We start from the raw sequence: 121,896 nt of genomic DNA, 5'->3' as shown, positions 1-121,896 counted from the left end.
AATGAACTGTTATTACTGATATTTACTGATAACCGATATTAGTTTTTAAGATTTAAAAATGTTTTTTTCATGCGGAAAATTATTCAGGGGAAATGTATTTAAAAATAAAAGTGATTTAAATTTCAAATACGTGTCTTTGGGATTTTCATCACTTTTTTCGTTAGTTTGTTTTTTCTTTCTTTTTCTTTTTTTTTCTCTTTTTTTGCAGGAACATAAGAAAACCAACAAATAAATACATGAATAGTTGCTGGATAAACACATTTGTGTTTGCAGAAATATTAAGAATTAATAGTAATTCACGGTAGTTTAGATAAATTGCAACTTAATACACATAATTAGTCAATACATGTCATATTCAGGCCGTGATTACATTTTTTGAAAACAATTTCTTTGGGAATAAAACATAAAATACTTCCACACACATGAGAATAATAAGAATAAACATCTTAATTTATAAACGAAAATCCCAATAGGCCAGTTTATTTTGGTGGACTAAAGTCAAATAATAAAACGTAAAAATTTATTTTACATTATTATTAACTACTATTATTTTAATATTATAATTTATTTAAAGTATAATTATTGTAATAGCTTGTGCCACGTATTTTATTTTTTTGATTAACACACAATAATAAGAAGTATTCGTAAAAAAGAAAAGAAAAATATTTAAGGCCTTGAATCGGACACACCAGATGTTTAAACTTTCGTGTGAAGGACAGAAAATATTTCAGCCCAAGTGATGTTGTCATTTGTGGTTTAAGGCTATGACTCGGATGGCCGCGGGCGAACACAGACTCAGAGACAGAGCAGAGAGAGGAGATAGCCCATCAAAGCTCATCTGTGTGTCTGCTGGACGACGCTGCCACATTCAGCCGACAGGCGGCGCTGCAAAACGGCAGAAACGAGCAGAGAGAGAGGGCCAAGCACGGTTCCTCTTCTCACTACAGGAGCAAATTACACTGGGGACAGATTCTTGTTCTATTGTTTGAACGCCAGGGAAAGAGTGAGTGAAGGGGAATCCATCTCAGCTAAATTAACTTTGATTATTTTTCAAATTAAAAGATTTGATTTTTTTTTACAAAGATGGAAATATCTAAAATAATATTTCATGTACGTGACATTAATTAGCACTTATTCCTGTAAATAGTTAACTGGGATATTTCCAAGAAAATTAATTATAAAATAACTATTCTCTCATTTTTGTTTATTTTGCCTTTTTTTATTTACTGGTAACAGTTATAAAATTGGTCTAAAAGTAAGGTGACTTGGTGGTGAATTTGATCTGTAATTTGCACCCTTCATTTGCATTGGACAGTTAGTTATAATTTTGAGGATGACATATCTGTGCCTAAATAAATTGCCAGGGCAAGATATATTTCAACCATAATTCAACCATAATTTGTCATTTTAAGAGGACATCCAGTAACCAAGCAAACCGAGCAATTGCACATAGAGTGCTGGAAAAAGTGGGAACTTCACTGTGTGCTTTGTCTTTTTTTACCATTTGCAAAAAATAAAATAGAAAATTATGACCTTGTTAAAAGGCAGAAACACACCCAAAACACATTTTCTGCATAATAATAATAATAATAATAATAATAATAATAATAATAATAATAATAATAATAATAATAAACCAATTAATCTTATTACTATTAATATAGAAATGTGGATAAAGACTCTCAGTTAATCACACAAAAATCTAACAAAAATCAAAAATGAAATATTTATTACAGCATTTGTGACTGAACACCTTTTAAACATTACGTCACAGTCCTCATACAAGTATTTAATGTATTTTTGACAAAGCTTAAGGGAGACGGCATCTTATCATCTAGTGAGGAACACGTGCTGAAAAAGGAAGGAATTCATGGACATACAATATCAATGCCACAGCAGATCTGAAACTAGCAAAAACATTCTTTTTCAATTGAGGTAAACACATAGAATATCTAACATGAAACAATTAATAGACTGAACTCTGTACGAAGTTTGTTACAATATTCTCTCAGCTTTTTTCCCCCCAAAAGCATTGAGTTCATAATTTAAGTTTTTTTTTTCTTTTTTTTTTTAGTTATAGGTTTTTTGGTGCATCAACCATCAAATGCTTCTCCAGTGCCACAGATTCAACGTTTGTGTCAGTTATTGTCCTTATGGCAAGAGTGTTGATCCGCAGAGAAAGAAGAAGCGCCGTAGGATGTTGCTTTTCCACTATTAAGCTTCCTTCAAGAGGCTCTTACCAACGAGAGTCCAGGGTACAAAAAAATAAAATAATATTAAAATAAAAATGTATAAAACCAACACAATCCAGTGCTTGGGCAATTCAAACAAAGAACTTTTTTTCCTTTAAAACCTACAGGGCAACATTCATTCATGAACCAAAAAAAAGAGGGGCATGACAAATGTTCAAACTGAATCTTCTGGAGAGATCCGGTGTCATTTAGCAGCCTTTTTCCCATCATGCCCTGTTCTTATGGGGGACAGGACCTGATTGCCCTCTGTGGTTTGGAGCCTTTTTGAGATGTTCCATCTTCTTATTGTTTTTCTTTTTTTTTCTTTTATAGTGCTGTGCTGCGAGACAGTTTCTCCTCCAGGAAGGAGCACACACAGTGTGAGAGAGAGAAAAAGGTTAACCTTTAATTCTAAAACTAGCTCAGGAAACATAAACCATGTGATCAACGAAAAAAATGCACAAGTTTTAACTTATTTATCTATACTTTTTATACTACAGTAGTTATAACTCTTGGAGTCTTTCTGTTGTTTCTTTTTTAAATCTTCCAGAGTGATTTTTATTTTAGAAGCGTTTGAGCGCATCACATGAAAGTGTACTGAACATGTTTAAGATGGTGTGTGGAGTGAGTGCGAAAACGTGTGTGTGTGTGTATGTGTGTGTATATGCGTGTGTGTGTGTGCATCTGTCCGTTTGTTGCACACATGTACTGTACGTCAAAACATCCTCTGTTGATCTTTACCAAAAGCCCAAGACTTTACAAAGTGTTCTTGTCAGCTTGGTCCTCCGTTTTTGGATGAAAGTAACAAAATTGACAAGTCTAAAAAAAAAAAAAAAAAGAATTATCACAGCTCATCTGGAATTCTGTTTCTTTAGTGTCAAATTCTGGTCAAAAGGGTTCGCTTTTTATTCTTAAAAATAGTCTCAAAATAGGATTTATTGTGGGCTGCTGCTTTCTTTTTTTTTGTTTTCTTGTAGTAGCTGCTGTTGTCGTCGTGGTAGCAAAGTTCCCTTATACTATTGGGCATGGATGTCCAGGCCTTGTCCTCCAGTACTGGGGTCAATGGGAGTGAGCAAAGGGGGTCTCTGTGCAGACATGGTCATTCCTGGGTGCGACGAGGGTCCTCCATGCATCAGCATGGCGTGGTGGTGGTGAGGATGGTGAGGGTGGTGATGGTGGTGAGGATGGTGGGGGTGGTCGGGCAGGTACGCAGCGTGAAGAGGGGGTCCGTGTCGGAGCTGGGAGGGGTGGGAGGTCATCTGATGAGGGTTGGTGTAAGTATGCGGGGCCATGCTCATGCCCATAGGACCGCTCTGAGGTACGTACTCCCCTGGCATGCCTGGCAGACCTGAAAGACGACGACAGGAGAGAAGAGAAATTAATCCACACAGTCAATAAAACTATTTTCTCCATTAACAGGCCTTAATCCAATTTAAAGAAACAACTCTGACAACAGCAGATTTTATGACACCGACTGTGCAGCTTCTTGCTTTTAGCTTCGACAAGTAAAGAGAGACATTATTGCGAGGGTCTATTTTAGGCTATGGTGAGTGGTTTACAATGCCCAATAGCGTTGTGGTCAGGTCTCAGGTTGGAAAATGATCCTCAGTCATCCACAGACACTGCAGTCCTGGAGGATGTGAGGAAAACCAAGCAGCCGTATTGATGTGGAGAAGTGCTAATACTTTTTACAAGTGGAACAGTCAATTCCCCAGCTGACTTTAGCGACAAACTGAATAGGCAGGCACTCTCTCATGGGGAAGTGCCTCTGTGAACATATTTGATTTAGAATCCCTTAAAGAAGTTATTAAATAATTTAGGGACTTGGTTAGCTGAAGACAGCGAACATTAAAGGGATAGTTTGGATTATTTGATGTGGAGTGTTACGAGGTATTTATCATCATTCAGTGTATTAGCTACAGTAGATGAAGATCGACAAGCCCCCAGTTTAAGGAAGCAGAGAGGAGTACCAGCACGGAAGCGAACAACTTCAGCAGCAGACCAGTATTTTAGCCACTTTAAAAAAGGTGCAACTAAAAAAGTTCATATGAGTGTACAGTATATTTGGAATATTTTCAGGCACCTTTTTCTGACAAAAAACTGCACCGAGTATCACTGTCTCCAAACCAGCCGGACTCTATTGGCAAAATCTGTCATTTTTCCATGGGACACAGGAGTTGCTGGTCTACTGCTTCTTCAATTAATTAGTTTCTTTGTGAAATTATGTGACTTCAGTGTTGTAACATGTTCAGATTCACTTAAGTCAAATTATAGCACAAGCAAACCAACCAATCAAGCCAGCAAGTCCCATGGTCTGTGAGGTAAAATTACTGGTTTTGCCAAAGGAGTTTGATGGTTTTTGAGAAAGTAATATTTGACTTACATAACAACAGCTTCCACTTGGAAAAGGCTGTCTGACAGCAAGGTAAAGAGATGAAGAAATTATAAATCTATTTTTACTTTTAAAGCGCCTAAAATACCTTTTCTTGCTAACCCCTGTCCACAGCAGAGCATTGCTTTAGATTGCATGCTGGTACTCCCCTCTGCCTCTCCTAACTTAAGGGGCAACGACCAGCATCTCATGCACTGACTCGATAAGTATATATATAAGTATAGTATATTTACATTATCCTATAAAATATCCCTTTAAAGGCCGGGTTCCTCCCCTGAATTAAAACGTTTTGCACAAAATAAAGTGCTGCTCTTAGATGCATAGGAGGGGGAGTTTGGAAGTAGATAAAGATAAAAGGAAGTAAAAAAGATAAAAGAAAAGGAAGAGCAGGTGGGGTGTATTGATATCTCTTAAGACAGACTCTACTTCATATGTGTGGAGACCTCAGCATGCTGGTATCTCTCACACTGTGACAGGACCCAGGAAACAGAGCTGGCTCAGCAGTGCCACTGTTTGGCTTTTCACATGGCTTTTAGTTTGTTGTAATCAGAAAGGAGAAAAAAAAAACTAAGATGTGTGTTGGGAGGGGGCGGGGTTGTTCCTGGAGCCAGGGGCTGGAGTATGGGAACACGGCTGGTCTAGAGGGCCTGGACCTTGGGGAGAGACAAGTGAGAGCAGGGGGTCCCCGCTGGAGCCAGAGGGGGCCTGGGTCTGGGATTGGGTCTGGGCCGACCTGCTTTGTAATGTGAACCCCTGGGGGATTAGAAGCTGTAATAGGAGGGGAGAGGTCGCCGCAAGGTCACTAGGCATGCTCACTCTCTGCATTCCTCCACCTTAGTACACTGCAATTAAGAAATTACACTGGAGGGCCCCGGTGAGGGGAAGAGGAGGACAGAAAGAGGAGGGAAAAAAGGGACAGCAAAGGCCAAGATTAATGACCAGGCTCATTGGTTGAAAGCTGCGCCATTTTCTAATGTCAGTTCATTTGAAATGCACATGTTTGTCAGAGCAGGTCTCTTAAAATCTCACTACTGGGGTCATAAAATAAATAAATCATTCCGGGTGGGTGTTGGGGTATGATGGGTGCCCTCACCTCCATATAACCTAGAGAGCAGCTCCTGTTAAAAGGCCTGGCAGATGTTTTTGACACTGTAAGCTGCTAATCTCCAGCCTTGTAAGCTGCAGTCATTCCGTTAAGTAGATCTGAGACCCCCCTCCTTTATTAACAAGAGTGGTAAAACCATCTGAAGACAATAACCGAGGACACACCGGGCCTCGCTGGCCGCGCTGCACTTCTGTTATGGCACAGTGGTCCTGCTCAATGGCTGGGCCATAATTAAGTACCAAATATACCATATTGTGTGGCTGTGTAATCAAATCAAGAGAGGATAATATTCCTCTGTATTAAGCTATTAATGTAATTGGTCATGAAGCATAAAGTATGTTACGTAATTAAATAGTCTCAAAATTATATAGCCCTATATTAAGAATTAGCCAACCTGAGCAAATGTTGTCTCTGTGTGGCTGTTTTAGGGAACATTGCTTCCTGATTTTTTTTTTTTCTGCCGCCATTAGCAAAGACAGGAGGGGATGAGAGAGTGAGAGACAGTGAGAAACAGAGGACTAGAGGGGTGAAATGATCTCTGTCGGCAGAATTGCCGCTGTGACCCTTTGGAAAATCCAGTCTCCATTTACATATAAAGGGTTCTTTTAATCAAGGTAAGTGTTATTATATTGTGCCTCATTGGGCAAAGGGAGTTTAGGTGTTAAAATAAAATCTCTTCTGCCCTGCCGCCTTCGGGATGTGATATGTCTTGATTTTTCAAATGTCAGCACTGTGGCAGTAGTGGGAGGCGGAATGGCCAGCTTAATCAGACCGCCGCCATTTAGCTGGATAATAGTACAGGCATTATACGACATGACCCCACACAGATTGCAACAGAAACTCTTTCAACTGTTCTAGTCTCATAAATATGTCATTTATAACAAAAGTCTTAAGAAATCCAAATGGGGGAAAGAATTGAAAAATACTGAAAACTGTGACTTCTGCATGTTTTCTTGTCTGACGACGGAGAAACCGTGTTTTACATGAGACATTGAGTTGGATGCAGTGCAGCTCATGTTCTTGACCCTTAGATGCATAAGTGGGTCAAAATTTGTTTGTTTTCTACAGAACTGCAACAATTAACTTAATTACCCACTACACTGATAATCAATTAGCTGTTTTGAGTAAGTTTTCAAGAAACAATTCTCGGATTTCTGCTTCTCAAATTGCAATATTAACATACAGTTTCTTTACTTCTTTCATGTGATATTTTTGCAAAGAAATTTCATCATTGTCAACATATAGGTTAATTCAAACCCCTCTGGCAGTCACAAATACTGTGAAAGTAATGTAGAAGAGCTACTTTTTGATATTTAAATAATTTTGTTTTAAATTTATGTTAAAACTACGACAAGGAGTTTTTAACTGGTTATGAAACAGTCTCAGTTTATTACTAATGCCTTTAATGACCTACATAAGTTAAAGAGATCATTCACGAGAAGAATTCATGCCTGCCACTAAGTCAGAGTTTCCATAATTATTATTTTTTTTTACATTACATTTTGTGGTTATTGTGGTGAAAACACTACTGCTTTTGTCCACAGGGGGCTCCAGAATCAACAAAATATGAATGTTCTTTCCAGTACCTTTAAGTTTATGTTCATCATTGGCAATATTTATGTTGATAAGTTACTTAAAAACTATTTTAAGTGATATTTAAAGGTCTTGTTTTGCCCACAATCCAAAGATACTCAGTTTACTGTCACGAAGAAGCAAAGAAACCAGAAAATATTCACCTTTCAGAAGCTGGAAACTGACTTTTTTCTGTAAAAAAAAAAAATAGCTCTAGAGCTAATAAACATTTATCAGATTTTCTGCTGTAATCCGTGTGAGGTTGACCTCCTTTTTCCTCATATAATGCCTGCACTAAAAAATTAATGTTTGACAGGACCACCTTTAAGCGTTTTTTTAAAAACAGACTTTTTTTTCTCTCATTCAGAATGCAATGAAGACAAAAAAAATCCTAAACAGAGTTTGTTTAAGTTGCAGTTTGTGTGAGGTTGAGCCACCACCACACTTTTGGGTAAAGTGTCTGCACTATAAGGGCTGTGTGTGTGTCTGTGTGTGTGAGACAGAGCGACTGTATCTGTATGTGTGAAAGAGATCCCCTCCTTTTAGATGCAGTCATGCTTGTGTCTACAACCTTATAAATTTATCTCAATGTCTCCTCGCTCTTGTCTGTGAGTCTCAGGTCAGGCTAGTCACTGGCCCCCGCCCCCCCTTAAATCGTCTCCCTCCAGTAAAAAATAATCAAAACACACACGCAGCTCCCCCCTCCTCGCGCTCCTTCCTCCCTTTACACAGCTCAAACCAAACCCCCTGTGAAGGATCGGCCATGTCACCCACGGCCCGTATATCTCGCTCAGGGACCGTAATGTACTGCGGTGTTCCCGTCTTTGCATATAAGATAATTTGGGCATCAATCCTTCCCCAGACAGATTTATGTCACTCGGAGGACAGTTTCACTTCTCCTTCTTTATCGCTTCACTGGAGCCTGCTTAATTTCTCCCCGTCAGCCCCCTTCCCCTGGAGATGTTATTTTTTCCCTAAATGTCCAACATTTGCATTGGCTGTCCGGGATGGGGAGAGCGATGGCGCTGTTGTGATAAATAAATTTGTGCACGCCATGCCAGGTTTGTTTCTTCCCCTCCTTCTTCTGTTGTTGTTCCTGTTGTCTGGCGCCACAAGTCGGGTCCTCTCTGTCCCAGGACGGTCGGTTGCCCCTTTTTCCCAAGTCTTCAATTCATCCTTGGCTACTGACCCCCCTCTATGCCTTAAAGAGACAGTTCACTCAAAAACTGAAAATACATATTTTTCCTCTTACCTGTAGTGGTATGTATCCATCGAGATTGTTTTGCTGTGAGCTGCTGAGTTTTGGAGAGATGTCTGCCTCTCAAATATTATAGAACTAGATGACACAAAAATATATTTTAAAAACTCAACAGCAATGTCTCTTTCCAGAAATCATGACCAAGTTACTCAAGATAATGCACAGACCTTGTTGTGAGCAGTCTCATGAAGGAAGTCTTTTCTATTTTTCAGTATACTGTTGTTTAGCCTCTGCCAACTGTATCATTGCACGGAAGGAAGCATGCATCTACACATGAATGAGAGGTTCCTGGACGAGCCCAAAATCAGCTTAGGATGCCATTAATATTTATATCCCACGCCTTCACAAGCGCAAGCCTCTTCTCCATGAGTAGATGCACGCTTCCTTCTGCCACAAGGTCTGTAGTTTGGAATGATTTCTGGAAAGAGACATTGCTTTTTAAGGCAAACTATTTAGGATTTTCCAAAAAAAACATTGCATAGGCTTGAGCTCATACCGCCTACCTTACATATCTTCTCAGGACACTTAAGCAGCCCAAAAGATGATGTCTTGGGAATGAGACTCAACAATCAACTAGCTTTCTGGTGTGTTTACAAATAGCAACTGATAGATCCTACTTATTCTTATAACTGTGAGAAGGCAGATATTTCTGTGGCTGATATGTGACAACTCACACCAAAACTATCTAGATGGATAAACAGAGCTAGATTTTGGGGTGAACTGTCCCTTTGAAACATCTTGCTAAAACAGCCATGCATGCTAGCTCATAGCTGCTGATGTTAGGGAGTAGGGGGTTGAAGCTCGCTGCAAAATTACAGCCAAGGTAAATTGGGATAGTGCTGGTGAAGTGAAAGGGAATTGTGGGTGTAAAAAAAAAAAATAAAACCCACAGCCCCACAGTGTAAAAAAAACAAGGAAAAGAGCCCAGTACTTACTTCCCCCTTTTTCTTTGCGTTTTGCTTTACAAGATGGAGGTTACATGTAGTGCCATTGCCCATCCATGCCCATATTCATCCCCATTCCACTCATAGGCCCTAGAAAGAGGAGATAAACGCCAGAAAAGTGTCAGCAGGAGGTCTGAATCACAGAGAGGTCAGAGGAGACCCACTGATAGAGAGGATGAGGTTGGTTAGATGGAAAATGACGAGGGAGGGGGAAGTGAAGGATGTAAAGATGTGGCATACGTGTTTTGATTTTGCATCGCACCCCACAAATCCCTTTGTTAAGGCCATTTAAAAGGAGTGTGTTTAATTAGAAAAAAAAACAAGCAGCAGACAGTTTGGTTAACAGTGAGGGGACTTTTTACAAGAAGAAGCGTTATTGTGGTTGTGTAGCACTTGTTAGTATTAGGTTTACATGGCCGACTTGTGGACCTGCTCCTTGCTAAGGTCACTAAATCTCATGCTACAGTCAAGAGGATCAGTGTTGATCAGCTCTGCGATAACTGAGGGTGAAACTGGTGTCTGATAAAGCAGGCAGCATGGCGGAGGGGAAGAGGGACGAAGGAAGGAGGAGAGGTGGACGGACGGACTTACCAGCTGGTCGGATCCCCATGTGTTGCTGACCATCCAGCACGAAGCTGCCCATTGGCTGGCCCTCTGGACTGTACGCTGCTCCTTGGCTCACTGAAGGATCAAGAAGAAAACCTGATTGTAGTCAAAACGTGGACATGAAAAAGGGAGGGGGGAAGAAGAAGAGAAAACACACCAGACAATCAGCAATTGTCCCAGCTTCAGCCCAAACATACTGTAAGACATTGTGCTCATGTTTGTGGACCGCATTGACTGACGCGTGGCATGCAAACACGCATACAGTAGGTCCCCATGCATGCAAGCACACACACACACATACACACACACATTCACACACGCACACAGCCAGTGTCATTCAAAACCACACTTACAGGAGATACATTGTTCTCTTACTGAGAGAAGAAAACATGCAGTTTGACAGGATGAGGAGAGTTTCTGCCATGGCAGCCAGTTCACCCAGTCAGCACTCAAATTAGTGGTTTTACACTCTTAAATATAAAGGTAACACTTTACAATAAGAGTGCAAATCATGTACTTATGTAATGCTTCCTAATGCATTACCCATGATGATTTAATGCTTAACTTAAGGGGACAGTTTTGAGTATTTGAAGTGGGATTGTATGAGGTACTTATCCATAGTCAGTGTATTAGCTACAGTGCATGGTGGTCGCCACATGCTGCTGTGAACAGGGTTAGCAACAAAAGGTATTTTAACCCCTTAAAAAAAACAATATCAATGTTTATATACTATATTTAGAATAATTTCACAGTTTTACTTTGCCATCAGACAGCCTTCTCTGATGGCAAAGAAATCAAACATCGCTCTGTCCAAACCAACCAAACTCCACAGCTGAAATCAATAATTTTATTTTGCAGAACACAGGAGTTGCTGGACTATCACTGCCTCGATTCCTTAGTTTGCGTGTTATTGTGTAACTGTGTAACTAACCCTAACCCTAACCAACTTGGTTGGTTTGTAGAGAGCTTTATTTGGCTTATATAATGACAGTTTCACATCTGAAAAGGCTGTATGATGGCAAGTATTTTTTGGTTTTGTTTTGTTTTTTTTAAGTGGACCTTTTTGCGGCTAAAGTACCTTTTGTTGCTGACCCAATCAACACTGACTGTCGATAAGTAACTCAATGATCTATTAATTGTGAACTAATCACATAAGTCATAGTGACTTGATCATTTGTTAGTGGTAAGCAACAGGACTTCATGATATATCCTGCATTATTGAATGCATTAAACCATCATAATTCATACATTAATTACCTAAATGTATGATTTCTGCCCTTATTGTAACATGTTATCAACATAACATACAATTCTAAACATGCAGATAATCCCAAAGCTGCCAAATCATTCAGTATTATGAATGATTTACCTGATTATCTGTCATGATACAGTAGCAATCAATTTACTCAGTTGCATTTTGTTCTGCCAATTATGAACCCTAATGAACTAAGAAAACAGTGTATACTAGGACTGTTTACTAACAGTATTATCTTGGATAATCTGCAATTCGTAAAGATTAGTGGGAGCTGTTAGTCATGCTGTTTTTGCCGAGATTGTTGATTGGCACACATTTGTTGCTGACAAATATTCCACACAGATGCTCAGTGATTGTACAAAGAGTCACCCACATTTGTAAGTACATCTCATTTTAATCATGGCTCACGTTCATTTGAACCACCTCCACCTTGGTGTGTGTAGGGACCTTTTTAAGACGGCAGAGCTGCTTGCTAATCAACAAAAACAGCTTTTCCCTCCCTGAGACAAATTACTTGGCTTCTTTTTGGTAATGCCATAGTCAATGAAGCTTAGGCTGACTGAATCATTCCACAGGATCGCACAGTGGCAGTGTTTACTACTTGGTTTGTGCTTTTTTGTAATCTGACCACAATAGATATGGAAAATAAATGTGTTATCAATTAACACTGTGAGGCTTTTCATAATCTGTTTTAAGAAATGGAAATCCCTCCCTGATTTAGATCTGATTTAATCAAGGCATCATGTAGAACTCATTCTCCCTCCTCAGGGCTGGTTTCATGACTGAAAATAATTGATTCTTTTAAACTGAAAAGTCTTGATATTTGAAAATGTGCCGAATGACTACTTAAAGGGACAGTTCAAATTATTTTAAATGGAGTTGTATGAGAGACTGCTGTGGACAGGGTTAGTAACAAAATGTACTTTAGTCACCTAAAAAAAGAAATCAGAAAGACCACTTTACTTAGTCAGACAACCTTTTCAGACAGGAAACCGCCTTCATACAAGCCAAATATTGCTCTCTCCAAATCAAACAATCTCCATGGGAGAAATCAGTCATTTAAACCTCATAGAACACAAGACTTAGTGGTCTACCACTGCCTCAGTTTGTTACTTTGTTTGTGCCATTGTGTGACTTCTATGTTTAAAAAGTTTCATTTGGATTCACCAAAGTCACACAATCACATAAACAAACTAACAGATTGAGGCAGCAGTAGTCCAGCAACTCCTCTCTCTGTGAGGTACAATTAATGATTTTGCCTCTGGAGTTTGGTTAGTTTGGAGAGAGTGATATTTTGCCTCTACAACGGCTGTTTTCTGTCAGAAAAGGCTATCTGTCGGCAAAGTAAAGCAGTGAAAATATTCTTCGTAAGGCGTACGCTTTTTGATATTGATGTTGATAATATCGAGTTTCTTAGATGGACTTTTTTTGTGGATAAAATACGTCTTATTGCTGACCTTGTCCACAGTACCATCGATAAGTACCTCATACAAGCCCACTTCAAATAAGCTGCACCATCCCTTTAAGATCAAAACTCAGAGCAATGATTCTTGAGGGACGAAAATAAACACACAGCAGAAAAAGTGAGAGGAACCCCCCCTTAACCCTGGACTGGAAAAATTAAAAACAAAACAGCCTTTAAAAAAAAAGGAGATAAGTCATAAAATGCTGCTGGTGCTTCTGGCACTCCTCTTGTGTCCAATTAGTAATTCACAGAGAGAGTGCTAATATACCTCTCTCTCCACTTAGACTGGGAAATCTCCAATTAGAGTCAATCAGCAAACGGCCCGCACCACCACTGAACACATCTCATAGAGAGAAAACGGGATGAAGGGGGGAGAGGAAGAGGAGGGAGAAGTTGTAGGGTGCCCCTTTAAAAAAAAAAAAAAAAGAATTCTGGGCTCCAGGCATGAGATGCATGCCAGAGAAAGATTTGGGAAGAGTGTCTTCATGCTGAGGAAAGAAACAGATAGAAGCAGTATTCTTCTTTTTTTTTTTTACCTGCTCGATTTGACTGGTCAATCATGGGCTGTACTATTCTTCTCCTGGCGTTAATGAACCTGGCAAAGAGAAGAGAGGAGAAAAACAAACGTTAAATCACCCTGCATTCACACACACACAGAGATTCATCACAAGCCACCACAAAGACAAAACAGTTTTGCATGACTTAATGGCAACATTAGCCACCGAGTCCTTGAGAGAGGCGCTCACAACAAAACAGCAACAAACAAAAGGGCAATTGTGTGCTGACTTGGGAACCCAGTGAGGGATACTTTTAATGTTCCTTATGATCTATTCGCCCCTCTTTTAATAAAGCTTTTGATTACGTTTGGTTGCTATGGGCACCAGGGAGACATTCCTCAAGTATTAAGTGCAGCTCGGGCACAGAAGAACCCTCATCGTGGCACATCCCTCTCTCCGCCTGTCTTCCTGAGTCACTCCTGCAGCACAGAGTAACTTTATATACCGTCAGAGGTGGGAAGTAACACGTACAAATACTTTGTTACTATACATAAGTTTTCAGGTATCTATATCTATAGTGCAATTTTTTTCGGACAACTTTTTACTTTTATCTCCTCCATTTTAACTCGGGCTGCATCATATGTTAAAAAAATAATCCTACTGCAATTATTTTGGCTGTGATATGATTCATGATTAGTGAAAATGATCATTTTTGCATCATCATTTTCAATTTCACTGAAAATAACTTTTAAAATCATGATATTGTGACCAAACAAACTCTCTGGGGAACAAAATCTGTGGGCCAGGGCATCTCTGCAGCACAACAGTACTAATGCTGTAGAATAATGCTGCTTTGTCACACATTTTTCCTTTATCAAAACATAGCAGCTTCTGTAATTCAGATGTTGGCCATATTGCAAATTCAATAATATTTCAATTGATTGCTCTGTATTTTCTACTCTTTACATTTCAAAACAAATCTCTGTGTGCTGCCTTCCCAATATGAATGCCGATTTCAACTTAAATGGATGTGACAATAGCACGTAGAAAAGATGATTCTGTGATGTATCCATCAGTGCATACAGGCATGACAGACGTAAGAAGATCAAAACGAAACGGACAAGAAAGGGAAACTCGACCGCAGAGAAAAGGTTCAATTAGCTTTGGACAGAAACGGCCAATAGAAATGTCCTTGTAGCTACCATTGAGGACACCGAGGTCAAGTCATCGGTATGTTTTCAGTCTTTTTGAATTTACATATATATATATATGTAGAGGTTACCTTTTTAAAATGTTAAATTAAAGTCATGAACTGCTTCATTGTATGGTGTATTATGTGAACAAAAGTTGGTACATACATCATCTCACCAGCAGAGCTGAACAGCTCTTTGTGTACAACTTGTAAAATATTATGTGTTGTATTGGTATATATTTAATTTAAAGAGATTTTAAGACGAGACAAGACATTGTACACACTAAGTTTTCACCGTCATGCCGTGTGAAACCTTTAGAATCTTGCTTGTTTGGATGAACTTGAGTAATGACAGAACACTTGACTGGTAATTTAGGGCAAAACCTGAACGACACTGCAGATTGATTGACAGTGAAAGTCAATAAGAAACTGAACTGAAAAAGTTCATATATATAGTCTTCAGACTTCTTTCTCAGGTGGGTTTACCCCCAGCTCTCCCTAGCATGGCTACAGCTCATGACCTCAGTGTTTCTAAACTCCTGGCTACAGCCCTGCTTCAGACTTGAATCTGTAGTTCTGCTTTTACCAGAATCTTTTTTTCACAGTCCAGTATATCTCTTCTTCTACTTGAGTAAAGAATGCATGTACTTGTACATTATCCTGTCTACAGTTCCTTTTCCAGAACAACATTATTTCTGTTGTGTTATCATCCATCGGAACTTTCAAAGTAAACTTTAACATAGCGAAGTGCAGGATACAAATGGTTCCTTTCATTACTCCCCACCATTCCACCCCCCACCTCCACCTCCACCCTTTCCCCTCTGTGGGACCCCCACTCTGGCTGCATTGTAGGGGGTTCTGCTCCCCTTCCAGCTGTCTAGAAATGAGGACCAGGCATGGGCCACTCCGTGCTTTCACAAGGTATTGTTATGTCAGCGAGCCCATCAATTAGGCTGTCTGAAGTTTTATCACCGCCACAGCAGCGAATAAGTGCAGCTCCACAAAGCCTCCCCAGCCGGCCTTGCTCCTGTGGCTTTTCCAGTGTGGAGCCGGAGGTCATCTGGAGGTAACTGCCAGCTGGGGGCAACCTTTTTAACTCAGAATGGGAAGCCTTGGGCTGTGTCAAGCTGACCACTCAGGCCGGGCAAGCTTCTCCACCTTTCTCTTTCTTTCTCTCAATCCCTTTCACATACTAAAAATGTGGCATGGACTTTGCGCTACAGGTACCACCATGTGGTTGATATTAAGGAGGGGTTTCAAATCACGTCAGAGCTGTCCAGCACGGAGTCCTTTGCTGGTTCCAAAAAAGCAGAGGAGGAGAGGAGAGAGAGAGAGAGAAAAAAAAAGGCCCCTGCACCGCCCTCTTCTAGCGTACGGGCCACAGCACCATCAGTAAGGCTAAAGAGAACTGGTCATTAGAAGGAAGGGAGAGCTGGAACCAATTTGGGCTCCTAATCCCCCATGAAGCCCTGATACCTGCCCTTACCTTCTCCAATGAACTTAAACGCCTGTAATCTGCCCGGCTCAAAGTGACATGGTTAAACGTACAAAATGCACGGTTGGGAAAAGAGAGACGCGGCGCTCATTTGCCAGGGGGCATCCAGAGTGCAGGTACGCAAGGGGTGCCGCGGGCCCCCGAGAGAAAAAGATGAAACATATGAGAATGAGAGAGAACGAAAGAGGAGGAGGAATACCAGAGAGCTGGATTGGAAATTATATGATTGTAATGCATGATTTGTGATTTAAGAGAGGAATGAGGTTTAAGTTTTATTAACTGTGAAAGTATTTTTTGATAGAACAGAAGGGACAAAGCATTCTCACATAGCTATGCTGTCAGAAATGCCTGCAGTGCCTCAGAGAGAGAAAGACGCTTCCAGCATCAAAACCAGCTGAGCAAGTAAACAGTAAGACATTCCTGCTATCACACTCCCTCTTTAAGCTCAGAGTGCACGGCCTGCCAAAATATATGTCCTGCTTTCTCCCGTTCTAGACGCACCAAGGGGCTCAAAATCACAACCATGTGCATTCTTACCTGTTCTGGGACATAACCATAAACACATAATATTAGGAATGTTCTTCCCAGGTGCTAAAAGTGTGCATACAGTCTCCAGCGACTGCAGAGGAAATGCTCTATGTACTGGAGAGTACGCTGTGTGATCAAAGTGCTGTGTTTTTTTTTCTAAATGTTCCTTTAAAGGACCAGTGTGTAGGATTTAATGGCACTGTGTAGGAGAAACTGCTGTAGAAACATGGTGGTACAACATGGCAGCCTCCATGGAAGCACAAGTGCTTTCTGTAGATATAAACTAGGGCCAAACTGATACTGGATTTTTGAAGCTGATAATAGGGAGTAAAAACATATCAATATCGATATATTGGCTGATATTCTATTACACAGCTTTATTTAAGACATGATTCTGATTTAAGACATCCATCAGGGGACTGAAACAGTAAACAATCACTCCAAATGGATGTAAGATACTTGGCTAATGGGTGATACATCAGTCCAGCTCTAACATAAATGTCTAATTTTAAGGTAACGAAAAACACAACTTTTTGTTATTGTTATTTTCCTGTGATTATACACCAGTTAAACCATAATTTTGCCATATTCTGTCAATAAGTCAGAGGAAATCTTATACATTGGACCTTTAAAAACAGTGTTCTTCCTCTTGTGGTTTCCCTACTTCTTACATGAAATGTGTGACATAAAGTATACATAAGAATGTTTAGCTATCAGGACGTTTGCTCTCATTAAAATGGTTTGAGTATGAAAACAGCTCATTGTCGTGTATGCAAACATATGGATATTCAAATATTTTCCCCACAAGCTTCTCTGAGATGGACCTGCTTCTTGTCAACATTCCCTATTGGCTAACCCTGACCATATCACACACTCACCCACACACACACATACACACAAAGGCTCTGTTTTTGTACGCTAAATGAGTTGCCAGAGTAACCGTGAGGCGATGCGGTGCACTGGAGGGTGGGCGGGGGGTGACCGAGGGCCCCTCTCGTGGCCTTAGAGCACCTTTTATCAGTCTGAGTAAAGCCAATTGAGATTATCAGACCCAGGCCTGATAACACTGTTTTCCCTCCACCCGTGAGCTGCTAATGGTGTGTGCTTAGAACAACACCACCAGGAATCCTCCAGAGATGGAGGCCAGTCAACTGGGATGGACGGATGGATAGATGGATACACCCGAGGCCCCGAGAGAGACACAGAGGTTGACCACAGGGACTGAGAATTCCCAACCACTCGCTAAAACATACGTGCGCACTGTAAATCCACACATCGACACCGTGGACGCGACCACAAGCACCGCCAGCGTGTCTGTAGGCTAACCAGAACACAGGAGGCTCACAGGGGACACTAGCTAAAAAACCTCCAACTCAAAGCCCATGTTTTATTATCTACATCTGGTGGTCTAGCTTATTACGGCCTGCCTCTGCTCAATGTTAGCGCACAGAAACACACACACATGCACACACACAGTACACAGAGCACCTCTCAGCATGGGAACTCCATGCTGTCTTCAAACAAATAATTAAAGGCGAGGTTAGGGGGTCGTGTGGAGGTCATTCCTTGGGATACAGCGCAGAATGTGTACATTACCCCTGGAGAAAGCGGGCCGGTGTCGGAGGGGGCGGCAGTCCACTGCTGTTTAATGTGGGCAACTGGTTTCTTCCAGCCAATAAGCTTTAAACACATTTTCAAGTCGCTTATCAAAAACTGCCCTCACAGTGCTAAGAATGCTTTGGAGCGTGCATGTGAATATGTATGCACTTGTCAGTCAATATGTGTGTATGTGCATGTCGGCGCATTCTTCACACGCTGCTGCCAATTGGACCTACAGTAGCACTTCTCACTGACATACCCTGAAAATGGCGTGAGCGTGTACACGTGTGTACAAATGCATATGCACAATATGCATCTCCTCTGGGAGCCTGAGAACGTGGCACCATGACGATATGGAGTGCTAAGTTTACTGGTGCTCTGAGTATTGTGTCTGTGCAGGTCGCAGAGGAAAATAACAGACAGATATGAATGATGGAGCCAGAGCAGTAGGAGTCCACTTGACACAGGGTCTCCGCTAGGCTGGATCAACACGGCATCCCTGGTTACTAATATCTGCTCATACACACACACACACACGTGGACACAGGGGAGGGGGGCTCAGAGAGTGCCTGCTTAGGTGTTAAATACCCTGGCTAGCATACAATGTTATGCTACACCCAGTGAGAGTGTGATTGTGAAGGGATTGAGTCAGAAGAAGAGACTTGGATCTAATAGGTTCCTTATAAACACTAAAACATAATGTGCCACTATTTTATGAAGAGCAGTCCTTCAACTTTATGACGCTTACCTATGTGCCATTAAAGGGATATCCAAAAAATTTTACACTGACTGATGACTACCTCATACACATACCTCATATACAACCCCACTACAAATAATCCAAACTATCCCTTTAATGCAACAAACTGCATCATCATATAAGAAAAAGCCTTACAAGTCGACAGATACTGTGGAAGGTTGCAGGACATTTCAAGATAAACACACCATCTTCAAAACAACCAACACAGCAGAACCAGTCTGTCTGACTCAGAGCTGCTTGTATTTAATCTTTTTTTTTTTCTTGCTTCCTCATCTCAATCTGTCAGAAAGGTCTTGTTTCTGGTTAACTGACTTGCAGCCACACCTGGTAACTCGCTCCTGTTGTCAGCATTCCTTCCCTGAGAAATCGTCATGCCAAACCACCCTACCCTGGAGCACAGCCAAGACGAGAGAGAGAGACTCAGAGGGAGGGAGATGAGACAGAGAGCCTCGCTGCTTGGCTGGCCAATTGCTGTAGAGATCGGAGGGAACCCAGCCAATCAGGAGTAGGGTCACTCGTTTGACGAGTTTGTGATGAAAGAAAGAAACCGAGACAGAGCCAGAGAGAAACAGAGAAATACTAAACATGTCTTCTGCAAGAAACTAGCACTGGACTGCTCCAAATGTAGCCGTGCAGAGCGTGCAAAGAGAGGAGGCACGCTTTGAAAATGTGACACAGAGATCGTTGACAGTTTATTGCCTTCATGGCTGACCTGCATTTGCCCATTTTGAGGTCTTGTATGCCAGGGACAAGGGGTGCAAGTTTCCGTTTGTCAGTCAAATCCCCGGGCCCCTATCCTGTCTGTCTTTGCAGGAAGATTAGATGCAACACAATCTGAATAAGAACGTGCTGAACTCAATCCGTGATCACTGCTTGCAAACATGACTGTCCTCTGGTTCCTATTAGAGCTCATTGCTTCCATACTTGTGCTTCAGACAGAAATAAAGATTCCAAACCTCCAGCGATTGAGTCACAACTCACTGGAATCAAAGGAGGAAGGCTTTAGTTTGATCCTCTCCCCCCTTAACAAAAAAAGACAGACAGAAAGGAGTAAAACAGGACTTCCTAAAAACTTGGTATTTCATGCAGGGGCGGTGCCTTTACGTCCTGCGTCATTCAGAGTATTGTGTGTATGATGCACTGGGTTGTCTTGTCACTTTTTGGCTAAGCCAGCAAAACCTAAAAGTTGTTTATTAACCTAATCTTTAACGTAACCCCAAGATCAAACCTACAGGAGACATTAAGCCAGTTGTATTTTTTATTTTATGAAGATGCACTCAGATTTTTGACTCCTTTTAGAGCTGCACGTCTGCAACCACTAGACTTCCTGCAGATTTTCAAATGACTCTCACCTGACTGTACACTTTTAGAAATGAAGGCTCCAACTAGAACCATAAAGAGCTCTTCCAGCTTGTCACCAAGGGTTTTATCTAGAACCCAACAAGGGCGTTCTACTGAGAACCCCTTTATATTCCAGTAGATGAACCCTCAAATTGACCATTATAACATCATAGTGGAAAATGTAAATCTATAGTGCTAAAATATGTTGAAAAGATGGACTCCATTACGTCCAACAAGGACAATACACTAAGATGTGGTTCTGTATTCTGATATCAGTGTACTATCCTGCCCAAACGGCAAACAAGGCTTACAGATATCAAATTAATGTGTGTATTAATCAGTCTAGTTTGTCTAATTCTCCAAGCTTTAGAAATAAAACCAGAGTGCACTTTGCCACTTAGTTGAACTTTTTCTTTGTGTACTCAGAGCACAGGCTGAGGCGGTCACAGAGCTCGCTGAAGCGCACACTACTGTCTTGCAAATGTATAGAAATAAAACCAAGAAATACTAAGTTTTTAGAGAGTACTCAAGTAAAACACTCTGGGTCCTTTGACCAGGAAGTGCATGCAAATTAACCCCATGAGGAGGAGGGTGTGTTTAGTATAAGCAAACACTCATTATGGTCCGGTCAGACAGTGGGGCAGTCTGGGGCTACTGAACCTCCAACACTGATCTACTGTAGTGTCAACAACACTGATTGAATCAGCTCACATGGTCCTAACAGGCCCCCTGTAACAGTTTATACATCGCCTGCCACCAGACTGAACCTACAGTATCTGCGGATTTATCATAAACTACCACAAAGGAGCTTTTCACAGGCTCCACTGCTCTGGGATGGAGATAACGGACAAAAACAGATAGGCTAGGAACGAGGAAGCTTCCTCCTAGCTCATCCTATCAGAAGCAGAGTTTCCCTTTTTCGATCCCTTCAGCCCTTCTTTAAGTTAAAACAGGAGTCAACAGACTTAAGCTGGGCGAACATTACCTCACCCCCGTGTTTGATTTAGTGCAGATGTGAAGCGGAGCGAGGCAGGATCGTTTTTTAGGAACGTCAGAGAGGGCCCACGTTTAGGGCAGCCACTGTGTTTACATAGTTTTACCTCTGTGTCTCTCATCCACAGTGCCTGCTCCGTACGGTACCCCCCTCCACACTCTTTTGTCTGCCTCTCTCAAAGGGAGACTGTTTCACCTCTCCTCCATGGACTTTCACTGACCTGTTTTTCTTTCCCTTTTTATTACTCCACTCATTGCCCTTTTGTGGCATCCCCCCCTCAGCACTATATGAGTAACATTTGCACTGCTCTGTCAGTCTAGCTGCAGAAGTCATTCCTCTCTGAAACCCGGGGAGTACGAGTCATTAAGACTCGAGTGGAAAATCAGACAAAGAATTATATATTTGTGTTGCAAACTGACACGATTTAACGAGCAGCTAATTAAAATAAATCAATAGCACTGCGGCATGCTCGCTCTCTGTCTGTCTCTCTTTCTCTTGCTCTGATTTTCTGTCAGCACCAAAGAGGTAGAACACTGCAGTGTGGAGTGCAATGCTATTCCAGTGATGGTTTTAGCCTTAAAATCAGGCTTCAGCTACTGCCCATGCATTATGATGAATAAGTGAGAACTAGGGCTGGGCGACATTTTCTGTAAAATAACATACTGTTAATTCTCAGATGATGCTTAAATATGATGGTCTTACAAAACATGATGCACTGCTGTGGAGCAGATGTGTTAAAAGTGGGCGGTGGGCCTCTTCGGGAGGGGGGGGGGGCTCCAAACAGTTTCAGGGTAGGCTCAGTGAATGAAAGAGAAAAAAATATGACATTTGTTATTATGTGTGTAATTTGGTTAGAGATAGTTCATTGATCCAGTTTTGCCTCTGGACAGACCTTTTTTTTCCTGTATTTGGGGATGTAACAATATATTAAATATCACAATATTGCCGCAGCCTTTAAAATTAGCAAAAGACTAAAAAAACACCAATGCCATATCACGATATAATGATATCCAGCATAGTCTGAAAAAACATAGTCTCATATCACAGCATCGATATAACATCAATATATTTCCCAGCCCTAAGTGAGAACTCACTGGACATCATGAGAGCAGGAAGCCTTGCAGACTGACAATTTGAATGAAATATGCCGTAATAATCCCAGCAGTAACTCTCTAAACAACAACAGCAAGACAAACAACAAAGGAGACAAACATAGACATCTCTCCCTCTATTTACCCTCCCATCTAACACCTTCTCCCCTCTTCCCCCTGTCCAGTGAGGGCATGTCACCCCTGGGCCTTGCAGTCCAGCAGCCTGACCCCTCACATGGCGGGCTGTGCGGCCCCAGCTGCTGACTGTCCGTCAAACACCTCCAGAGCAGCGTTGGGCCAGGAAGACCACGCTTGTTGCCCCTTTGATCCGGCAAGCAGCAGCTGCTGCTCCACACAGCAGCACTTTGTTCCTCTGTCTCCTCACCACACTCTGTCCTACGGCACAAAAACACTGAATCCAGCGCAGAGAGAAAGGAGGAGAGGAAAAAATGTGGGGGATATGTAGCGGGGCAGGGTGGGGGATTAAAAAAAAAACTTGCCCGTTTTTTCCTCCACTAAAACATCAACAAGCTCTGACAACGGCAGCGGGGGTTTTTCTTGGCCCCGACACTGCTCTCAGGCATCTCCGTCTTGACGCTTCACCCTCCCTTCTCTTTTAAGAGATATGATAGTTATTGTTCAAATCAGCCAGGGTGAATGGAATGGACCGAGGCCAAGCCTGCCCCAGGCGTCAACACACCTGTATGAAAGAGACCTTATTGTAGCAACCCAGCATGGCTAACCTGCCCCAGCTCTACCAGTTTTCTGATGTTAGGAGGGCGGGTGGAATAATCTCTCCTTTTTCTTTCTTTTTCCCAGACAGTCCCCTAATATTTCCCGTCATTAACCTTCCTCTCCTCGGAGGCTGGCACCTCTGCCCAGGAATGTTTTTACTAACGCTGTTATTTTTGAATATCACCAACCAGACAGCGGGGATTAAGGAAAGAGCTGATCTCCCTTGTTAGCGAGGCCCCCCTCCCTTAAGACAACACCTTATTAACGTAACGCATAGGTGCACAAAAGGTATCGTCTGCCTGCCCAGAAGCCGAGGGACCAACAGCTGTGTTCTCTGTTTGTTTGAAGAGCATTTGAAAGCATCCCAACATATGTCAATATTAGCCCCCCCGTCAAAGGTTCCAGCACATAGCGGATGACAGGGGTCGTCAGCGCTGGAAGGTAACGCATCTCACCTTTTGGGTGGGTGAGGGCTTCCTGCTTTCATGCAGGGCCAGCGAGAAATAGAACAGAGACGTGCTGGCAGGCTGGCAAGAATGAATCCAGCACTATCATTACCCATCAGCCCTCCTGAGATGAGTGGGTGTGCTTACAAGATCGCCCCATTTTCTCAGTTGTGAAGCCTGCCACCCCTATTACCCAGATTCCTCTCTTTTTCCCACAATGCCAGGCCCTGTTGGGCTTCTTTTGTGCGTCTCTGTGGGGAGGGCAGGTATAATCTTCCGTTTCCATCCACTTCTCGCTGCTATCATACAAATGTGTGACTTTTTTAGCCTCTCTGTCTCCCTCCCTGCACTATCTTTCCATCTTCGCCCTCTCTTTGTCTCCCGCTCTGCTCCCTTTCATTCTCAGCCCCTTTTTTCCCTCTCCGCCTGGTAATCGAGTGAGAGATTCCGCGACTCTGTGACTCCCCCCCTTATTGTCAGATATCAAACAGGGCGGCTTTGTGGATTACCAGGGGAAGCTGATAATGACATGATAGAGGCGTGATATTTCAAACAAAATTGAGTGTCAATTGCCTGAATCGTCTCGGCAACACAAGTGTCTGCGTTGCAGCAGCCAGGAAGGAAATAAGGCCAATCTATTTCCTTTGCTTCATATCAAACGTCTCTTCTTCTCCCCTCCTTTATAAGACTATAATGGCTTCAGCTCAAAGAGAAGAAGAAGAAGAGGGGGCCTGCCAAGAGGGGCTTCAGCAGTTATGTCCTTACGCAACACATATGCATGCTTGGGTACACTTGTGAGCATGCATGTATTGCAGATATGAACTCCTGAATCTCAAATGCATTAGTCAGAAAGCAGAGCCAATGGGAGGCTGTGCAGGGAAGGTGCCCCCATTTCACCACCCCCTAACATATATACACACATGCTCTCCCTCCTCTGACTTTTTTCTTCTCACACACACACTGCTGCTGAACCATGAATTCAGGGCAGTGAAAATGCACAGCAGTTTGAGCAATTAAAAAGTGACACCTAAACCTGGTGGATTGACTGTCGAGATTCTCTAATGCCAGGGTTTAGGTGCCGTTACACTCAGAGTCTTTAAGAGCCAGACTGCTGGAGAGTACAGCACTCAGTGTGTGTGTGTGTGTGTGTGTGTTTGGAAAGGGATTCTCCCTCCCACTGGGATGTCATCATCTTCTCATCATTGTGTCTCTGGCGTGTGAGTGAGTGTTTTCCACCGAGCACGTTTCCATGATGTGTCTGAGTGTTTGCGTCTAGCACATATTAGTGACCACGAGAGTCATCGGTCAAATGTTGTCAGCTTGCCTCTGACTTCCCTGCTGAATAATTAATCCGAGTTTCAATTGCACATAATCGCTTTGACATACATAAGCGTCAACAGAACGCAGACACACACACACACATGCACACACAGACCCATGTGCAGGCACGGTCAGGAGCAGAGTTTAGGGCTAAAAAGCCCAGCAGCAGGCTGGTGATATAAATAGCTGTTGTTTGTGGAGGGGACTGCTGGCAGAGGCAGCAGTGACACTGTGGAGTGGACCACAGGGACTCTGATGTGCCTGGTGGCCTGAAGCGAGCCCTCTGCTTCTCAGATCAGCTCGACCGCTGACTGTGTGCAGCTTTGACTGGCCTCCTTCATATGTGACAGCCTGAAACAAATACAGCAATCTCTGTGTCTCGCAAAAGCCACAGTCAATTCAGCCAACACTGCAGAATATGGTGCCTGAATGTAAGTCAGTGAACTGTCAGGAGTGATTCATCCTATCTAGTAACTCTAGAAAAACTACCAATAATCAACTGAGATCAACTCAATTCAGTTGTATTTGCATAACATCAAATCATAACAGATTTATCTCAGTGCACTTTTCATATAGAGCAGGTCTAGAGGATACTCTTCATAAACCCAAAAGTTCCCACCAGGAGCAAGCACTGAGGCGACTGTGGCAAGGAAAAACTCAAACATTTAATAAACAACACACCCTGAAAGTTGTAAGGGTGCTGAACACAAACAAGAAGATAATTATTTATTCTGATACTTCCATATTCTATTACAGTATTTCTGACCATTTTTTACACTTATTATCAGAAACATTTTCATTTCCTTGTACTAATACTTGCTTTAGTAATAAATTTTGTTACAAATTAATGGCCACTATTTGTCATGTGGTTTTCCTTTGTCTCCCCTTAAAAATCACCCTTACCTTGAAAAAGTACTTACACATATAAAAGGTTATTAGTATCAGCATTAAAATTGTGACAAAAAGTATTGGAGTCACATTGAAAAAGAACTTATATCAAATGGCAGATATCTCATTTTGGAGACACCTCATATCTGAGAAAAAAGGTCTCCAATACACTATAACAAGAAAATGATAAAGCTGATTTTCTTGGGGGTGGGGTGGGGGTGGAGGGGTTCTACAGGCAGACACTCTCCACCCCTCACAAGGGCAAAATACAGTCTTTGCTGCCCTCCCTCCTTGCCGCACATGCTCACAGAGAGTCTCCCAATTGAAACATCATCATCGGTAATGGGAGGAATAAATATTCATAAGCCTGGGAAGAGAGAAACCCTAGATTAGGGTAATATACTCCTCATTGTTCTCCCCCTTCCTTCCTCCAGCTCTTCCTCTCTATCTCTGCATCTTGTTATGCATGTAATAGTGTTGGCTAATAGTGGCTAATTCCTCCAGCTACCTCTGATAACTTCATCAAAGTAACATGCAGCACATGTGTGTGTGTTGGTGTGTGCATGTGGGGAACGCGGCAAGCAAGCTGCACCGTTTATTTCTCACCTCTCCCAAATTGCAAATTACCAGGTTTGATATCTCCAAGATTTTGGGCTGCGTTCCAATTAAGATTGGATTGTTTTTGTGGAGAGGTCCTGTGACTCCCTCCCTCCCTCCCGCCTCACCCTCCCTCCTCTTTTCTGCTTGGCACCGACTCCACTGATATCTCATCCATAACAGGCCTGAACTGGGGCAGCACATGGCTTAAACAAACAAAAGGCGATATTGATTTATAGGGTCTTCCATGATGGGCTTATTGGCCTGCACCTCAAAGCCACAGAGGGCACCGGGCCATGAATCACAGCTTTGGAAAATACACACAAACACACACACACACACACACACACAACAGGTAAGAATAATACATTGGAGCATTGTTAAGGATGTGATTACAACCGTCTCTCCTTTTCATATCCAAAAACACTTTCATTGTGCCTTAAAGGAGGCAGAGGGAGGTCAACGGCAGAGGTGGTAAAAGTACACGCATTCTTTACTCAAGAAGAAGCACAGATACTTGTGTAAAACAAGAACCTTGTAAAAGTAGAAGTACTGATTCAAGTTCTTTACTCAAGTAAAAGTATCTCCCTCTTGTCAGTTTTAGCTTACGTCTCTTACATATATTTTGTCTTGTTATATTATTTTAATCTTGTAATATTCTTTGCATTGTTTTCATAATGTTGTATTTTGTTACTTCTCGTTACATTGTTTTTTCCTTGTTAAATCATTTTCATCTTGTTAAGTCTTGTTACATCGTTTTCATCTCGTTATGCCTTGTACATCATTTTTTGTCTTGTTACACCTTGTACATTGCATGATATTCACTTATGGATACACCACAGAGTCATCTTTTCCATGTATTCCATTCATTTACGTTGAAATCTTGATGTTGGGTAGGTAGTGCACAGTGACAAAACATAATAATCAATAATTCCCTTCAAATGCATTACAACTAATGTAAAAAGTTCTGAAAAGTAGAAATTACACATATTTGTGTTAAAATGTATGGAGTAAAACTAAAAAGTTGTCAGAAAAATAAATACTCAAAGTATGGTATAGATACCTGAAAAATATACTTAGCTATAAAGTATTTGTACTTAGTTACTTCCCACCTCTGATCAATGGAGGTTACTTTGAACATGACACCACACAAACAAAGCAGTGGAAACAGAAGAATGCGCTTATTTGCATGGCGTTACTGTAGCTCCAAACACAGGAGACAGATAGAGGTGAGGCAAAGTGTGAAAGAGGTAAAGAGAAAAACAGAGAGAAGGAGAAAGGGTGAGCATGCCTGGACAGAGAGAAAATACCTTGTGGAGGTTCACAGAGTTTAAAGAGCTCAGCCAAAAGAAGGAGCTCCTGTCCTCTCTGGCTCCAAAACACACACACACCCTCAAGGCCATTCTGTTACACCTGGTCACCTTTATCCTTTTTAGTCCCCCACACCCTCACCTCTCCTTCCACACATACACCATCCACCTAAACACAACATTCAGCCGCCCGAAACCCACAGAGATACACACAGCAGCAGCACCCTGTGGCGAACACACAGCTCCTCTGGCTATCTCCCTCAACAGATAAAACTAATTATTCCAAATCTAGTCTGTCAGGTTGTCTGATCCTCTGGGGCCTCAGTTTAAATCTCTCCCTCTGCTTCGTTCTCTCTCTGTCTGTCTGTATCGCCGCCTCTCTCTCGGTCATAAGCCACAAAAAGACCAAGAATCTCTGCCAACTGACCTCCAGAGCAAAAACATAAACACAGTGACTTGCCATAAAGACACATATAGCACCATAGCAGCTGAAGCACTTGGCTTTCTTTGTGAAAACAGGGCATTCCAAACCAGACTGACCTTAAACTAGGGTTTTCTTTAAAGAGGCAGTTCACTCCAAACCAAAACATGTACATCTGCTCTTACCTGTAGTGCTATTCATCGATCTAGATCACTTTGATGTGAGTTTTGGAGACATCAGTTGTAGAGATGTTTGCCTTCTCTCCAATATAATGGGACTACATGGCACTAAGCTTGTGGTACTGAAAGTGCCAAAAATACATTATAAATACATGCTTTCTAATTCACAGACCTTGTTGGGAGCAGTTTCACGTAGGAACTCTCTTCAGTAGAATCTACGGGAATTACTTTCTTCCTGGAGTAGATTCTATTACTGTTTCCTGGACAGAAAGTAGTTCCTACATGAAAGGTCTCTTCCTCTTGAGTATCTTGAGTATCCAGGTCATGATTTCTGGACAGAGACACTGATGTTGATTTTTTTTAAAATGTATTTTCTTGGTGCTTTAAGGACCACAAACTGAGTGACATTTAGTCGCATTATATTGGAGAGGAGGCAGACATCTCTACAACTGATATCTCCAAAAATCTACACTGAACACTAAAACAATCTAGATGGAGAAGCACTACAGGTCAGAGGAAAACTCAGGTGAACTGTCCCTTTAAATGGATGACTGTCAACAACCAATAGAAAAAAAAAGCAGAGATCAAGCCTGGTAACTCTAAACAACTTTGAAAAATCAGAAAAAATGCATGACATCATCTTGCATACAATCCAAAAAGGACTTATGCACCTATTCAGACGCCTAGTCCCTCTGTTGGCACTTGCCGTTGGCACCCGTGTTAGGCTTTAGAGCTAAATAACAGGCCAACATCCCAGGCTTTCCAGCTGCACGCCCTGAAAGCCCATGGAGAAACCATTCGTCCCAATGAGCTCTAAAGGCAAATGGAAGCTCATAAACAGAGACTTGACTGTATAGACTTTGCATTTTATCTTTCAGCAGTTTCCCCTTTTATGAGCCGGGGACTCTTATAACGGGGGGAGGGATGAGCACGATGGGAGGATGGCAGGGAGAGGATGACAGTAAGGATGGAAGGAGATGTCGGCAGAAAGAGCAAGAAGAAGAATAAGAATGAGGCACAGGTTGCCAGGATGAGACGGAGGAGAGCCGGGGTCACAAATCTTGCTGCTATTCTAGTACGTGACATCTCCGCTCGTTTGCGGCTGCTCATTAACAAACAATACTGCTGTGAAATTGGTTTAATGACAAAGTAATAAAATTGCTATTCTGCTCACAGATGGCCTCAGGCACAGGGAGATTCTGGCAGGCTTACTGTGGCTGCCCGTGTGCATTAAGCTGCTTGTTCATGAAAACAGCATCCTACACTTTCCTTCTCACTATCACCAACCTTTCTTTTTTCCCTCTTTTTAAGTTATTTCTCTTCCCGCAAATGAAATAAATTAACCTACTTTCCTTCCTTGTATTCTCCTTGAATTCTCCCTCTCCCACACTCCTCACCCTTCTCTCCTTCTCCTCTCGTGTATTGTCTATCTCTCTCCAGTTCTCACCCCTAGTACAGAAATTACCATCTTAAAATAAAAAAAAAGGAGGCTCGCCCACGCAAACGCAGCTCGACTTCATTTCAAACGCGGAGCCCTTGTTATTAAACGACCCACCAATAAAACCAAGCCGTTGAGGAATAAAAGAGCCAAAAGGAGCAGAGAAGTACAAAGACCTCCCTCCTCCCATCTCTCTCCATCGCTCTCTAATGCTCTCTCTGTAATGCCTCTTTCAGCTCTATCTTTGCCTCGTCTGGCTTCATTCTCCTTGCATGCCGTCTTTGCTGGGAGAATTCCACACAGCCTTGGAGAGTCTCGAGCTTGTAATAGGGGAAAACAAGTAAAAAAAGCATTCATTTTTGTGCATGATCGGCCGACAGTGCCAATCTTATTAAAGCACCACCTGTTTTTCATAACTCCAGACCCACGCCGAGGTGGGCACTGGGCTGCTGCATGGCCACGGTGGGTGTCCATGCCATGCTATGACCCAATGTGCCCCCAGTGCCTGATAAATTGGGAGTGGGTCCTGTTAATCACACTGAGCGGTATGTGCTCATGTGCTCACACGCAGCACATATACTGTTAGTGCAGACATAAACACAGTGGCGCACATTAGCATCAGCCAGACATGGGCAGTATTTTAATGAAATGTATTTAAAATACACATTTATAAAACTCCTGAATCTTGACACATGTATTATATCCCCCATCTTCAGCATTATTGTTTGTTTATGCTATTTGTGTTGTATTTATTGTATACATTTTTTTTTACACATTTCTTATTTTCTGTGTTTTCTATATATGTTTGTATATGGAAGCACAATGCACAAACATCTACATACTTTTATATGGTATTTGTATTTTCTTAAAATTTCTATGAATGAGTGTAACTGTAACACAACCAATTTTACACTGGGGATCGATAAAGTATTTCTGATTCTGATTTTGTATTTAAGGGTCCAGTGTGTAAGATTTAGGGGACTATACGGACAGAACATGGGAGGTATGTCATTCGAGACACTTGGAAGAGGAGGGTAAGGCAACGTTTTTGCAATCTGCAAGCTAACCGCTAGATGCCACTAAATCTTACGCACTGCTCCTTTAACTACTTTAGTAATTTGCTTTTTGACAGGGAGAAAAAAATGAGAAGTAATTTGTAACAAAATGCTTGCATTTGTGCATGATTTAATATGTCATTTTATTTTCACATATGACACATTTTAATCCCCAGGTTTAAACTGTAGGAAAAAAATATATATGACAACTAATCACAGATTTTGGCTGCAATGTAAATGAATCACATGAGCCAAACCCGGAAAGAAAACCAGCTCAGTGTTGTTGGACTGTGGGCGAACTGGACGCTACAGTGACTCACTATTGTCTCTTGAGGTACAAAGTGGTTTTACTTGACCGGATGGGCTGGGACTAGCTGGTTAGCACGCTAATTTTATATTTCTGCAACCGAATAAATAGACGTCATTGACATAATGTCAAACCTGTTATTAGTTAGGTCATTTTTGAAGTTCAAGCGCAAGTTTTAAGACCAGAGGCTACAAATTGGTACTGGTATAGAAACGTATTTTTGCATTTTCAAATTACAAATTACTTGTGTTTTAGTTAAATAAATTTCTCATACCAGTATTTTGTATTTTATTTTAAATTCATTCGATGAGCAAGTATTTGTAATATCTGGCCAGATACTTTCTGATGTACTTGAGCCCATGTGTGGCATCAGCTATTCAAGGCTCCCATGGCTTATCCTGTGAGTACAGAATGTGTCTCAATTGTACCGCGAACAGATATTTGGATCTGTAACAACAAAATGAAAAAACAAAATGAAACCTACTACAACAGGGAGTCTGTTCTATTTCACTCTGCCAATAATGAAAATATGTTTTTCCAAATGTGCTTCTCCCTCCAAAACAGATAAAATGGGATTATTATTACAGCATCAAGAAAGCAGCCAGATCAAATGAACTTAGCGGGTAGGGGGTGTTGGTAGGGGGGCTGGCACTTGGGATCTGACAACAGAGTCAATTCTGCTAATTAACTGCCAATTAGCGGTCCCTAAATGAGAGGGATCATGATGCCTGTGTTGGCAGTGCCCCGATAGTCTCTCTCTCATATACACTCATGCACACACAAGAGAGATACACACACAAACACACACACACACACGGCCGCAACCTCTCCACACTCCAGCTGTATATTTAGAAAGCCAGGGGCATAAGATGGCCACTGCCGGGAGTCCCTGGTTGCAGCCAAAAAAAGGCCTGACATTTCCATCTGGGTCAAAGTTAGACAGATAACCAGCAACTTCAGTCAACTAGCCCACCAATGTGGCAGAAATGAAGAGACAGAAAAGTAAGGAATAGGCTGAAGAGCAAGGAAAGAGGGGAAAAAAGACCTCAAAAGCCTCTGAGTGAGATTCATAAGACTCAAATCCTTATAAAGAATGTGGAAAAAAACAGAGGCGGCTGGGCCGGTTTCATAGCTTTATGTTACATTTGGAAAATATTAGTTATTATTTTGCATTTCATAATGGGCTCGCCCGCCAAACCAGAGGATCATAAAAAATCATAAAAAATCATAAAAGCCAGTGTTCCTAAGTGTCTCATTCGACTGAGGAACGGGGGGTGGAAAATGCTTCGCTAAGTGGAGGAACAAATTTGGCTTTGGTTTTTCTCTTTCTTGTTCTCAAATACTACAAATAAATGTGCTTGACCGTTATTAACGTTTTGCATGTGAACCTGCGGCACGGCTTCTCTGTGTTGGGTGAGCTAAACTCTGAGAAGTCTGGAGGGATCCATGGAGGGGGGAGAAAGAGGGAGCAAAAATGAAGATCTAAGTGGGAATGGGGTGCACACTGTGAAGAGAGCTACAGTCAGTCAGTTTAGAGCTGGCTAAATTCAGTTTATCTGCATGCGGTGCTGCAGCAGGACGCAATCTGGAATTCTATGTAGATAGGCAAGACTTGTGAAGGCATATGAGTGTCATGACTTTCAAAAAGTAAGTTTTTTAATTGTAGTATCCTTTTGAACTTTCTTTTTAACACTTACTTTATTTATTCCACCTGTCCACCTGTCGTAGAAGGCCATAACTAACTGGAAACACATATGATGTTGGGGCTGGACTCAGGTGCACAGTTTGCATTAGTGTTTTCTGGTTTCGGTTTTGTTGTCACAGTCCGATCAAGACAAATTTTTCCGCCATGCACAACTTTGTTAATACATTATTAAAACCCCATGGACACCCTGTATTTAAATCTTAATGAAAACACACAGAATTTGAATGATATGATGACTCTTGCTAAAGGTGGAGTTTGTCCTCCTGCAAGCACGCATTCTTAGAAAACAAAACAATCAGTGCACCATTGAGCTTGAGATTGAGCCTATTTCATCTCCTCAGTGGGCAGAGGCCGCTTGGCGCCGTCGTCTGGCGGATATCCTTCTCTTATCATGTGACCTGTGCTCCGACAGGGGGCAAAGGTTGGCTGCGATCCGCCCCTGTTTCTTAATAACTCACTCATTGTATTCCTTTCTGCCGCTAATTAGAGCCTCTCCCCTGTGTGTGTGTGTGTGTGTGTGTGTGTGTGTGTGTGTGTGTGTGTGTGTGTGTGTGTGTGTGTGTGTGTGTGTGTGTGTGTGTGTGTGTGCATGTATTCCCCCCTGGGCTGTAGAGAGGAGGCAGAGATGTAAAAATAGAGTGTGGCTTAGTGCCCTCTTTATTGTTATTAGTGCTCCAGTGGCACAGCAGTCAGTCATCATAGATGCCAAGAACTGACATATTCGCTGTCTGCTTCTCTGCTGTCTCTGTCTCTGCCATGGAAATGACCAACTGGCTGCCTGTGAGATGAGGGAATAATGAGGGGACGATTTCCTTCCTTTTTTTAGATGCTGTTTCTCTCAGTCATCTGTCATCGGCGTCATCTCTCAGGCCCATGTAATAATCCTGTGTGTTATGTGTGTCATGCGTGTGTGCGTGCATTGCCGCAGTGGTAAATAACGGCAGGAGAGTCGGCGCGTGTGTGTTTATGGCAGTGAGTGAGAGCACATCGTGCTGGGTCTGACGCTGAGACATGAAAGGATTCGGTCAGGCCCCATTTAGCCCAGACTGATAGCAGGACACCAGGAGCTGCTGAGGCAGGCAAATACACTGCCAGATACTGTAAACTGTAAACGCTTCTCCCGCGAACAGACACCTGAGTCTGCCGTTTCACCTACTTCATTATCCCACAATGCCATGTGTGACATGGCCCTCACCTTTTTACCCCGCAATCTTAAACAAATGCAATTACATGTCGGACCACTCCCCGATTCTGTTAGCATGACGCCAGTTGTCTCGAATGTAAGCAGAGCAAACACACGACCTAATGGTCAACTAATGGTGTCCTGACACACTGTACACACATGCCATCTCTGTGCATACAGTACCTGACCATTAGTAATAATGTGCACATACACACACACGTATGCACACACAGGATACTATTAACTGGATAATCAAGTCCTCCTTCTCATCTGCTCAACACCAGTACAGTGAGACTGTGGACTTTAACCTTTTCCTTTGTTCCTTATTAACATCACACAGCTAATGGGGTGTGGGCTACAAACAGGTGAGGCTGCCAGCTAATGATACAGACTAGAAATGTGTTTTCAGAAACGTCTGATTTCTTAAGAAAACTTAAGAAGGCAATATTCCCATGCCAAGTTCTTGTTAATTTCTACAGAGGAGCAATATAAAGCATCCTGACTAGAAACATCACAAAAAGGCAGGATTAATACTGCTCAGAGCAGCATTGTACCCATCTACACAGCATCATCAGTGATATTGTGCAGGTGAGGTGCCTGCGCAGAGCCCAAAGAATACTAAAAAAGACAAGACCAGCAAGAGATACAAAAATGTTTAATCTCTTCAGCCAATCTAATCAATCAATCAAAGGAGGAACTCGAAAGGTGAAGTGTCTCCTGAGATACAGAGACAAAAGGTTTCCAGCTGGAAGTGGCCTATTATAGGGTTTGTTTTCTGTGTGTATAGGTGAGCTGCAGGTAAACGTACAGGGAGGTGTCAGTCAGAGGGAGGGTATGGTTTGGGTGGAGGGTTTGATGGGGCAAGTTGGGAGAGAGCGAGATGCACTGTCTATTGACTATCACACAGAGCACCCTTGTGCCCTCGCTGGGCTGCGATTGTGCCGGCGGACAAAGCCCTGATTCAGCACATCCTTTCCCCGAGGGAGAGCTCTGGAAACCGAAGACGGCGGCCATCCCCTCCCTCCCATTCTCCCCCCCCTCCTCTCATCCTCTGCTCCTGTCTCTCCCTCCCTCTGTCTCTATCTCCCTCTCCCTGGCCAGTAACATGGCAGCGGCCATGCATCAAAGGGAACTACAGAACAATGCAAGGGGCCAGTCAGGAATTCGAAGAGCTTTTTTTTTAAAAAAAACAAAAAAACAGGAATTTCATATGGCAGAGTTCTGTCATATCCTGGGTGGACCATCTCAGCGGCTGAACCAAAGAGACAAAGCAAGGGCACAACCCAAACAAAGTGATATTTAACTGTAGCTTACTCTCCTGCCAGGATAAACGGATAGTTTGGACTATTTGAAGTGGGCATGTTTGAGGTGAGCTACTTATTGATGGTCAGTGTATTAGCTATAGTAGATTCCAGTCGGCACACCTCCAGTTTGGAAAAGCAGAGAGAAGCAATAGCATGCAAGGCAAACACTGATTCACTGTTGACGGGGTCAACAGCAAAACATATTTTAGCCACTTAAAAAAAGGTCAATCTGAAAAATTCAGTATCAGTTTAATTTTACACTATATTTAGAATATTTTCACCGCTCAACCTTGCCGTCAGACAGCCTTTTCCAATGTGAAATTGCCCTTATATAAGTCAAATATCGGCAACCAAATCCTAAAAGCGAGATCAGTAATTTAACCTCATAGAACAAAGGAGGTGCTGCGTTGATCTGTTTGCCTGTTTGTGACTTTTGGTGCTGACGCCATCCACAGCAGTTCATTGCTTAGCTTCTGTGCTGGTTCTCTTCTCTGCTTCTCCAAACTGGGCACATGCCAATCGCCATCTAAAGCAACTAATTCGCTATTGAAGGTTATTGAGGTACCTCATATAACCTCGCACCAAAAAATCCGAACTATCCCTTTAAGCACTATGAGGGGAAAGAAAACTTCAGTATATTCCCCTTTTCTCATCTTTCCTTCACTGTAAAATAGCATGGCAGCATCCGCCAGGCGGGTTCACAACACTGTACCCGAGATAGACCTGCAGAGTCTAAGCCTCTCTAATGACTTTATTTGTGAAAATTGATTCCTGGTGTGTTTTTGTTAACACGGCTGGTGTAACATTAATACACAGCTCCATAACCAACCTGTGTATGTGTGTGTGTGTGCAGAAATAAGGTTCATGAGGATGTTACCCAGCACGAGATTCTTTCAGACCTCTTTATAAATGGATCTGAGGCATTTCAGCGCCAGGCTTGGATTTCATGGCCTCTGAGAAGGCAGGAACTCTTCCTATATCTATCTCTGTCTCTGTCTATTTCCCTCTCTCTCTCCCTCCTCGCAGGTTTGCAGACTATTTCTGCATTAATCACCATGACACAGGCAAGGCAACTCAATTTTCTGCTCCTGTAGGTAAGGTGCGTGGCGTCCCGAAACGGTGGCACGAGGCATGAAACAGGCAAGCGGGGGCTAATCTTTGGTTACTGGTGTAATTGAAATGCTATCCACACTGTAGGGTGCATTAAAGTCTGATAACAGCGGTTCCTGTGGCCAATTTAAGTAGCTTGACTTCCTTTGGCTAGAAGGGAATAAAGAAAAAGGGAGACAGAGAGAGAGCATGTCAGGACGGAGGGGGGAGGAGGGGGAGGAGGAGTGAGGGAGGGGGGGCTGATAGATAAGGCCCGACAAACCAGGCTAATTCTCCAGGCATGTTTCTCATTGTGATCCAGAAAAAATGAGAGAAAAAAATGTATCACAGAACCAAAAAATCAATTGACCCTCGGGTGGCTTGTCAGGCTGCGAGCCTGATAAACCTAAAAGCTTCGTTAATGTCGGCCTGCCTGTACCCAACAGATAGAGCACTTTGTAAATGAACCCGCTTTGATAAATATATTAAGGAAAGCTGTGAATAAAAGGCACAGACTTGTCATTTGTAAATAGAACCCCCGCTACATGGAATTAGAATGATAAAATGGGGTTCCATATAATTAAGTTTGTGTAAGACCTGAAATCCGTGCAAATACCTTGCCGGAAATTTGAAAGGAAGCTGTCAGTTCAATTAATCTGAACATCACCCTGAGAATGTACTGAACAAAATTAAGCTGCAGATAAAACCTGGGCTAGTATTTTGATAAGTAATTCCTGTATCATTTCTTTGCTTCTGTGATCATTTTATTTAATCCACCACCCCCAGTTATGTGCTAAGCCATCTACAAAGGCCCTGCTGGCCAGGCCACCGAAACCTTAATCCACCATATAGCTTGTGTTAAAAAACGGGGAGGGGGTGGAAGGCAGTTTTTGCCTTTTGTGGGGGCACCAGTGCTGGTGCTAGGTATGGTTTTTTGGATGAAGGGGTGGGGTGGGTGTGGGGGCAGCTTATGATCTCTGCCTTTTCTCCCTTAAATATATCCCACTGAATACATGTGCATCACACCACAAAGACCACTGACTTAGCCACGGAAGACCTCGCCGATAACACCGGAACATCCTGGTGGCTTACATATAATAATGTTACAAAGGTTGTCAGTGTGTGCGTCTGCGCGTGCACCTCTGCATGTGTGTCTATAAGCGATGGGGAGGGCTGTACATAAACGGTTTTCACACTTGGAGGGGAAAGGGAGGCGAAGGCTTTTGAAAATGAAAGGCAGAGCGATGCTGGTGGTGGAGATAGGACGAGCGGAAATCTTGACTCACCAGTTGTTTACTTGTAAGATGGTGAGGCCTGTGTCTTGGGCTAGCTGTTTCTTCTGCTCTTCAGAGGGGTATGGGTGCTGCGGGAGCAAACAGAGAAAGAAACACACACATGAGCCTCTTTGACACACAGATTAACATAAATATTCACGCATGTAAGCACTCATAAAGAGAAGAGGCGATGGAAAGAGAACACATGCTCCGAGTCAAGTTCCTGGCTGTTGCTTATTACTGTATGTATTCAATATGTTCCCATGTTTGTTGTATTGTGTAACCCAAGACTGCACCTTCTCGTGACCTCCACCCAACCCTGCCTCTCCCTTGCACAGTATAGACATTCACGTGTCCACCCACACATCAACATGCACACACACACACACAACTCAGTGCTAAACCTGTCAGAGCTGGCCGAACAAGTTTGTCGAAAACCGTCAAGAGTGATAACCCCTTTCTTGATGCCCACCCCCGCCCACACACAAACAACATATAGTGCATTCCGCAAATATGCAAAGGTACACACATTCTTTACTCAAGAGGAAGCACAGATACATGTGTAAAAAAGACTCAGAAATACTGGTTCAACTCCATTACTCAAGTAAACATGAAAAAGTACAGGCTGCAAAAGGCACTAGTATAAAAGTACTGCAATGTAGTGTAAAAGTAAAAAATCTTCTTGTCTTAACGTCTTTTTCATCTTGTTATGTCTCATTACATCTTTACATTGTTTTCTTATTTTCCTTCTTGTTACAGCTTTTATGTCATTTTTTGTCTTGTTTTTTTTTTTTGTCTTTTTTGTCCATGTTGTCTTGTTACATCCTTTTTCATCTCATGTCTTTTGCATGCATGATATTTTCCACTTAAGAATAAACCATGGAATCATCATCTATGTGTCCCATGCATTTAAGGTAGCATCAGTCTTAATGTTGAGAGGATGGCACGCAATGATGGAACATTTTTGAAAAGTCCCCTCCAAATGCATTAAAACAGATATTATGGTACCTCTGCGTTGAGTCTCAATTGCCACCACAATGTTTATTTTAAAATGTGGGGAGTAAAAGTAAAACATTTTAATACTAAAAATAAGTACTCAAGTAAAGTACAGACACCTGAAAACTCTACTTAAGTACAGTAACAAAACATTTGTACTTAGCTACTTCCCACTTCTGCAAATATGCACCACACACAGAAAAACAAAAACACAAACACTGACAAACAGGACTTTCAAGCAGGGCTAACACCAATCCACTGCAGTGACTGTGAATCCTTTTATAATACCAAGCACGAGAGCGAGTGGGTGCAGATTTGCAGCGAATGCATTTATCTTTCCTTGAATGTCTTGACATGTATCCTGGTAGTGGCTCCTTTCATAGAGAGCAGCTCAATACAGACTAATGCTGCAAGAACAGAATGCTGTGAAATCTCCTCCGCAGCCTCGCCAAGATTTTTACCTGAAAATTGTAATTTCTGCGACCAGGGCTGCAATGATACTATTTGTGTCAGGTCCAATCTGGAGAACATGGGCTGATATAAATGGCAGACCTTGGGCTGCCTTGCTCCCCCTGGGCCTGCTATGAAGCATGACAAAACAACAGTGATCGCTGGTGACAGATGTCTTTAAGGGCCAGATTAGGAGTCGGAGCGCACGCAAACGAAACAAATGAGACTCTATGCGTTTCATTCAGCCACTGTAAGACAGAGAGCATGCGTGCACGCAGGGTTGCACGCACACAAGCATGTGCAAACAGAAATGCACACAGGCACAAACAAACATTCATAGACGTGACACCTGCAAATCACAACACACACAAAAAACATCCTTTTACAAAGTGACACTTAAATCCTCCTCTATTTTTAGGTGGTTTCAAGCTCCATTAGCACACATTCTTCCACTCAAGGAAAAACGTAGAGTGACGTAGATGCCTTCAGACTGTGTGACTGCAAGCCACACTGTGCGACTTGAATCTAATAAAAATGGCTACGAGATCAAGTGTGATGTATGTAGACTAGAGCTGCAATGAATAATTGATTATTGATCGACTGTTACATTACATTACATTAATTGCCAACTATTTTAATAACTGATTATCATTCTGAGTAATTTTTTAAATGAAAAATGTCCAAAATCTCTGATTTCCGATTCTCAAATGTGAATATTTTCAAGTTTCTTTACTCCTCTGTGACAGTAAACTGAATATATTTGTGCTGAGGACAAAACAAGACAAGACAGAAAAAAGAGGCCAGCTTGGGATGCCAATTTTGCAAAGAGAGTTTGAGGTAATGTTTATTTGTAATATGCTAAATATGATGCGCAAGTGTATGTTCATGCTTTGGGTAGCAGACTCAGGTTGTAGCAGCATTGTGAGATGGTTATCCTAAATTTTTAACACTCAGAATTTTGTCCCAGGCTATCTTTGGTCGTTTCCAGCCTTTCCCACAGTGCAACTTTTTGGAGCCACAAGTAAAGATATCGTCCTGTTTCTCTCACCTCGGTCATCTTTCATTTGGGACAGCCCAACATTTCACACTGTATACCTGCGTATGTCAGCTCCTTTCCTCCTCCGCACTCACTGAGAAAGGAAATTTCATGACGCCGGTAATGTCTGCCCGGCTTACGTTAATTGAATTCAATTTTAACATGAAATGATAACAGTTGCTCAAGAACTATTTTCCCATTTACTGCTGAAATAATTGATGTAAGTGAGGTTTCATATCAGCAGAGACGAGGAGGATTTCTCCCACTTTCTGGTAGCAGTGCCTGTCTAAATGTGGTCTATTTTAATTAAAGGAGAGATGAAAAAAATGGTTTGAGGAATGTGCTCAATTAATAACAAACAAGGCTGAGATTGGACAAATAATGAGTACCGGCTGCAGAGAGGGATTAATCTGATTTGTACTTGTGTACGTAGTTCCTTTTAATATGCTAAAATCATTAACAAAGGAAAGATGATAATGCTTGCATAGAAATACATTTTTTGATTGCCAGGTGCTGACATTTCCTTGGCTGGAGGAAGACAGAGCAATTTCTGTTGGTTACTGAGTGTGTGTATGTGTGTGCAAATATAGTATATGTGTGTAAAGAACAGATATACATATCTAAATCCTTGTGTGTGTGTTTGTGTGTGGACAACGACATGTAATAAGAGTACAGCCTCTGTTTCTCTCCCCCTTACACTTGTGGGTTTCCTCACCGTTTTCACATTAGCTATGACCTCGGTCACCATCAAAACATGCTCTCAAATATAACAGAACACACACTCCCTCCCACTCTTTTTTATGCATGCATGCTACACAAACATGCACACACATACACAAATTGAGACGTAGCTACAGATGATGTGATACGGAGGTGTGTGGAGAAGAGCAGCAGCCTAAATTGGAAATGGGAGTGGGTCATCTACATTGTATTAAGGCTTCCTCAGCCTCTCAGGCCCAGACCCGGTCATCAATCGCCTACTGTCAGCCGGAGCGCGCTTTAGCTCGGTGATAAATACGCCGGCCAGCGGCATAGCTCGTCCAGCAGCCACCACGTAATGAATGGTTTGAACAAACAAGAAAGATGTCTCATCAAGGAGAGTGGGGACGTTAAAGCCCCCCTCGCACACAAAACCCCTGAGTAAGGAGATTTACTCTGACCACATAGACACGACACTAAAAAAAAAAAATCCTATTTCGTTCAGCTCATTCCCTCCCTCCTTGCCTTCCTGTGTCAAAATAGATCACCCCCCCCAACCCTGCAACCCCAAGACTTGCATCCACTTGCACATATGCACAATAAGCCTACATACAACCTCCCTTCATCCTCTCCTCATCTCTTTCTCTGTTGCCTGTCTTGCTGACCCCCCCCCCCCCCCCCCCCCCCCCCCTGCCACCACCACCTCCCAGATACACACACACACACACATTTTATGGCTGCAACTGCAGGCCACCCACACTTTACGTTGTGGCAGCTTTGCTTAAAGCATGGCGCTCTGAAATCTCAGCTACAGAAAATGGTGTGTGGTGGCAATGGTGACACACACACACACACACACACACACACACACACACACACACACACACACACACACACACACACACACATAGACATGAGATGTATGCCGGCATGGTGGGCCTAGTGGTGGTTACAAGGCTGCAGCAGCCGTGAAATTGGAGAACGGCTGTTTAGACCTCTGAGTAACCTCTTGATGTTAATTGCCTCAGTAAAAAAAAATATAAGTTTGTAAATCACCCAATGAGCACAAAAAAATTGTGATATGAAAAGTGGGTCGTACTTTAGTTTACAGTATACTAACAAGACATAACAAGCCGTATTTGTATTAAATTAGACAAAAAATAGAAATGTTTTTTATTAGACAATTAAAAAACACAACTATTCTCTATAACTATACTAACTAGACACCATACACCGAACTGTACACAAATAAAACGTAACAAGCCATACTTTATATCAAAGTTTAAAAAACTAGAGGGTAATTAGGGACACATTACAACAGAAATATACTATAAACTAAAGTGTATTATTTCCCACTGTTAGATCCCTTATTAGACTTTCTTTCTTTCTGTACACACTACAACAGAACTGTACTGTAAACTTAAGTGAAATCACATATCTAATAAGGGTACAACAGTGGAAAATAATACACATTAGTTTACAGTATAGTTCTGTTGCAATGTGTCTCTGATTCTGTCTAATAACTTCAAGTTTTTGTCTAATTTGATGTGTGTGGCTAGTAAGACCTAATGTCTTATTAGAGTCCTGTAAAATAAAGCGCACTTGAAAAGAGCAAACATGAGATAAATGTGTGAATAAATATTAAAACACACACAAAGGCACATAAAGGCAGCGTGCTAAATCTGTTCTAATGTATTTCTTTCTGGAGATGTCCTTCTTTACCCTCAGGGGACAGCATGACATGGTTATTTAATGGATGAAACACAAACACAGAGTAAGATCAAGGATGGTATTGATAATCTCCCCACTAGCTTTGGATTCGCTCAATATGTTCAGTTACAAACACCAAGGCCAATATCCTTAAAAGAGGATTGACCGCAAAATGTAAAACAGCCCGTCTATAAATAAGCCAGAAATGAGCAGCTTCAATTTGTTGTCCGGGGCAGCAGCACCGGTCTTCCCGATCGAAACAGCTCTGTTAATTATGCTAAAGCCTGTTAATGTGCACAAGCGAGCACTATCCTGATGTTGTCCAATTCCTACAACCTGACCTGGAAAAAACATCAACACAAACAAACGCAGGTGGATCGCATTCTGCCAGTCATTGAGAATCGAGCTGTGCGTGTGTGTGTGAGTGTGTGTGTGTGTGTGTGACCAACTGCTGGCTAAATTACAGGGTGTGATGTGCTCTGTGCTCTCTGATAGTGCTGGATGTAATGGCCCCTGTGGTTGCTGAACATTACAAGCTGAGGTAGCTTCATCATCCGCTGCGTTCGGGTCCTTAAACCCCCCCTGAGCCCAGCTTGGCGTTTCACCATATACAATAACCACATATACGGCTGGACCACCACACCTTTCTTTCGCCCACACCTACTCCTCCTATCTCCTCCTTCAACACAGAGCTTGCTATACATCAGCTTCATACTCTCTCGACACCTATTTGCTGCCGTCGTCAAATCCCACAGCACGATCATTATCCCGGCCGTTCCATTCAACCCCCACCACGTTTTCCCGCTCTGCCCCTTCCCTTTCCACTCGCCGAACCTGCAGCCCCCTTGCCTGGTGGACCCCATTGATGAATGACATCATCAGTGTGTGACATGAGTTATAGAGCCAGGTCACAAGGTTGCAGCGGCTTGCAAACCTATTCCATGCTAATGACTCGCAGGAAATCACAGGCCATTGGCTGTTTACCCCGCTGCCATGGTAACAGAAAGGGTTTGCTGATGATGATTGGTGTGATTTAGCCTGTGCTATTTTGTCACATGGATAGGGTTATTAAATAATCTAAATATATATTTTTCAGTCTATAAAAGTGTTTGTTTGTTTGTTATAAACTTAAGAAAAACTGTCAATTGCTAAACAGACATTATTGTAAACAATAACTTTTAATACTTTTATGTGTTGGGAGCTTTTGATGGGCTTTATTATGAGTTCGTGTCTAGTTTTACAGGAAATATTTTTATATCCCAGTATTTCCTTTCATATATACCTTCTTTGCATTGATTGGAATCTTATTTGTTTTTAATCAAAGTGACTGGAGGACGATAATAATATTCACTGTCAGAAATAAACGCAATCAAATATAGGAATGACATTTTTAATATGGATTCTGCATCGAGTTGGGGTAAGATTGGCACATTTTAAATATGAAGTTGCGGTTGTTAATAATGTTACAATTGGCTTCTTCTTTGACAAATGACAATGAGATTGAATGCATATCGGCATTACTGGGAGATCAAACAGATATGACAAATAAACCCAGTTGGGAGTTTTTGAATCCATCATGAGTGTTTACTATGCACAGAGCAATATCTGGCTTTTTAGCTGCAGTTTTCTGACAGATTTTGTGGTTTAAATTGAAGGATGCAGTTAATTACTTCTGTCTGGAAACATCAAATAGATTGACAATTGACAATTAAAAGAAGAGTTTCATATTTTTGAAATGACAACAAAAAGGAATCATTTTTCAAATGTATCAGTATGTATTACTCAACAAAAATATAAACACAACACTTCGTTTTTGCTCTCAGTTTTCATGAGCTGAGACTTCTTCGATGCACACAAAAGGTTTATTTCTTTTCTAAATTGTATTCATAAATTTGTTAAAAAACCATGTTAGAGCCAAACCATGAGCGCTTCTCCTTTACCAATTTTTTTCCCCAGGAGGCTAAAATCATGACCCGTCCTACTCTGCCTCTGATTGGCTACTGCTCACTGCCTTTGTTGCTTGGGTTTGTTAGGTTTAGACATACACAGTGACTGGTCAGGGTTAGAATATCTGGGTAAGCCAATCAGAAGCAGAGTAGGGTATTTGTAGTCTTATGTGAAACAGTCATAGTTCAGTGCTTAATAAGTGTATTTTTCTAAGATAAAAAATGTCCTTGGCACATCTGTGAAATAGTCATGCTGTTTAATCAGCATTGTCTTGGTGACGGACACAGATTTTAAGTTTGTGAAATAAATTTGAGAGAAATAAACATTTTCTGTGCACAGCAGAAGTCTTACATCTTTTACTTCGGCTCATGAAAAATTGGAGCAAAAACAAGCAAAGGAGCAAAAAAGTGTTGAGTTTATATTTCTGTTGAGTGTACAAAGAATTATTTGCATCAGATTACAATTATGATGAGTTTAAAATTACTAAGTAATGCAGCATTGTCATTTCAAAGATAAACTTGATTGATTTCATCAATTGTGAATGAATGACTGGTTTATTCCCAAACTTAGCTGAGCCCAAACTAAGTATACTAAATGAAGTAAAGTTGAAGTTCTTTTGAACAGTGTGTGTAAACTACAGTTACATAAATAAAAATGTTCTTTTTCCAACACTACACTCATATCCATGTCCATCTTTATCTCTATGCTCAACTTCTCTACCTCCATTGCTCTCTCTGTCTCTCCCTCCCTCCCTGTCTTTGTGTGTTTTTGGACGGGTGGAGGTGGGAGGGAGTTTTGGGTGTTTGTTTTATTTTACTGGGAACTACACTGCTTCCTGACAACAGTCTGAAAACAGGCAAGAATGCCACATGACTCAATGATTCAACCCTGCTGCTCTGCCTCTCTGTCTCTTTCAAACACACACACACACACACACACACACACACACACACACACACACACACACACACACACGGCCAACTTATAAACAGAACTCACATGATGCCAGCCTACAAACCGCACGCACTGCATGCCAACCTCCGATAACAGCAAATGAAAGTACATCCATATCTACACCTCACACCATCTGCATTCAGAACATACCACTACACTTCTGTCTCTCTCACTCCAGACTCCAGAGCCTCCACAATAAGTATAAGGGCTCTCAGTGGACTGCCCTCTGACAGTAAAACGGTGATGATTGCAAATACAAGGCGGACTGGCGAGGCCCGCGGCATCTATTATAGAGCAAAAGGGCCCCCAGTCTGTCTGTCTGCCTCTCTGACTGGCTGGCTGGCTGACTGGTTGGTTGGCAGTGCATCAGTACTACTACTGCTGTTGCTGCCATGGCCCGCCACAACAATCGCTGGCTGGGCTCCTGAAGCCAGCTCCTGGCCCTCAGCCAGCAGCCTGTTTGCTCTACACCATTAATTTATGTTCACTGGAGATGGTGCAAGGTTGTAGAGAAGCTCTACGGCATAACTGCCCCGCTCGCCTGCCAAGCTACAGTAACAGCAAAGTGGGTGAGGGGATTCGGAAGGAGGAGCGAAGAATGAATGGAGGGAGAGGGTGAGGAAGGAGTCCTGGAGGATATGCGAGATATAGGCATCTGATTGTACCAAGCTCCATGAGGCTAAATAGCAATCACTCCCACACAATCCCAATGCACCTCCAGACTTAGCGGATCGACCAAAGAAAAAAGAGAGATGCTTTTCCAAATGCTATCATGCATAATGATAATAAGGTATCACTTTTATCCAATAAAGCAAATAAAACTGGAGAAAAATGTTCATTATCTAAGCAGAAATCTGCAAAAGACTCCCAAATGAGGATCAGCTGAACTCAACCCATGGATCTATTGGAGTTTGCCAACAGTTATATATACACAAACTGTGTGTGTGCTGTGTTGTGTGGTGGACCTGGTCTCGTTTGTGGCCTGCAGCCATAGAGATGTGCCTATTTAATCGTCAGATCGAGTTCATGGCTTCTTTTTCCACCACACTGCTGCCCCTCTGCTTTCAAGAGGAGGAATACGATCCCTCCATCTTTAGAGCGGGGGCCTGGACTCCTCTCTCTCCGCTCTCTCTCTCTCATTCTGTCGATCTCTCCTTCTTTCTCCTGCCGTACTCCACAGGCCCCAGCAGCTATGCCTTTCTTGCTACGCGCTAACCCGTCTGGCCTCGTCTCGTATCCTCTCCACTCCACCTCTTCTCTTCTCTCCTCTCTTCTCATCTCATCTCGTCCCCCCTCTTTCAAAGTTTCCGCTCAAGCTTTAAGCCAGGTCCTAGAGGGCAGGAATTTGGCCTGGTTTTTCAGACCAGTCTGTTGGCTTTGTTGTGGTAACTGCCTGCTCAGGGGCACCCGGCTCTGTTCTGCTCCGCTCTCCAGCTCGCCTGATGTCAACACACAGCCACGCTCGCTACTCGCTCTCAAGAAATCTTTACAACATCTTGTTGCAATGACTAAAGCTGAGCCAAAGGATCATCCTCTTACAAAGGGGTTTTGTTCCTATTAAATTTCTTTAAGTTAAGTTTTTTTTAAATAATTGTCTAAAAATGAATTTCCTGTTCTTGGGACTGTGAGGTAATTGGTCTCCTGCCTTTGTGAGGGACTTTTAGGGCCTATAAGCGGATCATTAGAGGCCTGGTGAGTCTGTCAAAGCAGAGGACCCACCCACTTTCCCTGCGTTGGACAACCTCATATCCACACCACTTGTCACTGTTGCCAGTCATAAAGTCATTGGAAGCACACTCTACAGGCTAAAGTATACTGAACGAGCTAAGTCTCTGAATAAACATCGGCACTGCTTTAATGATCTATGTACACATTGTAAAAAAACAATGATTTTCTAAACTAACTAAACTGGGAAACGTCCTAAGAAAACCTGTAGAATAGGTTTCACCAAATCATTTTTTACCTGTAAAAAAAATCCATATTAGAACATATGAGTTCTTTTAATGTGAAACTTTTTGACATGAAAAGTTGAACAAATGTTCTGTACATAGTTCAATCAAATAAAAGAAGGTAAAATGAAAAGTGACTTTTCAAACAGAAAACGTAAAAAGAAGTGATTCAACTTAATATCTCAAGCTTATTGAGCATGTTTTCTCAAGTACAGCTGGATTATTATGATTATTTGACTAAGAAACTTTATTTGTTTTGAATCATTACATCAGTAACTCAACTTGTCTTTTCAAATTCAGTCAGTTTTAATGTTCAGGCAGTTTATTTCACAAGCAAACTTTGAAAACTTGAATCATTACAGTCAATCTAAACTTTTAAGGCACTCCAATCACTTCCTCCTCCTGACAAATACACAGTAAATACATAAATAATTATTAGGCATTTTCTGATTACACTATTCAGGCCTACTGAAGCTTACAGGCCACTTTAAAGAAATGTTGAGAAAGCACAGGGGGGCAATGACAAGACAGTAAAGCACTTACAATGTAGAGCCTGTTGATAAAGTCTGTTGGGAGAAGGACTTAATATTAACATACAGGGTCTCTTTAAGTTTATCCTCTTTCTCTGTTGTGTTCTTTAGGACTTTGTTTAACTTCCTAAGTCAAAGTAAAGTGGGGCTGATCTTCAATTGAAATAGAAACAGATTAATTTGTAGAGAGATGGACAGACCAGGGGAGAGAAAAGCGGGTGTGTTCGCTCTTCAAATAGAAGCTTCTGAGAGTTTCCACTTGACAGTTCTCCCTTTCATTGTGCATTAACTTAATGAGCATAAGTATTCAAATACACAACCAGGACCTCTTTTAGCTCTCTTTTTCTAGTCTTTCTCCCCCTCTCTGTCTCTTTAAGACTCCACATTCTCGAGAGAAAGGCCAGTACATTCTAATAGCGAGCCTCAGGACACAACAACAAGAGCACAACCACTTACAGAGGACAAACAAGAAACCCCCGGGGCCAGCTATGGAATGTCAAGCCAATTTGGAAGATATCATAGGACATTTGTAATGTCAATTTTTGTTTTCAGGTCAAAAATCAAAGGCAAACATAGTGGGTAACATTTGTCCATTACAGTGCAGGCAGGAAAACCCCCCTCCCCCGCCAAAAAACAGCTGCAGGGGACACTTCCTGTTTGCTAATGATGCTAAATGTGTTCAAGTCAACCATGTCAAATTTTCTCTCCCTCTGAATGGACAGCTGGGGTGGAAAGAAACATTTTCTTCTCTCCTCCACCATCTCCCCTTTTTCCTCTATCCTCGGCCAGTGAGAGAAGCTCTTAGGCCTATGACAGACAGACACTTCAGATCATGTCCCTGTCAGTGAGACGGAGGAGCATAGCTGATGGTAACCATAGGTGCATTCATCTGAGATCACAAGTACTTCCATGGAACAAAGCCAGCCAAGCCCTGATCAGTCACCACCCCGTCCCTACCTGTTGTGTCTGTTCTCTTTTCACTGAATACCGTTTTTTGCCTTTCAGAAATGCACGTCTTTCTGAGCTTTCCTTTCATCTAGGGGGTGTATGAGTCAAGGAGATATCTCCTGTCATTGCTCAACACCCAGGGGCGGCTGGCTGCACGGGGCTGTGTGGACTGACAAATGCCCTCAGGATCTTTCACTTTCTTAATGTTCCTCAAAGCAGAGTCGACATGTGATGGGAGTTAAAATGCCTTTGTGAAGTGCCGCCAAAAAAAAGAGAGAAGAGAAGAGAAGAGAAGAGAAGAGAAGAGAAGAGAAGAGAAGAGAAGAGAAGAGAGGAGAAGAGAAGAGAAGGAGTGGTATATAGCTTTTAGGCCTGGTTAATAGCAGCCGATCTTTAAGTGCATTCTTCCATCCTCTCCCTCGTTCTCCTTGTAGTGCTCTTAGGCTCAATCCTGCCCGGGGGCCGAGGTGACCTTTGACCTGGCTGGCCTGCCTAGCTACAGCCCTCTCGTTTGTTAGGGGCTTTATCCACTGACAAAGCAGGCAGGAAGTTGGCAGCCACCCAGCAGCCCCATGGGAGGATGACCATCAGCTAGCTCAGCTTACCGCTTATTACAGGATGGTGGGGAGCATGTGTGTGTGTTTGTGTGTGTGTGTGTGTGTCTGTCTGTGCACCAGCGTGTGTGTGTGTGTTTGTGTGTGTGTGGCTGTGTGTGTGTGTCCTTGTGCTCGCAAATACTGTATGTGTGCATGCAGGCTTGTTTATAGGCATGTTTGATTGTAGCTGCAGACGTGTATAGAGGAGCGACAAAGTTACAAATGCACTCCTAGAAATGGTGCTAACTAGAACCATAAAGGGTTCTTTAGCTTGTCCCAGTAAGAGAACTTTTTTTTATTCCTGATAGAACCCTGGAACCTTTTCAGAGAGTTCTACGCAGAACCCAACAAAAAGGGTTGGACCTAGAACTGTGAAAGGTTTCATCCAAAGCCACTATATGAGGTTCAGCAGAGAACTCTTCTATGGTATAATAGTTCTCTCTCTATCCAGAAACCTTCCCACCTTATTACAAGAATCTACCCAGGGGGTTCTACTGAGAACATTCTTAAATTTCAAAAGTTTTATCTAGAACACACTAAGAGAAGAACCTTTTATATTAAAAGGGTTTATCTTCTACAGAGAACCATTCTAAGGTCCAATGGTTCCACCCAGAACCCTCTCTGGGAGATCTATCCAGAAACCTTTCCAATGCTTACAAGAACCCAATCACAGGGTTCCACAGAGATCTTTTTATACGCCAAGGGAATTTATCTAGAAGGGTCTACAGAGAACCTTTCCATCTTCTAAGGGTGCAAAGAAGAACTCACCCAGAGGGTTCTACTGCACACCCTTTTAGATTCTTAGAGTTTTATCTAAAACACACTCAGGGAATTCTACCAAGAACCTCTTTATATTCCAAATGTTTTATCATGAACACAGTCAGTATCAAGAACCTTTTTTATATTCTAAGAGTTTTATCTAGAACACATCCAGGAGGTTCTACTGAGAACCCTTTTATATTCCAAGGGTTTAATTTACAATTCACCCGGGCGCTTCTGTGGTCCAAAAGGTTCTTCAGAAGCAGATAATTCTGACTAGAATCTCATCACCTTTTGTAAGAACCCTTTTAGAACCCTCATTTCTAAGAGTGTGTGGCTGACCTTTTTTTTGTGCCGACATTTATTATTTTTTTTTTGCTATGCTAGCTAATGACACGCAAAGAATAAGCCTGGAAGCTACAAACGTCCCTGTCTCCAAGCTAACCCGATCAGCTACGCATGTTAGCAACAATCAGGCAACCTTCCAGCCACTGGACTCAGGGGACCCCAGCACACTTCAGTCTCTCACTGCTCTCTCCTCCTCCTCCTCCTCCTGCTCTCTGCAGCCTGTTCATCAGAGCGCTCAGAACAGCTCACTAAAACATTATATCATAAGACACTCCAGTTTCACTCTCGCCACTCCATAAAAGTCAGGTAATTCATACTTCATTTATATACCTTCCCATTAATAAAGCTGATGAACTTTTACTCCTTAAATCTAATGGGCCATTTTGCCATGACTGCCAGCGCTCGCCGTTTTTTCCGTCTGTCTCTCCTCTTCCTTCTACTCCACTGGTGCTAATCCACAGTCACTCACGTACAGTGTTTTTATGGGTGAAGGGAGAAAGAGACGGATTTAGAGATTTTTGAGGCTTTTGACTGACCTCCGCCACAGACAAGCAGTGACACGTACCGTATGGTGATTTGTGGCTTTTGGTGGTTCTCTCTACCTCTGTCTATCTGGGTGCAACAGAGGGTCATTGACCTGCGGGCCTAAAGCAAGGCATGATGGCTCCCCAGCTCGGAGGCTGTTGACAAGCGTCTGTGTTCTTTTCAACAACTCGTTGAACCACCCCCCCTCTACCCTTTCCCTTCTCAGGAATGTAACACAACCGCTCACTGAGGTAACCCAAGCCCCTCCCCTTCTCCCATCCTTCATTTACAGAAAGAGAAAGAGAGTGAAAGCAAGACCAACTGGGGGTGTTAGACAGCTGTCCCCCCCATCTCCCCCATCTAACTCTTGCTCCCTCTCTATTTCTCTTCCTCTCTTTTAGATTTGCTCCTAGCCCACTGCCTGCGGAATAATTAATGATGCAATTGAGCCAAGGAGAGGACTCTGACCAGCAGGGGCCGTTCCTGAATGCCCGTGTAGCCGTTTTTATGGAAGACCGGAAAATAGAAAGAGAGAAAGACACGGGGAGACAGATAGGCAGAGGAAGAGAAAGACATAAAACAGTCAGAGAGTGAGAGAAAGAGATTGTTAATAGTCTGTTCCCCCAACAAGCCTTAACTCAGTCTTCCTCTCTGTTTTCGTCTAATCCTCCTCCTGCCCCATCCCCCCATCTCCTCTCCTCTCCTCTTCTCTCCATCCTGATGGCGGGATCGGGGGGCCTGACCTGTCTGGTGATTGATGGTAATGTCTCAGGAAGTCATTTTCCCCGACAGCACCCCGCCGCCTTTCACCAGGCCTGGTGCAGAGGTGAGCCCATCACATGGACGCTTTTAACTCTTTGCTCACTATACGCCCAGGTCTCTCTGACCCGTCTATCTCACACGCCACCCGAACTTCTCCCTCCACACTGTAACCCACGCCAACCATGGGCATATATACGCCAAATGTACGTCAACACTGCCGCCATTTTGGCCAAGACTGGCCTCTAAACACATTCACGTAAATGGATAAAAAGCACTTAAATGTTACATTTCTCAACCAATTTCAATTTGGGTGACTAGGTGTCCTGAAAAATTCAGGACTGTGCTGAATTACAGGCAGTTGTCCCAAATCCTGGCCTGTTTGTCCTAAATATTAACCTGTATAATAAAAGATACAACATATGAAATCACTTATGTAGGCTATAATTCCTGCTTTTTTTAAACTGAAAAATATGTACTATATGAATATTATTTATGTGTTTTCACTTGTGTATTGCACTGATTAGGGTATCATAAATAATGAATTGTTGATGTCATATGACCTGTTTTAAACCAGATGACAGAGAGTGCAGCTGCCACTGTAGGAGGAATCTGTGATAAAATATATATATATATATATATACCTGTATTTTCTTACTTTTCTCATTATTTTGCTGCACTTGGGACACTTTACTAACCCAAATGTTGGTATTTGATGTCTTGGGAATGATCAACTATCTTTCTGGTGCATTTAGGAACAGCTCGGACAAATCTTACTGATTTTTCCTTATGATATTGCTGCATTCTCCAGCTGGCAACACTGCTTCTGACACCATTGCAAGGGTGAGAAAGTTGGTGAGTCTATAGAACAATTCTGCCATAAAAAGCAGGATTAAAAAAGTTTGCAGAACAGTGAAAACAAAGGCATCTTGGCAAAAAAAAGCACAGGCCATCTTGAAGTGGATCTGCCAAGTGGCCCCTAATTCAGGTTGCTGGGGATGGATCCCCACGACTCCATTACTGTCAGCGCTTACCACCTCCATTATGGCAATTAGGACGTGGTTCCAACACTAGGAATGCTTTGCTATGCTGTGGAATTGCTAACATCTGCCGTGTCTCCGCTCCATGTGTCAGAGTAGAGTTGTCTTTTCTTAAACACACATCTTTTTACAGTCACACTCTCGACGCTCTCCACTCTTTTTTCCTCCTGTTTCTTCAACACTGCTCTCCACATTTATTTTCTTAATTCGACTCAAACTGTGCCTTAAAGAGATCCCTCTCTGTTTGAGTCCAAATAACCTAAAATGATCCGTGAAGAGCCTCGCGGTTCCCGTTTTCAATAGGCTTCATTAGTTTTTAATATCTAGCCAAGGAAAGGAGGGGAAAATGGCATGGAGATAATCAATGGAAAGGGGCTGGTAGCCTATTAATCTCCCCCAAAGGATTGTGGGTTAATACACGCTCTTGCATAGGCAAACATGGCTGTGTGGTGAACACATCTGTCTGCCTGGATGGGCTACTTAATGAAACAGCCAGCGTTTGGCTGCTGAGATGGATGTCGTTCCCCCAGTGAAAAATGAGTTCCCTCTCCCACTATGCAGAGCCACACATGATAGGGCTCCATTCAATTCACCGGAGACCTGACTGTGTCCCCGTGTGAGAGCAGCTTAAACAATGAGGGTGCCGGGCAGGACAGGCAACGCATGGCCACTGGAGCAAGCCTCCATGGAGATCATATCAGGGAATCCTAATGTGAACAAGAGTCTGACTGATCTGGGAATGAGAGAGGACAGAGAAAGACTAGAAGAGGAGTCGTACAGTAAAGACAGATAAAGAAGAACAAGGCAGGAGAGAGATGAAGGCTGGGCCACCTGGGATAGATAAGCAGGCTCGATGTGTCTGAGTGACAGTGCACTGTAAAAAATAAACTGTTTGTTTAAACTTAAAAAAGTTAGTGTCCAGGCTGACTGAAAATTTTAAAACTTTTAAAACTTTTCTAGTCAAACAATTTGATTTTAATCCAGAAATTTGTGTCTGTGCAGCCATAAAATCTTGAGTTGACTGAGCTAAAGGGACAAGTAGAGGTGATTCTTTTGTGATTCAATACAAATAAACTTTTCTAGCCAAATAAGATTGAGAATATGTTAGAATATGCTCAATAAGCCTAAGATATTAAGTTGAACCAACCACACTTCAGGCACACTGACAAACTAGAAGCTAGACACAAGTAGCTGTAAGCTATAAGAACTGATTTTTTAAAACTGAGAAAATATTAAAAAAAATCAAATTTGTTATAATGTTCTTCAGTGTCACTGAAGAGTTGTTGGTGCAATTTAATATCTTAAGCTTATTGGATGTGTTTTCTCAAGTACAACTAGATAAATATCAAGTTAATTGATACTTGTCATTTCTAAGTTTAGTTCTAAGTGTCATTAAGAACATCTATATAAAAATTGGCAGTTGTCACGCTAGTGGTCTTGTCAATTTAAATAGGTCTAATAGAAGCATCAGTCATTCATTGACATAAACAGTAATAACCACTTTAAAAATTCCTGTATGATTTTTCGGTGTGAAAACTTTGCTGTGTGCATGCATGTGTAAACATTCTTGCCTATATTTGCCAGGACATGCGTGCATGTTTCTGTGTGTGTGTGAGTGTGAGTGTGTGTGCATGTGTGTGTTCTGACAGTGTCGGAGGTGACCCCTGGTCAGGGAGTCCTGTAACAGGAGCTCACCTCCGGTTCTGCGAGCTCTCCTCTCAGTGTGCTAAACAGCCACCTGAAGACAGGATTAGCCATTGTGACCCGGCCCCAGAGGTAACCGAGATACACCTCCGGGGACAGACATGAAACACACACTGTCACGTGTTGCGGAGACACAGCCAGGTGGGTGGAGACAGAGACAGAGGAAGATAGAGGTTTAAAAAGCTGTAAAATGGAGACAGGACAGGACAGGTGGCGGCGGGGATTGTAGGAGCAAACAGGACACCTATAAGAGGATGAATGCAAGCAGGATACAGTATAATGTCAAGCAAGCTGAGGTGAAGGTGTCGGTGTTTGCTGCTGTCTAGTGAAAACAAAGCATCAGAGCGTAAGAGGATTGGGCGACCTAACCCAGTGCCTTGGGGTAGCTGAGATTTGTGCCTGTATGAAAATTGATGCCTGTCAGCCTGTCTATGACTCAACTCTGACAGTATGCATGCATGTGTGTTTCTGTGTGCACATACAAGTGTGCATGCTGTGCTGTGACAAATGAGCTGTGCTTAATTTGCGACTGATTATGCGGGCTGCTGGTGCCCTAAACCCCTTTGAACTTGTAATTGCCCCTGGTTTCAGTAATGAACATTAAGGAGGATTCAGAAATGTGTGGCTAATTACACATTTTGCCCCCCTTTTTAATTTCTTCATCTTCATGCTGGATGAGAAAGAGGAAAAGGAGGAGCAGAAGTGGTAGTAGGAGGATGAGAGCCAAGGAGGAGGTTCTGGGTTTGGGGAGGCATACATCGCTGTTGTCGCCCTCTTTATCTAAATAATTGTACAAGCTGGTTTATGGGCTTTAGAGAGGTGCTTTGTGTGTCATTCGCTGCAGCCCCGGGGATACGGGGGACTAGCTTTCCCCCATGATCAATATTCAGAGAGATTCACATCTGGAGCCAAGGCCTGCGCTGCCTGGATTTGGATTTACTGTATATATATATTTATTTATTCTTTTTATTTGATTTTTTTCCTTTGTTCTCTTCTTCCTCTATCCATCTGCTTTTTCTTATCAGCATGTGATACACTCTGAGAAATAGGGGTTCCAAATGGGTTCTGAGGTTCTACCAGCACCATTTGATTGTGTAGAACCTTATTTTGAAGAATGGGTTTGTCAAAGGTTCTCTGTAAGACTAAAGGCTCCATTAAAAAACATTTTCATCCAAAGAACCCTTTTCGGAAGAAAGAGTTTTGTCAAGGGTTCTTTACTACAGTATAAAAGATTTTTTGGTACAACCCCTTGGGAGGGTTCTAGATATGACACCTGGAATATAAAAAGGGTTCTCAGTAGAACCCCCTGAGTATGTTCTGGATAAAATCCTTGGAATATAAACAGATTTTGGTGGCACGCCATGAGTGAATTCTAGATGGAATGACTGGAGTATGAAAGGGTTCCTGGTATAAAACACCTGGAATATAAATAGTTCTCAGTAGAACCCACTGGGTGAGTTCTTTTTAGCACCCTTAGAAGGTAGAAAGATTCTGGATAGAACCCCCAGACAGGGCTCCAGGAGGGCTCTGGGTGAAACCGTCCACAAAAGGTTCTAGGTATAAACCTTCATGGTGGTTTCTGGGTAGAACTCTCTGAAAGGGTTCCAAGTGATACCTTTAACCCAAAAAGAGTTCTTCTGGGGACAGGCCGAAGAAACCTTCATGGTTCTAGTTAGGCCCTTTATTTCTCAGAGTGTACAGCTATTTTTGATACAAGGGTTGCTCATCTATCACACATGCTGATCTGAATAGCCTCAGATGATCTTGAGGGGGAGTGGCTGCAAAGAAATCCAGAGGTTTGAAGTGAATGAGTTCTGCTCTGTGTGGAGAACAGACACCAATAACACATGGCTCGATATATATGCTACGCAGAACTGCTGGAGCAATGGAGCATTCTGGGTAAATGGCTGCGGTGCAGGGAGGGTCCACTGAGGCTAGTGGAGGGGGAAGAGTCGGGGAAAGGAGCAACAAATTGACCCGCTCAGCCTCGCTCTTTGATGTGGACTGGGCTCTCTCTTTAAAAACCAGTCCATATGTTCAGAGGGGGAACGAGAGAGGATATCAGTGGGGAAAAAATGAAAAGGTGAGGAAGTGGGGGGAAGAGGTGAGAACAAGAGACATGGCTCCCAGTTATAAGGACCCCACTGTGCAGGAATCCCACTGCCTGCCCCTGGACTGAGCACTGGGCAAAACAAAAACACGCATTTGAGAGAGGAGTAGGAAGGGAGGGGAGAAAAATCACACAAAATGGCAGGAGTGGGATTTGGTGCAGCCAGGGTCCCATGACAAACCAAACAGCGCAACACAAGGTCTGTTTTTGATTTCTACTCAGTGCCTCCATCCCTCAACCTTTCCTCTTTTCCTCGCCTCCCTCCCTTCTTTTAGCCCGGTTTGCTGTTTCCACGCTTGTGCTGCTCCTTTTTCCCTTTTGCATTTTCTTCTCTTGGTGTGAGATGAATATCAAAGCACTGCTGGGGCAGCTTGGAGGCCTGCAGCAGAATCTCATTGGCCTCCATGGTCCCCCAGCATGCAGCAGCCACCGTTCTCGCAGCTCTCGCCACAACCCCGCAATCAACTGTGGGGGGATGAGGCTAGCCTGCAGGGCGGTACCCCTGGAAGGGTAAGGGGTAATTTAAGGAAACTAGCTCTAAGATGTGAAACCAAAATCCTCTTATACATTTTGTTATGAGTAAGATAACCCCAAAAGTGTAGAAAAGGGAAAGCGGCACAGAATCAGCCACCACCATCTTAATAACCCTGCTTTCCCACCAGAGGCATGTATGCTATCACAGACTACCTTGCAGGGTCCCTTATTACACATGACGTCATTCATCCCTGTTTCTTACAGAGTCAGCTCAGCCAGGTCTCAGCCAACAGAGCAGTGTTATGACTACAGCAGCAGTGCTAAAGGCAGGGAAATGTTCCCAAGCTGGGGCCTACTCTCAGTGGAGCAAAGCACCTCAAACAGGGTTCCCACTCTTTTCTGGACATAATTTTCCAGGATTTTTACAGGACGGATTCAACGATGATCCAGCTGGTATGAAAGACAGGGATCACACCATGCACAAATACGTTACTCTCTGCATAAGTCTGATTTAAACTTAAACTTGCATTGTCTTCCTGACATTCTGTTACTCACTTCCGTGAATAGAGTTAGACTATTTAGATACGGGCATGAACTTGAGATGTTTGACAAATTTTCCTGCAAGTTTGAACTTTTACGACACAAAATTCAGGCTCTGATGGCCTTCTGCCACAAGTAAGACACAGGAAATGTAAATGTCTCTGCGACTATGTTCAAATCTGGCATTTTTACAGAAAATTGACTACAACCAGAAATAAGTTTACATTTGCACTGCAGTTTGCATTTGACTAAAAGAAAAATGAAAACAAATTGTTATCAAACTATATGTATTATGTTGAATGAACAAAAAGAACTTCAGTTTGGGACAATAGTTGTTAAGTCTCAGGCAATTGAGGGTAGAATTCGGGACAGTTGTGGGACACTGAGAGAGAAAGCCCTCATTTCAAGCCCCGCCTTAAAGACGTCTCCTCAGCTCTGTGCATGTGTGTTCTTGGAAGAGTGTCTGACTGTTGAGAGCTGTGAGTTTATAAATCTGACTGCTGTCCACAGGCCTGGCCCTGTTTGTATTCTGCTGCGGTCAGGGCATGTGCAGTCACCTCTGCAGGGGCCGGTCAGCCTCATGCTGTGCTGCTGCTCTTCCATGAGGAAGACACCCCTGTTTTAAAACCTCATTTTAAAAAATGCACATTGCCTCACATTTCTGGGGAACACTCTCTTTTTTGTTTTTCCCTTGCTGTTGTCTTACGAGAGGATATGTTGCAGGGTTGTTTTTTTTCCTTTGGCAAACACTGTGGAGTTTCACACAGCTTAATCACCTCCATGCAGTGGGAACGTGTCGTAAACAGTCCCTTAGCGAAAGCACTCATTTCTGCTACTTCATTAAACAACCTGCATTAAGATGCAAACAGCAGGAATGAAAATTAACAGGGAGGGAGGGAAAAAAAAAGGGAGGAAACAGGAGGTGGAAGGAGGAGAAGTGTTGGGATTATGCAGGAATTTCAACATGCATAATAAGATGATGCTCATAAGCAAAACTATGAGAATGAAAAGTGAAAACAAAAACAAACATGTCTGCTCTTTTTACAAGCACACACACCGCATAGTGCATGTAAGGTTAATGTACTATGCTTTATATGTCAGTGGATTCCACGTGGGGTTAGTTGGCTTTGAAGTGGAACTATGACAGATCTGGATTAGGGGGCAAAGTGTAAAGGTCTGATGTCGGAGCATGAAACAAATTAGGGCTTATTACATTCTAATGCAGCACTAAACCTCTGGAACGACTACCAACTATGCCAAAGCACACTGTAAACAACAGAAGTGCAACACACTAACACTGGGAAATTACCGCAAAGCCGCTCTGCAGTGAAATGGCAAAGTTGGTGCGGCCCGTCATATAATTATACAGCCTGTGAAAATGGGAAGTCACTGGATCTCTCGTCTACACTTTCATTCTGCTCTCTCCTACAAAACAGCATCTTGTTGACATGTTGTAGGGGTCATTTTCTTGTATAAAATTAAGAATTTCTTGAGTATCTTCTTCTCTGTTTGGGTGTCTGTCCCTGTGAGGTCTGTCCATGCTGTGGTGGCCTGAACAGATGGCAGACTGAGGTGGCTTGTGTCTGTTTTCCAGGGTCGCTGAGCAGCAAACGTTAGAACACAGCGGCTAGACAATAGCACTAAACCTTACCCCCCTCCTCAAAGATCTCCTCCACAGTCATTATCAGTGACTTTCAATAACTCCCCGTGCTAAACATCACCAAACTATGCCGTCATATTGTCACTAAACGTCTGTTTTGCAAACACACAAAGCACAGAAGTAAGGTGATGACTCTTTTCCCCTGCGTCTCCCACTGATAGTCACACATTTGGGCAGTGGCAGTGAACCAAACTGTCGCCTGGGTTGCTACGGGTGACTGGAGAGCTGACTTTTGGGCTCCGAGGCAAACGAGCACATGACAGATTAGTGTGTGGGCCTCCTCCAGGCTTCCACCTCTGTGACCTTTAGGAGCCCCCTCTTTACCCCCTCCTCACCCTTGCTCTTACCCTGTAAACCCCCCTCCTTCTCCTTTGTCTCCACCCCCTCTTCATCCAAACTCACACAACAACCCAAGGAGGTGGAAAGCAAACAGATTTTCCATGTATGTCACAGACACAGTTACTTTTTTAATAATATTTATGGCTTTAAAGATATAATATGTATAATAAATTATCTGTACTTTATGCAAGGTAACATTAAATTTCCTACTAGCTGCCAGTTGCTAACTAAAATAAACAGCTAACTAAGCTGTAACTAAATGTAATGTGAATAAAACTTTACATAGTGTACCTTTAAAAAGTTAATTTCTATAGTATACAATACTATTTCAAATTCAAACAAATCAATAATTGCACTGATAAATGAAATAACTAACCAGGAATAAAAAGACATATTGTACCATGTGTACTGGAAAGATAAAGTAGGAATCAGCAAATATGGAATAAACAGCTCTCAGCAGTGTAAAAGGAGAAAGGGCCTGGGCATTTCAAACTGTTTGCAGATGTGTGTCTCCACCAGTTAAATGCTGCTTGTACTGGAACAACACACAAGGATTAGAAGGACTAGAGGAGCTTAAACAAAACTGGGGATACTACAGAGCTGACTGTTTAGTCTACTCAAACAGCGTGCCCTCTCTTTTCGAGGGATGGACTTGTACACTTGTTTATCGTATGGGACAAACATCCGTTGCCAGGGTTTGGCCTTGCCTGTGTCCATGTCTTGTGAATGACCCTAGCCGGCTCTTTTATGTGCATCTATAAAGGGCGGTCGAGAGAGCAGCTAGGAGGGCCCGACCTGGCGATGACACCCTGTTGTCATGGAGACTAATGCTATGTTGGGCTGGGATTGGCGGGAGGGGGGGGGTAGCCACTGTCACTAGTGTCTAATGATGTTTGCAGCACAATGTGCTCAAAGTGAGATGTGTCCTCACTCTGATTAACGCCTGTATTAACAGGACATCTTGTGAGCTCTGCTGTGAGTGTACAAGATCACAATAATCAATTCAGTTGAAAAACACTGTATGTGTCAATACTCAGATTGGGGTTACACTTAGTTTGGATTATTTAAAGTGGGGCTGTATGAGGTACTCATCAATAGTCAGTGTATTACCTACAGTAGATGCCATTTGGTACACCCCCACTTTGGAGAAGCACTGCTGCTGTACTGCTGTGGACAAAGTTGTTTTTTTAATGTATGTATACATTTTTATATAACTATTATTATTCTAATTTCCTATCATAAAGGACAAAGAAAAGCAGTAAATCCCACATTTAAGAAGCTGGAACCAACAAATCTTTGACATTCTGCTTGAAAAAGTAGCTAACATGATTATTCGGTTATCAGAATTGATTAACTAATCGATTAATTGTGTAATCGTTAAAGCTTTATGCTTATACTGATATTGATTTTCTTAGGTGGGTCTGTTTCTTTAAGATAATAAAAGTGAATAATGTATTGTAACGGTCATTATATTTGAATACCATCTAATCATATGTGTACAGATCTCATCTGAACACACAGTTGTGTTGCTCACAGTCCAAGCACTTCCCAAATGACCAGGGGATGTATCACTTCCCTTTCAAGGAGCCCAGGGGACCAATACACCTGGCTTAGCAGCTTAACAGAATTTCCTCCAAACACCCAGGCCAAAGGGTGGCCCGGCACAAAACCTGAGATGCTTGATGCCTGAGAGGGCTACCTACTTACCCATCTGACTGACTGACCACTCTCCCCCTCTCACTCCATCCCTCCCCCCTGCCCTCCTACCTTCTAGCTAACACACACCCACGTGTGCAAAACTCTCAACTGGCCTGCGTTGCTCCTGAGGTCCCTTATTTATTTTCATAGGTGTTTGAGGGTTTACACTAGTCAAAAGACAAGGCCAGAGCCCAGAGTGGTATCTTTGGATTTGAGTGCTTCCTGTTTTCATTGCGAGGCCGACCCTTGTCTTTACAAGGGTGAGTAGAGGCTAGCGGGGGGCTAGCAGAGGGCGAGAGGGAAGGAAGGCCAGGGGCGCTGAGGGGCTAATTGTAGATTTTAGAGTTTGCTTTTGCCAAACAAAAGGGCATCACCTCGTGCAACAATGAGAGAAAAACTCCCATCACTGCCTCTCTATGCTTCTGCTCCACTTTTCCTCTTCTATCTCACATTCCCTCTATCTACCCATCCTGCATCACTCCCACTACCTCGAGTGGATTTTGTAGTCCATGCTTTTGAAGTGCAGTAGAACATTTTACCCCTAACAGTGAAGTTTACCTTTCTGATAACATAATCTCCCTGTAGTATTGAAAAGCTTATACCAACAGTCTGGGATTTTCCTTCCCCTAATGTGGCTGGAAGACATCCAGAAACTCATGGCGAGGGAGGGAGGGGGAGTATTAGAGAGAGAAAGAGTGGGAGGGGAGGATGGAAGGAGGGAGGAGTGGAGAGACAGTCTGACCCTCTTCTGCCAGCTAACACCAGCTGATCTGTCCAGCCGTTTGCCAATTACATATGGGGCATTTAAGGTTGCCAGCTCACGTGCCCTCTACTGCATGAGTATATGGATTCAACATGAAAGAGGTCAGGGTTATCACAGGTTCTCCACAGAATAATTGTGGAAATTTGCCTCAGGTTCTGGGAAATTGTAATAAACATTTTTCGCAACTTTTACAGACTAAACAGTTGATCAATCAACTGTGAAAATACTCGGCAGATCAATTGGCAACGAAAACGTGGTACGATAGATGGTAATTAAGAGTTGAAAATGAGGTTACTTTCTATATGTGACTGTCATGAAGAAAACCATCTTGTGATTTCTCCCAGGAGAGTGTGAGGTCAGAGTAAAGCAAGCGAGGGCGGGAGGGGGTAGAGGGAGAGGGCAATTTTGTTATACTGAATCCAAAAGCCAACAGTTGTTACTATTGGCCTGTGTTGTTTTTCTGTGTGTGAGGGGGGGGTCCTGTCCTTTTGAGCTTTTCAGAAGATGTGACAATGGCTGGATGTTGAGAACATATGTAGAGAGACCCCTGTGGCTCATGGAAGAGGAGCTCCATGCTGGCCCCGCAGTTTGAGAAAATACAAGGCCGCTCCTTTCACTCCTCACCCCTCAGTTAATGAATGCATGAATGGCAGAATGCCGCTATAGGCCATTCAGGGGCCAAAGTCCCCAAGAATTCACCCCGCGCACAAACGCATCCAGCAATAGCAAATACATTTGCTTAACAAATTAAAAGAAAGGAGAATGGCTAATGGGTGTGAGTGTGTGTGCATGTGTGCGTGTGTGTGTGTGAGAGTGAGAGAGTTTATGGGTGGGAGAATTGGATGGTGAGAAGAGAAGGGGGATAATTCAATTAGTCCTCTTCCTCAGTAGAGAAATGAAGGCAGGTTAAAAGGGAGGGATTATTATTTGTACAAGACTGGCCAGGGCCTTACACAAAAGAAACAAATAAAGATTGGAGAGAACATCTACAAGCAGGGGATGTGATAAAGGAGAGAGGGACGGAGAAAAAGAGGGCCTTGAAAGCTCTGCTCCATCTGAATTAACCAGCTCGCTGAAAAATGCGCCTGTGCTGTGCCCAACATTGGGCTTTCCCTCCCTCCTTCTTTCTTTTCCACTCTTTCAATTCAATTTTAAAACAATTCTAAAGAAAATTGCTGGCGACTCGTCCAAAAGCTCTGTATGCGTCATTCTGCCTTTCTCTCGGCATCTTTATACACAGGGGAGTGCTGAAGCTGTGCGAGGAAAGATGCCAAATAATGAAGACATTTATAACTCACATAAGGTGCGTTTCTGTATTTTGTGCATGCATATATGACCATACAATTAATTTAACTTCTCTAAAACATTTTGTCTTTTCTGTTTGTCTCCTTCATACTAGGGCTGCTACAATATACTGATATTGATGATAACTGTGTTATTTAAAAATGAAATACTGATATCATGTTATTATTACACAGCTTTGTTAAATACTTGATTCTGATTAGTCGATTACAGCATTATCAGGTCTGTTATTTCTGAATGGCAGAATGTTGCTATGAATAAAAACTTTTGCTATGGACACAGTTTTGATCATAGAGTGTAATAAAGTAATTTTTAAATCAATATAATGATTTTTAAAATAATATTCTATGGCAGATTATTTAATTATTGATTAAGTAGCCATGGAATATGCAAGATAATGTGCAGTAAGCAGGTCATTATTGTGAAATACTCCTATATATCAGGGTCCTGCATTATTACCCATTATTTCACAATAATGACCTGCTTAATGTACATTATCCCTTACATGATACATATGATAATTAGGATTGTAAGAAAATAACAATACGATTGGGTATTGCTAAATTATGTTTTGTGATACTGTATTGATTCTCTGCATTGTGGTAACATGATACATGCAAAGATTTGTGGCAGTAATTTAAAATGTGGTCTAAATAGCAGTGTTATTTATCTTCACTGTTCTGACAGCGTAAAAAAGTACACTTTTTTACTTTATACATATAGTGGTGTGCTCTTTATACTGACAGTTTTCATAAAATTCGATTGAAAAATAGCCGTATATTGCCTTACTTACAGTATAATGATATATCACAATACATCGAATCGTAGCCGGGTATCATGATACATATTGTATCACCAGATTCTTGCCAGTTCTCAGCCCAAATGATAATATTGTTCAATAATCTAGTCCCTAGTCTGGTTAAAGATGCATTTGACCGCATTATTATTACTATTATTAATATTTTATGGCTACAATAATCGTGACAGGCATTCTACTACATGCTCAGGAAAAGAAAAATACCTAAAGCAGAAAAACTCTCTAATAATTAAGAAAAAAAAGTTTAGCCTCCCTCCCGCCCTCAGCGTCTGAATGAAGCCTGGTCTGTATGGTTTTGGTGAGAGGTCTCCAGTCAGGGAGCGATGGTGCTGTGAACAGCTGTGAAGTCATTTTGATAATGATGAGAATAATAAGCATGCAGACTGGCGTGGTGGAGCCGCTAAGGCCTGCGAGGCTCAGGGCTTTGCTGTTGCAGCTTCACTGCTCCTGAATAGATAAAAGTGATTAAAGCACTCCTGATTATCCCTGACCAATATGTAATGGATTTACAGCCCTTTCAATTAGGCCGTATTTGCTGGCCACACATTACTTGGGCTTTTGGTTGGGTAATCAGGGTACAGGGGCTTTGGGCACTAGACAAGGGGAGGGGGGGGGGGCGGGTACAGGGTGCACAAGGGGCACCTGACCCTCTTAAATGTAAGGCTGAGGATCTAAACTAAGTCTACTTTCTCTCCTCTTTTACTCCTCCCTTCCCCCTGCATTGTCCCTCCATCTCTGGGACAGGAGGCCACGTGCTCAGGGAGCAGCTTATGTGTCCTGGCGTGGCCACCTCCTCCTGAAATCTGACCTGCGTTGCAAAATCAATACAGCCCGATGTTCTGATAATGTCCTGACATTAGCAAGGGTGGGGGGACATGTTGTCCATCGCCATATACGTGACACACACAGACAGACAGACAGAAAAGCACAAAGAGTAGTTCATCACTCCACCAAGTACGTTTGAGTGACTGTGGCATTTGAATATTTAATCCAAGCCATGTAACATCGCTGTGCTCACTGAAGTGAATGAGCTGTCTGACTGAACTGTTGGGCAAACAAACAATTTCCTCTCAGCTTTGGAGGAGAGATGTATTTGCATCTCAAGATTAAAGGGATATTTTCATGTATTTAAAAAGTTTTCACTGCTTTAGCTTGCTGTCAGACTGCCTTTTCTGATAGGAAACTGCTGTTTTATAAGCCAAATATCGCACTCTAGAAAGTAACAAGACTCCGTTGGCAAAGACAGAAATGTTACCTTGCACAACATGTGACTTACTGGTCTACTGATGCCTCAACTGGTTAATTTGTTTGTATTACTGCGTGACATTTTGTTTGGCTAATAAAACAGCAGGTTTGCAGGAGATAAGACGGTGAAAATATTCTAAATATAGTGCACAATTAAACTGATATTGATTATTTTAGGTCACTGCTGACCCTGTTGACAGCAGTACATTGCTTAGCTTCCTTCACCTGTACTCTTGTCTGCTTCTCCAAACTAGGGCCATGTCGACTGTCATCCAGCGTACACTAACTATGGATAAGTACCTCATACAACCCTGCTTCACATAATCTTACCTATCCCTTTAAACATATCCAAAGCCAACTAGATTTTAAAATATGAAACTAAACAACACATCATGTTCAATATAATGAAAAAACGGCCTTTTTAAAGACATGACACAGATGTAGGCTTGCATATTTGTACCCATAAACATCTATATACCTACACAGGACTGTAAGTATCGTAATATGATTTGACTTTAAGTTTCAGTGTACTCAGCCAAAATCTTTAGACATATTTACACTCATGATCATTCTCCAGTAAATACCACTCCCAGAAAAACACTCCTCTTCAGGCCAAACAAACAGTGCATCTCATATTTGAGTAAATGTCAGGGATTGTCAGGCCGTCTCCCTCTAACTCCGAGCATGCTGAGCAGAGTAAACAGTCCAAACTGATTAGATTGACCTGGTTGCTGTGTCCCTCTGACAGGTGGCTGACAGGTGAGCATCACAGCTCTGCCGTCACTCACTCATTCACTCAGTAACAACTGTGTGACAGGTGTGTGTGAGGGCTTAAGCATGCTTTTTTGAGCGTGCGTGGTGTTGTCATACAAAAAAAGTAATGGGTTATTCTTACCGTGAGATGCTGGAACAGCCACGCCCTCATGATGTTCGTGGCCACCTTCGGGAAAATGCCACGCTTTTTCTGCCTCTTCTTATCCTTGTCTGGATCATCGTCATCCCCTGTGCCAGGCGATGCAACGCTGTTGTCTAAGCCATCTCCTGGACGGAAACCAAACCCGGAGTTAAATAACATCCCAGACCACACCACTGACTCAGAACACATTAAAAAAAAAGTATGATCTAAAAATTCTCAAAGCTGAAACAGAAGTCAAAGCTGAATTTTAAGGCTCATGAAAGACGGATAAGTGGACAAATACCACGGATACCTACAAAGGAATTCAACTGAGGCCTAAAGCAAAGCCAGTGTTGTGCAGTGAAGATATGGAGGTAGGGGGATTTAGATGGCCTTAGACGAAGGCCTGTACAGAGAGTGAGGGGTTTACACAGAGGCCTAGCAGAGTTGTTCTATACCCCAGAGCACAGGAGAGGGGAATAGGGGTTAATGACTCTAATGTTATGGTTGGACGCTGAAACACTAGGTTCCTCATTCCACTTCTACAGTAGGAGGAGGAGAAAGAGAAAAAAATGGACAAGAAAAGGACAGGGAGCCTTCACGTACAGTAGAGGCTCGGACTCATGTCATTAATTCAATTAAATTTGCATGCTTGACATAATGTAGAGTGTTTTTTTCATCTCTTGAAGAAAGCCAAAGGGGACAGGATGGAGTTCTGCAGACATATACAGTAAGAAACAGACATTCACGTTGCGTGCCTGCATACAAACACAACTCAAAGGCGCTGATAATTCACGGCATGCAGAGTATTAAAGTAGGGATGTGATTTGGGGTGGTTCATTGTTGCACTTCGATGCACATAATGGACTCGTCTGCTTCCCCCCACCCCACCCCAAACTCTCTTAGTTCTCCTCTCCCACTCCCTTCCCTTGCAGCGACCCCTCCCCATTCCGCCACAAGATTAGCATGACAGGCCAGCGGCGGCTTCGCCTGCATTAATGTCCGTCAGCGTTTGATTTCAAGAGGAAAAAACATGCGCATACCCCGGCACGATTTCTCCTTTAAATCGAAGTTTCCATCTTTGTCCCTTGCCTTTTTCTTGTTCTTCTCTTCCCCGGCATTAATTGTGCATTAGCAAAAATGATTTACTTTTAACAGTCATAGTTATTTTTTCTTGCCCCCGGGCACAAATGCCTTGAAAGCCTTCCTTGAGGGCATCTAAATTATGTATCTGAAAAACTCCTCCACTAAGGCAGAGAAGGACCCTGACGTTCTCAAAATTCAGACTCACATGTCCTCCTGTTTTTGGGGAGGCATCAATCACAAGCACCTATACAAGCCTTAATCTCGCATAAATATTTGAACTAATAACATTAAAAAGGGGGGAAAGAAAAAGGATCCGACTGGTGGCGTAATCAAATGCAAAATAAATGAAGAATACAAGGACAGCGGGGGCCCTCACTTCTGACTACTTTCCCCACTTTCTTTTTCTCTTTCCTCCCCCTTGTTTTTCCCTCTCTTTTTTGTTCTCTCCCTGTCTTTCTTTTCTTTCTGTGCACTGTGTTTTCCTTCCACATCATTAGCGCAGAGCCACACGAAAGAGGAAAACAGAGAAGTGCCGACTTTGCGCTCCCTGTGTGAAGTTAGGGAAGAAGGACATATGGGAACGAGGACACAGACTATAGACTGGGGGTGTTGTAATTGTAGAATGGGCATTCATTAGTGGCAAATGCCGTAAATCCCAGGCTAAGTACGAATCCTTGTTCAGGAAAGCCTAAAACAATAAACTTTGGTCTGGCCGTAGCCCTACCCTGACTGTGAGGGGTTTCCTGAGAAATGCGACCCAGACGGAAGTCAAGTCTAACTCCCCCAAGTTTGCTTCCAAACTTCAACAACAACACAACTTAGTGAGCTGTGAATTTCAACCACCCTCCTCTTGTTTCTCCGCTTTTGAGCTCCACTGAATAATGTTGATACACAGTTTGGTTGTTTGTTTGTGTGCCGCCAGGTTTTGTGTTGATTTTCGAGCCGGTCTCCAAATCCCTCTCCTGCTGTGAGCAGTCAGGCTCATCCAATGGAACCACACAGTGGCCAAAAGGCTGGCAGATTAATTTTATTGACGTTTCCATTTTCACTGCAATGCGATAGCCTCCCCCCTGGCCAGGGCCAGAGCGACCCGTGCGTATTTACAGACTGACCTGTCACTTCATTACCCAGCATGCTCGCTGCCTCCTGCCCTAGCCCGCGAGGGTGAAACCAGACTCCAAGGCTTCTTTCAGCTCCTCTCTCTGCCTCTGTCTTTCTCTCACATGCACATGGATACTGTCATGTGTACACAGCTCAGACATGTGGCATTCAACCATGAATTCTGTGTACAGCATTGATAGCCGTTTTTGTTATATTGTATTGTAGCAGCAAATAGTGTAACCGATAATAATGTAATATACTACCATTAGTATAACAACTGCCAATAATGTGACAGTTTTTCCATTCTTTATATCATAAGAGTTGATAAGGCAATAAATGGCCAATAATGTATACAATTCCTGAACCAAAAATGTAATGGTTTGTGACCATAATGTATTTAATGATTATTAAATTACATTACAACACATTATCTGGGTTTAAAAAGTTTTATAAAAAATATAATTAGTTGAGCTGAAAATGTAATATCAAACTGTACTTACATCCCTTTATTTCAGTTTTATTTACTGGCTATTTAGTTTCACATTTCCATGACTGTTGCTTGTTTCAAACACCTGCTGAAAAACCTGAGTTACTTGTGACATAGATGAGTTAATCAGAGTTAGGACTAAGATTCAGCAGTCAGGACTGGTCAGGTTTTTGAGCAGCTATATGTAAGACGCAACAGTAAAGATAAATGTTATGGAAGTCTGACACATAATAAAATTGAAACTTAGTGACATAAGTATATTAATACATGGCTTTGTTAATACTCAATTCCACTTGATCCATTATAACACTCTAAGGTTTGTTATTTCTAACAGACTGTTGCTATGAATACCTGACTGTTGCTATGGATGCAGTTGTGATCATAGACTCTGGAGGAGCAACACAATCCTTTTTAAATCCATATTCATTTTAAATAGAATATTTAGTGTTAAATTATTGATCTGTTTGATAAGCAACCATGTAATAATGAACACCAAAATTACCTGCTCCACTGTACATGATCCTTTATTTATTAGATTATCAGCTCTAATTATTACCGTCATTATTGTTTAACTCAGATTAAAATGTAATAACTTATGTTAAGAGCAAAAAGTGCATTATTGGTTCAGAAAATTGTATTCCCTTATTGATCGGTTATTACATGATCAACTTTTATTACATTAAGAATGGAAGAAATCTTATGATATTGACAGTTATTACATTAATGGTAGTTATTACATTACATATACATGCACTCTAAACAGAGAGTGGAGGAAAATCAAGTGTGGACAGAAGGTGAAAAGAAAGAAAGAAGAAGGAGAAGAAGAAGGAGAAGGAGTAGAAAAAGAATAAAGAAGACCCAACTTGCACAACCTCATTACATCTAAAGGAGAGCTGGTGCTTTGCATCCACCCCCACTCCTTTCTTATGAGCGAGAGAAGGAACGCTGCAGGGCAAATTGTCCCAAACGCTAATGGCTTCTGACTGTTCCCTGGCAACTCTGCCATTCTAACCTGTGTGGATGTGCACTCTGAAAAAAAAAAAAAAAAAGGGGAAAGCGAAAAAAAAAAGTGCAGGGCAGAGCAGGGGGAAGCGTCCCATCATCTGGCCATGTGACACAGATGGGGGTTGGCTATTAGGAGGCAGCCGAAAGGCCTAAGGGAGCCGAGGTGCTGGAGTGTAGCCCCAGGCACTTTTGGAAAAGCAGCGCCCTTGGAGACGGAAAAAAGACAGCCCCCCTTTCTCCTCCTCTCCCACTCTCCCCACTCTCTTTCTGTCTTCCTTCACTCTTTGCTCCGCTCTCCTTCTCCCTCACTATCAATATCTTGACTTAAAGTGCTTGCAATGAAAGTTTGTGCATATTTTCATATGCACAGACACCGAGACGGTGTAATCAGGCAAGATGGAAGACAATGACCAGACACGATGAGGGTGAATGAAAACACTCGCAAACAAACAAGCACAAGTCCAAGAGCGCATTACGCTCACATACATTCCCGCTCTCATCACCAGTGGGTGGTTATTAAAAATGCATTCAGATATATCTCCCTGTGAGTAAATTGGTCTCAGGGCTGAGCTCATTAACGGGTTGGGAAAGGACTGTAAACACGCTGCAACTCTGCTTATCTAATGTCGGCACATTCAGGGTCGCTTCAGGATTTCATGCACAAAGAACTGGTTGAGCACAAAGTGTCCTACAGTGAGCCCGACCGATATATTGCACGACTGATATTATCAACCTGATATTGACCTATGGTGTCCGATATGCACTGTGAAAGGAAAACTTTTTTCACTTAGAGAGCATAATGCAGATTATTTTTATTTTTTAGCTTTATAGGCAGCATTTTATATATAGTTGCTTGCATGGCTATTTGTGTTAAAATGCTGTTTTCTGTTTGTTGTTGCTGTGTTATTGTTTTGTAATGATGTTCTGCTGCTTCTTGTTGCTCTGTATGGCTTTAGTTCTACCTTGAGAATTTTTGTTTTGCTTCTGTCTTTTTGGTATCATTAGCGACTGCAAATGAAAATTAGCCAGCAGGCTGACATTCTCACATTTACAGAAATGTTGATTAATGTATGTTGTCTTTATAAATAAAATAAATGAAATGAAAGCAATATAAAATTTGATCCTTTTTCTCAAAAGTTATGTTTGTGTTTTTAATATTTTTAGCTGACTGTGAAAAATACAGGTGAAAATTTACTGTTTTAGTGCCCTGATATCATTTTGGACAATAAAGTTTACTGTTAAACCTATAATATGTAACATTTCAGCATCAATATATCTAACTATGTTATATATTTTGTTGAGTTGTATAATAACATTATCTGAAATGATTTTAACAGTGTTCACACCCAGGGAAATCCCTAATTTATGTCAAAGAGGAAATCAGAAAACTGACGCAACATGAGTAAGACTTTAAGATATTACCTCGTCAGTGAACATGACTTTTGCCTGAGTCAGCAACTCCCATGATTCCATGCTACCTCATGACATCATCTAACTATGTCTTTCATTATTGTTTTAATATGACAGAGACCCCTACAGTGGCAGAATGTACATATTGTGCATTTAAATGGTAAAATACTGTGATTCCTTAACCACAGTTGTGGAATCACTGCAAAAAAATGTGTGTTTATGTATATATGCCATATTTTGTATAGATAATATAGTTTGTTTACCCCCTAATACAAGTATCAACCCCAAAAAACCCAGTATTTGACAGGGTCTATCCTACAGTCTCTGCTTAGAGAAAGGGGGAACTCAGGGGAGTCTTAATGACTCTGGAGATCATGCTTCATGTCTAGGAGGCATGCTGCCCCTCAGGGAGCCACTAAGGTCTAGTCAGCCCTGGAAGCATTATGGATACAACTGTGAGTAACACATATTCTCTATCAGTGCTCCAAGAATGTCTCTACCATTCCAATATACCCATGCATGAATGAATAATGACTCGTCAATAGTTGGAAAACATTGAAACACAGTCATGGTTAGTTATCAGACTTACTGGTCCCTCTACTATTAATACACCTACTGAAAAAAGCCTGTAGACAAGCGTTAGATGTTGCGTGTGTGTGTGTATTATTCTAAAGGCTGTGCTGTGATTTTGCACTGGGAGGCCCTGGCGTTTGTTTCAGGGTAATGAAGCAAGAGTGTAGAGGCAGTGGCTTATGGAAGCTGTGGTTAAAGTGACTAATTACAACAGACCCCCCAAGCCCCCTGTCAGCCCAAACTAGTCAGGCATGTTCACCCAAGCTCACCCAAATGAGGAGAGGAGAAAAAAAAACACAGGAGGAAAAGAGGAGTAGAGAACAGAAGCTAAGAGGTTTGTTGTACCAGGAGCTCCTTTTGGCCTCCTCCTCTACCTTAGCACACCATGGTGACCGGGCCCTCCAACTCTCCCTCCTATTACACCACCTCTAGCCCTGCAGGCTTGGCCGCGGAGAATGAAGAGAAAAGAAGAGGGGGGATTTAGAGCCTCCCTTTTCCCTCTTTTTCTCCTCAACTTTTCAGCCAACATAAGCGGCGTTTAGCACATTCAGTCCCCCCCCAAATGGCAGCGAATGAGAGAAGCAGTGGGGGCTCCTCTTTTGTCCGTCTGGTTACCCCTTTTATTTACTCTGGATTTACGAAGGGTTCTTTGCCGGCTCTGGGACCACATGCTCTTGACGCACACACATACACACCATACACAAACACGTCCTGGGCTCTATTCACACTAGCGGAATGGCCCGGCCCTCTGTTGCTCTGTGCCGACTGGGGGGGATTACAGGTCTTCTGGCTATATAACCGCATGCTAGCAATATGCTCTGCACTCATGCAACATACAACAGTGCTAACGAGTAGAACATAATCCCTTTAATGATAAAACACACACTTGAGTGTCCAATTTCTAACAGTAAGTAACCCATCAGTGTGTTTGTGTGACCGCGCCATATGGTTTACTGCGCTCATTCAGATCCATACAGTAGATGAGGGCTCTAAACAGAGCTGTTTTAGTGTGGCTGCACTGCTGCAGCCAGTGTTTTACGCTGATTATTTCCTGATCTGTGCTTAAACAAGCAGCAGCCCCTTGCACTGGACCATAAAACAACAGCTTAGTAAACAGCAAGCATGCTGACAAATTGGTAGCGCTCAGGCCGGAGTCATTAACAGCCCTAAAACCTGTCAGAGCAATTACAACAAACTCTCTCCTTCAGCAAGTCTCCCTGCCAAACTCAGATGTCACTACCCTGCCCGCCTCCTCTCTACTTTACTGCCCCCACCTCTCTTACCACCAGGACTAAAGGTGGAGGAGAGAGGACGACCACGTTTTCCTCCGATAACCATGACACCCCCAGAGAAACGAGGACAAACCATCTCAAACACAGCTGTATCTGCATCCTGAGCGCTACGACTGAGTGGTTCCTTTTGCATGAGAAGTAATGTGTAGTTGTCTCCCCCCAAAAACACATCATTAAGTGTTCCCTTAAATGAAGTGGAATAAGAGCTTCTAATTAGATGGGTTTTTTCTAACGTGTGGGGAAGCGAGGCAGTCAGGCAGTAAGAAAGGAAGGAGGGAGGTGTGTGGAGGAGGAGGGGTGGGGTGGTGGGGGGGTAGTTGCTCAACAACTCCTGTACCTCCTCTCCTCCCCTCCCTTCTCCGCCCCTTCTCTAAGCCCCCTAACCCTGCCATCAGGCAGATATCTCTCTGTCATCCCTGGAATGCTGCAGATAACTATCGCCTCTCCACCGATACAAGGCCTCTCTCCTCTCACAGTTGCACCGCTGACCTCACGGTGCACATCCCTACCATAGAGGGCGAGGTTGAAGTGGAGGGAGCAAAGAGAGAAAAGACATGGGAGGAGGGGTGAGGGGTGGAGGGTTGGAGGTAAAACTTGTTTTTAACAGCCAGTTAGGCTATTTTACCTTTTAACCCAAAATAAGGGCTGGAGCAAAGCCACCCTCCCCTTTCAGCTTCTCCCCTGGAGCCAAAGAAGTGGTTCGTCCAGGAGGGAGAGGGAAGCAGGGGGGGGGTAAAGCTGCCTGGTTACTGCCTTTTCTCCAGAGTCATTGCCCTCAACTCTCTTGATCTTTTCATAAGATCATCATCTGCCAAGAAACTAAATTTTAGCACAGGGTGCACAAAGTATGCACATTATCCAAGGCTTTAAACTGAACAAACTATTGGTGCAATTAACCTTCTACCTGCAATAACAATTTTCTTATTACATCATAAACTGGGAACTTTTAGGGTTGCAGAATGCCTGTTTATGCCTCCTGAGAGCTTGATTTTTTAATACTTTCCACCAGCTCTGACTAGGGGTGTAAGAATATATCCACTATACACTTGAATATCACACTATTATATCTTGTGATACTGTATTGATTCTCAAAAACACTATACTGTGATATTGTGATACATGCAAAGATTTGTTGCAGTGATTCATTTTGACTCTGACTGCTAGACAGCAGTGTTTTTTGTTTTTTTTTTATCTATCTTCACTGTTCTGATGGCATAAAAACATGCAGCTGCAACGATTAATTGATAAAGTATCTATATGCAACATTTTCCTAATACACAGTGTAGAGACTCACATAAACAAAATCCCTTTCAGTCATCACTTACAAGCCACTAAAAATGTGTAGTGGTGGCTATATCTGCAGAGAGCCTGGCCTCTGCCTGTATTTCTTTGTTTTCTCATTATTTTGCTGTGCTCAGGATGTATCGCCAGATTCTTGGTAATACAGAGCTCTAGTTCTGACAAATACATGTGTATATGAACTGTGGCTGTATGAAATAAACATATTGTGATTATTTTGACAGTTATTGTGACTGCAATATGCTGAACGACTAGTGGAAATGATTATTTCTGCACCACAGTTTTTATTTTCACAGAAAAAACTACTACAATTATGATCATGTGATCAAAGCAATGTGTATTCTTACATATGGTGATCCGTTATTATGCTGTTTTGTCACACATGTACCTTTATCAAAAAATGCAGCTTCTGTGATTTGGATATTGCACTTTGGATAATATTTTGAAAGAGAAATATTTGCAATATTAGTGCAGCCCCTAAGTACTTTCACACAGATGTGGAGTATGTATAAAAGGATGTGTGTCAGCTGAGACAAGACTTTGCCATCTAAAGGGGGCTTTATTTGCTGAGGGAAAAAAAGACCCAAAGAAAAGAGATGGAATAAAGATGTATAAAAGAAAGGAGGCAGGCTGTTGCAGATGTCAGGACCCAATTTGCATGAATGGCAAAGGGCTAAATTGCAGGGGATGGGGGAGCTACCCTCCACCCCTTCTCACCCCGCTCTTTTTTGGGGGGAACTAAAAGGGAGCTGTGATGCCCATGACTGCTCCTCACTCAGCAGACAGGGATCAGTGGCTAATGAAGGGCTTTGGGTCTCCACCAGACATTTCACACTCTCTGCCTCCCTGACAACTCCACCCTGCTCCCCCTGCACTCCAACACTGCCGCTGCCGCCGCCGCCACCGCCGCTCCTCTTCTTCCCTTAGATTTCAAATCGAACAGGGGCTAATTGGTCTCACAGGTAATCTCAGTTCGCCCCTTGTTTCTTAATAAACAAATTTACAAACCTGCCAATGCACCTGTCCAACACTTTGTCCTTCTTTCTACCCTTACAATGTGCTACAGTGGAGCTATTCTTGATCTCAGCAGTTAAAATTGCATATATTGATGCTTCTCCTTCTATAATTTATAATTATTATGATAGAAAAACAGGGCTGGGTGCCCACAGGGAAGCATACCTAAATCCTCAGGTTTGATGCTGCATTAAATATTAAAGAATAGGTATTTCCCAAAAGTAAGCGGGGCTATGTTGAATTGAAACAAGCACGATCATTAGTAAAACAAGCTGCTTCCACACTTTTTGCTCTCTAAAAATGCTCTACTTTGGAAAGATGAGGAGCGAAAGCAGGGAATAAAGAGACTAGACAGCGAAAAGAAAACAAAGAGATGGAGAGCATGCACGCAAATGCATCATATGGATCCATCTGTGAGAGAAAAAATGGTTTCACAATCCCCGCTAGGAACTATTGTATATCAAAGTCTTCTACCTACAATAAACCACCAAAAAGAGCAGTTCGCAAGTGCGGTTTTGTGATTCGGCACAGCCTCCACTGTTTGAGGCATCAGGAGTTATTCTCTACCCTCAATTACAACTTAAAACCAAACAAATAAACACTGTTTTTATGCTGACAGAAGAGGACGGCTTGGATTTATTGCAGACATCTTTGCAACACCTGATGGACAGTGGCATCAAAGCAGAGTTTAGCAAAGATGGGGGTTTCTACATAGAGCTGGGGGGAAAGTTGGTAGAGTAAATGGATTAAAAGGTTTATAAATCAACAAGTCAACCATCAGATTGTAGCCTCTACTCAGCAGCCCTCTCATCAGCCAAAATGCCATGAAGTTTTTTTTTTTCTTTCTCCTTGCGCTCTCTCTTTTTTTTTTTTTCACACAAATGTCCTGGAGGCAGGGAACAAAGCGAGCAGAACTGATTACTGCGCTGCTGCCCCGCTCCGCCAGTCTAAACTCTGTTTGGCTTCCTAATGAGCTCACTAAAAACCCAATTCATCACCCATAACCCCTTCTCAACCTGCCTTGAAATCCCCCCATTATGGGGGAGTCAAGGACAGTCCATTTACAGGCTTTTTGGGCTGGGGGTCAAGGGCTGTGAGGGGTGGATGGCAGTGATTGGGCAAAGTTATTTTGACACGAGGGATACTTCCTATATGACTCCAGTATCAAAATGTGTTCACCATACGCCATGCACTCTCCTTTGATTGTCACACTCCATTGATTTTATTCACTAAAAAAAGATTTATTTGTACTATTTGAGCATGGTGGGTTGTTTTTTACGCCCCACCCCAATCTTCCCCCATCTCTAATGCCCCCCTCTTTTGCAAAACACCAGCGGTGTCCCAGCCTGAGCGGAGGAATGTCCGGCTTGATGGCTGCAGCAGCGGGAATGTCCCGTTCCAGTCAGCATTCACACCAGAGATTTCAAGTTTAATACCCCTTCGTCCCATCCCCGCAAAGACAGGAATTTGGTGGGAAGGGAATGTGGATGAGGGGGGGCAATACAGTTGGTTTTATTAAGGATGGGGCAAGGGAAGAGGGAAAATATTGTAGGTAGATGACAAACAGCTGAGAAGGTAGGAAATGGGATAAAAAAGAAAATGAAGGGAAGGAAAACATCTTGATGAGGTAGTGTAGGATAGGATCTGGGTGTTGGTTGGAAGGAGGGGGTCAGAAACAGAGAAGGAGGAGGAGGATGGCGGCAGAGGGTTGGGGTAAACTCCCACAGTTCCTCATTACATGGAGTTGAAATGATCCTCCTGACACCTGAGCTGTAACCAAGAGATTACAGAATTGATGAATCCTTGGTTTAAAATGCAGCTGTTTTATTCTGCTTTAGTAATTAATTCTTTTTCCGATAGCGTATTGATTAAGCGTAGCCCCTGATAAAGTTCAAACTGAGAGAGATCCCTCCAGGGCTTTGGCTTGGCCTGCTCTGGAGAGTCAATGAAAACTTCCTCCCTCCACCTGCATCTCTCTCTCGCTCTCTGTCAGCGCAGTTTACCCTCATAAATTAGTCAGATCAGTGAGGAGTGAGGCTCCTGCTTAGCTGATACTTGCTTTGTCTGCCCTCTCGCTGATGCAATTCTCTGTTATTTTTATACCATCACACCTACACAAACACAGACGCCCTTATTGAGGAGTCCATGTTACACAACTCATCAAAACATTAAAGTCAGACAGTATGTTACGCACAGTTGATGTTAGCCGACGCACCCCCAGTTAGGAGAAGCAGAGAAGAGTACCAGCACAGTAGCTTACTAATGTGCTGGTCCACCTAAATATAATCAATATCAGTTTGAGTGTACACTATATTTAGAATATTTTCACTGCTTTACTTTGCTGTCAGACAGCCTTCTCAAATGGGAAAACACTGTTACATAAGGCATATATCACTCTCCCCAAACCAACCAAACTCCACAGACAAAGTCAGCAATTTTCCCTCACAGAACATGTGAGTTGCCTGTATTACAGCTGCCTTGTGCTTTCGTGTTATTGTGTGACTTTGGTGAATCTGAACTATCCTTTAAATACGCCAAAATCATCAAAAAACATAAACAAACTAACTGATCAAAGCAACAGTAGACTAGCAACTCCTATGTTCTGTGAGGTAAAACTACACAGCACAGCAGTTCACTGCTTAGCTTCCATGTCCTCCTCTCTGTTTCTCCAAACTGGGGGCGTGCCGTACACTGACAATCGATAAGCAGCTCATACAAGCATAGTTCAAATAATCCAAACTATCCCTTTAAATTTAAGTGTTTTTTTTCCTGGCATACCACATCTTGGATGCAGCTCTTTTACCTAGCAGCTGATTCCTTCGCTTCCTTCTCCCTCCTCCCTCGCTCTCATTCTCACCCTAAGAGGGAATCATGGCACACAGAACGAGAGCATCTTCTTTCACAAAACTATTCTTTCATTCTTTTCATCGCTGCATTTTTCTATACAGCTGCGAGAGTGAGAGTCTGATCAACAGAGGGTAGAGCGGCTCTCTCCAGGGAGCCAACTAGCAGAGAAATCAGATACAGCTTTACAAGAGAGTCAGCCGCTCATGTCTTGTCAAGACCCCTCACCTACCGGCTCCTTTACAAGTCAATAACCAGGGCCCAGTGTCCTCCACTGGGCCTTGGCACACATTCACCTCTTTCTATAGGAAGCAGAGGCGGGGGAAGCCCACAGTTCTGGATTCCATGGTGTAACACTTACTGCTACATTATTTCTGTATGATATTATGGAAATAATTTTGTATTTGTGCTTCTAACACATAAAGAGATATATTTCCACAATCCCAACTGTGTGTTGGGACACTACTTACTCAAGAAACGCAACATGTACTCCACTGACACTCCTGTAATACGTAGTGACAAATAACTGGTGACCCCACGAGGCCAGAAGAGCCAGTTAAAAGCCTTTTTCAATATTAAGAACTAATGAAAGAGTGAATGAATTATGAAGGGAGAAGGGAAAAATATAATTAGAAGGTGGAAGTAGTGCTTAATACATTTACTTGAGACTATTTCCTTTCGTTAATGGGACTGCAGCGTGCGGGGAGAGGGTTTTGACATGGCTAGTATTGACTGTCCGCCTGCCTCCTTAAGGTAAATCCAGCAGGTCATTTCATTAAGGCCCAATTCCATGGCGCTAATTTTGATTTTAGGGGCTTGACAGCTGTTGGCAGTGGAAATTGCTATGGCAGAGAACAGTGAGAGTGGAGCCTATTACTGCTGTGTAAAAAATACAAATTGCAAAGCCTTGGTTCAAATTACTGCCACTCTGCCTCGCTGGACCACCAGTATTCATATGTCGTCACGTTCCTGGACCCGAGCTTTTGATTAGCTGCATGAAATGGCGGTTTTGGAATAGGGGTTCAATCTGACAACTGCAGAGAAACAGATGCATGTGAATATACACATCTACTAAAAAAAAAAACCTCCATAACGTCCTCGATTCTGATTGGTCAGTTTTGGCATTCTATGGTTTGTTCTTTCTGAATTACAGTCCGTTGCCTTGAATAACAGACCCAGCGGTCTGTTATTATATGAGTACCAGACTGTTCCTATGGATGTTAGTTCTAATCACCACAGACTTGACTCAACTAAAACTGATTGATCATTCAGTAGTTTCATAATGGTAGGGTTACATTACAATATATAGCAATTTCTATGTTCCTGGCCATTCCATGTGACTTTTGTTTGTTTTTAGCTTTCAAAATAAGACATCACCATCTCCCCTTTCATCTAATGTGGCTACTGAGTGTTGGTCTGGCAGTGAGATGGACCTGACTCACAATGTGAGCTCTTAATCACCTCGCCTTGCAAGTTAATATGCAGCATTAAAGTTCCAGAAGGAGGGGAAAAAAGGGCTCTTCCTCTGATGCTATTAATTAGCAGTGCTCTATAGCTCTCAGCTTTTTGAAGCCGTCCATCTCCTTTTGTTTCACCCTCTCTTTTCTTTCTTTCTTTTTTTTTTGGTACGGCCCTCCCTCGTTATTGACTTTTCAATTTTCCCCTCACATCCACCCCCTTGCACTAGCGGTAGCACCAGTACTTCTGCAGCGGTGCCCAGCCCCAACAATACCCCCAAGCCCACTCTCCGAGACGCTGGCTGGGGAGCCCTGAGAGCTGGGCCAGCCCTACAGCTCCCACCAGCCCACCACTCACTCCCCATGAGACCAAAATCAAAGAGAGAGGCCCTTAAAATATAACCATGGGTATAATGAGGGTGCTCCAAAGAACAATAAGCATATACACCAAAGGAGAAAGGAGAGTAGGAGTACAAAAGAAAAGAGGAGGAAAACTATAGGAATGTTGGCCTGAAAGTGTTCTCGAGGAGTGAACAACAGAGAAAAAATAGAATGATACTGTGCTTTGGGAAGAGAGGGCAAAGGGCCACAGCCAGTGGTGATGGTAGCCGGGGCCACGCATCTATCCAACCACGTATCTGAACCCAAAACAACAAGAGGGTCTGCCGCATGCCTCTGGAGCCGAAGGGAGCCAAAGGGAGCACGACTAATTTCTGCACAACAATAGGCCTGGATGGGCGCCCACACAATGGCAGGTGCTTTGAATAGCAGCAGGGCCCTTGCAGCAGGGATCTTCTCCTCTCTTCACTCCGAGGGCTCGGGCTCTGGCTTGTGTAACCTTTCATTTTCAACCGGGCTTCCTTTTGACTCATAAAGGATGAAAATGATCTCATGGGGGGGGGGCAAAGGAGTAAAGAGACAGCCAGGTCTGTGAGGCACAAGTCCGTCTGCGTTTTCTGTACGTGTTATCTCCCTCTTTTCCTCCATCTCTATTGCTTTTTCTTGTTTTTTTTTTCATCGACTGTTGGTCTGTTGTGTTGTTGTGTTTGTTGTGCGGCTGCTAGGCTATCCTGTAGGCCATGATGCAGTGGTAAAGGCAGTTTTCCCCCCACCTTAAGAGCATTCTTTCCGGGGTCACAAGGTCAGGCTTCACAGATGTCTCCTGCAGACACTCAGTTGTCTAAGGACTGCATCCCTGGGAGTAAGCATTCGTACTAAACAATGCAGCTTTTCCCCCTCACTTTGGAAAATGTTAAATGTTTTTTCTTTTTCTTTTTGTCTCGCTTTTTTCTACCTCTCTCCTTTTTTTTCATTGTTGTTTTATTTTTGAATGAAGCTATACAGTGAGTACATTTTTTCCAAGGTGGAGGGTTTCTGTGTTTAGATAATGAAAGAAAGCACTGGTTATCACAAGATAGTGCTGTTTTCTGCCTGCTTTCATTCTTTTAAACACTCCCCGTCTCCCTAAGTTTCCTCCAATTGTTCTAATGGGGCCTTAGTCATCTTTGCCTGATGGCGGAGGGAAAGATGCTTTTAAAGGTCTTTTTCTTCTCTCAGTGTGTGTGTTGCCAGGAGAGAAAAATGAAAACATGTAGTAACTGTCCTGAAATCCACACTGAGAGAGGCAGATACAAGAAACCCTTGAGTAAGCAGGGCAGACGCCATACAAAGAGCGACCCTAAATGAACAGAAAGGCAATATTTGAACTACACCATCTCTGTGTAGCCTCAATCTCAACAAAAAATTGAGTACAAGAGAATTCCTGGGCCAAATGGCTTTCATTAAAGGGAAATCAGCTTCTGCTTTTTTTAGGGGGCGGAGCGTGACAGTGGTAAAAGGGAAGAGATTGCAGCATTTAACATGCAAGTTGTGCCTCAGAACATGGAAAAGTGTGTAATTGGAACAACATTTTAAAAATCCAGGCACTGAGCTATCCTTGAATATCTTACTCCTTTTCATCTCGCTTTCCCTTGTTCCTTTTTCTCTTTCTGCGTTTGATATGGTGTTCTTCCTTCCCCCTCCAAACATCTCCTCTGTATTCTGCAAATTGATAACCCTCTAAATGAATTATGGTAAATGCATAATGAAGGTTTTCGCAGCTTCAGCCCTGCAGCCAGCCAGGATGGAGCATCTCGTTTGGCATGTTTGATTCGTTTTGTTGCGCATTTAGCCCCAGTGTTCCTTCAGAGTGTTCACTGCTTGGGGCATGTAAATAAGAAATTATCCTTGCTGACTAACATGGCTAATACCTCCTCTGGGGTAATCAAAAATTATTAGACGCTCGCTTCCAATAAAAATTAGGGCTCATGGCACTAACCACTGTCAAATCGCTCACCTCCGCCTGCTCCCCAATAGCCATAAAATGGGTGAACAAAAGTGATCAGGTGTGGAAAAAGCACTCTGGCTACATGGAAACTGAGAGACCGCGGGACTGCTATTATGCCTAAAAAAGCAGCCCTTGGCTTTAAGAGTCATTAAAGCATGTACTAGAGTGGGAATCAGACTAGAAAATGAGCTTATCTTGCATAATGCCCTCAAAAGCTTTGCATAAACGTGAAAGATGTGCGCGTGAAAATCAGCAGCAGAGAGGAAGAACTCGGATTGTAACACACTTCCTTTATCATCCTCCCACTCTCTTGGACGGTGGCAGCATGGTTAAAGCACTACCTGTAGGGTATAGCTGCTCCGCTCGGTTCCAAAACATGCTTCAGTGTGTAAACCCCGGTTTACACAAGAGAAAACCACACACAGCAAGTGAACAAGCTGGAGCTGGCCTCGCTAAGCCACTCAACTCAACCGCTCGCTGTCTTTTGGGAGGGACCTTCGCTGTGATGTGGGGTTCGGATATTAGGGGGAGGAGAATTGGGAGGGTGGGGGTGGTGGAAGAGATTAAAGAGCCAAGGGAGGCAGAAGAAAGGAAGGAAAGTAAAAGAGCACAAGGCCCATTGGTCAAACACAAAGGGGGAGAGAGGGAAAGGACATTTGAAGTCAGGGTTAAACTCCAAATAAGCACACCTTAAACGGGCCTGTGTAAGCTGGCAGTCAGGGTTTTTTGGAGTTTCCCTGCAGGTGTGCCTTTGACAGACTTGGCCTCCATAACCTCTCTCTGATCTAGAATGGGGCCCGGGGTTGGACACAGAAAAGACCGGTGGCATCTTGCTGCCTCTGCCCCCCCCCCATTCATTCTATGTCTATTACATTCACACAAGCATGCTTACACTCTCTGTAAACACACACACACGCAAACACACTGGCAGACAAGGGGAAAACAAATCTGGTGAGGACTAGAGCAATTGGATTATCACCTCTTAAGGGTGACTTCTTGGCTGACCCCCTTCAGGCTAGCCTTGCTGAAACAAGACAGAAAATTTCCTGGGAAAACACTCTCCCTTTAAAGAATTGAAGCACTGTCATCCTTGTGAAAATACAGCGGCGGCAGCATTAATGGACGTGGAAATGCCCTTTGGGGCACGCGCTCAAATCCCTGTTAGCCATATTACATCAGACCCCTGTGCACTCCTCATCATCACCACATGTGCTGGAGTAATCAGCAATGGAACATGGGTGTGTAAACCCACCGTATAATAAACTGATACAACAGCACTGCACTCTGTCTTTGTTTTTGGCCAAATCCTTCTGGGTAGGGCTGCACAATTAATCGAAATATTATTGAAATTGCAATATGGGCAAGTGCAATATCCAAATCACAGCAGCTGCAATTTTTTGCTAAACAGTAAAATGTGTGTGTGTTATAATGAAGTACCCTGGCCAGTAGAGAGACCTCAACATCCCGACTTTTACTACTGTTAGTTATTTGTCAAATAAAAATTGTGATGCAAAAATTATCATTCTAATAAAGGTCTAAGACCCTGTCTTAGACCTTTATTAGAGACTTTATTAGGAAAACTGAAGGTAAACTAAAGTGTATTGTAAAGGTTAATTTGTCATGGAAAACTAATTCAGTAGTGGTAAAAAAATAGATTTTACTTTAGTTCAGAGTACAGTTCTGTAGTAATGTGTTCCTAATTACTTTCTAATAAAGTCTAATATGGGACAATTGACAACAGAACAGTACCATAAACTAAAGTGAAATCACATATCTAATGAAGGTGTAACTCTGGGTAAAAAGACACTTTAGTTAATAGTACAGTTCTGTTGTAATGTGTCCCTAGAAAAGTCTAAGAAGGGTCTATAAAAGTCGCCTAAAACTGTCTAATGAAGAACTTACTATTTATAGTTTTTCAAAACTAAAGTACAGCTTGTTATGTCTTATCAGTGTACTGTAAAATAAGGTTCAACCATAGTCACAACATGATCTTTTTATCATATTGTGCAGTCCTACTTTTGGGTAAAAAGACTGAACTTTTACTGCTGTTTAATCATGATTACTTTCCTGCATGCAACACCTTTTCCTTCCCTGCTTCTTAATTATGCTTAACTCACTCCCAGATATGCTGGTGTTCATCTACGTCTCAGAAAAAGACAGAAAGAAAAGAAAAGAAAGAAAAAACATCTCCCTCAAGCTTTCCCTTAATGGCGCAAAACAGACATTCTCCTCAGCTGCTGTCAGAATAATCTGGGTAATTTTTTCCCTATGTTCTCCAAACATTAGTTTGCACATTAGGCTGACCCAGTTAATGTGCCTTTCCTGCTGTGTAGGACCCAGTTCCTGGCCAAGCTAGGTTAGCCAGGCTGGGCCGGGCTGGGCCGGGTCGCGCCGGGGGCCTGTTCATGATTATGGACCAGAGGGACAAGGCCCCAGCCAGAGAAGGAGACGATAAGAGGAAGAGTGGGAAAGTGGAGACGGCTTGAGCTGCAGTGTGGACACAGAGTGGTGGTGATGTTGTGGGTAGGGGACTATGTTACTGGAAGCGGAGCAGTCCTCATCCTTTTACAGTTCCTTTTGCTGTTTTCATGTGTTTTTTCATGAACTGTAGACTCCGAGAACGTAACACGGGGTCAGAAGAAAGACAGAGAGACATAAAAAAAGGAAGAGAGAAAGAGCGGAAGGGAGGAAGGAAGGAGGGAGCTGAGGGAGCTGATCATTCTCTTTAATCACATTTTGGATGAGGGCCAGGTAGTCTGCGGTACTGAGAGCGAGACAGAGAGGGGTGAGTGAGGAGAGGAGTGAAAAAGAGGGGAGGGCGGTGGGAGAGAAAGAGAGGTATAGAGGGAGAGAGGTGGAGGAATAAATGGAAGGAGAGGGAGAGAGGGGATGAGCCTGAGAGAAGCAGAGCCCCTTGAAACAGCTTGAAGTGCAGCAAGAGTGCACATATGCCCACACATACCATGTCTACGTGTGTGTGTGTGTGTGTGAGGGGAGAGTGACAGGCGTTCCCGTAAATGCCCGCGAATGCTGAATCCAGCAAGAATCTGGTGTTAGAGCAGAGGCAGGGAGAGATCCATTTTAAAACTATGTGCATTAACTATACTTTTCCCCATAGATTAAGCACTCCACATGAATAATTTAGCCTCTCTTATGCTAATGGGATCATGAAAGTATCCCCTCCGTACCGTGTTTTCTCCCCCTCCGCAGCAAACTCTTCTCAGCTTTCAACAATGGCCCTGCCCCTTCCCAACAAACCATCAGACAGACATGCACTGCGCTGTTTTCACAACAGACACCTGACTAACATGCAGCTGACATGTAGTGACAAGGCTAGAATTGCACACAGTAGCTCATTGAGAAACACTGTGGCATTGTTGTCTTCATTAAAGGGACAGCTCAGCCCAAAAACAAAAATACATGTTTTTGCTCATACCTGTAGTGCTATTTATCCACCTGGATTGTTTTGTTGTCAGTTGCTGAGTTTTGGAGATATCAGCCACAGAAATGTCTGCCCTCTCTCAAATATAATGGGTCTAGATGGCGTTTGGCTTGGGGAGCTCAAAGCACCAAAAAAATAAATCTCTGCTCACTGGTTCCCTGGTTACTCAGGATAATCCACAAACCTTGTTGTGATATATTCGATTCAATATTGATTCTTTTAGGGCTTTTTCTTTTACCGTACTAATTTACCATCAAGGAACCCCCCAAGCTGGTGCATTATTAAAAATATAAATGTTCACATTAGGAATTGACCCTGTGGCTTTAACTGGCAGCAGTCACAGGTGAGATGATCTGAGCTACATTACATAAATAGACAGCAAAAAGTAAAACCATAGATAAAGATTATTTGTAAATGACTGCTCAGTCAGACATTGGTCCACAGCACCTGTATATCTGAATGATTTTCACACATCCCACAAAACATGTACGTGATACATGTTAGTTAGCGTAATATGACACAGAACTTAAGTGTTAATCCTGCTTTAACAATACATGGTTATTTATCAATATTTATATGCACGGTTAGTGAACTTTCTTTGTCTTTTAGCTCGGCAAAATAATTCATAAAACTAGCAGCACAACACATGAAAGCAGCCAAATCTGTAAAGTTTCCGCTTCATATATTCAAGTATTACACCCTTGGTGCCTTCTGAGTAGCAGAGCTCAAATCGTTGCATTTCGCAGCCTAAGAAAATTTCACAATTCTGGATAGGAATAACAAATGCTGGTGGCTGGGATCCCATTGCTGCATGGGAGAAACCGGCTTCATCCCAGCCTAATTCATGGGAAAATTTCAGATAAGCACCACTTTTTGACCTGGTTGGACCTACGGCCAATATCTCCTGAACTCAGCAACTCATACCAAAACAGTGTAGATGGATAAAGAGCTCTATAAGTAAGAGGAAAATATATGTTTTGATTTTTGGGTGAACTGTCCCTTAAGTATCTTTAGCTTCTTTTATGTTCAAGTGCAGTTTACTTCCACTTGCAGCCACTAGTAATGAGAAACTGCAAGATATAAGCTGAATGCACATCGTGGCTGCACTTTCTTTAATGTTTATGTGATGGCTGTTTCCATTGAGCTGGTTTTGTAAGTCAGTAGCTCCTCATGCACATTCTGATTGCTTCACTGTGGTTCCCTGTGTTTGCTTTTTGAGAAGGGAAGTGGACATATCCTGTGTATTTATGTTTCTTTGGCCTTTTTTTTGTTCTTCAGCCTCTGCCACCATCACACACTAAAATATACCCTTGCACACATTTACAGCACTCACACACCCTTGTTGCTTCAGCATTGTGTTGTGGTGAGGTGGGGGCACTGTGTAAAAATTATCAGTGCTCCAACAGCTGGGAGTGAGAGCCATGAAACAGCAGGGCTTGGGCCTGCTTTATTGTTTATCTGTTGTTTATGGGCCAGTGTTCAGCTTTAATTACTACACTAAATTAAACTCTAACAGGCACTTAGAGGGAACCAGCTAGCACACGCACATGCATGCCCACACACATACACACACAGTGTATATTTTATATACACAGACACACCTCGCTGATCACTCCAGAGCTGGAGTATAGGCTACTAAAACGCAACAAGGCTTCCATCTTGCGTTTAGCACCGACTCTGCTGTGGTTACATTTTGTTTTCTTTCTTTCTCCTGACTCATTTTTGGGTCTTCGCGAGCCTTAGGGCTGGGTTGCACCAGCAAGGATTAAATTTTAGACCTCAGTAAACCAGCTTTACCATTTGTGTTGCACTAAACTTCTAAACTAGCTTAAAAATAAGAAATATTCAATTTCAAACTCTTTAAAACTTATAGTTTAGTTTTTCCACTAAAATTAGATGGTTTTTTTGTCCTTACTGTGCTGTTGTCAATTAGTACATGGTATAATTTCAACATATTGGTCCATTAATTTGGCCAACGGGTTTTTCTTAAGGGAGAAATTAGAGCTTCTCTGCCAAGCTAAGCTAGCTAAGATGACTAACTTTTCACTAGCCAGCAAACAGAATAACGTTTTGTTAACTTTTAAGCTAGCAAGTACGTTGTAGCATTTTGTTACCTTTTTAGCTAGCTAGCAAACAATGTAATGTTTGGTAACATTTCACCTAGCTAGCAAACAATGTAGGCTAGGAGAGCAGGTGGAAGTTATCGGCTTTCCCCCCTTCTTTTATGGGCTACGTAGAGGGTCCCGACAGCATGCAGATGTACTATTTATTTATTAATTTGTTTTAATTTGGGTAAGCAAGTCTTCCCACATTGATTAAACTCCATTAAAATACGATTTACATCATTAAACTTGGATTTACTTTTACTTTTAGTTTTAATTGTGCCACATAGCTCTGCTTAATCTTAAATCTGGATTAACTCATTTTAAACCTAGTTTTGCTTAGATTAAAGAAATCTTTGTTGGTGCAACCCAGTCTCAGTGTAGCTGTAAAAAGACGAAAGCAAAGTCAAAGGTCCAGAAAATGCCAGATTCAACAGGCCTTGTTCATGCTGGGACTGGCTGGGCGGACACAGGGAGTCGTGTCCCCACTAGGAATGACCCCCCTCTGGTGAGCTCAACCACAAAGACCTTGCTGAGTGGGGCCCCTGGCCAGGGCCAAGGGAGCTCACCACACTCTCCACGCATACACACACTCACACACAAATGTACCACAATACCATCAAGCGCAGCATGCTCCCTTGGAGCCGAACACTCAAGCTCTCCCTCTCTTCCTCCCTTTCTCTCCATCTCTGCCTCTCTCCGTCTCTCTAGGGAGTCTGTCTATCCGCAGAGCGTGGGGATTGTTCAATTGCTGAGAAAATGTACAAAATGCTTTCTCCTCTCTTCTGTTGAGCCTTTTCCATCTACTGTAGAATCGGGGAATTGTACAGAAAGCCCCTTTGCTCACCACTCAAGATGTCAACGTGGATTTGGTCTTCATGCATAGCTAATAATTACAAGTGTGGACTGGAGCTGAGGCATGCACACACACACAGTCAGTCAGATGCACACATATACAGCAAGACGGGGGGAAAACGTTACCTACCGTGCTGAATCAGTGTTGGGGATTTACAGTTCATGACTGAGTGCATTTGACTCTACTGCGTTTGGTGTGGGCAAATGTGAAGAGTATTTCATCGCACTGCTCCATCACACCTTGGGTGTTTAACATATTACGGACAGCGGCTTGGAAACGAGTGCTATCTTAAGGCATGCACATTCATCAAGTTTAACTCCCTGCAACTGATGTCTCTGATGTTTCTAGATAAGCTTGGAGGACTTCCAAAGGACTGTTAATCAAAATGATGTGCAAGTCGAGCCAATGAAGTTATTGTGTGTTACCTTCTGAACCGTCTCCTGTTAACTGCTCATATTTGTTTATCTAGCCAGAACATAGGGAGTCGCTCTCTAAGAGTCAGTAAGTGAGAGTGCAGAATTTGCCCTGAGGGTGATAATTCAAATTTTCTTTTTTTGGAGGGAAATTCTGAGAAAACGTTGTTAGGAACAGGCGGGTGGGGGAGAGGTTGCAGATCTGAGTATTGTACTGAAACCTTTTTCATATGTGTCAGAACCTTAACTGGCAATCTTTACTGACAGCTATGAGCATGCTTCACCTTGGTTTACTGCTTGACAATAAATTATTCCACAAGAGGAGCGATACATATTTGCGCACTTGTTAAATTGTTTTTTGGCACAGGTTCAGAGCAATGCTCAATGCTGAGATACAACCCGGAGATTGAGGAAGTGAATTTTGCTCACAGCGACCATCTTGAGTCCTGTTTGCACTGTACAAACAGCACTTTTTGAAAGTAGGATATGTGAGTGATTCTACTGTACATCCCCAAATGTCAGCCAAAGCAGGGAAACTTTTTACCCTTCAAAACAGTTGGTCACTGTCAGAAGTGCTTCACCATTTTTGGAAGAAATACAATGAAGTTACTTTTTCAACAGTGATGCTTCAGGATCAATTTCCAAGGTAAATGTATGAACTGTACAAACATTTAAAAAAATAAATAAATAAAAAATAAGATATGTGAGTGATTCTACTGTACGTCCCCTAACATCAACCAAAGAGGGGAAACTTTTTTACCCTTCAAAACAGTTGGTCACTGTGAGAAATGCTTCACAATTTTTGGGAGAATATTTCACACAGGGATGCTTCCGGATCAATTTTTGAGGTAAATGTTTTTCAAGCCACAGGGACACACACAACACACCTTTCAAGATGGAAGATGGCGGAAGAGAGTTGGTGTTTTTCGTGGCAGCTGAAACCAAAAAGCCTCACTCCTCACTCTCGCTCTCCCTCTGCCATCTATTCTGTCTTCCTCAACTGATCCACATCGTCACCCCTTTTAACAGGGGCCAAGCTGTTAAAGACCCCATTACTGAAGTGAAGCACACATTTCACATTTTCTCTGTGGACTTGAAAGTGTGGACTACAAATTTTATGTGGAAATGTATTGAGATAGGAGGCGAGTTCATGCGTGGAGTGGAGTGGAGTGGAGGAGAGGAGGGAAAAGGTGGAGAGGTTGGGGAGGGAAGGCTCTGTCAGAATGGAAGGGCCAGAGTCGGGAGTCAGCGAGCGCTTCAAGCGTTAACGTAATTGCAAGAATGTGAAAAATGAGGCGGCGGGGCTCCCGAGCGGAGCGAAAGGTCAGAGCATGCCTCACACAAAACAACTGGCTGGAGGACGGCCTCATTAGACCATTAAATCAGCTGCCCTCTCCGTCTCTTTTCTCTTTTTTGCCTAACTCTCCCTACTTTTTCACCTTCTCTACTCTTTCACCTCTGTACTTCAATGGCTTCTCCTTTAAATCCTTGCCTCTATTCTTTGCTGTTTACTTTATTTTTTGGCTTGGAGCTGGTGGATCTGGTGTTTAGCACTCATCAGCGCAGACTAGGCTCCGGCTCTGGCCCTGATCTAGTCCGGGTCCATCTTGGCCCAGTGCGCGGTGCTGTACCGTAACTGTCTTTGGCCTGTATTGATCTGCTGTTACTGGATACGGTGGGGAGAGGAGTCGATAAGTGCTCTGTGGATTACAGGTCACTTGTACTTATGTGTGTAAGATAATCAATAGGCAGTGCATTTCTTTCTCTCATCCCCTCTCCCCTCCTGTCTCTGTTGTTCCTGCAGCCTTCATCTCCCCATGCTACTTGCACTGCAAAGATGAATGCAAAAACTCTACATATGCTCTGTCCTCTGACCTGCAATCACACAGCATTTTAACTAATTTTACTTCCATACCAGCAAACCTCATTTGCTGCATCTTTTCTCTTTTTCAGGGGTTTTCCTAAAATACTTGCCCATGTCCTGAAATTCATTTTACCTCTTACCTGTAGTGCTATTTGTCTGTGAAGAATGTTTTGGTTTGAGTTCCAAAGTTTTGGAGATATCGACCGTAGAGATGTCTGTCTTCTCTCAAATATAATAGAACAAGGTGCGACTTGGCTTGCGGTGCTCAAAGCACCAAAAAAAAATACACTTGAAACACTCAACAGCAATGTCTCTGTCCCAAGATTACTCAAGACAATACGCAGACCTTGTTATGAGCAGTTTCATGTACAAGTAAGAACTATTTTCTTGCCACTGAACTCCACTACTGACCATAGTTCATCATTCCAGAAAACTGTTTCTTTTGAGTATGTTGCACATACTGTGCAGTATCTGTGCAGTTATTTTTAAAAGGTAAATGAATAAATAAACAGACAAAACTAAATGATGCAAACTCAACCTCAACTCAAAGTCAAGAAAGGAAAAAAACACAAACAAAAAAAAGCCAGGGTGGGGTGGATGGATAGGATAGGGGGTACTGAGATTGTGCATAAATGCCTATCTATTGCAAATCTTGGACCAGGTTAATGTAATGATAAATTTTACCAAGTCTGTCTTTAGAATGGATCTTATTCTAATTTTATATGTCATCTCTGATTGTAAAGGTTAATTTTTTTCCATGTCCTTTTTTCTATTGTTCTTAGCCATGAATTTAGCTTTGGTGGATCTGGCTGTTTCCATGTCTTTGTCACCATCCATGTCCTCATAGATGAAAAGTTTCAGCTCAGCTGGAAAGGACAGCATTAATGTTAACATCCCATGCTGCCACAAGCACAAGTTTCTCATCTATGAGTAGATGCATGCTTCCTTCTGCGCCGTAATACAGTTAGAGCTCGGTAGAAAGAAAATAGCCCCAAAGTAACCAGGTCAAGACATGCCAAAACAATCTAAGTGGACAAATAGCACAACAGGTGAGAGGAAAAATATGTATTTTTGGTTTTAGGGTGAACCGTCTCTTAAAAAAATTAGACACTCAAAGGCAGTCATTTCATGACAATGTCCTGTGTACAGATTATATGAGGGTGTCTGTGAGTTTCCTTGTGCAAGAGACTGTTCTGTAACTCTGTTCACTATGAAGGAGGCAAGAAAAAGGAGAATTAAATTAAATTAAGTGTCATATTATTGTACCCCATTGCTTCATTATGCTTTCCCGTCTCTGTCATAGCCTTTGGGCTGGGTTATGACAAAATGTGGGCTTGTCCGGGATGGTGGGTCTACGTAATGTCAGATATATCCTGTTGCTTAGCCGAGGCCTAGTTACCATCAAACTAGCCTGACAACGGCCTGTGATCCAACTAGTACTGACACAGCCAACCACAGAGGTCTGCTGTAGCCCTCAGTCTGTGGTCAGTAATGGTTCAGAGGCTACAAACTGCAGCTTCTGTCTAAAGAGGAGAAGATGATTTAAACAGCCCCACCACAGACATACATCCCATCGATACATTTGATCGCTTATTGGCAAAACGATAGCCTGGAACGGACACAGCAAGCGGCTTCACTCTAGTCTGTGAGCGAGCTGGTGTACAGTAAAGTGTGTATCTGAGGGGTTTGAGCGTGTTTGTGTGTGTGTAGATGCCGGTGTGATGAAATTTCATGCAAAACCATGGACACTGCCAGAGGGCACACACAGAAGAGATCCACAAAAACACACACACACACTCCGCCGCCAGTGAAAGGAGATCTCGGTACATTCAAAACAAGGAGAAGACAAGATGGGAAAAGGCCGAGAGCTCATCATGTGTTCTCTTAGTCCAGGCAACAGTTGCATTTAATAAATAACCTCGCAGTGTATTGATGCTCAGCCTCACCTCTAAATTCAACTCTTACAAGCATATGCTTTTTGATAAATTACTTGTCAAGTTTGATGTGGACCGTGACAAAAACACAAGGCAGATAGCTGTGATTTGCACACTCTGTCTGTAATAAATTCAAATGCATTTGTTTTGAAATGCATTATTGCTGTTTGGCAGGTCATGTACCAGATAACACAAGGCTCACTGAGACATAATTAGGGGCTGTTGTGCGAGCAAAGTTAATATGGTTTAAATGCAAACAAGAACTGGCAGAAATATACTATTAATCACCGGCTTTTGTTCGGCGCTCTAAATAGCAACATTTTGGAAAGCCCTCGGTGTGTTACAGTGGCTGCTGCTTGTGTGTAACAGTGGATAAGCATGTTCATTTTTAGGTGTGACTATGTGTTTACATGGATGCCAGTCAAAAAGCGGGATAATCCACTGTGCAAGAGGAAGGACTGGGACGTATATGCCATCTATTCACTGTAGATCTCACATTAGACAGGGTTAAAGTGAAGTGTTGGCAACTCTACCCATGCATGATGATTAATATGTCCCGCATGGATCTGTGCCTGCATCTATGGATGTTTATGTGTTGGTGCTTGAGTGCACAAATGCATGCATGTATATATATGTGTGTGTACATGCCCATTTCTGTGCTGGCTCACCTTGTTCGCTGCTGTTGTCACCGCTCTGTGAAGCATGTCCCCCGCTGGAGGGCCCCGGTGTGCCGGCTGAGTGTGTGGAGGTGGCGTCATCATGGTCTCTCCAGGAAGCTGGGTTCTGAGGTTTGAAAAGAGAGAGAAAGCGAGCGTGGGATCCATCCATCCATCCGTGCATCCATCCACATTCCCCCGTCCAAACCGCAAACCAGGAGCAGAGAGAGCAAGAAGGGGAGGAGGAGGGGGAAGGTAGAGAGAAGACAGAAAAGAAAGAGACCATATGAGTATGCTGGAAAAGTAAGAGTGACATCTGTAAGAGTCTACAGGCACAGAGAGGGCCTGCTTACATTCTCCTGGCGAGGCAAAGAGCCCAGACAATCAAGGATGCCACTAAAATCATAGATGAAGAGACAGAAACTAATGCACTAAAGCAGCTGGCAATAAGTCAAAACACTGTAATCAAAGTGTTTCATTAATGCATGAGAGCAAAACGCAGCGCTGTTAATGTGGCGTTTGATTTTGAACGTCTGAACGAGTGGAGCACTTGTGAGTAATTGTCTAAACACATATGGCAGCGCCCGGCGGAGTTCGTTTATACCATAACCAATTGAGACTTCCGCGTCGAGTGAGAAATATAGAGGTAAAAAGTCCAAACACACCACAGCCGCCATTAATCATTACCACTGTCAGAAATGAAAATAAGATATGACAGTGATTCTCCTGCTAATCTGCCAAAAATGTGTCCACGCCCACTCTGACACACACACGCCCACAGAGGCTCGCAGAAGTACACTTACACACACATACTAATGACATAATAGAGCAAGAAGTATAAACACACATGCACACACACTCACTTTTATATATACAAACACATACTGAAAAAAAGTGTTAAATCTCTGCTGGCTAACTTCAAAGAAATGTCCATAAACAAATTCATAGCTTTTAAGACATCTTTCTTTTTTCCTTCTGCAGCTCATTTTCTCTCCTTCTCCTCCTCCTCCTCCTCCTCCTCTCTTTCCTGGTCATTCCCACTGCCCTGTCGCTGCACACAGGGAAACAGGATTTTCTACTGTACAGGAAAGGCTTTATCAGTGCCACATGAAGGCAGGCTAGAGGTGGAATTTCCTCTGCCATTCAGGCAATAGAGGGGACAGACAGATCACGTCATTTACTACACTCGACACAGCCTCAATCAAATACACGCTCCAAATATCCCCTAACAATAAGTGGATAGAGTAGAGCTCAACGTTAAAGAGAAAGTTCACCCCAAAAATACATATTGGATATACATAATACATAATATACATATATAGAGATATCGACCAAAGAGATATCTGCCTTCTCTTCAATATAATGGGACAAAATGGCACTTGGCCTCTGGGGCTCAAAGCACTGACAAAATACATCTGAGACAATCAACACTAATGTCTATTTCCACAGACGTTGTTGTAAACAGTTTCATGTAGGAACTATTTTCTTTTTGGCAAAAAGAAAGTAGCTCCAGTAGATTGTACCGCAGAAAAAAAAGTCAGGGTGGGTAGAAATCTACGTGCCTGAAGTCAACATTTACTTGCTCCTATACAAATTGTTGTCTGAGCTGTTATTAAATAACAACAAATACTAAAGTTATCTGTCATGTTTAATCTAAGGCTTCAAATTCTATAAAATGTCAGAAAATAGTGACAAATGTCCTAGATGATGTCTGTAAATGTCTCCTTTTGTCAGTCTAATACCCAAAGACATTCTGTGGGCTGCAACATCCATACGCTAGAAAAGAGTGAAAAAATGCATTTCTCAGATTCAAGGGTGATGTCTTTAAATGTCTTTTTTCAGACCAAAATCCAATGATATTCAGTCTAATAAAAGATGAAAAGCAGGAAATCTCCATATGTGTCCATGTAAGTGAGTTGCAAGATTTATTAGCCTGACATGGCATTTTATTTGCCCCAGGTAAGCTGGCAATATTTATTTTTGAGCATTTTTAAAGCTACCACATGGAACTTCCCTATTTTTGGAGGCCCCTGTGGACAAAAGTGGTAGTGTTTCCACTGCCATAACTGCAAAAAATAAAATGAAGAATATAAATATATCTCTTTATATATCATATAAAGAATAAATTTATATGAATGCTGATTAAATCTTGATTCCTTTAAACTGGCTAACATATGACTCACTATATCCTTTGGAAGGGAAAATGTAAACACAGGCCCAGTTCATCTGATTTCATGTAGAATCTGACCTGGTGGCAGTCCTTAAGAATGACTATATAGAAACAGCTCTCTGATGGTCTCGTTTGCTTATGTAGGTCATATAGAGGCATCAGTATTAAATTGAGGCTGTTTCATATCTATTTAAAAACTCCTTGTAGTAGCTTTAACCTGTCACCTGAGCATGATGACAAAATGTTGGCCGGCGTGAGCCCAGCGTTGTCTAGGGGCCCCAAGAGAAGCAGCCCCTTGAGCAGAGCCCAAGCCAAACAAACACAGGCCTGCACCAAGGCTTCCCACAAACCTCAACCCACTTCTCAGTTCCCGCTATGGCTTTTTTTCTCCCTTGAACACACATAAACACATATCCATACATACGAAAGCAGAAGGAAAATGTACACGCCACAGAATATTCCAAGAAAGAGACCGTTTTTACCATTTTGTCTAACTTCAGTTGAGTTCCTGATGAACTTCTTGTCCCTCAGCTGCCGCCACAGAGGAGCCTGCCTGCCTGCCTGCCCCAGTCAGAGTGAGCTGTACTGGTGGACGACAGACAGGATAGAGCCGGGAGACTAGCGGAGGTTTGAAGGGGAAACAGAGGCTATAAGACAAGCGGCTGCCGAGCTCCCCTGGGTGCGCGGTCCTGATGTGCTGCTGCTTGTTCTGCTGCGGAGGAGGCGAGGCTGCTGTTATGCCTGTGAGCGAGGCCCTTTTATCTGCTAAGTTTTTTGGGGAAGGAGGGCTGTTTTCTCAAACAGCTCCGAGCTGAAAACAGCAGACAGAAACACACAAGGCCCTTCAGACCCTCTGCTCCACTCAAGGCCCCTCTCAGCGTCAGCTGTTCACCGGATGGCAATCAGATAAAGAGCTTGGAGAATTACCCAGAAGAGGGGTAAGAAGACAGGGGGAACAATAGCCCCATGCGTGGGTTGTACCCCTCCACAGAGGAACAAGTGTCGTCGCTCCGAGAGGGATGCATGATTGTGATGTTTTCTAGAGGCTGCCTGATATATCGGTCAGCCGATATATTGGCCAGATATGGGCCCGATATTCAATTGAGTTTTATTTGTATAAGCACCAAATCATAACAAGGGCACTTTTCAAATAGAGCACATATAAACCATGCTTTTCATAAACCCAATTATTTTAGTTTTAGCACAATGGAAAGCATTTATGAGGACGAGAGGAGCTTCCTGGCAGGTGTAAATGCTTCGAAGCTAACATTCCCCTAATGTTTATTTTGCTGTCTATTTCAGTTTATTTATATTTTATTTTCTCTGTCTTTATTTCTACAATAGATTGACAATGTACACAATAATTTATTATTATGTTAAATAAAATACACAACATTCTTTAATAAAGTTATTTGTTTAAAGGGGAAATCTGAAATATCTTACAAATAAATAAATTATACAATGAGCATGATATGTCATTGGAGATTAAGGAAATATGTTAAGTTGACTACTCGCTCCTCTGACAACAACGCTACAGCCGCAGAGCCCTCCTTTGAAATTTTTATTCTGGCCTGTAACTTCTGTTATGTTTGTCTGATTCATGTTTATTAGTGTTCAAATTAATGCCAACTTTTCACCAAAAGAATTAGTGTCTGTTTGTGAGTTGTAAGTAATCATTAATAATCTTTTAGAAGGAGTAGATTAGTTAAATTGAGCAATTTCTTAATGGAGTTTGGCAAGCAATAAGGCAGTCGCCACTGAACTCAAACTCCATAATGTGAATTTCTGGAGCAGTGGTTTTGTTTTCAGGATAATGGGCTTAACTTTAAATTGACAGACAACTGACAGTTATAAACAGCTGATCAACTTAAAGCGTGAGATTCGTCATTACTTGTTACTGTCAAATTACAAAGTTGTGCTTGTTTTGCTTGAGCTCACTATTTGGGATGCAGTACACATTTTTGTACCTGCAACTGCTACATATTGATCCATCAAGAAAGCGGGCTTCTGACGGCCACTGTATCTGTAATCAGTGATTATTTACCATCCAAAATTGAAATCGGCCTGAAAAATCTTATATCTGTCAGGTTCTAATGTGTTCCCTCTCTGGGCCACTGATCAACAAATGGTATACTTCGGGGGAACAAGTCTGTTGTTATAGTAATTTTCATACGCTGAGTAAAATCACCACTGTGGCAATCAAGCCTCTGAAAACAGTCTAATTCTGTCTTTGTCATATGGCACAAGGAGGAGAGGAAGAAAGAGAGGTAAAACTCCCAGACTCCCAGAGTGCATAATGTATTTAGGCAGAGCTGGGCTCCGTGCTCTCTGTGTTGTTCCCAGAGAAGAAAATGACTGGGTTCTACTTCCTCACAATGAGACACCCACTGCCGGCGAGATGCGAGACAGAGCTGAAAAACTCTGCTCGCTGCTCTCACACAGTCTCTCTCTCTGTAACACTTGCCAGCTATGGCCACAGCACAGTTTTAATGCAACAGCTGAATCGATAGGACTTAATTTAGCTATCATTGCAGAGTAATGTGTCATTTTTAATGGCGCTGGCACTAAATTAAATTCAAAGACACCTCAGCTAATGGTGTTAAAGGGAATGATATTTTGCTATGATTTGCTACCCTGTGGGTTTAATGGGCTGTATGCAGGGACATAGATAAAGCTTTGTTAGTTTGTTTCTTATAGAGCAAAAAAGCTGACCACAGCACTTTACATGACCTAATAATAAGAACAAAGGGCTCAGCAATAAGCATTGCCCCCTTGCATGTAAAATGCCAAGTCTCTCTGGTAAACGTAGAAAACTCATTTGCCCGACTGAGCAGGTGGTAAAAAAAAAAAGAATAACACTATTTTGATAATTGCTAAATCGTTAAAGGTGGAATCAGTAGGATTTGTCCGAGCTGTTCGTAAACAGATCAGGACAACAGTTCAATGCTGAGTCTCATTCCTAGGATGTCAGGTACTGATGTCTTAGGCTGGTGAAGCATCCCGAACACAGGAAAATAATGAGAAAATAAGGAAAAACAGACAGATGGTAGGGTCTCTGTAGATACAGCCACCACCACACACTTCTGTTTCTGATTCTATATGCTGTTTTTTAGGAAAATGTTGCATATTATGCCTAAGTAATTTCAATGCAGAAATGGAAGAAAAAAACTATTTTTCAGCCTCACAAATATGGAGATTTCCCACCTTTTTCTGTTTATTATCAGATTAAATTGAATATCTTTGGGTTTTGGTCTGATAAAACAACATTCAAAGGCATAATCTGCAGCATTTTCCCAAAAACTTATGTATAGAACCATAGTCCCTTTCAATTATCACTTGTGACCCACTAGAAGACTGTGGTGGTGTCTGCACATGCAGAGACTCTGCCCTCTACCTGTATTTCTCATTATTTTGCTGTGCTTGGGAAGTTTTACCAAACCAAAATCAGCTATCTTACTGGTGCATTTGTGATCAGCATGGACAAAACCCGCTCATTTTACCTTTAAAGACATCATCTTGAACTCTGAAAAACTTGGATGGACATTTTTCATGACAATGCAGCCCTAGATTAAATACGACAATCAAGTTTCCTCTTTGTTGTTATTTGATAACCACTGATAAATAAAACAGTTTGTGCAGGAGCAAGTAAAAATTGACGTGGGCGAGAAGAGTTCTGACCCACTTGAACCCTGTACCACAGTATATACTAGCTCCAGTGAATATTCAGCAGATATCTTTGATGAAACACACTCTCATCCTCTCTTTTAATACCTGTAAGTCACCTCTCATTCACAACCCTGTCTGCAAAACAAGACAACAAACACCACAACAAAAGCGTTAACTTTCCAAGCTCAACACGGCGACAAAAGCAACAGCCTTTCCTCCCCATGAATAATTTAGTGCTCCTCTCTGAGCCATGGAGGGTGCATCAACAGACACCGCACCGCGCTACACAAACACACACACAACCATTTTGTCACAAGCCTCGTGGGTCTGATAAAGTTCAAACAAGTTGGGGAAAAAAATCATGTCACCCAAACAGTCTTCTTCAACCTACAGGAAGAAACAAAAAGAGGAGAAAAAAAAAACGCCCTCTAGCCCATGTGACTATTCCCTAAAGCTGGGCATAATTAGGAGTCAAACATGGTTCACTCCATGCTCTTCACTAATTGTGTTAAAGAGCAGTGTTACCAGGAGGAGGAGGAGGAGGAGGAGGAGGAGAGCAAGCAAATGCACACACACACACACACACACACACACACACACACACACACACACACACACACACAAACACAATAGGACTAGATCGAGAATAAGATACAAAAGAAGCGTGGTCTCTGGGGGCAGCCTTTTCTATTTGCTGGGGTTAGCAACTGGCAGCTGATAATACAAGTTGTAATTAATATAAAAGCAGGAGACAATATGGGGAGGAAGGCTCGTAGTGGAGCCAGGCCACAGGAGAGCAGGAGAATGTTGCTGCCGCCGTCACCGCCGCCGCCGTATACTCCTCTACTCCTGTCCCCTGTTTCTCATTTACAAACACCTGCCTGGCACAATCTCACTTCCCTCCCCGCACTCTGCCTACATCCCTAGGAATTTCAAATAAAATTGATTTAGCGGCATCATTGAATTTCCCTCAAATTCCCCTGGAAGCTGGAGGAAAAGGAGAAGAAATCTGTTGGTGTAAGAACGACTAGCCTCGTGTGTGTGTGTGTGTGTGTGTGTGTGTGTGTGTGTGTGTGTGTGTGTGTGTGTGTGTTGCAGCTTCAGGGATCCTGTGCTGAACATGCTCAGAATCGCTGACACACCAGAAAACATACAGGGCCGTAAATCATAAAGTGAGCTGACATTTCAAGACACATCTTGCCACATGGTGTAAACAGAGAAAAAACTCCTCATACGTAATTATATACAGCCTCTTCAGAGAAGTGTAGGTGCACCTCTATTGAACAACTGAGCATTTACAACACCCTCCAATTATCCCGAATATAAAGAGTCCTTAATTTAGCAGCTAATAATTCACAAGAGCATGTTTTAACAGACACAAGAGATTGACTGATTGTATTTATACTTCAGAAAACTTTCTCTGGGGCAAAAACAACCTTTCTCACTGTAGTAAATGGCAGATTACAAGTTAAAATATGTCTTCAGAAAGAAGAGATTAAATAAAAAAAAGGAGAGTCAGAGGATTGGCTAGCATGAAAATTAGCTTTTCCAAAATATGAAATGGCATAAATACAAAACACACAAATCATTATAGATAATCTGACTTTCAGTTAATCCACTCAAATAATAACCCTAAAATATGTCAACATACACTCAGTGGCCACTTTACTTGTACACCTGCACAAACTGATGCAATCCACTGCCGTTGTTCTTTTATTCTCATGACACCTATAATGTTCAGGCTTTTGTTGACGCTGTCATAATGGTGATTATTAATTAAATGAGTGGTTTTCAAACTGTGTTTGGGAACCAACAAGGATCCTTCAGTGGGTTGTAGGGGGTCCCTGGTAAAAGGAGAAATAGAATATTTTTAACTTTTAGCACATTTTTGGAAGTTCATTGGGTTGAATCATTTTATAAGAAAAAAACTCCAAAGTGTTCTGATTCTACTTTTTAAAATGTGAATATTTTCTGGTATCTTTACTCTTCTCTGACAGTAAACTAAATATATTTGGGCTGTGCAGTGTATTTAAAAAAAAAAAAATACTCAGAGGGTATTCCTTAAGACAAAATCCTTTCAAATAAGGAGTCTGTGCCCTAACGTGCATGTCCCTGACATAAAAAAAACATTGGGGAACCCCTCAATTAAATGATATGTGATAGTATTTAGATCAAAGTTAAAGGTGGTGTTGTACTCTTCTATAGTGAGTGGTGTGTCCACCTCAAATTATAGTGTAAATTTCTTTATTGAGAAAAACACAAAGGTGGCAGGTGTTATATTGTACAGTGTAACTAAAGCCTCAATAATAAATGTGTAATGGACTTTTCTGACAATATCAACCAAAACTGAACATGTAAACTTCGTAAAAGTACATTTTGTGGCAGAGCTGATGTATTCAAGGGTAAAGGTTTCATTTCAATATTGAAGAGAAATATATTAAGTGTGGTCCTCCCCAAGAAATATTTTTACTGTCAAACATTTAATTTCCTGCATTCAATTTCTGCCTTTTCTGCCTCAATTTATGGTTGAAGTATCTTTATTTATGTAAGGGAAAACACAAAATTCAGGTGCTAGGTGACAATTCAGATATAATGGAATATAATGCAGTAGGCCTCTCATGAAGGTGGTTCTTCAAAATAAAAGAAAATTGTTACTTTCATGTTTTTATTGGAGGGGACAAATGCACACGTTTAAATACTGAGTGGGATCTGTATCCTCCATTTGCTCTGAAATCTACGGCTGTGGTTGCACTGAATTTGCAATAGATTGTACAGTTTAACGTTGTCAAAAGCATCCAAGTATAACTACTTTTTCAATGCTACGTGTTTAAAACAATACAATATCCATCATTAAAAATCTCAGTTCTGTTCAGTCTTTGGCTTCCTGAAATTTGTCTGTGAAACCAAACCGTTTTCAGTAACTTTTTCACCACTGTGTGCAGGTAGTTAATTAAAAAAAGAAAAAATATATCCTCTTTTATGTGCCTGAAACTTTTTTCTTGTTGTTGTTGTTTTTTTTAATTCTAGTATTGTATCATGTTTAAAATTCTGGTATCATGTCAACTCTAGTACAGTGTGAATAATAAAAAGACAACTAAGTGTATAAAACTTTAACTGTATATTGTATTTGAATACAAGTCAACATACGTGCATGTCATGATCCTAAGATGACTGCACAGCAACTGTTTTTTATTGCAGTTGTTTAGAGCATACATGCAGTTAAAGGAAGGGGATTGTAGGAGATGCAACAAGTGAGCCTAGCCTCTCCGCAGCCACAGTAGCGATGATTAGATATGCCTGCCAACAGCACCCTGCCTCTGAACACTAATCAAATAGGAAATGTTAGGCCAGACATCCCACCATCACAAAACAATTGTGTGGAACAGACTGAGCGGTCCAAGTCAACGATGCACTGTTTTCATGAGAAGGGGAGAGGAGAGGAGAGGACAGGAGGGGAGGAGGTGGTGGGGGGAGAGATCCAAACGTAGTCAGTCCCCGAGGAGAACAAAGCTAGTTGAATTAGAACACCTCCAAAACTGAGAAATTCCACGGTTCAGCAGGCCGGCTCGGCCCGAGGGCTTGCTGTGGAGACATGCGCTGCAGCGTGCATAGTGACACACAGAAACAGGACATTACTGAGCACCCATCTCCACTGATACACACAGTAAATCACTGCACGGCCACAAGATGAACTATTGCATTTACTTGACTGAACCTGTGACATCACCGTGTCTGACCAATGGCCCACAGCGCTCACTCAGAGCCTGCTCCAGAGAATCAAATGTAAACAGAGAACGCTTTTTCCCCCTTTTTCCCTTTCCAGCCATGCACAGTCAAGATAAGCTGCGCCATAACCTCTATGGGAACTACTATCACTCCCCGAGGAGAGCTCTCCAAAACAAAGCGCTGGGACCTGCAAATCCTGCACACTTTCTGCAGAACAAATGTGAAACTGTGCAGAAATTCACAGACACTTTCAAAAGCGTAATGCATATGCATGGAGGAAATGAAAAGCCTTCTGCTAATATGTAAGCTTGACTGAAGAATAGCACGAGAAGACACAAAGGCTAATTCATTAGAACAGATAATATTCAGACACTGTTAATTCTATTTGCCTCCCTAATTGGATGTAGCACAGAAGAGACAGAAATTTTATTCATTAATTAAAAGACAAGAGAGCAAACCATTGACAAGCACACACACACTGTACCAACCGTTTACAAATCTACACTGCTCTGTGTGTTTTTTTCTTTCTCCCCGTCACCCTTCATGTGTAATACAACATCTTTTTTTCTTTCTTTTAATTGGGAAGGGGTTGATCTGAGTTAGGAAGCCTTGGGTGGGCTACATGGTTGAGATAGTCACCGCAAGCCAGTAAAGGAAATCAACAGTGTCAGCAAGGACTCATCCCGCTCTCACTATACCATAATCCAATCATCTCTAAGACAATGCTGCATTCAAGTGTAAATAAAACTGTGCTTATTATGCTCCGCTGTCAGGTATGAAGAGGGGAGAAAAAACTCACACACACATATACTGTATACACACACACATACACACACACACATAAAAACAAGCTCCACGGGCCGCCTCCTCCACAGTGAAGAGCCTCATCATCTCCAGAAAAACCAACTTTCACCAAATGAGATGTAGCCCAGGGCTATATATTAAAAATGCATATCAAAGCAAAGAAAAATGGACGTGAGAGATTCTAACTAAATAAATTAGCATATCTAACTATCAAACCGCCTTCCTTCCTCTCCTCAATGGGAAGCGAGGACACAAATGAATAATAAAATAGAGCCAAATACAAATGAATAAATAAAATAAATAAATCAAGACAAGTAGGACAGAAAAATTGCTTTCCATCCAGCGGCACAGTTTTTGCAGCCAAGTGCATTTTTTGTGTGCATTGTTTCCAATATTCAAAGCACATTTTGGGCATGAAAAGCTGGACTCCTTTCAATTAAGACATGGAAATGACTGCTGAGGAACTTAACTATTTACTACACTGTTTCACTTTCTGCAAATATTATTTCCACTAAATCTAGTGTTCTTACACCTTTATTTCCTTCGCCTTTATTAAGTCAAATTCAAGCACTTTTCAAGAATTTTCAAGGTGCATTTTTAAGCTTTTTCAACACCTTACAGCTGTGGTAAATTATATATTTCTATACATAGATTTAATCATATTAAATAAGACGTTATTGTGCAATAAACAACCAAAATTATTTCATGATAGCATTCTACAGAGGGGTGACAAATAAAAGGAAAACACAGCACAGTTTCATGTTTCAAAATGTGTCATCTGTCTTAAAATTCAAATGTTTTCAAGGATAAATCATCTTAAGGTGCACACATATTCTCAAAAATACAAAAAAAAAAAAAAGTGACTGCAACTATAAGCTGTAGTGTGTATATTTCCAGACAGAGCTCAACAAGCACACACAGAGAAAAAAAAAACTTAAGCTTTTGTCAAATTCATCCCAGCAGTTAGCTATAATAAAAAGTTCACTGGTGCCACAAAAGTGAAATAAATCCCTCAAAACCTAAATACCTAATGAGGTGGTCACTCCAAATGACTCCAGGATAAATGGTTTGTCGTGCAGCCCCTCTTTGTTTATTGCTGCTCCTGATTTGCTTTATTGGCATATCTAATTTTCTAATTATCAAAATATTTCTCACAAGTGCATGGACTTGATGACAAAGCTGGTGTCTGAGCACCGCAGTGGAGGCACCATTGGAAATTGGCTTGAGTATCAACCATCTGCCATGAAACTAAACAGGCTAGTTTATCTAATCTCTACAATATAAACAACAGCATGCCTCATTTCTACACTTGTGCTGGAGGAGGACCACAATATTGCCGTTTTCTAACCGTTTTTCTCAAACCAACATGGGTACCTTCGCTCTAATCGTGCTTTAATTCACCTTGTGTGCGGTGCGCCGGGCTTTCAGAGGGAATCCACCGCTATTAGGCCTATAGCCAGACCCAACAGATGCAGCGCAGTGACTTTGCATAACACTTAAATCTGCTTTAATTCCTAATAGGCTTGGCCCTTGTGCTGCACAGATATTAACTAGTCACTTTGTTGCAATAGCCCGCTTATTTCCCCCCTCCACCAAAACATTAGCTTTATCACAGGCATGCAAGACGCAATAATTCACAGATATCAACTCAATAATACAGTCAGCTCAATCCATATTGCGAGAGGAGGTGGGGGAGGAGATGGGGGGGGGCTGTGTTTATTACACCGAAAATGCACGATTTAAACCAGAGGAATCGATCTTCAAATTTAAAGCTACTGTACTTCAGGTGCATATAATTGAATTCAGCATTATGGAGCCTGCAGCCATAAAACGCGGGGAAGCACAGAGGAGAAAAGCCACTGCAGAGCAAAACCCACACGGCAAATCAATACGAAACAATTAAACACATTAACATCAACAGCAATGGAAGGCCTCCAGACGAACCATCATATGCCTTGTGAACTTGACATTGATGGTAAGCCTTTAGCTCTGAGATCTATTTCAATAGGGCTACCACTTTCTCCACCTCTGCAGCAAAAAAAGAAAAAAAAATCCACAGCTTTACGCACACAGGCCATATCCAGCAGCTCCCACAGCCCCCAAATATAAAGCCCTTTTCTTTTTAAATATTGGCCTAAAGCTACAGCTTAACCGCTGATACCCTGCTTTAACGTTAAACCTGCGTAACAGATAATTGCCTCACGTTTTTTTCCTTCTTCAGCTCTCCATAATGCACGGCAGCGATTTACACACACACATACACACACACACACTCAAATCTCTAGCAAGCACGGACGCATTATGCACACATGACTGGCCCTAATCAAAAGACTAAAACAATAACTCAGTCTATTGTATCACATCTAGCTTTTGACCCCAGAACATCGATCGGCAGATTTTCCTTGCAGAACAGAGCATGCTCTATTTACTGATGGCACAGCGGGGTCACACACACCGAGCAGAGGCTAAGTGGCACAAAAGTTGGCATTATGGGAAACATCAAACAAATTTGGTTATTTAAAAACAGCCGATTATTCACATGCAGAGTGTTTAACAAATTAAAAATGCTCCGGTGTTTTCTATCAGCATTATTTCAGCATTATGGATATAATAAAGGAATGCTGGTACTTACGTGATCTGCGAGGTTAGTCGACGATCCCGAGAGTTCTTCGTGATCTGATTTTGAGCTGCCATCCCGTTCGTCAATAACTAGATCTATTGGCATTTTTCCTTTCAAACAACTGATGTACCGGTGGCAAAAATTGTCGCAGAGCTCGTGCACCTATAGGAAAAAAAGGAGGAAAAAAAAAACACCTTTTTTTCAGGATGGGGGGGAAACAGCTTCAGCCAGTCCAAGAATAACTCCAATTAAGGGGGCATTATCGGCGGGCGAGGAAACAATAGTGAAATTGTTGCGGAGCTTATTATTCTCCTGAGACTGGAGCAACAAGTTGAACGACAAAAAATAAACAGCATGCCGTAAAGCTGAGGAGGAATAATGAGCAGCTGAAACTAAATCTGCGGATCGATAACAATGTGCAACGTGAGCAACATATTCTATCAATAAGTCAACATGAAGAGTTGGCTAAATAAAATAGCATATTTTATGAAAATGAAACACCTGAAACTTTTTTTTTAAACAGCTGATAATATCTACAGCGCTGCACGTCTGATGAAATCAATATATTAAAATACACAAATGTGTATAATATTTACCTTTTCTAATTCCAAGAGGTGAAACCGTAATACTTGTATGGCTTGTATCATCTGGAAAAAAAGAGCAAAATAAACACAATTTACATCACAAAATTAATATTCTAAATATTTTTTACGCTTATGTTGAGTTATAATGTGATAATCCGCCCGTCATAACACTATGGAGTGAACTGGCAGCCAGTGAGAGCTAAAATATTTTTTTTAACTGTAAAATGAAAGCTAATTGGTGATCACACACTGGTCAGCTGGGTCAGTTTAGATGGGAACAATGACAGCGGTGAATGTGGTCACAAAAGCTTCACCTCAAAACTGATTTGACATGAGTGCGGAAGTTTAAATCATATGTTCACATATTTACTGTGTGAGGCTGCGGACACTCCAGAATATAAACCCCCCAAAAAACAAAGCACCGGAGCGGCGATTATTACTGAGGGACAGAGAGGTTAAAGAAGTGGGCGCTTGCTTACCAAATTGTCCAACTCTGGATTTGATGAAAATAAAGGTTTTTCTGCTCGGACCTAAAATAATACACCAAAAGTCAAAGTTAGTTTGGCATGAAATGTCCAGAATGTGGGTCTACTTCTATCCTGAATGAGGCCGGATAATATTCTGCACAGAACACACACTATTACAGAAAGTTTTATTGCAATAAAAAAAAATATGAAGCAGGCAGAAAACTATGACTATGACGCAGCCACAACAATCCCTAAAATATGTATTTTTTTAAGTATTTCTAAATTGACCTGTTTGGCAAAGACTGCAATGTCCTCATTGAAGGAGTCTGAGGAGCAGACATCGCCGCCTGCTACGCCGGGCTCCCTCGGAGTACACGTCGCCAACTCGCACTTCTCAAAAACCAGTGCGAGCAGTGGGAATAAAGGGTGACTGCAAGAGGGGAAACACAGGCTGAGAACAAGCAGCAGCAGCACACCGGCTCCACAATGCCCACTGCAAAAAATGTACCAGCAACACGCGTATCTGTCGGCTCCCTGCGCCTCACATTATTACTTTCATACAACAACTGAAGAATAAAAATCAGATTTCATGAGTTTAATTTTACTTTTCACGCTGTTTAGTTTTCACGCACTTTTCGTCACCGCTTTTTAAAATAGAGCAAACAACATCTCAAACAATATATCTGGTGTCAAGATGGACGTTTTTAGAAGCTGTTTTGAGTGTGTGAAAACGCATCTGGAATATTTTTACTCCTGGTTTTGGGATATGTGAGGATTTCAGACTCAATGTGACATTAATCGACTTGTTGAGACTGACATTTCTTGCAGTGCAAACTAAAAACGGCTGAGAAGTCAACAAAACTCTACACAAAACAAGGCAAACACACGAGAGACGTTTTAGAGAAATTATGCAGTCTGCAAAAGAATTTACAATGAAATAATAATTTTAAGATACACTCAAAGACGTACTGAGGCACCGAGGACTTTCCTATTTATTCTTTATTGGAATTAAAGCGTTAAAAGTGAGTTAGAGGTGAATAAAAAATGTTTTAAAGCTTAACTTATATTCAGTCAGCATCATGAGACAAACTGTCATCTAATATATATTTTTTGAACACAAAATTATAATTTCAGAATAAAATCCTACCTCTGGAGCAAACGTTAACTTGGAAAAATTTGGCATCAGATTATTAATTAGTCTTTTTTTTTTTTAAAGATTTGTGTCAACATTAAAACAAGCGTAAACTCTATTCCGCGTATGAAAACGTGACTAAAAGACATGAGGATTTTCTCTGCTCTACATCCCAGATTATAACGATACACTGTGGATTATAGCACTTTCTGTGCGCGTGTATTACTGACAAATGTCTGAAAACATTTTCAAACTTTTCCAATCCTCACTGAGAGCGTATTCATGTGTTTTCTTTCATTATCTGACGATAACTGGATAAAAATATAATTATAAAAGACACGGTGCGTTATAACGCGCTCTGTGTGTGTTTGTGTTCATGCAAACAATATTTGAAAACATTTGAGAAGTTTTTAAAGGAGCAGTAACGACAACGTTTAAATGAGTTAAGGCTATTTTAAAGACGGATTAATAATAGCGTGGCTTAATGTTAAAGCAAACTTTCTGACATGGAAGAATTGTTGAAATGGTGAAAAATGTTTCTATTATATTTCCACGCAGTCTGTGACTTTCGAGCTTGGACTATGCGCACAGGGAGCTTCCATATTATTTTATAGCTTGTATTTCAAGCTGGAGGCTCACTCTTACTTACTGCAGGCTTGACGATGCCTTCTACAATGCGTCTAAAATTACACTTTAACAATAGAGCTTCGAAATTGCGGTCAATCCTACACAAAACACTATTTAAATTTAGTGGCGAAGAGAGAAACTCCAGCAAAACAAACTTAGAGAAAAGCTGAAAACTTTAAAAATATAAAAAATAACTCTACGCGTATTTGGATCAGGCAAACCTTACCCATAAATTTGATCTTTATCCCTCTTTAAAACGTCGTTGACAGCCGAGCCCATGCTGGTGGGCATAACGTTTGGATGCGGAGCGTGGGCTCCGTAGTGCTGGCTGGCGTGCAGCGGCGGTCCGTGGTTCAGGTGGTGGACCTGGGGAAGCGGCCGGGGAGCATGCGGGTCCCCGTACATCGACGCCGTGACTCCGTCCATCCCACCGTAATGGGCCAGCTCATCGTACTGGGAATAAAATGAGAGCAGAAGTCAGCGGGCTGGACGCGTACTTTTTGGAAACAAATGTGGAAAGCAGAAAAAGCATGCCGTCTCATTGTGAACACACGCAGCAGAGGAGAAACTAAGAAGAAAAAGCGCTGCAGCAGGACAGAAAAGTGTCACATATTCTATCTGTTAAACGCTCTGTCATTACCAAAAACATTATAAGTTAGGTGCTCCGCGGAGGAGAAGTTTGGTGGGTGAAAAGAGCGAATTAGTTTGGAGTCTCCTGTGAAACTGCTCCACGACTGCACGCCGTGGAGGCTGTCGGTGAAAGCAGAGGCTGTCACTCTGCTTGAAGAGCAGGGGCGCTGCAAAAATGTCAAATATAGCCGCTTTGATATGAATACTTTGTAAATTTGCCACCAGCCGACAAGAGGTTATCGATACGAGGGGCCTCCCTACAGTGGATTTGAACAGGTAAGTGTAGGAGATTTAAAACCTACCCTTTGCGCCATCAGGCTGCGCTCCAATAAACTCCTGAATCTGTCGTATATTTAATATCCCAGTCCCGGTTAGAAAGTGATTTAGTGGCAAAGATTCCTCTTTCAACCAACTTTGCGACTTCTCCTATTCGCCAGTGTGGTTCAGTTGAAATCGTAGCATCGGGGAGTTTTGCAATTTTTCTTGTTTTCCCTCTTTCCTCGGAAAAAAAAGAAAAAAATGCGCCAAAGTGAAGGTTACAATCGGCCCATCAACAACCTGCATGTAACTAAACTGTCGTGTCTCATGGCTTTTTGCCACTCCAGCTGTCAATCAAAGCCAGAGGTTGTCAAGGTAATGAATGAATGACGGTTGGTGATGATGTTCAAGAGAAGGACGAATCTTTTTAGTCCGTTTTCATCCCGCAAGTCCGCGTCTCCTTTAATGCCTCCAGATCGCTATCTTGTTTTATTATCACTGTAAAAAAAGAAGGAAAAAAGCAAGTAGAAATTAAGAGATTGCGATTCGGATCTTTCCTTTCTTTCCCCCCGTAGGTATTTCGTCTATCTGGCGAAACTGAGATGAGTGAGTGTCAGCGAGTGTTGGCAGGTTGGCTGCTAGCTTGCTTATAGAAACAGAGTCAGTTCGCAGCGCTGAGCGGTGGGCGAATGAAATGACGGATCCCGGAAGTAGTGGTGGCCATAGCCAGTCCTACAGCAGCTCCAGAAAAGAGAGAGGAGAGACCAAATCTTGTGATATGCAGAGTGTATGCGAGGCTGCACAGGGACGGCTTCAACTCCACACTGGGGGTAAAAAAGGCAAAGCAGCACAGCTCCAAACTCCCACCCAATTCCTTTTTTCGCAGGGAAGAGTCCTAAAAGAAAGAAGCAGAAGAGGCTGAGTGAGGAAGGTTTAGCAGCGCGAACACTTCGGCTGCAAGTTAAATTACACACAGAGTGAATTAAACTACATGAAACATAATATAGACTTAAAAAAAAATCATTTTAATTCCAAACTTTTACGCACAAATTAATATTTTCACCCTTATACATCCAGTGATATAAGTCAAACAAAGGACTATAAATTATCAGGACATCTTCTGGATGAGTTTAATATATGAGCATGACGCTTACTTGTTATCTGTTTTGTGATTATAAGCCGCTGTGCCTAATATCTCAGTAATACCTCCTAATCTTACAGCTAATTATCTTTTTTAGCAAATTAAACGACACGCAGCTCCCCCTCTCAAACCCAGAATGAACTTTTCCAAGAGGAGAAAAAAGCTTTTTTTAGTGGAGAAAGTAATTTTGTATGTTTCTTTTCGTCCAATCCCCTCTCTTGATAGAAATCCGTGCCTTTACCTCAGAGTAGTCAATTATCAAAGCTCCACAAGATCATCAATCATGTGAGGAGATTGAAGTTTAGAGGAGGAGCAAAACGCTCCGGCCATCGATTTGCAGAGTGAAGCCCTTTTTGGAGTCTGGGCACTTTTACGCACAAAAAAGAAGCAGGCCATCTATCTATCCCCTTTAATATTTAGCTCCATCAGTGCTAATATGGCATCATGGCTGTATTGACAGCTTCTCACATAAAAAGGCTCCATTTATGGGACATTTTTGATGGTGGGAATTAATTATTCACAGGTTAGGATTAAGGTGGACACACGCTCAGATTGGGAGATGGGCTGTGGCTACCGTTTGGAGGGTCAATAAACTCTCCCAACAAACAAAACAGCAAGCAGAGTTGCTCAGGGTCGATTGCAGAAATAGCAAGAGTTTTTTTAAACAGAAAAAAGGGAAAAGATTTAATAAATGAAGCCGCGACAACAGTTATGTTTGTTGGCATAAAGGGGGGTGGGAAGTGTAGGACTGCAGGGTTTGACAAACGGCTGTGTGGACATTTCAACGTGCAATACCCCGGGAAGGAGCTGCAGAGCGGTGCGCAGAGAGCCAAGGCATTCACCGTCTCCAAGTCTCTTCTTCTCTTACACTCTGTAAACACAACCAGCCCGGCAGACCCTGCTGCTATTGAAGATTTTCATAAGCTAAATACTGTCGTTCACATTGATTTGTGCTCTAACGCTTGACTTTTTTCCTCAATCCTGCTTCTTTTGGACAACCACGGTAAGTAGAATACACCTTATACTGTATCTACCGCTTTGTTGTGGACGCGCGTCCTTTACGCGGAGCAGTGAAGAGAAAGTTTTGACTGGAGTATTAAAAAAATGCAGAATATATTCTCACATTCATGTTTAATCTGCCGTTAAAGCGCACACTGCATCCGAAAAATCCAAGCGCATGAGCGGATTTTTACGCATACTTCCAGTTCTTGCAATTTTTTAGCGCATTTTTTCCACATTTATTGTAAAAAATATGTGATTTGCCCCCGAGGAGAGTGATGTAAACACCCGAAGAGCGTGTGAAAATAGCAGAGGCTAATTATGCGTGTCCAATGCACGGCTCCACGGAAACACATCCTTCCCTATAAAACTCCTCCTAACGACGTGAAATTTTAAACTCCTTCTTTTGCGAACTATTTATTTGACTAATTAATGAAAGCCATAAACACAAGACATCATCATTAACAATATTTAGGTTGCGAAATAGCTTAATTTCGCTTAATAATGCGACATTACACAAGTCGCTGTTTCATTTTCCTAATTTTTTTTTAATCATCATTCACTCAATAGGTAATTAAAATTAATTTTCCTCATAAACAAGACCTGTGCCAACTTCAACTCCCCCTGCTTCTAACCTGAGCGCGTTTACAAGCCAGATAATTCCAGGAGGACACCTCTCACACACAATTACACTGTTTTTTAACTAGTTTTATATTTCTTACAAGTGGCTCTCGCCCTTTTTCAGGTGCGCACACAGAACTCGTATGAAAAAAAAAAATCAGTGGATGGCATTAACAGGCGGTAAAATTTCATCTGGTGGTGTCAAATTGAGGTCAGTTTAGGGTTAAAGCTCTCGGTGTCCGTGTGGGGACATGGCCAGCTGCGTTTGGATTCATTAGAGGAGGGGGAGAGAGGATCCATTTCAAGGAAAACACTAGTGGGACAATCACCAGGCTAAAGATCCACTGCATGTCACATCCTAAAAGGTGCACCACCAGGCAGGACCGCCGAGCAGCAGCACTGAACTTCCCCACTCCTCTGTTTACTCTTTGCAGGACTTACAATCCCACCTCTCCCCCTCTTCTTTCTCTTCTTACCCTGCAGGGCTCGGTTTGTTCACACACACACACACACACGCACACACACACAGCCTGTTGCTAAATATGGAGAGAAATGCATTGTTGATTTAATTCCCTCAAAAAGATCAGTGATATGAAACGGGCTTCAAATCCTCTTAGTGACCTTAAACACTCCTGGAGAAACAATTGGCGCTCAACCGCAGGAACAAATAAAATCGCCCTAATCTTGTTTGTAACTTTGTTCTTCTTTGGCCCTCTTCAGTATTTGAGATTATGTAAATCAGATCAGCTAATGTATAGAGGCGCCGAGATAAGACTGGATCATAGACTGACTACTGGAGAGGCTCGAGAAGTGAAAAACTTGCAGCTTAAACAATGATAAATAAAAGAAATGCAGTTTTTTTTAATGCATAATTTAGCCGAAAACTTTATTTTTTGCGCTATAAAAGTAATACAGTTTGCGTGATCCCTGTGTGAAGAACGCAACGTATTAAATTATATTAATAATCTCCACAAACACTGATTTTTCCTCATTTGTGACAAATTTATTTCACATAATTTTATTTATATTTTGTTTATAATATTTTGGCTTTCCTCCTGCAGAAAGCATTACCTCAGCCATCTCAACCTGAACTCTTTTTGACCCCGCCGGAGTGAAATGTGACTATAGGGTTTCAGAAAGTGGAGTGAGCAACTCAAATACTTGTAAAAGTTTCGCGACTAACTGTAAATTCTTCAGCTCCAAAGCCTCATTTTCCCCTCCACCGATTCTCAGAGTCTGGTGTCAGAGGGTTAGTAAAGGGAGGAGGGAGACAGCGAGAGAATGAGAGAAAGAGAAGGAGAGGAGGGCAGCAGCAAATGCAACTGTGGCTTTTCCCTTCATAGACTCGCTGGATGGAGAATATGCGGCCATGTAGCGACACCTGGCGGCCGCAGCTGGTGCCGAGCGGTCGAGAGACCTGAAACAAACGAGGGAGAAGGCCCATAAAATAAAACAAAAAAACATTTGATTCAGTTTACACGAAATCTGTTTAAAAATGCCAACAGGATCGTGATTTTAAAATCAAAGAGAATAAAATGAAATTATTATTATTTTTTTTCACAGCACAGAGACGTAAATCTTAAATATGATTATTATAAAATGCAGATTTTGTTTTAGTGAGTCTGTTCAAATGCATTTGTTTCTTATAATATTTAATTGAATTGAATTTAATCTAATTTAATTGCGGCAATTCTTTGACCATAAATTTATTTTAACTGTTCACACCCTTCTCATCTGATGCTGTTACAAGATTTGTCTTGTGTCACACAAACTAGAAAAATGTGGCCTTTAATAGTCGCAGTTTGTCTTTTATTACGTGAGCAAAATTATTTTCAAATATGTGAGTTTATGTGATTTTTCAGTTTATACTGAATGTGGCTTTCATATAAATCCATATCAGTTATTTAAAAAAAAATACTACGCAGCCCTATATCTAAAAAAAAAAAGCCAACAAAAAAACAACACACTGATGCTTATATTATTTTTATTTTTATTTTAATATTAATATAATCCGGACGACTGTTATTTATTATGACACGTTATTGCATGTTAGAATAAAACAGTGAACAAATGAAACCAGTAAGAGTTAATCTCACTGAAGCGAAGCCTTAAAATGTAAAAGAAAAACAAACCTTAAATTGATTAATATTGTGATTCAGAAATCAGCGCGTGAAATGTCAAAATATTAACGCTGAAAAATAAATTTAAAATTCTTTCTTATGTCGATTAAACTCTTCAACGTGTACAAACTATGCTGCCTTTTCCCCCCAAACGAATTTCAAAGCTTATGCGTATTTCCTGACATGTAATATATATATATATATATATATATGTATGTATTTCCCTGAGTGCCTGTGCCCAGTCTGCAGCCTCTCTGCTGCAGACTCTGTGCTCGGCTGCTGTGACACAGTTTGAGCAGGTCACCGCCGAGATTAGAGCCCGTCGTTAACGCCTGTGCGGATACACCAAATGCTGATTTAATGAGCTTGCATTGGCTGTTTGTCCCAGAATACCTGGTGTGCATGTGTTAGTAACGCCACACACTATAATCCCTGTGTTTCCCCCTTAACACGTGGCTTTGGGGACAGTCTTATACACCACTGGTGCAGATTTGAGTATGATTTTTCCTTTTTTTTCCGGTTAGATTGAACAGGTCGAAGCCTATAAGGCCCGTATCCAGCCACATTACCAGATGTAATTGAGAGAAGTTTAAGTGGAGGCCGGGAAACCGAGGAGTTAATAGCGGTGACCCTCTTGCTGTGCCTCTGTCGCTCATCATTTATCAGGCTTAAGGGGCTTAAACAGGCAGCACAGACCCACCTTTTATTACATATCAAACCCTCTCTGCCTTATCTACATTATAGGAAATACATGCATCGTTGCCTGTTATGCGGATTTGGAAATAGAAACATGTCCAATAAAGTCGCCCTCCTCCGCTGATCAGAGGAAATATGGCTTTAGGCGCTGCACAGACAACCCCGCCGCTTTAAGCCTTTATTAAATTGTCTTAATTCCCCTCTCTCCGCTTTGAAATGAATACAGATTCCACTCTTGTGTTGTTTGTCCAGTGCGGAAGCGAGGGAATGTTAAGTGTGGATGTTTTCACGCTCCCAATATGATTAGAAAGTGGATAAAAAATTGCACAGAGTTAAAGCAAGCAGCCTGCAAACTTGCCCAGATCAGAAATAACCTACGTAGAGCGCTAAAACTCGACATTTAACAAGGCTGTAAAGAAAATAGATTTGCATATCTTATCCCAAACTCACGCCGAAGACATCAGTAAAAATGCTACTTTATTCAGGCGATACGATTAATTAAAAGGTGAGAAAAAGAGAAAAGTTGGGATATATTTAGCCTGTCATTCACCTTTATTTATAGCCTTAATGATTACGCATCTTTTAAAGGGAGATCATTAAAACAGCTGCTTATGTCTGCAACTTTAACCTTAAGTTTATTTAATAGGTTTATTTTCAGTATTAAAAGTGTTTTTTTTTAATTTCATATTTGTTTACGGGAGATGGTATTTCTTCTTTTTTTTTTTTTTCCTAAAGAAAATGCTGGCACAGTGTTTCAGTTAAACTTCAGGGCCAAGCCTGAGTTGTTGTCTGCTGGTTTCCTCCAAGGAGAGCTCAGTCAGTCAGCCTGAACGCAGCTGCATTCACATGGAGTGACGGGTTTTGATATTCCAGTCACACAACAGAGTAAACACTGCTCTCCTATTCAATAAACATCATTGACAAGGTTCCATATCCAGCTATTTGAAATACCAAGCTTAACCCCATTGAGTATTAGCATGTTTTTATTATTATTATTATTTATAAATGAAAGTTTACAGTGGAATTTTATCGTGTACATAATGTAACAACACTGTAAAAATTATCTATTTTTTAACTTAAGAAGTTTCTGGGCTGCCTTAAATGTCAAGTTAACTGAATATGAAATGACAAGTTGAGATAATTGGGTAATTATTAAAAACAAATAAGTTTGATATTAATTCAGTTGTACTTGAGAAAACATGTTCACAGTGTTTTCATTATTGTGAAAACAAGCAACCACGACTTATTTTAAAGAGTATTAGAGACACACAGGAAGTTTTCATCATGTATGTTTTCTTCTAATTGCCGAGGTGAGGTGAAGTTTGTAATGATTCAAAACAAACTTTTCTAGTCAAATAAACTTGATATTAGTTCAGCTGTACTCAAGAAAACATGCGCAATAAGCTTGATATATTAAGTTGAACCAACGAATCTTCAGTAACACTGAACATTACAAACAAAGGTGTTTTTCTTTTACGTTCCACTCTCAAACAATGCATTCTGGGAAGTCTGATCATGTTTCTTTAGAAACTTAATTTAATGAGTTGATTGAACTCAGGACAGTAAAATCATTCAACTCATCATTTCAAGTCAAAGGACTTCAAATTAGAGGAACTTGTATCTTTAACTTCTGAAAGAAAATACTATAAATTTTAAAGTTTAATCAGCTTGAATAAATACAGCCAGTATATTTACATTAAGTTAATGAGAAAAGATTAGTTGATTCAATTAAATACCTGTATATATTTTTTTTACAGTGGAATTATTCTTCGTTCTCCAAAAAAAGTTTTCATCATACATGTTTTCTTTAAACCATAAAAGGACAGGTCTCAGGAGTGTTGTAACTTTCAAACAGTGCATGGTGGTAAGTCTGCTAATGTGCTGATCATGTTTCTTTAAGAAGTTAATTTAACGAGTCGCCTGAACTCTGTACAGTACATTCAACCAGCTCATTTCAAGTTAGAAGAACTCACATTTATAAGTTCTGAAAGCAAATACTAGAAATGTCACGTTTAATCATCTTGAATAAATAAAACTTACATGTTCAAGTTAATAAGATTTTTTTTAAAGTGAAATTATACTTACTTATGATATATATACTTTCATCATATGTTTTCTTAAAACTATATAAAAAAAGAAGAGTTTGAGGGACAGTTTAACTCAAAGAATGCATGCTAATATGCTATCATGTTTTTTTAGAAAACTTAATTTAATGAGTTGATTAGTGTATATATATATATATGTACATAAGGAAAATGAGAAAAGATAAGTTGATTCCACCAAACTTCTGTATGATTGTTTTTACAGTGAAATGATGCTCTGTTCTCTGAAAATTTACTGTACTGTTTTAATCTAATGGAATTAAAGTATTAAACTGTGTTTCATTTTCTTCTCTTATGTTTTTTAATGTGTTGTTTTCTGCTTCAGTGTATGAAAAATACACAAGTACATGTAACACACACACACACACGCACGCACACACACGCACACACTCGCACTCACACCAGAGACCATAAACCTGTAAACCTGTAAATGAACCCAAGAGACAAAAACTATTCATTTGAGTAGTAATAAACTTGCACTTAGTGTATCTGACCTCATGCTTACTACCCTCACAGCATGGGACAGTCCCAGTTGAAAAACCACTGCTGAACATTTAGAAAACACACACACACACACACACACACACACACACACACCACTTTGCTTAACACAACATAGTCTTCCTCATGACTCCGCTTGTTTGAGACACAATGCAGGTAAACAAATGCAGATGGTTTGTTTGTGTTTGTGTGTTTTGTTTTTGTCCTCCTGCTTCTTCTTCTTTTCTTTTTTTCCTGTTTATGTGTTCCCATTTCCATCTCCTCTCCTCTCCCTCCTCCCCTCCTCGTCTTTCACTCCCTCCTTTCCTTCCCTCAACTCTGGTTCTGCAGGAGTTCACATGATCAAGCAAGGTACCCAGGTAATTACCTGGCATTGTCAAATAAAGCGGCCACTGATTCAAATGAGGAGTGAAATATCAAAGAGCAGCGTTGCCTTTGCAGCCACTACTTATCCACACAGGAGACAGAGAGGAGATCTGAGAGCTCGGGGACCTGCAGGGAGGCAACAACAACACTCAGCCCTTCCCTTCCTAGATAAATATCACCAATGGAAGCAACAGAGCCAAACATGCCCAGGTTCACTAGGAACAGTGGATTTATTTGTATTACATACCCTACATGTCCATTATTAGCTCCTTTATGGTGGCCGCAGTGCAACTTTAACAAGAGGGGATTTTGCTGTATTCCCAGACCTTCCTGATGTGCGCCCCGCTGAGTCTCTCTCAAAAGGTCAAAGGTTGGAAACTCATGAATTGTGCTCTGAAGCTGTCATGCAATGTTTCCGATCTTCTGTCATCGAGCGTTTATTCTATATTTTTGGATCAGATACAAAAGGGAGGACTAAAGAGAAGCTAGTCGCAGAGATTAGAAGTGAACGGCGCATTAATGTCTGCCACTGCAAAAGTCCAAAGTCCTCAGCTCTGATTAGCTCAGATAACCGCAGCAATCATTTATAATTTCCAGAGTTTGTATTTTATTTTCCTTTTGCTGAAAGTTGTACAAGCTCAGATGAACTTTTTCTTTCCACTGCTAGGGCTGGGCCATGTGGTTTAAAGATAATATCTCAATATTTTTACGATATAATCTGTATATACACATTTTCACTACAATAACATACTGTAAATTCTCAAATAGTGATTTTATAAGAATGTCATGAATTGCTTTAGGTTGAGCTCTGTGGGGCAATAGATGCAGAGCATTCACATGTATTTTGAAAATACCACACAGTATCAAAGTTTTGGAAAGTTGTAGACAAAACTGGACAAAGGATACAGGGGTATGACTTTCCTATGAGTTATATGGTAATATACCTTTATAATTTTGACCTCACTTAAAGCATAATACTTTATCAAAATACTGTTGCTGTTGTTACTGTTGGACATTATTCAAAACTCAAAATAGCGATGAGTCTGATGGATGACTAAAATGTAACTCCCGAACAAATATTTGACTTTTTTTTTTTGCATTATTTTGTTTTTGGGTTGTATGTTTGTTTGTATTTCATATGCATATAAATATTGAAATCATCAACAAAAATTTGAAAAAGTAAAAAACAAAATATTAAAATACAGTATAGTAAGGCTGGCCAATACGGACAAAATTAAATATCATAATATTTTTTGACTCTGGGGTCGCAATTACGGATTATTTTCATCACTGATTAACCTGACGATTACTGTCACGATTAACTGATGAGTTATGTGGTCTATAAAATGGCAGAAAATGGTTAAAAATGTTGATCAGCGTTTACCAAGGCCCAAGATGGCATCCACGACCCAAAGATATTCAGTTTGCTGTCAGTGAAGACTAAAGAAACCTGAAAATATTCACATTTGAGAAGCTAGAATCAGAGAACTTGGCCGTCACTTATTAAAAAAATGTCCCACAACGATTAATCGATCATCAAAATAGTTGGCGATTAATTTAATAATCTTCAGTAGAAGCTAGAACAGACTGGTAAGTTAATCAAATAGCAATTGCAATTTACTGTAATGCAGCCTTTATACTAAGAAAAGACAACCCTCATATCATATCACGATATAATGATATCCAAAATGCATGATATCCACTGCACTGCTTTGTAATTTCTCCTGCTGTGTGATGACGCGGGACTGACAACAACGAGACCTTTGACACTTTGTCACAGTAAGTGGAAGGTGATCTCAATGAACAATGTCATCACTCTGGAAACAAACCCCCCATATACGAAAAGCTCATTCCTGCTCCCTTCACGTTCCAACTAGACAAGCGGCGTCCTGGGATTTCAGCCGAGCACAGAGAGAGTACCTGTAATTTGACTTGCCACGTCTAAATGGAAGTTGAATAGGTTACATTGTGCAACAACAAATAAAATGCTCGCAATGCTTTAGTGACTGTTTTTCATGGTTTGAGGCGAAATGGGGCTGGTGACGATGTTTGAGTGTTTAATGCTATAAACACACAGACTTCCCTCCCTCTGGCATATGGAAGGCTCCCAGGGACACTTTGCATGTAAATATTCATAGGGTGATGGGATGGGCTATTAATTATTAAGCACAGTAAAGAAGTGTAATACTTCAGCATTTAGCACATGAATCTTATTTTTTATTTGCTGCACCTGAGGAGGAACATTTCAAGACATTTTTCACAAAATGGTTCTCCTTGTGGGGCTGAAAAACTAAGGATGTGCTCAATAATGACGACTCTCAAGAAGAAAAGAGTAATAATTCTGAAGTGGAACATGAGAATGTACATGATTAACATCTGGGCTAAGAGGCAAAGTCAGTTAAACTGATCACAGCAGAGCAGAAAGACATTTGTCAAGTATATTTTCCTGCTAATCTTGTACCAAATGTAGTGGCATGACCACCGCAATGTACACTGTAAATTCTAAAAAGTTTACTTTAAAAACTGAGAAAAATATAGAATTAAACAAGTATGATGGCAGAAAGTACTGGCAACTCAGTGTAAATAAGTAAAATTAAGTTAAAGACACAATTTAATTGAAGCAATGACAATATTTGCATTTACAGTGTAAAACTGAATGCTCAGATTAATTAGTTATAATACGTAGTGCAATCTTAAAATGTGTTTATTTCTACTGAGTCAAAAATGTGAATTCCAGTCGTATTCTTTCTTGTGTATTTATTAAACTCATAAATTTCAATTCAAATCAACTTTACTGAACATGTAATATACTTAAAATACTTCAATTCATTCAGTTTTGCTGACTTACTACAATGAGAAGGGTGAATTTACTGAAAACATCTGAGTTGCTTTAATCAATAATTTTAATCTATCGGTAATCAGAGAGAACGTAACATAACTCGAAATATTTAAGCTCTGATCATTTCTAACTTTTGAGTTTTGACTCCAAAAAACTGTGGCAACTGATTGCCTCATTTTTAAAATTCTTTTATTTTTTTGAGTACTGCTAACTTATTTGCGTTTACGCTGGTGTAAAATTTTAAGATGTTACTTTCCTTTTATTTAGGACTGCAAGTAACAATTATTTTAATAATCA

General features: G+C 41.8%; 1 protein-coding gene across 8 annotated transcripts; it reads right to left on the bottom strand.

Moving 5' to 3' along the window:
* Positions 1-1,712: 1,712 nt before the first annotated feature.
* On the bottom strand, positions 1,713-111,519 carry meis2a (Meis homeobox 2a). Of its 8 annotated transcripts, none has more exons than XM_084742395.1 (14): positions 111,369-111,519; positions 110,259-111,109; positions 109,553-109,779; positions 107,856-107,997; positions 107,580-107,630; positions 107,113-107,163; positions 106,529-106,678; positions 93,543-93,657; positions 66,370-66,515; positions 37,589-37,665; positions 13,365-13,423; positions 10,094-10,204; positions 9,494-9,592; positions 3,439-3,579 (listed from the first exon to the last, which is right to left on the bottom strand). In XM_084742395.1, the coding sequence occupies exons 2-13, from the start codon at positions 110,268-110,270 to the stop codon at positions 9,534-9,536; spliced, it is 1,200 nt and encodes a 399-aa protein (XP_084598521.1). In that variant the 5' UTR covers positions 110,271-111,109; positions 111,369-111,519; the 3' UTR covers positions 3,439-3,579; positions 9,494-9,533. The 8 variants fall into 8 exon arrangements, with proteins under 8 accessions (XP_084598516.1, XP_084598520.1, XP_084598517.1 ...); XM_084742397.1 differs by having other exon boundaries at positions 10,094-10,183; XM_084742390.1 differs by lacking the exon at positions 9,494-9,592 and having other exon boundaries at positions 1,713-3,579.
* Positions 111,520-121,896: the final 10,377 nt, after the last annotated feature.

The sequence above is a fragment of the Lutjanus erythropterus genome, chromosome 18, assembly GCF_056507025.1.
Source record: "Lutjanus erythropterus isolate fLutEry1 chromosome 18, fLutEry1.hap2, whole genome shotgun sequence".
Classification (NCBI taxonomy): Eukaryota; Metazoa; Chordata; class Actinopteri; order Lutjaniformes; family Lutjanidae; genus Lutjanus; species Lutjanus erythropterus.
The sequence above is the reverse complement of the archived record's forward strand: the minus strand, read 5'-3'. Positions and strand labels throughout refer to the sequence as shown.

Bases quoted from the DNA above. Each gene is read 5' to 3' on its own strand.
- meis2a (XM_084742390.1), bottom strand. The intron at 107,164-107,579 runs GTAAGCAAGCGC...CTTTTTTTCCAG, and splicing joins ATCCAGAGTTGGACAATTTG to ATGATACAAGCCATACAAGT. The intron at 37,666-66,369 runs GTAAGAATAACC...TTGCTCCCGCAG, and splicing joins GGCTGTTCCAGCATCTCACG to CACCCATACCCCTCTGAAGA.